This window comes from Sus scrofa, chromosome 4 (assembly GCF_054392235.1).
Source record: "Sus scrofa isolate SSC_HxYL_T2T_F1_AM1 chromosome 4, Sscrofa_HxYL_maternal_Yorkshire_Landrace_v2.0, whole genome shotgun sequence".
Lineage (NCBI taxonomy): Eukaryota > Metazoa > Chordata > Mammalia > Artiodactyla > Suidae > Sus > Sus scrofa.
In genome coordinates, this window is record NC_139386.1 from 116,515,573 (window position 1) to 116,658,882 (window position 143,310).

Consider the following 143,310-nt stretch of genomic DNA (forward strand, 5'->3'; position numbering starts at 1 on the left):
GGGCTGCACCCTTGGCATTTGGAAGCTACCAGGCTAGGAGTTGAACCAGAGCTATAGCTGCCGGCCTGCACCACAGCCACAGCAATGTGGGATCCGAGCCGCATCAATGACCTACACCACAGCTCATGGCAATGCCAGATCCTTAGCCCACTGATTGAGGCCAGGGATCAAACTTGTGTGCTTATGGATGCTAGTCAGATTCATTTCTGCTGAGCCACAATGGGAACTTCTCAAACTTATTTTAAATGGGTTTATCTGCTTAGAATTTTAAACAAAGACACACATTACATTCGTCTTCCTTTTCAATTTTAAATCAGGAGTTCCTGTCATGGCGCAGTGGAAATAAATCCGACTAGGAACCATGAAGTTGCGGGTTCAATCCCTGGCCTCACTCAATGGGTTAAGGATCTGGCGTTGCCGTGAGCTGTGGTGTAGGTTGCAGATGGGGCTTGGATCCCTCGGTGCTGTGGCTTTGGTGTAGGCTGGCAGCTGTAGCTCTGATTGGAGCCCTAGCCTGGGAACCTCCATATGCCACAAGCGTGGCCTTAAAAAGCAAAAAAAAAAAATAATTACATCAGCTTCTGCTTAGTATAGCAGAATGGAAACCCCAGCCATAAGAAAAAGTGGACTGACCTTCTGAAATGGAGCTCCTGGCTCTAGAGGCTCAAACCGAGATGGAGGAGTATGATGAGTCAAAGTGCCTCCATCCCTTACCCTTGAGGAGAATAACCAGGTGCCAGGGAGTGATACAGAAAGGCCCTGCTGGGTTGCAGGTTTGACTTGGGTCACAGGGGGTGTAGCTGTAACTCATGCCCCTGAAGGCCAGATTCCAAGGTAGCCCTGGGAGTAGTGGAGTTCGTGTTGGCTTTGGCAGCACATAGACATGGGTCTACATCTACCACACCTACAAACTCTGATTCTGCCTGGTTTTTTTGTTTGTTTGTTGGTTTTTTTTTTGTTTTGTTTTGTTTTTTTTTGCCACTGCTCCTCTGCCTCTCTTAGTAGTGGGACTTGAAACACTTCAGTTTTATTGCATTTGTGTGTTGAACATGAGTGTAACATCTCAAACCTCACAGCCAGCTAACCAGATGATAATGTTTATTGCCATTTTACAGATGTGAAAACTGAGATTCAGAGAAGTGAAATCACGGAAGACTTCAAGATGCCTCTAAGAACCTGCGTCCTCATGTGATACTGGTCAGATTGTTTCCGCTGAGTCACGCCCTTACCTTTGTACTGCACTGCCTGCCCTCCCTCCCCTAGTTTCACATAACTTCCCTGAGCTGTCTCTCTAGTCTCCTCTAGTTTGTTTGGCTAAACAAACTGAACAAGGAATCTGAATTCCCTGAAAACAGCAGAATGGAAGATAAAATCCACCAACACTGGTCAGAGATAAAAATTTAATTTGTAGAGCAGATAAACAGCCAAAATAACCAAGGGGTGAATGTAAAAGTTCTTGGATTAGGACAGATCACTCACTCACCACCCTATTCCTAAGTCTACTTCACTAATAATTTATCACTTGATCATGATAACCCATAGGAATATGGTCTATATATACCACGGATTGGAGTTCCCGTCATGGCGCAGTGGTTAATGAATCTGACTAGGAACCATGAGGTTGCAGGTTCGATCCCTGGCCTTGCTCAGTGGGTTAGGGATCCAGCATTGCCGTGAGCTGTGGTGTAGTTCGCAGACGTGACTCAGATCCCACATTGCTGTGGCTCTGGTGTAGGCCGGCAGCTACAGCTCCAATTGGACCCCTAGCTTGGGAACCTCCATATGCTGTGGGTTCGGCCCTAGAAAAGACAAAAAAAAAAAAAAAAAAAAAAAAAAATCACGGATTAGCAGGTGTAATGAATGCTGCATACTTACTTGGCTGCCTGGGAATTTGTGTTCCAACTGGTTAGCTGTGTGAACATGGATGAGTTCCTTGACCTTTCCAGGTCTCTTTTTCCTTATCTGTATAAAGGAATAATATTATTATCTAGTTCACAGGGTTATGATGAGAATGAAGTGAGTTTGTTGAAACATGTAGTATGTGCTGCATCCATGTTTTGGTTTCATGTCCACCCAACGTGGACCACATTACCTTCTGTGGAATTTTGACCAAAGCAACCCAGACATAGATGCCTAGATAAGTAGATGGCCACTTCATTTTATGTGTCCTCATATGTATTTATAAGGTGTGACATGTACCCGTTCCAGGCCTGCACTGTCCTAGGATCCTGGCCTTCCATCTGACCTTTGTCCTTGGCTCTTTGGCTAGTCCAGGCAGCCCTAGACACAACTCTATTCAGCAGGCATTACCCTGTCAGGAAGCGGGCTCAGCTGAACCAGAGCCTGGAATGCTGCTCCAGTCCTGAACCCTCCAGATCTTCTCTCCAAACTTCCCTCACTTGCCCTCTGTCTTCTGTTAAATTAATTAAATAAGGAGGCCATTAGCCTGGGGTGGTTCTAGTCCCTTAGCAGCCTTTGTAAGCAAGCCAAAACCTAAGCCTGTACGTGTCTCAAGTTTAAGAAACCAAAATCTAAGGACAACCAGTCATGACCAGCCAACTAGGGTTCCCCAAATAAGCCAACCCCTTAAACTATACCTCATCAAATAATATCTTTGCTTTGCTGCCACCTCATTTCTATAAACACCTCTCCCTACCCCCACCCCAACCCCCATCACCCCCAGCTGCTGTCAATGGAATGCACCTAACCATTTCTGTTTTGGTGCTGCTGAATTCAAATCAACTTCTGCTCAAATAAGCTCTTAAAATTTGTGATATGCTGTAGTTTATCTTTTAACACTTCTCAGCTTCCCATCACTGCAATTTTGCTTCAAGGAAGAATTCACCAAGCAAGTCTTTTAAGATTCCCAAACCTGACCACATGCCAGAATCACTTGGTGTGTTTGTTGCAAGTATAGATTCCCAGACTGGTCCCAACCCTGCTGAGTTAGAGTCTCCAGAGGTGGTACCAGGAAATCTATATTAGTGAGTTCCCCAGTGGATATGGATGCACCTAGCCTCACTCCTGTTCATTCACTTGTACTTAGGAATGAATGTGAACTAAACTCGGCCCTCCTCTGTGTGTGCTCTGTGATCCAACAAATTCCACTCTTCAAGATCTATGTCTTTGGCTTATTTCCTTTTCAAGTGTGGATGGTCTAAGGAGTATCTCTTATCAGGGACACCATCTTTCACAGAAGGAAAAGCAGCCACAGAAAAGGAAGTTCGCTGCTCCCTCCCAGGGTACCTCAAGCCGAATTCCATGCTCCAGTTCCCTCTGGGCAGAGTTTTATCCTTGTTCCCAGCTACAGACATTCTTGGCTCCACAGCTATGTTCTGGGGAGAAAACAGTTATGTGTGTGTTACACAAACCCCATTCGTACTATCTTTTAATAAAGTTACTGGCACTCAAAGGGCAAACTTTTTTGCATATCACAGATTTATATTATATATCATTGCCTTATCTGTCCAAGAAGCAGCAGCAGCAGAAGCTGTTAGTGTGAATAATTACAGTGTGAACAGGGGCTACAGCCAACAAGAGTTAGATCATCCTCCCCCTAAAAGATGCATGTGTGTCCATCTGCCATAATTTGAGGCTCTGGCCCTGGTTGTCCCTCCATCTGAAGCCTTTGCTCATTCAAAAGAATGACCGCCACCCTTCCAGCAAAAGGCCAGCAGCTCTGCTTTCCCAAACGCTCACACACAAGTCTCATGACTCGATGCTCTGGCTTGGTGGAGTCTGCAAGCGGCTCAGCTTCCTCTTAACTTGAGATGACGGTGTTTGTTACTGCAGGTGGCGCTGGCAGCTGCTGCTAACCAACCTGGGCAGAAGTCCTGGTGGAGGTTTGCCTTGGTTGAGCACTGTCTCTGTGCGGTGGCTTGATTTCAACTTGTCCGGGAGTGGACGTTTTCAGCTCTTGAATGTCTGGAGGGCTCCCTGGCAAGTACTGGGGTTGATAAAACACTTATGAAGTGGGTGTGCTGAAGTGTGTGTAAACGCCGAAAGAATTTCTGATAAGTAGAAACTTAACATTTCCAGAGTGCTGGCTCACTCTGACAGCCTTCCAGAGGACTTTCCTGGATTCATTTCTCTACCGAGTGCTCTCTGCAGCAGATCTTGAGTTCCTATACAGGTGAGGACACACTTGACCTTGCCCTCAAGACGTGGAGTCAGAGTGGTTCTTCTGAAGGCCAAAGCATGTCCCATCCTAGAGGCGTTTGGTATTCTAATAGCTTTTTCCCATCTCTAATCACACTAACAATTGAAAAACCTTTGCAAAAATGTGGGAAGAATTTTTTCAAAGCAAAGAAAAAAAATTGCCTTTGAACCATACAATTTCCATTGAAACTACTCACTAGTCAAGTCTTTGTTTTTATCCGTGGTTCACTATGTCATTCTGCATTTCTCTTCCCTCTGTAAATCACTGAAAAGGCAAGGATGGGAAGAAGACACAAAATCCATTAAATATGCAGACACTTTCTTAAATTAAAAAGCCCTCAAACGTCTCTGAGATGTAAATTAGCATTTTTGTTTGAAATGCCATTTACTAGCGCTTTGCAGCAAGTAACCAGAACGTTAAGACAATGTGAACTGTTAAAGGCCAAGAAGAAATTGACCAAGGTTCTAACTGATCAGGGTTGTCTCTCTCCTGCTTCATGAGATGAATCCTCCCAAGAATCTCTTTGAGCTCAGACTACTGACCCAGGACAGAGAATGGGCCTCTCCATCCCCAGGCCTTTTATTCATTGAGCTGACTGTGGGCCTGTCATTGTCAACAATTTTATCTCCCTTAATCTTCAAAACATCTTATGAGGGGTTGTTCCAATGTACAGATGAGGAAACCAATGCTTAGATCGAATTGCAGCAACTTGCCTAAGGGTAAGAAATGCAGCAGGATTTAAACCCAGACCTGTCCCTCAAAAAAATCCACTTGTGCTTCTGAAAAGCTTCAGGATAATCCAAGAGTCAAGCAAGACAAAAAGTCTTAGACCAACAAGATTCCCAAGGCTTCTCTTAACAGATCTGGAGGCTCCATGTCAGCCAGGGACCTACTCTGATGAGTCCTATGTACAGAGAGGAGAAATGCTGATGCTGGACAGCAATTTAGAATCTCTCCCTTAATATGGTGAATGCCATATGCCATAGGGGACCTCAAATACTCTTTTTGAGAGTTTTGCATGATTTCTACAAGGATCAATTTTTTTTTTTTTTCTTTTTAGAACCACACCTGTGGCATATGGAAGTTCTCCAGCTACCGGTCAAGTCAGAGCTGAGCTGCTGGCCTACACCACAGCCACAGCAACACCAGATAAGAGCCGCATCTGCAACCTACACCACAGCTCACGGCAATGCCGGATCCTTAACCCACTAAGCAAGGCCAGGGATTGAACCCACATCCTCATGGTCACTAGTCAGGTTTACTCCTGCTGAACCACAATGGGAACTCCAAGGATCTGCTTAAAGAGAGGGTCAGATCTCAGGTTGATGACTGAAGCTTGCTAATGAAGGGAGACGCAACCGAGACAACCCAGAGGGACAGAGGAAGTGGAGAACAGTGACCTCGAGCAGTGCTTCTCAGACTTGGAGAGTAAGAATCACCTGGAAACTGATAGAAATACGGAGGCCCAGGTCTTACCCATTTCCACAGGCCTCGACCTCGACATCCTTTATTAGCTTCCAAGGAATTCTGATACACACCAAAGTTTGAGAACTACCACCTAAGCAGATATCCCCAAAGTTGCATATGCATGGGAATTACCTGGGATTCAGTAAATCCCGGTGGGGCCCGAGATTGTGCATTTTGAACAAGCTTTCTGGTGATGGTGATGAGTAGCAGGCACCACCAGAAACATTTTTTAAAACACATTTTAAACATTTTTAAAATGTTTTCAGGAGTTCCCGTCGTGGCGCAGTGGTTAACGAATCCGACTAGGAACCATGAGGTTGCGGGTTCGGTCCCTGCCCTTGCTCAGTGGGTTAAGGATCCGGCGTTGTCATGAGCTGTGGTGTAGGTCGCAGACGCGGCTCGGATCCTGCATTGCTGTGGCTCTGGCGTAGGCTGGCAGCTATAGCTCCGATTCGACCCCTAGCCTGGGAACCTCCATATGCCGTGAGAGCGGCCCACGAAATAGCAAAAAGACCAAAAAAAAATAATAATAATAAAATAAAATAAAATGTTTTCAACAAATTTTTAAGAAGCACTGCAAGAGTTCCTGCTGTGGTGGAGTGGGTTAAATATCTGGCCTGCCACCGCCGCCGTGGCTGAGATTCAATCCCTGGCCCAGGAACTTCCATATGCCACAGATGAGGCCAATAAAAATAAAATTAAAATTAAAAAGCATTGCAACTTTTTTGTTGTTGTTGTTTTTTGTTTGTTTGTTTGTTTTTTTAGGGCTACACCCATGGCACATGGAAGTTCCCAGGCTAGGAGTCAAATCGGAGCTACAGCTGCTGGCCTACACCACAGCTCACAGCAATGCCAGATCCTTAACTCACGGAGCAAGGCCAGGGATTGAACCCACAACCTTATGGTAACTAGTCAGATTTGTTTCCGCTGTGCCATGACAGGAGCTCTGCAACTTTTTCTTTAACAAAATCTTAAGGAAGGCTGGTATATAACCCACCTCTCCTCATCTCCTAAGGCCCCTACTATCACTCCTCTGTGGCTCAGGGAAAACACTGATTAAAAAGGGCTGTCTTTTTATTTTTAATTAATTTTTATTTTATACTGGAGTATAACTGATTTACAGTGTTATAAGAAAACAATTAGTAATTTTAAAACTATCCACAGAGAAACCTCAGGCACAGATTGCTTTACTGGTGCATTCTACTGATATTTAAAGAAGAAATAATACCAATGATTCACAAACTCTTTCCAAAAAATAGAAAAAAGGAAAACTTCCCAACTGATTTTATGAAGCCAGTATGACCCTGAAACAAAACCCAGAAAACTCTGCAAAAGCTTTTGTTATACAGATGGATATTTTGACTTACTTAAAACATCTGCTAAATTCCAAATTTCTGTAAAATCTATTGTGCCTATGATAAACTTTCCTATATCACTCCTTGTCATTTTTAATTATTTTTTATTTTGTATTTATTGTCTTTTTAGGCCACACCTGAGGCATATGGAGGTTCCCAGGCTAGGAGATGAATCAGAGCTGTAGCCGCTGGCCTTCCCCACAGCCACAGCAATGTGGGACCAGAGCCACGTCTGCAACCCACACCACAGCTCACGGCAACGCCGGATCCCCAACCCAATGAGCAAGGCCAGGGATCGAATCCGCATCCTCATGGTTCTAGTCGGGTTCATTAACCACTGAACCACAATGGGAACTCCTCCCTCCTTGTCATTTTTATGGATTCTATTAATGAAAGGAAAAGGCATGTAGAATAAAGGCAGAAATGGTTGTGACAATGCCAAAAAAAAAAAAAAAAAAAAAAAAAAACCCAACCAAACAAACAAAAAAACAAACAGCCATAATACTGGAAATTCTTGACTTCACAAATGCACACTCAGGTACATTCATGTAAATGACCAGGACTTGTGGTCATTAGTACACTGAGGTTTTTTAAAAGTAATTTATTTGTAATTTATAAGTTTCCCCACAGTCTGTTTTTAATAAGCCAGGTCTGTTTCCCTGAAGTCACGGAAAATAAACTCTTTAAAATTTAATAGGGATGATTCTTATTTCAGACCTGCAGGTGGGGCAAGAATTAGAAAGCCTGTGTCCTGCTGTACTCCCAGAAGCAATGGACTGGGAGAGGACATAGAGACCAGGCAGTGAAGAGACCCCAGACCGAGCCCCTGCCAGTGAAAGGAGGTGCTGGAGGGGAGCTGGCCAGGCTGGGAGGCTGGAGGGGTTGACTGGTAGGAAGGCTTCATTTCCACTCACACCCTCTGTGGTCAGACACGTCTGACTGTGTGTGTGTGGGGCGGGGGGGGGGGGTGGGTGGGTGTGTGTGTGTCCTGCCTGTACTTTGAGGTTGATGATATACCCTGGGGGTTCTCCCAAGGCCGCAGATTAAGCAGGCCTCCTGGAAGAGTGTGACAAAGATTCCCCATGAAGCAGCATATGTTACTTACTGGGTCAGCAGCTCCGTGTGATCAACTCTGCAGCCTGTAACGCCACCGGGCGCCAAGAACAGTCTAGATGGGATCAGCCCTGAGCACCCCTGAGCGGCAGTGAGGGTTGTCTTTATTCCAGCTGCCCGTTCTGTACCCTTTTCCTCTGTGGGCCACATCCACCCATGCAGACTGGAAGCAGACATCCTAGCTCTCTGCAGATTCCAACACCCGACTCCTTCAAGTGTGGTCAGACCAGCAGCATCAGTGTCATCTGGACCTTGTTAGAAGTACAAAGTCTCAGACCTTTCCTACACCCACCAGCTTAGAATCTGGTTTTAACAAGGCCTCAGGTGATCTGTAGGCACAATAAGGTTCAGGAAGATCTGCTCTAAAGCAGCAGTGCTGGTGACACTTTAGAATAACCTAAAGAGCATCGAAGAAAAAAAAAAAATCTTCATCCCCAGACTTTCCAGCCCAACTAAATCAGACTATCTGGGGGTAGAGCCCAGCCATCAATTACTTCTAGGCTCTCAAAGTGACTCAATGTACAGAGGGCTGGGAACCACTCTCAAAGGAAGAATGAAGCAGCTGCCTCTCTGAAAAATATTTACATTTCCCTGTGGGACCCTGGAAGACCGAAAAGATTTCAGAATCCAAAGGAATTCATCTCCGCTGGTGGAGTCTGAGGGGAGACATTCTAACAGGGGAGAAAATGCTGTAGGAGAGGAGAGCATGCACCCCTCGCATCACAGACAGAAACCATTTGCCTTTCTAATTAACTGAAGAGTCAGCTTTGATCTCAACTTCATTAAGTCACCCTAGAGAACAACAACGAAAATTCCTTTCTATTGAATCCATGAGAAAAATGGCTTACCCATTCCAAGTGTACTTCCAGAGCAGGTTACTGTAATAAATAAAAACACAAGCATTAAAATATATTAAAATATATAGCTCCCGTCGTGGCTCAGTGGTAAGAAACCCGACTAGTGTCCAAGAGGACTTGGGATTGATCCCTGGCCCTGCTCAGTGGGTTAAGGATCTGGCATTGCTGTGAACTGCAGGGTAGTTTGCACACATAGCTCGGATCTGATGTTGCTGTGAACTGTAGTGTAGGTCACAGAAGTGGCTTGGATCTGGTGTGGCTGTGGCTGTGGTGTAGGCTGGCAGCTGCAGCTCTGCTTCGACCCCTAGCCTGGGAACTTCCATATGCCATGGATGCGGCCCTAAAAAGACAAAAAATATGTGTATATATTGATGTGTCTGATATGGTGAAGATACAATTTAAGAAAGAACAATAGGAAAGTAAGCCAAAGAATGATTAAGCTTGGGTGATAAGAGAAGGAAATACCTGCTAACAGTATGAACTTGGATAAGTCACTTTAGTTTTCTGACCTTCGGTTTAACTGTAAAGGAGTAAGAATGAGAATGGCAACCTCAGGGAGTTGTTATAAAGATCAACTGGATTAATGCATGTAAAGCCCTTAGCATAATGTCTGGGACAGAACACTCAACAAATGCTAGTAATTATTATCATCTATAGTATCGCCCTAATTATAAGATCAAGGCATTACTGATATGGGGGGGGACACCAAAGCACACACACACCAAAAAACCCCCTAAACTTCCCCCAAATGTATGGTTTTCACCAGGGAGACAAAGTAAATGTAAATTCCCTAACTTGAGTCTAGACACCCAACCTTTACTAAAGTGAGATGGCTACAGGCTTGAGAGGGCATTCCCCCCTGCCTCAAACGGTATTAAAGTTCCAACTAAGAAATCATCAGAGGAATGACTCTCTAAGGGTTGAATTGTGAATATGAAGGAGAAAGAACTTCCATCACTCACTTGCTGTATGATTATAGACAAACACATAAACTCTTTTATTTTAAAAAATATATAATTATATACTTATAGATTTTAATAAGTATATATTTATATCTTTAATATATAATTTTATGACATAATTTTTAAAAATATGAGACCACAGTTATACGCAAGGTACTGAGAGGCTAAGTGACTACCATTTAGCAGAAATAACACATTCAACTCACAGGAACATGATGTGGTAAAGGCAAGGGTGATGTAGAGTCACAACCGAGGGAGAGAGAAGATAAGCTCAGCCTAGGAGAACAGGAGAAGACTTCACAGAGGGGAACCTGGGGCTGGTGGAGTTCCCTCGGTTGCCGCAGGGTGGAATTCCAGGCAAAGAAAGGCATGCTGCCTTACTCAGAAGCATGTGGTCTGGCATGTGTGGCTAGGGCAGCTGTGTGTGAAGGATTCCATGTGACTAGACTGGAAAGGGGTCTTCTCAAGAGGGATATCGTGGAACGAGCCTAGACTCTCACTTTTTTTTTTTTTTGTCCTTTGTCTTTATAGGGCCATACCCTTGGGATATGAAGGGTCCCAGGCTAAGGGGTCTAATAGGAGCTGTTGCTGCTGGCCTGTGCCAGAGCCACAGCAACGCCAGATCTGAGTTGCGTCTGCAACCTATGCCACAGCTCATGGCAACGCTGGATTCTTAACCCACTGAGCGAAGCCAGGGATCGAACCTACAACCTCATGGTTCCTAGTCAGATTCGTTTCCGCCATGCCATGACAGGAACTCCGACTTGTACTTTCCAATACAGTAGCTACTCTCCACATGAAGCTATGAGCATTCCAAATGTGGCTAGTCCGAACTGAGATGCTCTGTGTTAAATAAATGCACACTAGGAGTTCCCGGTCATGGCACATTGGAAACAAATCTGACTAGGAACCATGAGGACGCAGGTTCAATCCCTGGACTCAGTGGGTTAAGGATCCAGTGTTGCTGTGAGCTGTGGTGTAGGTTGCAGATGTGGCTCAGATCTGGCATTGCTGTGGCTGTGGTGTAGGCCACAGCTATAGCTCCTATTCGACCCCTAGCCTGGGAACCTCCATATGCTGCAGGTGCGGCCCTAAAAAGACAAAAAATTTAAAAAAAATCTTTCTAGATTTTGAAGACGTAGTGTGGAAAAAAAATTTTTTTTATATTGATTACAAGTAGAATATTTTGGCTCTATTGAATTAACTAAAATATGCTACTCAATTAATTTTACCTATTTTTTTATCCTTTTTAACATGGCTACTAGAACATTTAAAATTTTCAGACTTGCATGAGATTTTCATCGGATAGTGCAGGTGTAGGAAGACAGACTGGGAACAGACTGTAAGGGACTTTAAATGTCACACTCAGAGGATTGAGGTTTATCCTATGGGATAGTAGAAAACTTTTGAGGATTTTGTCATTGACCCAAAGACAACCGGGTCAACGTCCTGGAATGACAACTCTGGCAATAGTATGAAGACTGGCAAGAGGGCAGGAAGCCAGGACGGGTGTAGTAGTAGAGGGGAGAAGTAGTGAGACCATGAACTACTCAAGAAGCTAAAGAAATAAAGAGAAGAAGTTGGATTTACACACCATGATGGAGTGAGTAGGACAGGGCTTGGAGTCTAAGGAGACTCCTTAGATATGGAGGGTGAGGGAGAGGGAAGTTGACTCCAGGGTTTTCAGCTTGCACACTTGGAAACAAGGATGATGGGAGGTCAGACATTGCAGAGGGTCAGAACTTCCTTTTGGTGCTGAGGAGTTGAAATGCCTGGGGCATATCTCCAAGTAGATAGAACAATGTTTGAATATGGATTTAGATGTTAGAAGAGAATGATTATGGGTAGAGATTTGGGGAACCTCTTTCTCCTTTACAAATCGGTGATAAGAAAATCTGTTGAACTTACTGCATAGAGTTATTTTGAGTATTCAGTGAAATAGTGAATGTGAAAACACTCGGTAAATTTCGAAACCTTATGCAAATATAATGATGCATTGTTATTGAGTGGCAGGCTCTTCTTCCAAGAGCTTGTTCTCACCCAACCACCCATTCCCATCCTTTCCTGTCCTGTTCCTATGCTTTGGGCCAGCTTGTCCTCTGGACGTGATAATGAAAAAGCAAGGAATCAGAGCATGACATCCAAGCACAGCGAGAACACCCCCGGAAGAGGAACTGGCCTGGTTCTCTCACCAGGAGCCATCTTGAACCTGCTTGTCACCTCCACATAACTGGAAATTTTAGATTCTGGGTATTAGGAAAGGTTTCTGAGCCAATATTGATTCCCCTTTCTGTGTTCACCTGCAGAGTCCTAGGGCTTCATCATCATCTCTCTCTCTTTTTTTTTTTTAGAAATATATGAAAAATACATGACTATGCCCTGGGCAAGGTAGCAGAAGGTGCTGGAATACAGAGCAGGAGAATTGCTGATGTTTCTCTGCCAGCTCTGGTGAGATGGCAGGTGCTGACAGTCGTGTTTTGTGATCAGAGACTGTCTGCCTACTCGTATTTCCAAACCAAGCTTATGATTTACAAATTTGTTTTTTTCTCATTTTCCCCTTCGCCCTCAGTCATAAATCCGAATCTGTGCAAATAAAGGTTTGTGTCTCTTAATTCAAACATCCCAGGCTGTCATTATTTCTCATACCATGTTAAAAACCTATCCTGAAATCTCAAAGCAGAAAATCATTTTAAATCCGCTTTACTGTTTAAACAGCAAGCACTGGGTCCTTTTTCTGAAGGAGAAGAGCAGGAGAGGGATGGCAGGAGTGTCTTTGAATCAAATAATAATAAAGTATTACAATTCCAAAGAAGCTTGGGGTCCCTGGCAGCCCATATTTCTCCATGCCGGCAGGATGTCATGCCATCTCTGACCTTCCTACATGGCAAATATGTGTCACTGCTCCGAGTCTCAATTCACAGATTGAGTTGAGGGCTAGCTTGAAATAAAGAGTTATAACTTGCTCTACCTGAATATATTTTTTTGGGACAGAAAGTAAGCTTCAGTCCTGTCTCAGCAACTGGTGAGACCATCACGGTATAGACATCCCCGCAGGGGATCTCGGCGACATCACAGAAACTGAGGCCAGCACTTGGGGCACACGTGAAAATGCCTTTGGAGCCATAGAGGTCAGTGCTGTAATTGGCAGAGCCCCTGGCAGCCTGCCAGTAGATCCGGATGCCATTAGGACCCAGCCTGTATAATTTCACCCCCAAAGGGCAGCAGGCACCTGAAGGATAAAACAAGCAAACACATCACTTTTCCACCGTCACACAAACCTGGCCTTTGTTACTATGAGGAAACAATATAAGTAGCCTACTCTAAATAATAAATGATGAGAGCTGGATGTGAGGAGGTATTTAAGATCTTTCTGTGGTTTCTGTGATTAGAAATCCATGTGCGAGGCTGACATGGGGCAGGAGTTTGTTGCTTTTTCTTTTTCTTTTTTTCTTTTTTACAGCCTCCCTTGGGGCATATAGAAGTTTCCAGGCTAGGGGTGGAATCGGAGTTACAGCGGCCGACCTACACCACAGCCACAGCAGATTGGACCTGCCACCTCATGGATACTAGTTGGGTTTGTAACCCACTGAGCCATGGTGGGACCTCCCAGAGCAGGCGTTTTTAGTTAAGAACCCTAGTGAGTCCAGAGGTCTGTCTTTAGCAGGTATATATGGTCTATGACTCAAATTTTATGAGACAAATGCACAGAATCTTTGTCAAGATCCGTCGTAATGCCCTATTTCATATGATTTTAGTAGGATTTAATTTCAATATAATTAACTGCATTCAGCTTGCATGAAGAGACCTATTTTGCTGAGCTGAGCAGCATGATGCCCGCTGCTGGTCCACACTTCATCCGTGCCAGCTGATTAGGTACTTTTCCTTTTGCCTTTTCTGAAAACCTTGAGCAGGCCACACCTTGGGTGTCCAATGGTGGATTCCTCAGTAACTAAAATAAAGATGCTATCATATAATAATTTAAAAAATTCAGTTATAGGCATTCTCTTGTAGCTCAGTGGGTTTAAGGATCTGGTGTTGCCACTGCTGTGGCTGGGGTTGCTGCTGTGGCGTGATTCCATCCCTGGACCGGGAACTTTCTGATACCACGAGTATGGCCACACACACACACACACACACACACACACACACACACACATTCAGTTATAGACAATCAGCCTCCTTTGATTTATTCCTTTAAAAAAAAGGAGTTCCCGGATGGCTCAACAGATTAAAGATCTGGCATCGTCCCTGCTGTGGCTCTGGTTACTGTTGTGGTACGTGTTCTAGGAAGTCCTGCATGCGGCAGGTACAGCACCCTCCCCCCAAAAAAAGGTTATTTTGGGTGTAAAGATAAGCAATGGGCCATATTTCCAGAACTGGACATCAAGGTGAGAACTCAGCAAGTTCTAGTGGAAGACAATGGGCCAAAAGAAAGTATAAACCAGCTTACGTATGGGTCGCACATTCTGAATGCTTTCCCATTGTGGCTATTCCTATTTCTCTGACCAACGAGGAAACAGAACCAGGGAAGATAAGGCAACACAGCTTAGGAAGCCATGTCTTTAGACTCCTAGTTGAAGGTTCACTCTACCATACCGGGGATACCAAAATTATGTTTCAACTCTTCCATCCCATGCCCCGGGGGCAGATACAACTAATTCTTTCCCATTAAGCCTGAGAGACATTCTCAGGAGTTTTGTTTTGTTTTGTTTTGTTTTGTGGGGGAACAGTGCTCCAAGCAGCCACTTTAATGGACTAGAATCACACCAGAGATGGGCCAATCCCGTCCCACTGCCTACCTACCCCCTGTATTCCCTAATGGTTTGGTCTTTGTGAAGAACAAGATGGAATACTTTCCATAGACAGTGCTCTTTTAGCCTGTTGAAATAAGAAACCATAGAAGGGGCTGGAGTGGTTTAGAAGAGAGAGCTGGTAGCATAATAATGAGAAAAAGAAAAAAAAAAAAAACCTCAGGCCAATTAGAATGTGTGATCTAAATGCTTTCTGAAAACTCTGCCGGCCTGAGTTACTCGGAGCTGCCAGTAGCTGCGTCATATAAACACCTATCCTTCTTTCAGAAAAAATATCCCTGAACCTTGTTACTAAGGGAGTTAATTCACCAACTACCAACACTGGCTTCGGGAACTAGGAGGTTCTCAGTTGAGGAAAACTATAAACATTTTAGAAAGGCAGCTGAAGTTACCATGCAATACTTGGTGAGAAGCAAAACATTTGTCAATGAGATATGGAAGCACTGGTGCCTGGATCTGTAATAGTCAACGTCCTTATCATGACTTTAGAGCTAGAGTTTAGAATTCACTCACCAGAGGAGTAACTTTGGTAGGTGCAGTCTGCAGTCAACCCAGTGGCACTAATTGCTTTTAATGCCACTGTGTAATTGATGCCACATGTGATGCATCCCAGGAGGCAGTGGTTTTGATGGGTGTGACACTTAGACTGCCCGGTGTGTGACTCCAAAACCGTCACATAGGTTTGGGCCCCAGTCCCAATGGTCCAGCTCACGTTGATTACTGATTGGGTGACCTGAGTGACAGTCAGACTGGCTGGACAGCATGGCACTTAAATGTGGAAAGAGAAAAAATGGGGGATTTATTTCCATTGAGGGTTATATGTGAGAAATAAACAAGTATGGTATTTTGCCTGTGTTTCATTCAATACCCTAAATTTCTCAAATTTTCAACTGTTCTTCATAACAATAAATGGAATAGAACCTTTAAAATTGTGAATCACTATATTGCAACTTATACAACATTGTACATTAACTAAGCTTCAATAAAAAAATAAATCCAGGGAGTTCCTGTTGTGGCTCAGTGGGTTAAGAACCCAACTAGTATCCATGAAGATGCAGGTTTGATCCCTGGTCTCACTCAGTGTGTTAAGGATCTGGCATAGGTCACAGACATGGCTCGTATCTGGTGTTGTTATGGCTGTGCTGCAGCTGCAGCTCTGATCAACCCCTAGCCTGGAACTTCTATATGCCATGGGTGCAGCCCTAAAAAGAAAAAAAGAAGAGAAAAAACAAAACAACCCCCCAAAGAAAACAATAAATAAATAAATACATTTTAAAAAATTTTTAATTTCTTTTTGAGGAGTCACCCTTGTGACTCCATAGATCTGGTGTTGCCATGACCTGTTGTGTAGGTTGCAGATGCAGCTCGGATCCTGCGTTGCTGTGGCTGTGGTATAGGTTGGCGGCTACAGCTCCAGTTGGACCCCTAGCCTTGGAGCCTCCATATGCCGTGGGTGCTGCCCTAAAAACCAAAAAGACAAAAAAATACATACATATTCCAGTTGCAAATTTCAAAGCAATAGTTGCCTTCACATCTTCTCCCAATACATTTTATCGCATTTGTAATGAGATGTATTTTGCCTTTCTCATGCATTTCATAGTACATAGTCAATATAAAAGCTCAGAATACTCCTAGCCACCTAAGAGTATCACAACCAATTATCCAGGGACCCATTAGACAGGATATAGACGATCTGGATTCTTCCTGCATATTTGGCATTGTCTCTGCCTGCCGCTTTAGATGTTCCCACTTATCTAGCCCAAAGGGCCATCTATCACTGTATAGAAAAGAAAATAATGTCCAAGGCTTTAAGTAATTTGCTAAATATCATTCATACACAATGCTCTGAAGCAATAACCGTTTTCTCTATCAAGCTCTTCTCTGCACCAGGCGCAAAGCTAAATGCTTTGCAGCATTAATAACTTACTATTCACAACCACCCAATGAAGCCATTATCCCCTTCTACCAATTGGAAGACTGAAACTTAGAAAGAACTTTTTTCAGGAGGGAAATATTTGAAAGGGCAGAACCAAAGAAATAAATATTGAACTAGCTCATTTGGTCACTGGTTATTCGTTTTGGTGGACTGTGTCATGGGGGATGACGAATTCAAATAAATGCTTTTGCAGAGCCAATGCATTCTTCCTTTGAGGCTGGTGTATGAATATATTAGAGCCTTCAGATGATATTTTTACAGAACCTGCATTGAAAAATTTCTTTTAAGGAGTTCCCGTTGTGGCTCAGCGGTAACAAACCCCACTAGTATCCATGAGGATGCGGGTTCGATCTCTGGCCTTGCTCAGTGGGTTAAGGATCCCACGTTGCTGTGAGCTGTGGTGTAGGTTGCAGACGCAGCTTGGATCCAGCATTGCTCTGGCTGTGCTGTGGGTGGCAGCTGCAGCTCTGATTTGACCCCTAGCCTGGGAACTTCCATATGATGCAGGCTGAGCCCTAAAAGAAAAAAAAAAAAACAAAATAAAAGTTTTTTCTTTCAAGACTGGGGCTCTCTGAAAGCCCTCTGAGTTTAAAGTATTTCTCTCACACTTGGGGTAAATCAAATAAGAAAGTTCATGTCCTACAGACCCCACTGAGGCTGAGGGTCAGGCTGTGGCTGCTACCTACCTGTTTCTAGCGGCACAGTGTAGCTGGGCAGGCTCCGTCCAGCCCGTGTTTCAGCCACAGCGGTGACGGAGAACACGGAGCCGCAGGGCAAGCCCCCGAGGGCACAGGACTCCCTGGAGCTGCTGCACTGGTACTGCCCTTTCTCTCCCTGGGCCGTTACCGTGTAGGTGGCGTCGTCATTAGTGGGTCGCCAGCGCACATGAATCATGGAGAAGGCATCCTTCGAAATGTTTGTGATTTCAGGACTGCAAGGAGCTAAGAGATTTTAGATTACGAACTGAAACAGAGAGAACAATAGCGCACACGCCACGTGGTCTAAAACTGATTTTTCCTCCCATTCTTTCCTGATTGATCGTCACCCCTCAGCATGCAGAAGTTCCTGAGCCAATGATCAAACCCAAGCCATGGCAATGACAACGCCATGTCCTTAACGGCTAGGCCACCAGGGAACTCCAAGGTAATTACTTTCTACCGAACCATGCATCTAGACTAAACTCATAGAGCCTCTGCGGGGAGACCGTGCCGGCCTTGACATACGGTTATCATGCTCCCATAGAGTCAGACGAGGTGGAAAATGTTAGGGAGCCTTTTGAACTTCAAAAGTAAAAGTAATTAAGTCAAATATTTGTGGTTTTAACTTTCATGGTATGCACACAGGCAGGCAAGGTAGGAGGATGAGAACAGCTGAAACAATCACTGGCAAAACCTTCCACCCTCCCCGTGGTCTCCCCTTCTGCTTCGTTTTTGCCCTCTTTCCCTCGCCCGCCTTCTCTTCTGCTTCCCCTCAGTAAGACTCAGGGTCCCCACCAACTCAGGTTGGTGGCGGTTAGCCTTTTCACCATTCTTGCAAATGTCCCTCCCGAAGGACAGAGGTGGGGTGAGCCTTCCGGTCATCAGTGAATGAAATCATCTCTGTGTGGTACCTGTGGTTATAAATCGGGAAGCACACGACGTATTGCTGCCCCGGACCTCGCTGAAGGAGTACACTGTGATGTTGTACTTGGTGTCACACTCCAGAGCAGAAAGCGTGCAAGCCGGAGCAGTGTCATTGCACTCAACCACGCTGAACCCATCGACAGCCTTGGTTTCGTAGAGTTCAGCCCCACGGACAGGAGACCAGACGATCTCTACTCTGTCGCTGGACACCAGCACCGGGTTAATGTCACTAGGACAACAGGGAGCTGACAGCAGGAGCAGAGAGAATGGAGGTCAGTACAGGAGCTGGGCGTTTGAGTCCTGATGTCCCGGTGCCCAGAGCCTCTGGGCAACCCTCCTGGTCCCTGCAAGGATCTCCTCTAGGTCCGTCCAACTCCAATCTTGGCCACATGGATAGAGGGTGACTTCTCTGTGCATGGCATTCAAGGTTATCACAAGCTGTTCAGTCGACACGTTCGGCTGCCTGTCCCCCCACCCCCTGCCACACCACATCCCTCAATTCCCCACACCCCATGCACCTTTATTTCCCTGTGCCTCAAAGACTCTGTCCCCTCTGCTGGAATGCCGCTCCCTTCTTCTGCCTGTCTAACTGCTACATCCCATCCATCTTCCCAGACGCTAAACTAGATAAAACTAGGGGGCTGCAGGACGGGAGGAAGCACTGTAGGAGATTTTAGATGGGGCCCTACATTGTCTCACGAACAAATTCTGACAAATGCCTAACTCACGAGGGGTATCTCTGGAAGGCTCTTGCCCCACCTGCATTCCATCCATCCTTAAAGGTCCTGTTCAAGGCCACTCCCTCTGGACGGCCCTCCTCTGCTCTTGAGACCTTATTGCTAGCCTCTTACTCCAAATTCCAAAGGCACCCGTGGTTTGATTCCCTCATCCTGGTAAAAAGGTATTGTAATCCAGCTAACATTGTTATTTATATAATTATAGTATTCTTGTTTGTAAATAGAGTTAATTTTAAGTCACTCACTCCTTTCCTTCTTAAAAAAAGGGAGGGTCTCCCATAAGCCAGTCATACTATGATGAGCTTCAGGATAAAGAGATAAATAAAACACAACCCCTGCCCTGTAGAAGACCCAAGCCCAGTGCAGGAGAATAATTGTGCCAGTAATAAGGATGCTAAAAATAAAACTATGGGCGTGGCGCTTTTCTCACACCCAAAGACCTTTTCATATTCATGTTCTTAATTATTCTTTGTCCCAGTTTGCAGTGGAGAATACGAAGGAACTTAGCCAGGGAGACATCAACATGCCCATTTTACAAATGAGTTGCGGTCAAGTTAGGACTTGAACCCAGGCATCTTACGCCAAAGCCCTCTATACCCTGTAGCACCTCTGCCGTGGTAGCTCGGTTTTCTGGGCTTGGGGAAAGCGGGAACTCTGAGACGTAAGGATTGCATCTCCTTCAGCATCCAGCACAGGGCCCGACACGGACTACGTCTTGGGGGAGGGTTTGATTTTTCAGAGCAGCGTTGATCAACATTATTTCTCCTCTTTTCACTCCTCAGCCTTGCATTCTTATTAAGCTCGAGTCCATGAAACCCAAATGCCCCAGTCTGGAAAGATGTGAAAGCAGAGATTCACGTTCCATCCCTGGCCTGTGGATGGCTCCCAGGTGGTCTGTGGAGGCATCAGGTGCAACTCACCTGTGGTATAGTTGAACACATCGCCCAAAGGACTCTGCCCTGCCTTGTTATAGGCAAACACACTAATAAAATAAGTGAAGCCACACTCAGATAAGAAATTGCACTGGGTGAGGGAGGTGTTGCAGTGTACTTCCAAGCCATCATCACTCTTCACAAAGGCCACATAGTAATCACCCAGAACCACGGTGGACCAAGCCACAGACAGGTGGCCAGGGGGATCTTCTTGGATAGTCACTCGTCCGGGTGCACAAGCAACTAGGAAATGATAAAGAAGACACAGCTGAGTTCCGCAAGAGATTTTTTTCTTCTCTGCATCTTTGCACAGTAGCTCTTCATTAAACATTAGTTCTCCTCCCCAGACACAGATATTTCTAAATTGAGGTCTAAAACTCCACATATGTGCATTTTATCTCTTTGATAAGAATGAAGGTTGGAAGCTATCTAAACACATAATTCTTTTTTTTTTTTTTTTTTTTTTTTGTCTTTTTGTCTTTTTGCCATTTCTTAGGTCGCTCCTGCGGCATATGGAGGTTCCCAGGCTAGGGGTCCAATCGGAGCTGTAGCTGCCGGCCTACACCAGAGCCACAGCAACGCGGGATCTGAGCTGTGTCTGCGACCTACACCACAGCTCACGGCAACGCTGGATCCTTAACCCACTGAGCAAGGCCAGGGATGGAACCCACAACCTCATGGTTCCTAGTCGGATTCGTTAACCACCGAGCCACAATGGGAACTCCTAAACACATATTCTAAGCTATAGACAGTTCATCTCTATCTTTTTAAAAAAGTAGCTCCCACCAAGCCTAGGTCTGTGAAACACGACATAAATAAGAGGCCACTATCTGTACTGCATGGCTAGAGCTATAACTCAAAGTAGATATTAGTATATTTACAACTTTACCAATGAAAAAGAAAATAAATTAGTGAAGTATCTGAAATAGGAACCAGGCCTCCTAATTTTCAAAGAAGTATTTTTTTTCAACGCATAAGATCTAATCTCACTATCAACATCATTCAAACTCGTCAGAATGTCCAGATCAATGCTTTTAGATGAGGTTTTCATTCTCACTTCTTCTAGAGTGTTCTGGAACACTGCATCTGCATTATTTGTTTCCCTAATGGCAGTCACTTTGGCTTACCAACCCCGCGATGATCTCACTCTTGTTTACTTACCAGTTTTCAGTGTCACTGCTGAAGTTGATTTGCTAGACCCAGCATCATTACTTGCTAGAACTGAAATCAGGTACTCAGTTCCACAGTGGAGGGAGGAGATGGTGCAGGAACTGAAAGTTGTACTACAGCTCAGCTTGGAAGAGTCACTTAAAGCCACCACAGTATAGTTGAAAGCTCCCTCTGTCGGTGCCCATGAAACAGATGCCTTCAGAGCCCCACTATCAAAAGAGACTTGAATGTTGGCAGGAGCACGAGGACCTACATTTTGGAGAAACAATTAAGATTTTACAGTAGCTTCTGGAGTTCCCATTGGGGCTCAGCAGAAATGAACCCGACTAGAAGCCACGAGAATGTGGGTTTGATCCCTGGCCTAGCTCAGTGGGTTAGGGATCCGGCATTGCCGTTAGCTGTGGTATAGTTTTCAGAAGCAGCTCAGATCCCGTGGTGCTGTGGCTGTGGTAGGCAGCTGCAACTCCAATTCGACCCCTAGCCTGGGAACTCCCATACGCTCCAAGTGCGGCCCTAAAAAAAAGAAAAGAAAATAAAAGAAAAAAATTGCAGTAACCTCGAGAACCCAAGAAAGATTTGGCCTAACAAGACTGCAGAACTTGGAGGATCAGGCACTCTGATAAATGGGATAATTACAAGTGTACCACACATAAAATTGGGTTTAAGGTATCTGAGAACTGGTAACACATCTGCCACTAACTATGCAAACTCATAACTAGTTATATGACGTTGGCCATGTTATTTAATCTTTTTGTTATTTATTTTTTTTCTCATCTATAAAATAGATCTAATAAGGTCAGTCCCTAGCCCATATAGGTGGCACACATATTTTATTTTTTTATTTTATTTTATTTTTTGGTCTTTTAAGGGCCATGGCATACGGAGGTTCCCAGGCCAGGGGTCGAATTGGAGCTACAGCTGCCAGCCAACACCACAGCCACAGCAATGCAGGATCCGAGCCACGTCTCTAACCTACACCACAGTTCACGGCAATGCCAGATCCTTAACCCACTGAGCGAGGCCAGGGATCGAACCTGCAACCTCATTGTTCCCAGATGGATTCCTTAACCATTGAGCCACCATGTGAACTCCATATTTTAAATGAATGAATGCGTGAATGCACAATTTGATAAGTGATTGAAATAATTAAATGAGATTATGAAAGTGAAGGGCTAAAAGGGCCATGTAGGTATGTTATTAAGTGGTAGGGCACATATTCTATAAAGTTAAACAGATGAGCTTCAACAGCATCCATTCTTTACTTTTGACACACGCTAAGACTTGTAAGAGCTTTTAGTCACAGTCGTTTCTAGAAAAGCAGACTTTCTTTCCATTCTAACTCAAAGGGAAGGAAGGAGAGTATCAAGTGTGATGCTCATACAGGAAGATAGTCTTTTCAGTGTCTCCAAAACAAGTTTCTCTACATTCTTAGGACTATGCCTTCCTTTCCTCAGGGTTATCCTCTTGAAGAAGCTTGAGGAGTGTTCTCGTGGGCCGAGAAGGAGAGAGGTTGGCCTCAGTTCTCTGGAAACTGTGCTGTAATAAGGACTACCTCACAGGCATTAGAGAACTTTAAGACAACCTGTGAGCAGAGACCAGCACCTTCTGGACAACAGGGGCTCAACTCATCTTCTGCAAGGCACACACCTGCCATGTTTCTCCTGCAGGCCATCTCGACAGGCCCCTTCCTATGCTGCACAGCCAACTTATCTGCAGAGGCAGGTATGCTCTGGGGTAAAGCTGGGCCCAAGGATGGTAGGGTGGTATGCAGTGTTTTAGAACAACCTCATTTTCCCACACGGGGCATGGAAGAATTAGGAAAAGTGAGTAGAGTAGTGTGAGGTTGTTATAGGTTGAACTGAGTCCCCTCACAAAATTCATATGCCAAAGTCCTAACCCTCAGTGGTCCAGAATATGTTCTCATTTGGAAATAGGATCATAGCAGATAGTTAGTTAAGATGAAATCATGAGGGTGGGTCCTAAGACAATATGACTGATATCCCTATAAGAAGAGAAAATGTAGACACAGACATACACATATAGGGAGAATGCCATGTGAATATGAAGACTGGTATCGACAAGCCAAGGAGAGAGGCCTGGAACAGATCCTGCCTTCACAGCCCTCAGAAGGAACCAAGCCTGCCAACATCTTGATCTCAGACTTCCAGCCTCCAGGACTGTGTGCCAATAGACTTCTGTTGTTTAAGGCAGCTAGTTTGTGGTACATTGTTGTGGTAGCCCTAGCAAGCTAATATAGAGGCTAAATCCAATATCTCTACAACTTTTTAAACAAAGAGAAACAAATGAAGACGAAGGCTTTAAAACAAAAAACAAAAAAAAATGACCCAGTCACCTCTAGGAGATGGCTCTCCCTGTTCCTCAGCTTGACAGAGATGCTCCTCTCAGTGCCACCCTGTGCCCGCACATCCTTCATTAATGCACTTGTGACATGGAACTATGACCATTGATTTATGCGTCAGCTTCTCCTGGGACCAGTCAATTCTTTGAGTGTAGGAATCCTTATTTGATTTTGTATCTCCATCAGCTAACTATGTCCAGCATATAGTAGGCCTTCAATAACTGTTTGTGGAATGAAAGAATGAGGCCCAGGGAGACTGGCTTGTCACAGACATCCTGACTCACAAGGCCCGTCACTGATCACTTTAGAGCCACTTTGCTATCATTTCTTCCTAGAGAAACATCAGGAAAGGCAAACCCTTCTCTCTCCCCTACATTTCTGCCTTGGTCTGTAGACAATGGGGCTTCCACCCCCCTTCAAACTGAGGGGCGGATGGAGAGAACATCTCTTGTTTCCTTCCACCCTTTCCTTGGTCCTTCCCTAGAGATGACACAGCTAATCTGGTTGATGAGCCCAACATCCATAGGCTTTACTGCCTCAAGAGAAGGAAAAAACAATCTCCTTCTCTTTCTCCCCCATCTCATTGTTTTGGCTCACTGCAGCAGCTGGGTTTGGGCTTCCAGCTATCTTGCAGCAGGATGCCCTGGTCAGGTACCCCTGTGATGGGAATGGTGGGAGCATGGAGCACACCATGCTCCAGCTTCTTAGCCTGCAGCTGGAGGAGAGGCAATGGGAAGGCCCATGCTGACCTCACGCCTAAGTTGAGGCCTTTGGGAAACATATCTGGAATACTGATTCCCACCACCGCATAAAAAGTCCCTAACAGGAACTTTGTTTTCTCTGCTGCTGCTGTGTCTCTAGAACAATACCAGCTCAAAGTTGGTAAATACTCATTAAACGGCTGCTGAATAAATTCTTGTTTTTGTCTATACTCTTGGTCTGACCCTAGGAAGGGATAAGAGGGGACTGATAACCCTAATAAGAATTATCTCCTGCTATGGGCTATTGAACATGTATGTTGAAAATAAGCTGGGTATCAGAGGAGAGGTGCCACGCTCTGTGTACTTTGAGCAGCATTTCTCCATACAAGCAGTAAGCATTTAAACTACTGAGGAAGAGAGTTCCCATCGTGATGCAGTGGTTAACAAATCTGACTAGGAACCATGAGGTTTCGGGTTCAGTCCTTGGCCTCGCTCAGTGGGTTAAGGATCTGGCGCTGCCGTGAGCTGTGGTGTAGGTCGCAGATGCGGCTTGGATCCTGTGTTGCTGTCCTGTGTAGGCCAGTGACTACGGCTCTGATTAGACCCCTAGCCTGGGAATCTCCATATGCCGCGGGAGCGGGCCTAGAAAAGGCAAAAAGACTAATAATAATAATAATAATAATAAACCACCAAGGAGGAATTGTCAAATCCCTATAAATAGGCTCATAATAAATTTATTTATTTATTTATTTATTTATTTTTTCATAATAAATTTAAATAGCTGCTGCCAGCCGCTCTGTACTTATCACTTAACACGGCTCTCGCTGGCGGCGATGCACAGCCCTCACTGATCAAAAAGGAGAATGGTCGGGGCTGGGCTGAGAAGTCCTTACTTGTTCTCTGATTGCAGGTGGAGTCATCCCCAGGGGTCCCGTTGGCGTTCCACGCATAGGCCTTTATGGTGTAGAGCGTCCCGGCGTCTAAGCTAGTGAACGTCAAGGAGGTGTTGGTAGTGTTCTCTTTCCAGACTCTTCCCAAACCATTAGCTCGCATGATGGACACAGAGAACCCCATCGCCATGTACACGGCCTCCCACTGCACAAGGATAGAGTCTGGACTTGGAGAGCTGACTTCTAGAATTGGTGCAGCCAGTACTACAAAGACAAAAGGATGTGCATTCACGTTAGGAAAGTGCCTTAGGGGATAATTCAAATTTAGGAACAGGTAATTGGAGGTTGATTATCCACAACCTATGGCGTTGCAATAGGATTCATGGCAGAGTTTCATTAAGTAATTGCTAATTAAATATGTATTGGGAATTCCCCTGTGGCAGCACGTTATGGATCCAATGTTGTCACTGCAGCGGCTCAGGTCACTGCTGCGATGTGGGTTGATTCCTGGCCCAGGAACTTCCACATGCTGTAGGCATAGCCCGCCCCCACCCCCAAAAAAAGAGTAGTCAGTACATCAGAAATTATCACAGCACTGTAAGTCAACTATACTTCAATAAAACTTAAAAAAGATGAATGAGAATGAAAAAATCTGTATTAGTTACAGATGATTCAGCAGAGGAATGGGAAACAGAGAAATTCTAATAGTAAGACATTCCTTCAGCTGGAGTTTGGTAAGAATGTCGATAAAACCTCCTTGTCATCATAATATAAGTCAATGGGGGAATGACAGTTTATACTATACTATTTTAATGTGCACACCATCTTTCAGAAACATGCCCAGGCACAATTTTATCAAATCAGTTTAAGCCGCACTGATGACAAACTTTAAATGGTTTTATTTCAAACAAGTCAAAGTGCAGCAAAATCACTTCTAAGTGTTCTTTATTCCGCATGGTCTTTAGAGGTAACTGAAGCTAAAAACAGAAATCCCTTTTTCAGAGATTTAAAAGCAGGGATGCTTTTAAAGATACCCAGAAATGAGTTTTATTTTCTAAGTCATCTTTTTTTTTTTTTTTTTTGTCTTTTTAGGGCCATGCCTGGGGCATATGGAAGTTCCCAAGCTAGGGGTAGAATCAGAGCTGCAGCCACCAGCCTACACCACAGCCACAGCAACGCAGGATCTGAGCCTATACCACAGCTCATGGCAAGGCCGGATCTTTAACTCACTGAATGAGGCCAGGGATCGAACCTGCGTCCTCATGGATACTAGTCAGATTCGTTTCCACTAAGCCATGACGGGAACTGCATATCTGAAATTTAAATACCACCTCCTCGACAGATATTTGAATTAAAAAAAAAAAATGTCACTTGGTGGCTTTCACTCCTGGGCCTTGAACCATAGGCACTCACGTGACACAAGTTTACATCATGCATTTGCTTCCTCAGTACAATTGATCCGGGTCACAAGCAATTGCTCAACAGAGGAGGAGCACAGAGCTACCTGTCTTTGCCTGTTTCGGAGGTGATGGCTGGCTTCTCCCAGCAGCACTGACGGATCTGACCGTGATTTGGTACAAGGTCGCAGCCTTCAGGCCTGTCACCGTGCCTGGGGAACCGGCCACCATGGTTTCAATGACAGTGTTCCCGTCTTCGGCCGTAAGGAGGTAACTGGTGGCACCTGGCACTGTAGCCCATTCCACGGTGATACTGTTGCTGATTTTTGAATAGGCCTGATCAATAGAGGGTATTTCAGGAGCTGCAAGAGATTTTGAAGGTGTACTTTAGCTAGAGTACCTGCAAGAATTACCTCTTGCATCATTTTACTTTTCCAACTCAATTCGCCTCATGCCATCCTTCAGACATAAACTTTGCCCTTCTTTTCCAGGTCCAGAAAAAAACAGAGAAAAGGAAAGACAAAAGCTGCTCTCCCAGAGAGAGCCAGAAAGCTCAAACCTCCCATTCACGAATGGGATTTCGAAGAGGTTTTCCCCAGCCGGCTCTGGGACAATGTGTGCTGTTCGTACTCTTAAAAGAATTAAACAAGAGTGGGGAGTGATTTGGGGACAGAACTCTCAGAGGAGGGCCAGAGTACATGAGGGGCTTCCTTGCAGAGGATTCGACTCCAGTTTGCGGATTCTGTGAATCCCCCAGCCACGTGGCCACCCATCTCCCGGCCCTGGCCCACCACCCTGTTCCACTGCCTGCAGCCTGCCCGTCCAGCCCCCACCTCTGCTGGGGCTGTGATTTCCATTCGTGCAATTCGCACACTTCCCAAGTTGGCATTTTTTTTTTTTTAATCTTTCTTTCTTTTTTTTTTAAGGGCCACATTTTTGGCATATGGAAGTCTCCCAAATGAGAAATGCAGCTGCTGGCCTACACCACAGCCACAGCAATGCCAGATCTGAGCAGCGTCTGCAAACTACACCAGAACTCAGAGCAACAGTGAATCCTTAACCCACTGAGCGAGACCAGGGATCCCGAACCTGCACCCTCATGGATACGAGGTGGGTTCTTAACCCGCTGAGCCACAGCGGGAACTCCCCAAGAGGCATTTGATCCAATGGAGGAAGAGGGAGAACAGAGTTCTTTGTTTTATAATTGTTCCAACCTACCGTTTTTAATATTATCAGAGTGCAACGATTTTAAGATTCTTCTCTATAAAGTAAAAAGAAATTTTATTCTTTCCTTCTCTATCAGAACATCTGCCCCAGCATAAGAACGAGATGCAGTGGTCCCTTCTCGCCTGGACCTGGCCATGGTTTTCCAGGAGGCGATGAATGCTTATGTCATGGGTTTACCTAAGGCATTCCTACACATTGGCCATGAGGTGAGAGAGAGCGTGGAAATCAGATTTACTGCTTTGCAAAACTCTGCAGCACAAAAATGCCCTGGGTATAAGAGGTCCCCATGGAAAAAAGGATCGAACAAAAATAGCTGAGGTTTAGGTGTGAAACCCACTCTTGGCCTTTTATGTTTAATGTACTGCATTTGCTGGGTAAAATCACTACACGCCAAGTTCAAAACTAAAAGGCAAAAACAAAAACAAAAACAAAAAACCCTCGAGAGTGAATGAAGAGAAGGAATAAATACAGTCCAAACGTGTGATTTGCCAGCATCAACTCCCTCCATCTGGCAGACCCTCACCTTCCAAATCCCTTGTGCAGGACACAGACAACCTTTTCTTTCTGTCCCCAGAGCCCAGTGAGTCCGCTTTGGCAGCACCTCAGAAATAACCACGCTGCAGGAATGAACAAAGCGTCCACTGTGCCCCGGCCGGACATTCCTTGAACATCAACCAGGACAGTCTCCGCTGCCATCGAAAGAAAACTAGGCTGGTAGGATACACTGGGGCAAAGCTGCCTGGGCTCATCTGAGCCATTTGCCAGCAGAAGGGGACTCGGCAGGGAGCACCCGTGTCCCCTCCCGGTTGCAGGATAGAAAGGCCCCCTTGGGGGCTCTTACACGCACCCGCCCACATGCTCCTCCCTTCTCTGCTCCCCCAGCTCGGTGGTGTCTCTCAACTCCTACTGCTTCCTTTGTCCCCATTGTTCGTCTTATCTCCTGTGATCCAGTCCTGCTGCTAGAACGGACTGACTTCCTGGACAGATGACAACCAACCCAGACAGTGGCATGACAGTGCCTTCCTGGGGTGTTTGAAAGGCATAGAAAAGGCTAGCGTGACACAGACTGTGTCTCCACAGGGCTGTCAAGGGGCCTGAGGACTCCACTGAACTGAGCTGGGGGGGTCACATTTGCCTAGAATAGTAACACACGAAGCCAGTATCAGCAGGAAGAAACAGGGCTGTGCGGTGGGAAAAAAGCAAAGGATGTGGATTTTGGAACACTGGGTTTGAGCCATTTATTTCTGTTTACAAGTGATTTCACCTCTTCCGGTCTCGGTTTTCTCCCTCGAGTATATAGAACATTAACAATTCCTATAGGGAGTTCCCGACTTGGTGTAGCGAAAACGAATCTGACTAGGAAGCATGAAGTTGCAGGTTCGATCCCTGGCCTCACTCAGTGGGTTAAGGATCCATGAGCTGTGGTGTATGTCACAGATGTGGCTCAGATCCCGTGTTGCTGTGGCTGTGGAGTAGGCCGGCAGCTGTAGCTCGATTGGACTCCTAGCCTGGGAACCTCCATATGACGAGAGTGTGCCCCAAAAAACCCAAATAATAATAATAATAATAATAATTCCTACGTCTTTAGGTTTACTTTGAAATGTAAAATATCTACATTTTAGGATTATTATTGTTACTATTATTTGCTTTTTAGGGCCGCACCCACGGCATATGTAAGTTCCCAGGCTAGGGGTCCAATTGGAGCTACAGTTGCTGGCCTACACCACAGCCATAGCAACTCGGGATCCGAGCCACGTCTGTGACCTACACCACAGCTCATGGCAACACTGGATCCTTAACCCACTGAGGATCCTTAACCCACTGATCGAGGCCAGGGATCGAACCCGCATCCTCATGGATCCTAATCAGGTTCATTAACAGCTGAGCCACGAAGGGAACTCCCTGGGATTATTGTAAAGAATAAGTGAAATAGTACATGTAAGAGCATGTCCAAAGGCAGAAAGGATGTGTGTGTGTGTGTGTGTGTGTGTTTACCAGGATGAGCAAATTTTGGGTGTGGAAAAGCCAGGACACATGCACTGCCATGGAAGGGATGCTGCTATGGAAGGTGGGATTCTGGAGAGTCTGAGGTGAGAACGGGCTGGAAAGATAGACTGCTTGTTTTTTGTTTTTTGTTTTGTCTTTTTGCCTTTTCCAGGGCCTCACCCATGGCATATGAAGGTTCCCAGGCTAGGGGTCTAATCAGAGCTGTAGCCACTGGCCTATGCCACAGCCACAGCAACACCAGATCCAAGCCACATTTGCAACCTACACCACAGCTCATGGCAACACTGGATCCTTAACCCACTGAGCGAGGCCAGGGATTGAACCTATAACCTCAACGTTCCTAGTCGGATTTGTTAACCGCTGAGCCACAACGGGAACTCCAGATGGCTTGTTTACACATCCTTCTGGAGCAGGATCTAACCAGCAACAGCCGTGAAAAAAGAGCAACACCTTTATGCTGTTTCCCTTCGAGAGATGAGAAGATTGAGTAGGATGTGTAAAGCCTCCACAGATTAGCAGCGGTTCTTCACTCTGACTTAGTTCTATATTTGGCCCACTTACTGCATTGATGAAAGAGAAAAATGCATTCCCTAGATTTGCAAGCAGGCACTCTGACTAGTCAAGAGTGAAACCCTTTGATTCTCAGCATCTGCGCTTTGTGCCAACTCAGAGATCTTAAGTAGCCTCTGTGGCCCCAGTGGCCAGACACAGATAAACAGCTGAGGCCAGGGACCAGAGGGCATCAAAATACACACACCCAAAATGCACAGCCCTCCCAGAAAGTGTCAATAAAACACACTGCATCTATTAAAAAGACAGGATGACTCCATGACTATCAGCATCAGCATCTCAGCCTGCCCCATTCTTGACCCCAAATAGTGTGGATCGTGTGGGACTCAAACGGGGTCAGTGTGTCCTGGCACTTTCTAAGGGACAGCAGAACTAGATTTTGCCCAATTCGAAGGCCACATATTTTTAAAAATCACTTTGCATGTGGGAAACAGTCCTTCTCATAGCTTCCTGGCCAAGTGAGGAAGAACGAAGCATGAAATGATAATTTTTAAAAACTTACTGTAATTGAGAACTTTGTCTAGATACTCATGTTGCAACAGAACAAAGGGTGGGGGAAAAATGTAATTGTAATATACACATGTAAGGATAACCTGACCCCCTTGCTGTACAGTGGGAAAATTAAAAAATTTAAAAAAAAAACTTACTGTATATGCACAGATTGTATGGCTCCGCCATAGATCTATAACAAACATTTTAAGTGCCTTATTTACATTCTCTTTGCTGTGGCATAAACAAAATAATACATACAAATTGCTAAGAGAGTTTATTGGTGATGTTATTGATATTATTTCCTTTCAATAATCTAAATCCCTTTGAACATAAACTTCCATTCGAGCACTTACATTTCTGGAATATATGAGCCAGGAGAGACCTCGAAAGAAATTATCCTTGCCTTCAGTTATTTATTCAAGAAAAAAATGGTGATAAAATCTTTTAAAAAGAAGCCCTTTTCCAGGTCTGGGTTATCCCAGTCTATATTTCAAAGATGTAATATGAGAAGGATAAAATCTTTTTTGCTAAAGTAGACAGTTTTCTCCCTTAATTCCTCAGAAGACAAATAAGAAAAGCTACATAATTTAGGTCTCCACTATTTTATAGCTAAACATTCGTGTCTTTGACTGCAATGATGATCACAGATATTCTACTATGGCTAACTGTATTTGAGAAAAACCTATGACTCCATGCCTCTATACATCTCAGTACTCGAGAAGAATATCTTATGAGGATCTATCTTCAAATTTGGATCCATGTATCTGTCTTACCAGTGACACTCACAGGTTTAGCGCTTTGAAAATGTCACATATTTTTCTTGGTGTAGTCTTTGTATGCCAAAGTAGCCCAAGAATTAACAATGGAAATCAACATCAAAGAAGGGGAGGGTAAACTTGCATTTCAAAGAATTTTACCTGTTTTTGCTGAAGCCACCTGAAAAGGAAAGTTTAGAAAATTAGAATCACAAAGAAAAGCGCCATTTGGGGAAAGGTACAGTCTAAAGTAGAGCAGTAGTATACTCAGCACAACATGCTTACGCATAATGGGAGCAATTTTCCAATCCACACACAATATTTATTTGCACAAATTATTTGCCAACACTCAAATCTACCACAAAGCCATCCCAAACAGAATTGAGAGGCTGGAGACAGATCGTATGACTATTTCATTTTTTCTCCCTGAATCTGCCTATTGAACTAAGTCAGTAGCTGCTGACAGATTTTTCAGAAATCTTTGTTCTTAAAACATAATGGTATTCTTGTTTTCCTTCTCTGGTAAATGGCATTAAATTTCAAACACACAAACATATACAATTTTGGTATGTTTCCAAAGTATTTTGATGTCTACCTCCCCAGCCTTGAGGCTTTCAAAAGAAAGAGAAAGATGTGGTATGTGGGTCCCCCCCCCAAATAGTTGCAGGTAGGTTGGAAGAGTGAACTCACCATTTTAAGATAGATAAGACTGAATCCAATCACAGACACACATTCCATCGATCCAGCAGCCATCCTGTTGGACTGAGCACTCACATGGCACACAAACAAGTGGGCAGGGTCCTCTTTGGTCTCCAGGTGGGCAGCACTGTTGGTCGATGGGACTTGGAGCTGTGATGCTGGGAACAGACCCTGGATGTAGCTCCTCCCCTTTCGTGAGGAGCTGACCTGTAACGAGGGGCACTTGGAGGCTGGCAGCTACAGGTATTGCAAAGACTGAAAAAAAGAAGAGTGGAAGAAAGGCATGAGTGGAAGAAAGCCATGTTGAGCAGGCCAAAAGGCGACTGTCACCTGGGCTTTCCAGGTAAGGTGTAGAAAGCTGTCCTTTTCTGCTGAAATCTTTTTCTAAACGTAATTTTACAAAGCTGTATAGAAATTATTAACACAGTGGAATGATCATTTTAAACTTGGGAATCCTGACCAGTTTCATTTATTCTTTTTCACTTTTATGTGTTGTTATTGTTGTTGTTGCAGCCCACAGTGATCAGTCCTGCTGTCGGCTGGGGGGAGGAGGGGATAGGGCAGATGGTGTTTAAAGGTAAAAACTTACAACTAGTAGATAAATAAGTTCTGGGGATCTAATGCACCACATAACGATGACAGTGAACAGTATCATGTTATAAACTTCAAAGTCGCTAAGAGACTAAATCGTAACTTCTCAACACAGAAAAGAAATAATTATGTGATGTAATAGAGGTGTGAGCCAATGCTACTCTAGTAATCATATTGCAAGAGATACTGTATCGCATTAACACTTAATGCAAATTAAAACCACAATGAGATACCACTGCACACTATTAGACGTATTTAGACGTCTAAATTAGAAAGACAGATGACACCAAATGTTGGCAAGGATAGAGAGCAAAAAGAAATCTCATTCCTGGTCGGAACATAAAATGGTGCAACCACAGAAAACTTTGGCTATTTCGTAAGAAGTTAAACATACCCCTATTATATGACCTGGTCCCTCTATTTCTAGGTGTTTACCCAAGAGAAATGAAAGCATATGTCCATATAAAAACATGTACACAAATATTCCTAGTGGCCTTTTTAAAACAGCCCCAAACTATAAGCACATTAAATGTCCAACAACCAAACTGAACAATAAAGAAATAGAAAACTGCTCAGTAATAAAAGAAATGAACTATTGATACACACAACATGGATGAACTTGAAAATAATAAAGCCAGACCAAGAAGAAGGAGGGGAGGAGGAGGAGAAAAGGGAGAATACAGGTTGTTTGATCCAATTATATAAAATTCTAGGAAATGCAAAATACTCTGAAAGCAGGAGTTCCTCTTGTGGCACGGTGGAAATGAATTTGGCTAGTATCCTTGAGGATGTGGGTTCAATCCCTCGCCTCGCTCAGTGGGTTAAGGATCCAGTGTTTCAGCAAGCTACAGCCTAGGTCGCAGACAGGGCTTGGTTCCCAGATTGCTGTGGCTGTGGATAGGCTGGCAGCTGTAGCCCTGATTTGACACTGAGCCTGGGAACTTCCACATCATATGCCAAAGTGTAGCCATAAAAAAAGCAAAAAAAAAAAAAAAAAAAAAAAAAAAAAAAAAAAAACCACACACAAAAAAACCAACTCTGAAAGCAGAAAGCAAGTCAATAAATCAATGGTTGCCTGGGAATGGGGAGAAGGGATTATAAAAATACAATATATAAATATATCAAGCTAACATTTGTACACCTCAAACTTGTCAATGTTCTATATCAATTACATTCAATGAAAGAAAAGAAAAAAAAAAAAGGCAGGAGCATTCCCTGTGCTGAGACAGTTGGAGGTCCTTAATGAGCACCTTAAAGTCATCCAGCCCCAGTACTACCCCACCATTTACCAAAGGGATTGCAAAAGTGAGGAGGAAGCGTATGTTTCGTATCTGAATTATGGGGATGGTTTCTTGTGTGTATACATATGTCAAAGCATTGAGTTTATATTATAAATGTGGGTAATTTGTGCTATGTCAGTTATATCCCACCAAAGTAGTTTTTTAAAAAAATCAGTCCACCTGCGCACTCTAAGATGCTTCCACTAAACCACTCTGTCTTCTATGAGTTGACCATTATGATTTCAAGGCATCTTCATTTGTGCATATAACAAGTATATACGGAGTAGCTACTGTATACCAAGGGCTGTCCTAGACATGGGGTATATAAACATAAGCCAATGAGGGCTCTGTGCTCAAGGAGCAAACAATTCAGTGGAGGAAGGCCAAAATCAGGAGCTCAGGTAAGAAATATCTAACGGGAGTTCCCGTCGTGGCGCAGTGGTTAACGAATCCGACTAGGAACCATGAGGTGGCGGGTTCGGTCCCTGCCCTTGCTCAGTGGGTTAACGATCCGGCGTTGCCGTGAGCTGTGGTGTAGGTTGCAGACGCGGCTCGGATCCCGCGTTGCTGTGGCTCTGGCGTAGGCCGGTGGCTACAGCTCCGATTCAACCCCTAGCCTGGGAACCTCCATATGCCGCGGGAGCGGCCCAAAGAAATAGCAAAAAGACAAATAAATAAATAAAAATAAAATGCTGCCCCCCGACCCCATGATCCTCATTTAAAAAGAAAAAGAAAAAAGAAAAAAGAAATATCTAACGCCAGGTGCCTCTAAAGGTTATGCAGAAAAATAAAGCAGAATAACAGGTAAAAATATTGAGGTACAGAGTTTAGTTTACATACCACGGTCAGGGAGGACTTCTCCAGTGATGATGTGCTTGAGCGAGGGCATGAGGGAAGCGCGGATGAGGCCTTCGGGACCCTAGGAAACGTCAGGCAGAGGGAAGAGGAAAGCCCAGGGCCCTGAGGAGCAAGAAGGTTGGCCAGAGCGCCGTGAGCACTTACGCCCCCTCGCGGTGGGAGTGTGGGTAGCTGACAGCTCTAGCTGAGTCTCAGACTCGCCCTTAGACAAGAGCTGCCTTGCTCAAAGTCACACCCTCTTCCCTGAGCAGCCAAATCCAAAGACTGGTAGGTAAATATAAGTTCCACTTGCCGATTTCAGGAGGGGGGCCTGCATGGTGAACCACGGCATCCTCTAGGGTCATTTGAGGGTGAGGCTAGAGAGGCACCTAGGGAGCAAAATTTAAGAGGGCACTCACTTTCAGGTTCTCACAAGCCCAGGGTTTCAGAGGTTTTACCGTCATGAATTTAAAGAGAGGCCAGTTGGCATGACTGTATATTTTTTTTCTGGTCGTGTGCAGACACAGAGTAGACTGAGAGTTGTATTTAACTAGAATGAGGGTATTACTAGACCAGTATAAAGGAGGGCAACTGCAGTAAGGGAATTGAGAAGTGATTTATAATATCGGACTGTGGAAACGAAGCTGGGTGGGCAAGGAAGTGAGTCTTGCAAAGCCTTCCTACCACTGAGGCTGAGAGGACTGCAGTGGAGACTGATAGGCTGGCAGGAACAATAGATGGGAGGCCCTGGTGGAGTTAATGAATGAAAGGATGTTAGAAGTAAGCTGAAGGGAGTTCCCGCCGTGGCGCAGTGGTTAATGAATCCGACTAGGAACCATGAGGTTGCGGGTTCGATCCCTGCCCTTGCTCAGTGGGTTGATGATCCGGCGTTGCCGGGAGCTGTGGTGCAGGTTGCAGACACGGCTCGGATCCAGCATTGCTGTGGCTCTGGTGTAGGCCAGTGGCTACAGCTCTGATTAGACCCCTAGCCTGGGAACCTCCATATGCCGCGGGAGCGGCCCAAGAAATAGCAAAAAGACAAAAAAAAAGAAGTAAGCTGAAGATAGAGGAGTTGGTGCGGAGAGAATGGGGTGTTTGAAGTGGAAACTGGAGAACTTTCAGTGATTGGTGATGGGCTGGTTCTAGGATATAACCATGGGAAATGGCAGCTGAGGTCATGTGGAAGGGAAAAAAAAGATCATTGGAAGTCAGGAGATCAAAAAATTGAGAGGCCTCGAGAACTGGAAAGACTGTTCAATGGGTATTGGAATCACTAAGAATTCTGGCCATAGTCAGGAAATAGGGGTTACGATATTTGTAAAACTCTAAGCATTAAACATTCTTAGTGACTAATAGGGTAATACTAGGAAAATTGAAGTTACCCGATAATCCGAAGACCAGGAGAGGGGCTGAAAATAAAAGATACAGACAAGGGGCTAGAAAGAAAGAGGGAGAAAATGTTAGGATGCTGCATAACAAAAGTCATCTTCTCTCTAGCCCGCAATGCCTGTGTCCGTGTTTCCTGACCTCCAACCTCCTTCACTAAGCTGATGCTAAATTAGGTTTGGTTGCTTGGTATACAAGTCCGGATTTCTGTAATGCTAGACTCTTTTTGCTGAGAGTGACAGAAAACCTTTAAAGAAAGTGGCCTACGTGGAGCCCCTTGGTGCTCATGGCCTGATGCTGGGTGATGGCCAACCCCCACCCCCCACCAGGGCAATGCAGCCTTTGTTCATGCAATCTCTCTCTCTGCACTGAGGCAAAGTCCAGATCCCTGGGGGACAAGCCTGACTGATGGCTGCAGGCCGATCGTGCACACGCGTGTCCTCCTGGGTGTCAGCCTTGCCCCTCCTGGGTCACTGGCCTCTTGGAGGTTTCCATCAGTTGTTTGGCCTGCAAACTCAGTTCTCTGAGGGGCTCATTCATTTGAAGCATTTCTAGCTTTTTATCTTTTGAAGGTGAGAGTAACACAATTCCCTCTCTGAATTGTTCCTGGGAAATATTTATTAATATTTCTTTTTTAAATATTATGTAAAAATACTATCCCAATCTATTTTTCATCTTTAGAAATTTTATCATGTTTTTGTCATAAAGAGATTTACCTCTTTTATTTAGTAAGATTTTTTCTTTATGAAGATATTGTGCTTCAGAAAAACTTACTATGTATTTCTGTATTTTCTGATTATAGCTCTAATTTTCTATTCAGTGAATTTGTCCACCTTGAAATTTACTCTTCATGTGGCACGACATAAACATAAAATTAATTTTTTTCTAAAGAAAAGAGAGATAGTGGCCTAAACAGAAGTTTCTTTCCAATATCAAATATCAGAGCAGAACATCCAGAAGTGGTACGACAGTTCTATTCCACGGGGTCCTCAGAGACCCAGGCTTCTTTCAATTTTTTTAGTCTGCATCGGGAGGATAAGACCCTCTTTTTATTGGTCCAAGATAAAGCACCAGCAAACATATCAAAGTTCTGGGCAGAATTCAGTAAGGGGGGAGGGGAAAAGAAAAGATTAACTACATGCTAGTAAGCTCTAAGGAAATGTTCCTGCTGCCACTCACATCCTGTTGGTTAGAAGTTGGTCTCATGGCTATGCCAATGGAGCTGAAAGGAGAAAAAAACGTTTACACAGTCCAAAAAAAGTCTATTGCTATGGAAGAAGAGAAGAATGGATAATGAACAGTGGGCAGTCTCTGCCACATAAATGAATGACTAAGGTATAAGCATAAGCATAAGATTAGGGCAGAATTTGCAACATCCAGCAGAAGGCTAAAGAGAGAGAGGTAAGGAGAGAAATGGGACAGATGTGACAGCAGTTAATCTTAAATGCAGTTAATCTCAAAGTTTAAGGAACAGAAAGCAGCAAGAACAGGGACTTTTTACTTGATAGTCTCTGTACATGAAGTGAGAATGTGTATGAAGGCGGGAGACCTAGATTAGTGAAGACTTAAAGGAACCATGAGGTTGCGGGTTCGATCCCTGGCCTCGCTCAGTGGGTTAAGGATCTGGCGTTGCCGTGAGCTGTGGTGTAGGTTGCTGACTCAGCTTGGATCCTGAGTTGCTGTGGCTGTGGTGTAGGCCAGCAGCTACAGCTCCAAATAGACTCCTAGCCTGGGAACCTCCACATGCCACGGAAGCGGCCCTAGAAAAGGCAAAAAGAACAACAACAACAACAAAAAAAATATATATATATATATATATATATATATATATATATGAAATAAAAAGAATTGTTTAGCCAAGTAGAAGGAATATGGAGGAGAACTGATTGTCCCGGACACTATGAGATGTATGGCTGTCCTCACTCCTACTGCCTTCTTCCACCATACCTGTACCTGCTCTCCCCTCCCCCCGCCAGATCATTTCTACTAGTCCCAGGAATTGTACCTGGAACTTCTTTGTCAGGTCCAATCAAGTAGATGACGTTTTCTTCCTGGTGCCAAGCACAGACAGATAAGAGTTATATGTCAAGGAAATGTCAGGAAGACTTCTTCACTGATCAGGGCTCCCTCGTGGTTACCATAAAATAAACCAGAGTGAGGCTTCCTTGGGTTCCAAGGAAGAGGCCCTCAGCCCTTCTAATGGAAAACAGAGAAACTGCAAGGATACCCACAGTCCCCATGAAGGAAAACAATCAAACAAACCACAAACCTAAAACAAAAACCCCAAACCATAAAGTGAGCAAAAAGTGAGGCAGATTTGTGATAGTTATTTATCATGGTATCTTTGACATGAGCAGCCTCATGCGACAACTACATATGCCTTGTCCATTCTTCTGAGGCCTGGATCATTCTTAGTTCTCAGTCAAATTTCTAGAAGGAGCCAGTCTGATTCACTTACATAATTCTCAACAAATATATTGGGTTGAGTCCTTTATACCAGCCTACATCAGGAGTTATCAACCAACCTAATCATCAGCACCCTTATGTTTGGTATCTTAATCCACTATAGCAGTCAGGGTCTAGTCAGAAGACTAGGGGAAGTTTACTATAAAGAATTACTATCCAGACTAGCCGGGAAACTGGCAGGGGCACCGTGGACTTAGGAAACACCCTCCTGTGAGGTGCTGCTGGGTGTCCTATATGCCACTAGCCCCTACACACTGCAGAGGCAAGAAAAACAAAAGCAACAAAAACCCCCACCAGAACCAGGGAGAGAAGCTCCTTTCTTCTGCAACATCCTTCCAGCTTCCTCCACTAACAAGTTTAATACCGTGCCAGCAGGCAAAAGAGAAATGTCTAAAGGGCTCAGCTCCTGTATCACAAAGCGGAGCAATGAAGGGCAGACTTAGGAGTTAAGAAATTGATAACTGGCGAGGGGTGGTCCCTAGACAAGGCTAAGGATAACTCAGTTCCCCAGGGCAGGGGTCAGAGATAGAGCACTTCCCTCAAGAAGAAGCGTTCATTGAACCAGTACCTGGATTGGCTGGAGGAGTCCAGCATCTAGGAAATTTCCTCTTTGGGTACTGTTGAGTATCTAGGACACTGGTGACTTCAGAATTTCTTTTTTTTTTTTTTTTTTTTTTTTGTCTTTTTGCTATTTCTTGGGCCGCTCCCGCAGCATATGGAGGTTCCCAGGCTAGGGGTCTAATCGGAGCTGTAGCTGCCAGCCTACGCCAGAGCCACAGCAACGCGGGATCCGAGCCGCGTCTGCAACCTACACCACAGCTCACGGCAACGCCGGATCGTTAACCCACTGAACAAGGGCAGGGACCGAACCCGCAACCTCATGGTTCCTAGTCGGATTCGTTAACCACTGCGCCACGACGGGAACTCCAGAATTTCTAAAAAGGAGTGAAAGAGAGAAGGCAAGAGGACTTCTCTTGCTTCAGCTCAGCAGGTACGATTTTTTGTTTTCAGTTTACTCAAGATGTTAGGAATTTGTGGGTGGCAGCTAAATCCACTGACTCATTAGAGAAAGAATTCATCATCGGAATGGCTAGAAAAAATACTGACCAAAGAGCACCAGCTTTATTGCTGGATTTACATGTCTGCAGATCTGGAAAGCTTAAGTGAGACCTTCTTTACAATAGTTTTTCTTTTCCTGATTCTCATGATAAAAGGTCCTGGCTTTTATGTTCTATGAATTGCAAAAACATTCAGCTGTTCAACTTAAACAAGTATAACTTGTTTTTCCAATAGCCTGAAAAGATTTGCCACCAACCCGAACATTTTGCTTATGCAAAACATTATGGATCATGATTATGTAAAAGAAATTCAACTATCAACACTCTGAGAAACAGAATGGATTGTTTTTACGGCCACAACTGCTGCATATGGAAGTTCCTAGGCTAGAGGGGTTGAATGAAAGCTGCAGCTGCCGGCCTATGCCACAGCCACGCCAGATCTGAGCTGCATCTGTATCCTACACCACAGCTCGTGGCAATGCTGGGTCCCCAACCCACTGAGCAAGGACAGCTATCAAACCTGCATCCTCAGGGACAGCTCTACTTGAGATGCCATAATTGGATTAGCCATTCAAGGCTGAATCCAACATTAATAAGAATCAGATCAGGATCAGAATCAACCAGTTGGCCAGTATAACCAGTGAGAACTAGTCAGCATTCACAACCGATGCTGCACATTGGAAATCAGATGAAAAACTTACACACTGTCAGTGTCTGGGCCTCATCACTAATTGTCCAAACCAAAAACTACTGGAGTTCCCGTCGTGGCGCAGTGGTTAACGAATCCGACTAGGAACCATGAGGTTTCGGGTTCGATCCCTGCCCTTGCTCAGTGGGTTAACGATCCGGCGTTGCCGTGAGCTGTGGTGTAGGTTGCAGACGCGGCTCGGATCCCGCATTGCTGTGGCTCTGGCATAGGCCGGTGGCTACAGCTCCGATTGGACCCCTAGCCTGGGAATCTCCATATGCCGCGGGAGCGGCCCAAGAAATAGCAAAAAGACCAAAAAAAAACCCAAAAACAAAACAAAAAAAAACAAACCAAAAACTACTTATAAAGAATAACTTCCAGGGGGTAAGAGAATTAAGTGAATGCCATTAACTTTTTTTACTCCCCTTCATATTTTTTTACTTGTATTTTTGTCTGTGCCTGTGGCATGCACAAGTTCCTGGGTGATTCCACCATTTCATCTTTTAAAGTAAAAAAGAGACACACACACACACACAAACCAACTAAGTTCCCATGGTAACGAACCTGACTGGGATCCATGAGGATGTGGGTTTGATCCCTGGCCTCACTCAGTGGGTTAAGGACCCAGCATTGCCCTGAGCTGTGGTGTAGCTGCAGATGCAGCTTGGCTAGTGTTCCTGTGGCTGTGGTGTAGGTCAGCAGCTGCAGCTCCAACTGGACCTCTAGCCCGGGAACTTTCACATGCCTCAGGCATGGCCATAGAAAACAAACAAAAAAACCCCAAATGAAAACCCAAAGGCTACTGCCTTTGTGACATTCAAGTTCCAAATTGGCTATTTGTTCCCAACTACTTAACACCTAATCACAGCTTTTTAAAAAAATCAGGGAGTGCCCTCATGGCCTAGTGTTAAGCATATGGCATTGTCACTGCTGTGGTACAGGTTTAATCCCTGGCCTAGGAACAGGGACAGGCCATGGACACAGTCCATTAGAGAAAAAATCAGTAAGGACACTGCACAGAAGCCCTGGGGCAGTTTAACTCTTTTGAAGTCACATTTTAGACATTTTTCTAGACATCATTTATAGCTTTCATTTAGATTTCTAAAGAGGGGGCTGCAACTCAAAGGTTTAAGAACCACTGCCTCAGAGGAACTAAACCCAACTAAACAGATTATAAATTGGGGAGTATTAAAATGGAAATTTTGTATTAAAATATCACAGTTGATAATATACCAGATCATGTACATTTAGGATTTAATTGCAAACTGAACATTAGAAAACAGAAGATACTAATACCTGGCAAGGTGAAATCACTAAGTTGAGACAAGTGGATGGAGGCTGCCTTGTTATATTAAGCTTTATTTTATCTAAAGCTTTTCAAATTTTCTCCCATTGCAAGAAACAAGTCTGAGATGCCTTTCAGAGCCATTTGTTTTCCCAGTCTTGTAGAAAGCTACTCTCCAAGTTAAGTCATGCATGTATCTGGCATTAACTAGTATTATCTACATGTTCTCCTATATCAAAATGCTCCTCAAAAGCAAACTTAAATCAAATGCAGTTTGTTATTTTCACTCCCATTTGAAATAATTCCACATTTTACCAAGAACATTACCACTGAATTAACTATCAGGGGGAACTATATTCAAAAGAGTAGCACCATCCATTTAGATATGTTAAAAGTATTTTCAATGTAAGATAAATCTATTGGCTTTCATTGCTTAGGAAGTTTTCTAACTTCTGCAAGTGGGTTAATTCACTTGACGCTCAATTGAAGTTAATTGATTTCTACTCTTAAAAGAAAAAGCATAGCATCTTCATAGAGGAATTCCTTCATTTAATGAGGTTTTTTTGGAGTTAGGTACAAATGTAAGCCCACATATGAAGTACTTTACCAAACGTACTCCTTTGTTTCCCTTAACCCTTCTTGCGAGGTGGTTTTGGGGTGCCCATCAGTTGGCCAATATGAACAAGTGAGATAAAACAAATGTCAATATGATATACACAGTCAGTAACACTCAATTTTTGTCCTGGCAATGACTTTATAAACCACGTGTGACCTGTTTCTCTGTTCTAGAAAGAACTGATTATCTTTTAAAAGTTCCTTGAAGTCCAAATTTTAAATGATTCTAATATATAACCCAAGGGCAAAGTCTCACAATAAGGACCTCTGATATGAAATGGAGTTATCACCCAATGTGAAGAAGCACCTGATGACACAAGCAACGCCCAACGACAAAGGGAACTGCCATTATAAAGAACTCTAGGGAGGATTACTGGCTATCACATACCTCCAATTCGGTCTGTAAGTCTGTAATTCACTTGTCATCTGAGCACTGAGATAATGCCTCCACACAAAGTGTAACTCTACTATGGACATTGTTATCTGTTTCCACAATTATAAATACTCTGTAAAAAAATGTTAACAAGTGGGGGGAAAAGGCAACACCCAGGATCAAGGATTTAATCCAGTATTTATTCCACACTCATGATCCTTCTCTGTAATCAGAATACAAGTCATAAGAACAATCTATCAAATAATTTGCTGATAATCTTAAATAATGCAGCATAGCATTACTTTTAATACTTCTCTGTTCTAGATTAAGTTTAAAAACTCAAACAGCAATCTTCATTATCAATAAAAAAAGTTTTGAATTTAAAAAAAGGACACTATATCAAGCTGTTTCATAATTTAAGTATTTTCCATTTATAAAAACGCTTTGGAAGCTTGAGGCTTGCAACTATTTCTCTACTCATCTGCCCCACCCTCTCCCAATTTCATGTTAGTACAGGGTTGCTGCAAGAATGCTAGGCTTAGACATGAATTTTTCCTTTAATATAGTACTTTAAAATCTGAAAAATTCAAGAAAAAGATTACATGTCATGTATTTTTTCAAATAAAAAAGGAAAACTAAGTGAATAAACTTTAGGCAGACTAACAGTGTCCCTTTGAGGTAGAATGCTAAAAGGACTTTTGATCAAATCACAGCCTAATTTAAACCTCTGCATCAGAAACTAACTTCTCATAAATTCTCTCTAAAGTTACCTGTGGAGAATATTAAGTTTAACATATTAACAAGAGCCGTCCAAGATAAATACAGTGGACAAGAATGTTAATCCTACAACTGTTGCCTTCATGTACATTGAAAGCATGTAATTCTCCTATAATAGACATCCAAGATCCATTTTCAAAGTCTTTAGCATTCTATTACGAAAAGCACAGCCATGCTAACTTCAGTACACAAACCATAATCCCACACCTACAAAACAAAAATAGAATTAGTGGCAGTTTATTGCCTTATACAAATTTAACCAACATGGCAACCATGCCAAAGGAATTAAAACATTTTCAGGACATATGTACAGACTGTACATCTCAAAAACAAACAATAAAATGCAAGAACAATCTGTGCATCATGTATCGAACTCAACAATTGGGTGAAAACATCAATGCAATAAATGGGATTACAAAGGCACTTCCCTACACAAAAGAGGAAATGAAAATGCAGCCTACAGGGAGCTTGAAGAGTGCGTTAACTACTGCACAATCTCAACTCGGGAGGAAAAAAAAGCAGATTTAATCCAACATTTATAGGATTCAATGTGATCCACTTTTACAAAAAAAATTTTCACACAGTCTCCTCTTTGTTTTTATGTTGTTTTTCTTGGCTCTCTGGTTCTATACTTTGGCTCCTTCGGCGGTCATGTTTGTCAGACTGGTCCTTACCATCGCTGTGATCTCGTTTGTGGGAACGTTCTTTGCTTCTGCTGCGCTTCCTAGATTTTTCTTTGCTGGGGCTATGTTCCCGTTTTCTTGATTTTTCAACACTGTCAGTTCTTCCTTGACTGCCACTTCTACTCCGTTTATTTGATTTTTCTTTACTTTCATTTTTATGTTTACTTGCTTTCTCTTTGCTCCTGCTCCTACTCCGTTTCCCAGCATTTCTACTTCTACTCCTACTCCTATGTTTTCTTTCTCTGCTTCTACTTCTACTGTGCTTCTTCTCTCTCTTGGGATCTTTTTTGTCATCTCTGTGCCGCCTCTCATCTTTGTCTTCTTTATGCTTCTTCTCTTCCACCTCCCCTCTACTTCGCCGTTCCTTGGACCGTTCTCTCGACCGCTCCTTTTCTCGGTCATTACCTCTTTCCTTGTCATAGTCTCGATCTCGTCTTCTACCCCTCTCATTTTCTTTCTCTCTTTCCCGATCCCTGTCCCTTCTGTCTCCTTTCCTATCACGACTTCGACTACGGCTTCTATGTCTTTCCCTACTCCTGCTATGCCTGCGTTCTAGCCCCCGATCAATACTTCGGGATCTTCGCCTTTCTTTCTCTCTTTCTTTGGCTTCACGCTCTAGTCGCTGGCGTTCTTTCTCTCTTTCTAGTTCTCGGTCAAAACTAGAGGACCCATGGCCCTCCCGATGATGGCTTCTACTTCTGGATCTTCTTGGGGACCTCCGTGGACTCAGTGATCTCCTTGGAGATCTAAAATTTAAGAAAGCGGGAGGGAAGAAAACATGTGAATGAATAAAATATTGTAAACAATACAACTTTCATCAGTGGTACAGGTCAAGAATAATTAAAAAGCAAAAAATTTGCCTGTTCTTATTTATAGATTCGTAATTTTGATGAAAGTACCCTAAAAGGCAGAGGATGGGGAAAGGTGACAAACTAATAAACGATATAAACAGAATTTCCCAAGAACTTGACACTGATTTCCAAAAACCTCTGTGTAAAGCATATTTTATTTAAATATAAGTGTAATTCTAAAGTCACATTACCTCGAACGTCTGCGTTCAACATGTCTGTCTATTTCCTCAGCACCTTCCTTCCCATCTTTCTTGATTTTTCTTGGCCGGGTTTTAATCTGTTGATCGATATTCTTCTGAACTGGAACTGGAATTCTTGGGAACAAAGTAGAAAACCACTCCAGTTTTGTGAGGAAAGACCGAAGCATTTCTCCAATGGTCATTACACAGCCTCCACCAGCCTTCACATCCAGGTCCTACAGAAACACAAAAGATACCCTGGCCGTCAAAAAAATTTATCTCAACAAACAAGAATACTATAAAAATATAACCATTTTTGGAATCTCAAATACAAAAAAATTCTAACAGAAAAATTTCAATTTGTGTACCTTTCTAATCTGATAATGAATGATAAAGAGAAATATCTGGGCTTAGTGTGTGCATGCAGGTGAGAACAAACCCTGCAGCCTCATGACAGAAAGAGACGTGACCTCACTTAGTTAACAAGAATACGAAACATCCACTTACATCACTAAGTGATTTGGAACAATCAATTTAAATTTACATTCCACATACCTACTAAGTATGTATTTTATTTCTGTGGGCAAGTCTGCACACATCATTCCTAGCAGTGTAACCTGGCTACATATGAACTACTTCAGACAGTTCCTAACTATTCTTTTAACAATTCTCTTAACAGCTCTAATATAAAATGAAGCCCTAATAAAACTGGAAGCAATAGCAAACCAACTGCCATGAAGCAGTGAGGTTTCTAATTTAGAGTTATGTAGAAAATAAATAAATGAACAAATAATTGGAAACGCATAATCCATGATGACCATTGTCTCTGAAAAGGGTCATTACCGCATGAAGGCCTTCTTGCTATGCCCTCTCACAGCTCAGGACATGTTAGTCAGCTATTGTCAGTCCCAAACCTATAGTGCAAGCACACAAGGAAAGTGAGATTTGTTATCTAAACAGGAAAACAAGAGCTAAAGGTAAAACTGCTTGCACTCACACACATTTAAGTGTTCAGATATACAGTATTTCCAAATATAATCGCTGCAGATATCTAAGGAAGAAAACAATAAGTTAGCTTAAATAGAGAGTTTTAGATTTGTAAACACAATAAACAGATTAAATAGAAGCATTCAGAAACAAACCTAATACCAATTATGAAGCAGGACATGCTTTTTAAATAGAGAAGAGAGAAGTGCCTCAGTCTGAAAAATCTCATCTAAAAAGAAAAACACCTTAAAGATTGTGATTTATTACCTAACATTCTTTTTGGCTTCTTCCAAGATACTAAGCAGCTCATAAATAGGCTAAAAAATGCAGAGAAAAATTCTCTATATCTACATGAGTGAGTTTTTTTTTTAGCTGTGCATATAATAAAAAAACACACTAAAAAGAGTTCCATTAGAACTATCTTTTAATTCAACAAATTCTTTGGATAAACGTTTTAAATAGGACTACTTTTTAAATAGGACTATACACTGCTCAGGTTCCTTTATATGAACTATAAAACATAAAGTAGTGATGGGGATAAATATATGAACAACACTGCTCATTATTAAGATCCTTTTGAGATTTTGGATTTCAATACTCATTTATGATTTAAATCTGACAAAGTAACGTTTCCCAAAATAACTTTTCTGAACATATGCAACAAGCTCAACCTTGCTAAAAGCTTGAATGGTAAGCTAGATTTTTAGTTTTTTTTAAAAAAAATCTAAACTAATTAGTTTAAAGAGGTTTCCTTCTAACTTTATAAATATGTGTAACAGGTGTCAGAAAATTAGAACTGAAATATTTTAATCACTGAGAAGAAGTCATCTAAACCCTTAGCTTATTAAAGTTCCACCTGGCTCTTTAATTCTGCACTTCTATGCAAGTGGGAATATTATTTCAAAGAAGTTAACAGGTAAAAAACTGAAATGTTCCAGGGGGAGAAAAGCTATAAATATTTCTATGCACATGTCTTACCACCTCAATCTTGAGCATGGCTCATTTTAAAAAGTCACCATCAACTATACAAGTCAAGATCAACACAATACACAGAACAGAATTAGGAAGAGAAAATTTTCAATGGTTATCAAAATACATCTAAATAATTTAAAAACGTGAAAATAAAACTTTAAAAAATTTAACATAGGATATATAAAGTCTACTCCATGGCTTAGTAATAGGATATTAATTCCAAAAGTACTTGAGTGAAATAAATTTAAGTACAGAAAATTCTGGAAGATGTTAAACCACTAATATATGAAAGATACTAAAAAATGAGAGTAATCAGAAGAAAACTAATTATTACCCTTTTTGACATACCTCTTCATCATCAAGGAAGGATTCAAACCAGTCCCATAGATCTGTGGGGGGCTGTGTGTACCTAGAATTATAAAATTCTGATTAGGATTATGTCAATTAAGATGAGATATTTACTGGTGATGTAGAGAAACATATGCTCACCTTATATACATAAATCCAAGAGCTCTAATATATGGAGAATCTGTGTGTGTTATGAGACCCATCACTTGCTTGCGAGTTAACTTCAGAGTAAATAATTTGTACAATAGGCAAAAAGCTGTAGAAACAATTCCTCCTGTTCCAACACCTCGAACCTTCAAAGGAAAGAATTATGAAAGAATGGTGAAATAATTAACAGAGATACTTAACCCAATTGAATACCTGTTAGGTATTATAACAGGTATAACAAAAAACTGAGAATGGAGCATAAACAAATGCTTTTCTAAACCCATTCACAGAACACTTGAATTTAGATTTTTAAAAAACACAACTAATTGTAAATTAGTGAGTAACTGACAGACTTTTAGTTTTCTAAACAGACTTTAATTATTAGACACAGAAAAACTGAAAAATGCACGTACTTCTACTTACCCCTCCGCACATCCCTGTTTGGCCAGCTGTTTTCCTGCTTCCTTTCTCCCATGGCTCAACATGCGTGACCTGAAAATAGAAAAGAGGAACACAACAAACATTCATGCTTCGAATTTTTTTTTAAAGTACTGATTCAAGTAAACTCCAATTCATAACAGAGCAGCTCTTCCAAAAGTTTGGAAGCTGGATATTTTGACATGATGTATATATTCTGTTTACACACATTAAGGTATGTAAACCATCTTTGAAAACTGCTTAGATATTTAAATCCCATTACAGTAACTTTGTAGAGAGCTGATACATGTGGAGATGGGGAAATTTCTAATCTCATACACTTGTCAATAAAAATTCTCACTTAAAAATGGATTTAAAGCTCCAATTTAAAGCAAAAAAAGTATTAACAAAGTTCTATTTCAAAAAAATCTTTAAAATACCCTTAATATCTCAGTTTTACGGTGTCTTAAAATTCCACACTATAAAACAAGGAAAAATGACTTTAAGAAAGTATGCTAAAACAGTAACAGAAGTTACTTCTGTTGTAAAATTATGCAACTATATTCATATATATTTTTTAACCATGATCAGGCATATGTTCATTCCTGACTGAAGACGAAATTACAAAGGCCACACCCACACAGATCATTCTTGTTAATGTATGATTTATCTTCAGCCTAACTGTGAACCAATTCAATTTTTCCCCCAGAATAGAAACTGTGTCAAAAACTAAGTGTGGTTTGTCATGTTAATATACTCAAAGATACAGATCTATGCTAAGATGGGGCACCCTATAAAAACCACATTACTTCCCCTAAAAATAGCAGAGAATGTTCGCTCTACAACAGATATAACTCAAAAGAAGGTCTTTTAGAAAGATCTTAAACTTGAAACAAAAAGTTAAATCCTGTTCATTCACTTCATATTTCTAAAACCTTACTTCCACCCACCCATGGTTACATGTCATAGTCTTTTTCAATGGCTTTAGACGGAAAAGCATGCATTTAAATGTAAGCACTACACTATTTTGCTCAGTAGACTGCTGCATTGCTTCACTGTTTCATTTCCTTCCCCCAGCTAGCTGTATAAATGATGTTTCAATTCCTTAAAGCCTAACCAAAGGGGCCATACAAAATCGACTTATAAAACTACAAGCCTATATATTTCAATGATTATTTTATTTGGATATCTAGATAACAAAACCTGATAACTAAGTTTAAGTAATTCGTAGTAGTTGTTTCAAAACACAGTACGTGAAATTTGAAAACAAGCTTTTCCCTATGGCATTAACATCTGCCTACAAAACAGAACCTGCCACAAAAAGAGAAGGAAACTAATTTTCAACTGATTGAAGTTTGCCACATAACTAAATCTAAGGGTTAGATATTCGCCACACTGTATCCCTGCTGAAAAGCATCTTACCTTAAAAACAAACAAAAACAAGTTCATAGTATTACAATTACTTACAATAATCTTTTAAGAGGATACCAAAATTTCAGTGTACTTTATATACCCAAAGTTGAACTGTATTCTCAAAACAATAATCAAAAGTAACAAATATTACAAAATCCTTCAAAAAAACCCCACTTAATTGGGGAAAAGGTGGACAAAACATAACTTAAAAGCAAATAAAGAAAATTTCCTTCTCTTAACACCTCTACAGAAGTGTTCAGGTCACAGAAAATACTTTGTGATCTGTCAAATGTTTTAAGAATCAATACAGACAAAACGGATTGTATCATATTAGATGTTCTAGCTAATAGCTAATGATCATTGATTAATATTCTTTAAAATATAAATTAACCTTAGGAGGCCTGGAAGGTATTTTTAAAACTACATAATTTGCAGGTAAGTGGAGAACGCCTATCAAATTGGTGAGGAAAAGACCAAAACTAATGGCCAAAAAAAAAAAAATCTAATTAGCCGTTCATTTAACCAGGGAAATGCATTTATGGCGATTGAGCATGATTAATAATGCATACCTCTACCTGCGACCCTGGGCTGCTCCGAGCCTCGCTGCAAGACTGAGTCAATCCTGCTAACGAAACAAGAACTGAGACAAGAGTGCAGTGAGGAGGCGCCAGGTGAGCTCCCCAGCACAGCCAAGCCAGCACCGACCCTGCCGCAGAAGCCCAGGGCCCAGATAATTCTAAATAAGCCCAATGCACAGGTGACTGAGACCACTTACTCCTGACTTCCTGCTGCGAAAATTTCCAGGCCTTCGGTACATCTCTTCCACTTGCACCTCTCCACCCTCAACCCTCCCACCCCACCCGACGCACACTGACCACTTCCCTGTCTTAATCGGACAGTGAACACCGACTACACGAGGCCAACATTGAAGTCAATACACGCCCTGGCCCGGGGTGAGCAGGAGAAGCGCCAACAAGTTGGCGCTGAGTAGATCCACGTGAAAAGAAAGAAATTTAAAGCTGTAAACTGGAGAGGCTTCAGTCTCGTTTCTCCTCTCCCCCACCTCTCCCGTCCAACTCCCCCCAGGGACCGGCAGGAGGTGGGGGGAGGCGAGCGAGATCAATGGCGGCGGGCTCTCCGGGCCCTAAAAATCTGAAAAGGAAATGAGAGGGCGGCCCCAGTTTGACCCCTCCCTGGCGGACTACTGACCACCACAACCCCTCCGCCCGCCGCCCCCCCACCCACCACCAAATCCTCAGTCCTCCGGGGCCGCCTCCGCCCGTTTCCTCTATACCCCCTCCTCCGAACTTAACCCCCACCCCCCCAGGTCTAGACGTTTCGTACCTTAAAGTAGATCTCGTCCACCACCTCGTGGTAGGTTTTGAGCTCGTAGAGCTGCACTTTGAAGTAAGGCGACGACAGGATATTGGTCAAGATCATGGGGTTGAGGTTCATAGTCTTTTCGTTGCCCCACAGCGGCAGCACATTGCCCTGCTTGCCCGAGACTGCCGGCTTGGTGGCGCCACCGCCGCCGCCGCCGCCGCACTGCTGCTGCTGCTGAGCCGCGGCCGCGGCTGCCTGGTGCTGCGGCTGCGAGTTGCCTGTCAGCGCGGGGCTGTTGTTAGCCATGTTGCGGCGGAAGGAAGGAGGGAGGGAGAAGGGAGGGGGAGGGGGCCAAGCTCGATCTCGCTCTTCGGGACAACGGTCCGGGACCCTACTCCATGGAACGCCGTCGGAAGAGGGGGCCGCGTAGCTGTGCCCCAGCCAGCTGAAGGAGGGCAACTAGGACGCCGACAAATGGACCCCGAGTGGAGAGCAGACGCCAAGACGCGGGCCGCGAGAACTCCAAGCAGAAAGCGAGCCGGCGGCCCGAGAGCGCGATCTCTTCCGCCAACTGCCCCTGGGAACAAGATGGCGGCCCCGGCGGATGTGACGCCACACGCCCCAGAGTTCCAAGCTTAGCCGGCGGCCAATCAGAGTTGCCCAGGTGGGCCGGAGAGTCTTCTTCCTTGTTCCGCGCGTTCGGAGCGCGCTGCGGTGGCGTTGGTGCCCTCTGCTCCCCGACTCTTAGGCGATTTACACTGGAAATTGGGGGTCAGGGGAGGAAGATTGTAGGTCTAATTGGTATGTTTTAATATTTGGACTGCGGGCCCCGGTTTCATCTTTCGAAAGCGGAGCGGGCAGGCGTTCTCAAGGCTGTATACTTGCAAATCCATGACTGACTACTGCGGAGTAACCGAACCTCCTGAATTCAGTTTTAAGATTCTTTGGAAGGGATGATAGTACCGCACTCCTTCGTGTGATTCCAGTGCAGTCTTTCTGCCCTCTGTCCGGCTAGAGATCTTATTATTTGAGCCTAAATTTATTCAACCGTAAGGTCAAGATAAACATCTTGCTGGGCTAAATTTTTTTTTTTTTTTTTTCGCATTTAAGAGCTACTGTATCTGTAGTGCCATTCGTTACCTGATTGCTTTCTTCCTACTGGAGTTCTTCCATTCTGCGGTGCATTCCGAGTGATAGCCTTGGGCGAGGCATTGAAGGGAGGTAGAGGGAAGAAGGTGGTGGGTGCGCGAATGAGTCAGAACCCGTGTCATCTTTCAAAAGCTACTGTTCACCTAGAGAAGAAGCATGGTGAATTTGGGAGTCAAGAGAAGACAACAAAAGCTACTGAAGTTTCTGCAGGTTCATGGACTTGGCAGTTTTACCGACAGAGAACAGCCTGAGTATATATAGAAGCAGGGAAGATCAAGTCTGTTAGAGGGTAAATCTAGTTGACAGGAGCCAGGAGATATGCTTATGGAGGAGTAATGACTAGATAGGAATTGGGCTATTTAAGTGCCTGGAATGCCAAGATGAAACATAAGGAATTTGATGACATTTAAGCCTAAGGGTTACATAATTTCGTCTATGACCCCAAAGTTACCTTAAGATGCTAATGTTTGGAATATTCTCTGGCTCCAATTCGTTCTTCACAGGGCGTTGCTAGAGTCATCCTTCCAAAAGTGCAGCACTCCCTGCTCAAAACCTGTGATGACTCATGTGGTGATACCCTAATTGCCAAAATCCAGTGACCTTTTTCATTCTCCATGCTATTTGATTTCTCATTGTGGCACTTTTTATCATTTACGCTTTCCTAGAAACTGTTGAAGTAGGAAGTTTGAAGGCAAGATTAATTTCAGTGGCTTAAACACAGAGGGGAAAGGGATGAGACAGAAATCTTGGGGAACATCTACAGCTGGATGAAGTTGAACCAGCAGGAGAGAGGACAAGCAGAGAAGTAGAAGGTAAATGGAGACATAGTGTAAGGAAAGATAAATGAGAAGTAAATGAATGATTGGAGTGATTAATATTTAGAATGGACAATATATAAGTGATCATTCTGTTTAGTTCCTTTATTTTATGTTGGAGGGCTAAAGCTTTTGGAAGTGGTTTAAACTTAGTAGATTTTTTTTTTTTTTTAGGGCCGGCTGCACCTGTGGCATACAGAAGTTCTCAGGCTAGGGGTGGAATCAGAGCTGCAGCTGCTGGCCTACCACACAGCAATGCCAGATCCCAGCCATCTGCATGCTATATGGCATCTCAAGGAAATGCCCAATCCTTAAACCATGGAGTAAGGCCCGGGGTCGAACCCATGTCCTTATGGATACTTGTCAGGTTCGTTAACTGAACCATAATGGGAACTCCAGATCTTGTTTTTCCGTACATTAGTTTATACAAACTTACTTCCCAAGGGAAATAGATGATCCCACTCTCTAAAGACTCACCAAGTTTAAAATAAAATGAAAAAAAACTTGAACTCATTTTTTCCTTTATGTGTTTTTTGCCTTGATGAAAAGTTTATTGAGTTTACCCAGTGACACTAATTGCCAAATCCTAATTGCCTAAATCTTTTAAAATTCATTTATCCCTAGACTCTGAGTAAAGAGCTTAGTAGAGAGGTTGAAGTTTGATAATAAAAGTTTCAGTGGCATCAAATGAAGTATCAAACCAGGTATTGGGATAAAGTGCTTGGCATATTCGGTGAATCCCTAAAGCAATCTGAATATATAAGTATTATCCCCATTTAAAAAGTTATATTTAGGAGTTCCCTGGTGGCTCGGCAGGTTGAGGATCTGGTGTTGTCACTGCCCTGGCGAGTTTAATACCTGGCCCAGGAACGTCCATATGCTGCAGGTGTAGCTTAAGTTATATTTAACCTGGGTATACTGCACTGTACATAGGATAAAACTGAGAAGTTTGGTTTGTTTTAGTACACATATCTCATTGTTTTAGTCTTTTGGGGCTGTAGCAAAATACCACAGACTGGGTAGCTGATTAACAAAATAAATTTATTTTTCACAGTTCTAGTGTTCTGTAGAGTCCAAGACCAAGGGACAGTCCTCCTCCTGCTTCATGGATGGCCCCACGTTGCTGAGTAATCACAACGTTAGAAGGATGAGGAAGCTCTGTGAGGTCTCTTTTGTGAAAGCACCAACCCCATTCATGAGAGCTCTACCCTCATGACTTAAGTACCTCCCAAAGGCCTCACCTCCTAATACCATCACCTTTGGGGATAGAATTTTGAGGGAGACTTCTAGACCTCAGTACTGATTAAACTGTCACCACAAGCAAGATAACAGTCATATGTCACCCCAGTTCTCCTGTCCCCTTTTGCAATCCAGTCTCTCTCCACCTCCATCCCCAGCAACCACTTTCTGTCAATATAGATTAGTTTGCATTTTCTCGAATTACAATAAATAAATGCGATCATATGCAGGTTCCCTTTTCACCTGGCTTCTTTGACTCAGAATAATACTGATATTCAGTCTTGTTGCTGGTACCAACAGGTTGTATGTGTTGTTTTCTTTTTCTTTTTTCTTTTTTTTTAATCATACTGCTGACTTTATATTTATTTATTTTTTTGTCTTTTCTAGGGCCGCTCCCATGGCATATGGAGGTTCCCAGTCTGGGGTCTAATCGGAGCTGTAGCCGCCAGCCTACACCAGAGCCACAGCAACGCAGGATCCGAGCTGTGTCTGCAACCTACACCACAGCTCAGATCCTTAACCCACTGAGCCAGGCTGGGATCGAACCCGCCACCTCTTGGTTCCTAGTCAGATTCCTTAACCACTGTGCCATGACGGGAACTCCTCTTTTTTTTTTTTTTTTTTTTCACAGCCACACCTATGGCATATGTAAGTTCCCAGGCTAGGGGTTAAATCCAAGCTGTACCTAAGGCTTAGGCCACAGCCATGGCAATACTGGGTATCTGAGTCGCATCTGTTATCTAAGCTGCAGCTTGCAGCAACACAGGATCCTTAACCCACCGATTGTATTTGTTTATCCAGTTGTCTGTCGTTAGGCATTTAGATTTCTAATTTTTGGGCTATTACAAATAAAGTAGCTATGATAATACATTTATTGAGTTTTTGTGCAGACATTTTTGTTTCGCTTGGCTAAATACCTAGACATCAAGTGACTAGGTCATATGATAGGTATATGTTTAACTTTTAAAGAAACAGACAAACTGTTTTCCAAGGTGACTTTACTATTTTACATTTCCATCATCAATGGGTGAGTGTTCCAGTTGTTCCTTGTCCTCGTCAACACTTGATATGATGGATTTAAAAAAAAATTTCAGGAGTTCCCGTCGTGGCGCAGTGGTTAACGAATCCGACTAGGAACCATGAGGTTTCGGGTTGGACCCCTGCCCTTGCTCAGTGGGTTAACGATCGATCTGGTGTTGCCATGAGCTGTGGTGTAGGTCACAGACGCGGCTTAGATCCTGCATTGCTGTGGCTCTGGCGTAGGCTGGCAGCTACAGCTCCAATTTGACCCCTAGCCTGGGAACCTCCATATGCCGTGGGAGCGGCTCAAGAAATGGCAAAATAAATAAATAAATAAATAAATTTCAGTCATTCTAAAGTGTGCATGGTGGTACCTCATTGTGGCTTTAATTTACATTTCCCTTATGACTAATGATGCTGAACATCATTTCAGGAGCTTATTGGCATTCATGTATCTTCTGTTGTAAAATAACTTCATCCCTTTTGCCCATTTCCTTATGTGGTTGTTTTATTATTTGTTGAGATGGAAAACTTTTTTACATGATCTGGGTAAAGTCCTTTGATACATGTGTTGCAAGGATTTATCACACAATATGTGCCTTGCCTTTTAATTTTATTAATGGTGTTTTTCAAATAGCAGTTTTTTTTAACTTTAATGAAGTCTCAATTATCACATTTTTGTTTTATGATTTGTGCTTTTTTGCCCTAAGCACTGCCAGTCTTAAGGTTGCAATGATATCCTCTTGCATTTTCTGAAAGTTTTATATCGTTCAGGGTTTATGGTGGCCCCTCAGTATTCATGGGAGATTTGCTCCAGGACCCCCTGCAGATACCAAAATCCATGGACGTTCAGGTCCCTTTTACAAAATGGCATAATATTTGCATATAGTCTCTGCACATATTCCTTTATTTTATTTTTTTTGTCTTTTTGCCATTTCTTGGGCCGCTCCCACGGCATGTGGAGGTTCCCAGGCTAGGGGTCGAATCAGAGCTATAGCTGCCGGCCTATGCCAGAACCACAGCAACTCGGGATCCAAGCCCTGTCAGCAAACTACACCACAGCTCACAGCAACGCAGGATCCTTAACCCATTGAACGAGGCCAGGGGGCGAACCCACAACCTCATGATTCCTAGTTGGATTCGTTAACCACTGAGCCACCACGGGAACTCCTTCCTTTATATTTTAAATCATCTCTAGACTACTTACAATACCTAATACTATGTAAATACTATGTAAAGAGTTATAAATACAATGCTATGTAAGTGTTATGTAAGTAGAGGCTGGTGTGGTGAATTGAAGTTTTGCTTTTTTGTTTTCTGGAAATTTTCTGGAATTCTTTAAATAATATTTTTGATCCATGGTTGGAAGGCCGACTATCCATTTCTCATCCATCCAAATCTTATAATAGTGCATTGCCCTGGGATATAAAAACCTTAGAGTGCCTAACAAAGTGCCTTTCTCAATAATGATGTTGGCATTAGGGTTCAGAAAATGAATGATTCTAAGACCAGATTAAAAATTCCTTTTGCAAGTTAAGTGGTTTCCAATATACTGCTTTCAACAAATAGGAGGAGGACTTAATCAAATTGTCTACTTAGAGATCATTACAAATAATTTTTGATGAAAAATCACCAAGTCTATTTGGCCTAACTTGGAAGAAGTTCAAGGAATCAAGTTACAAAGTTACAATGCTATAACAAAACTCCTATCAGACTGATCCATTCATTTATACAAATAAGGTTTGTCAGCACATATATATGTATAAAAATGAAAAAATAAGGGTAGTATTGATGTGATACTGTGTCTTAAAAATCAGTAATATTCTTAAACAGCTATATGTACTGATTGTTTAAAAAGGCTTATCTCATTAAAAGATATATTTCCAATAAAATGTTACTTTTGTATTTAATAATCACATTAATATTTATAATATATGCTATTTTGATCAGTTGTGCATTAATAGTAACTGTTAAAACAGTCATATAGGAGAAAAAAGTTGTGTTTTTTCCCCACTGCTCCACAGCATATGGAGTTCCCTGGCCAGGAATTAGATCTGAGCCGCAGTTGCAACCTACTCTGCGGCTGTGGCAACGTTGGATCCTTTCAACCTACTGTGCCAGTCTGGGGATCAAATCTGCATCCTGCTGCTGCAGAGATTTCACTGATTCTAACGTGCTACAGCAGGAACTGCAAATGTTTCAATTCTTAGAGCTTTATAATCCTAGGAAATGTTTTAAAAGCTTTTTTATTTCTTCTTCTTTTTTTTTTTTTTTTTTTCTTTTTTTCTGGGGGGGCTGCACATGTGGCACATGGAGGTTCCCAGCCTAGGGGTCTAACTGGGGCCGGGGCCACAGTTGCTGGCCTACACCACAGCCACAGCAACGTGGGATCCAAGCCTCTTCTGCAGCCTACACCACAGCTCAAGGCAACGCCGGATCTTTAACTCACTGAGCAAGGCCAGGGATCAAACCTCATGGTTCCTAGTCGGATTGTTTCTGCTGTGGCGGTGACGGGAACTCCAGCTTTTTTCTTTAACATGCATAGTTCTGTTTAGAGAGACGTGTGATGTTAAAACAGCACAACTCACACTGGGACTTGAACAAAATTGTCTTTTAATTAAAATCAAACACATCAGATATTAGCATTTAACTGAAATGCAGGTTTTTAATGTCTCAGCGTAGAAGGAATTCAGTGAGAGGCAAAGGGAGTAGGTAAGAAGTAGACTTACTGAAGAGAGACAGAGACTGTGGGCCATCTTAAACTAGAGAGGCCTGGAAGACACATTCCATAGACAGAGTGCAGTCTAGCTTAAAAGGCAAAAGGGTGGCTTGAAATCTGGGGTGGTTAGTTTTTATGGCCGGGTAATTTCATAGGCTAATGAGTGGGAAGATTATTCGGACTATTTTGAGGGGGAGGGGAGAAAGGGGCAGGGATTTCCAGGAATTGGGCCCCTGATCACTTTTTGGCCATTTACAGTCGCTTCAGAACCGTCCAGGCGCCTGTGGGTGTGTCATTTAGCTAATGTCTTACAATGAGCACATAATGAGCCTCAAGGTCCCCTGGGAGTTGAATCTTCTGCCATCCTGGACCCAACTTATGTTGCATCTTCAACGGCTCTGTCACTCTTTCAGAGTTGCCCCCTTCCCTCCTGTTTCAGTGTGATCACTAGAAAACGTGTGAGCATAAAAATATGACATTTGGAAAAAAATTTGTAAGTGGAATGGAAATGCTAGATAAAGGAAGAAAGGATGATATAACATTTCTCACTTCAAAAGGAGCTTTTTCATGTCTTTTTAAAAATGGTTAGTGGTATCAGCTGTAGTATTAAGTTTCATTGAACACCATTAAAAGAATGGTATAAGTATTATTTTCAAGTGTCAACAACACATAGAAAATTATATCCAAGGAGTTCCCTTGTGGTGCAGTGGGTTAAGGAGCCAGCATTCTCACTGCAGCAGCTTGGGTCGCTGCTGTGATGCAGGTTTGATCCCTGGCCTGGGAACTTCTGCATGCCCTGGGCATGGCCAAAATAATAAAATACATATTAAAAAAAAGAAAATTACTGCTGAGACCAGCTCAGCAGGATGGGGCTGAAGAATGGGTGCTGTGAAACTTAAGGAAAAAAGTTAACATAAAACAAGACACAGAGACATTTATCTTAAGTAAGGGTGGGAACTGGGGGACTCAAGGTCTCAGGGACCAAGAGCTCTGCCTCAAGAAACCACACTGCTTTTATTATGCTCTTTAGGATTATGTCAAGTGAGGAGGGGGCTATAGGCGGAGGACATAGGGTTTTTTTAATTATTATTTTATAAGTTCTTTTATTATTTTAAAAGTCACATAGCTGGTAGATGATTAAGCTTTTACTCTGACCTTTAGGCATTTAACAGTCATTAGCATTTGAGGAAGCTTGGCCTTAGCTATCTATGCATAGCATTTCTGAGAATCCTCACTGTGCTTTGCAAAGGGCACACCTATCTGCAACAACCCGAAGGCCTAGGTTTGGACCTTGACTCTCTTCTGCTCAAGACCGCTTATAAACCACTTAGGGCCATGAGGTTCCTCTTATTCTTTAGAGGACATATCATGCTGTGCAAACAGCTTGCCAGTCTTCACAGGTCCGGCATGCTTAGACCAATGCATTAGGTCCTCATTCAGCTGACCCTATGAATAACTTATGCCTTTAGGTCTTTGTGCTTAAGCTTAAGTCATTCACCAGCACTGCGACTGTTTTTCAAGCAGGAAGATGGGGGAAAGTAAAGCAGGACAAGATGGAGTTTTCAGCAGAGAGGCAAAGAAAATATTGTAGAAACATGTCTCGTGACAAATTACATCTATTACAACCGTTTAAGCATTTGATGAAAATTTTGATATCAATTAAAAATGCGTGGGGAGTTCCCCAGTGGTCTAATGTTTAGGAATTGGCACTTTCACCACTGTGGCCTGGTTTCAATCCCTGGTCTGGGAACTGAGATCCCACATTAAGCCGCTACACCCTACAGCCCCCCGCCCCCCCAAAAAAAGTCAGATCAAGCGAGTTGCTGTCATGGCTCAGCAGGTTAAGAACCTGACTAGAATCCATGAGGATGCAGGTTCAAGCCAGATGGCTCAGATCTGGCGCTGCTGTGGCTGTGGCACAGGCTGGCAGCTGTAGCTTAGATTTGACCCCTAGCCTGGGAATTTACATATGCCATGGGTGCAGCCCTTAAGAAAAAAAAAAAATCAGGAGAGCAAGAAGCCAAGCCACAAACTTGGAAGAAATATCAGACACAGCTGATAAAGGACTATTATCCAAACTATACGAAGAACCAACAACTCAGCAAGAAAATGAACAATCTAATTAAAAAAGGAGCAAAAGACTTGAACAGACGCCTCACCAAAGAAGATATACAGGTGGCAAGTAAGCATATGAACAGATGTTCAACATCATGTCTTTAGAGGACTACAAATTTAAAAAATGAAATACCACTATACATCTATTAGAACGGCCTATACCGAGAACACCGACACCACCAAATGTTGATGGGGATGAGAAGCAGCAAGAACTCGCATTCATTGCTGGTGGAAATGCAAAATGCTGTACTCACGGTGGAGGACAGCTTGACAATTTCTTACAAAGCTAAACATACTTAAGGATTCTGATCACAATTACAATGCGTCTCGGGGGAGGTATTTCTCCACACCATCAAGCAATGTTCCAGACACAAACTTGGGTGTCTTACAATTTAAGTCAATGTGACACTCTGTACCTGGAGATAATATAAGATCCCACAGGTTAAGAGATCTGTTCTATAAGACTGCCCACCCCCAGCCCTCAGTAAGACACTGGTCACCCGTCTAAGCTGTCACCTGTATTTGTGAGCAACTAGCTATACAGAGTATAGATTCCAATGACCCCCTCCTCACATGTATTAATTTGTCACAGTGGCTCACGACTCAGAGAAACATTTTACTTACTAGGTTACCAGTTCATTAGGAAAGACTAGAACTCAGGAACAGCCAGGTGGGACGGACACACAGAGCAAGGTCTGGCTAAGCAGTGCGGAGGTTCCATGCCTTCTCATAGCTCGTCAAACCCCCTCGTGTGCACCAACCCAGTAGCTCTCTGAAACTCGCCTTTTTTATTTTTTATGGAAGCTTCATTATGTAAGTATGTTGACTAAATCATCGGGCCATTGGAGATCCATGTACCTTTCACCCCTTTTCCCCTCTCTGAGCGATGGGGTAGAGGGGGGAGGACTGAAAGTTAAACCCTCTAATCCTGTCAACCAGCACCTACCCTTAGGTGCTTTACAAAAATCACCTCATTAACATAAACCCAGCTTCTGGGAAGAGGGCGTGTGATGAAGAACAAAACATACAATTCACACTTATGGCTCTAAAGGGTTTTCAGGAACAGAGGTCAAGAGACCAAATACTTTGTGAGATGCTCCCACTGCTCAGGAAATTCCAAGTGTTTTGGGAACTGTGAGCCAGGAACCTGGGACAAAAACCAAATATGTAAGCAGATAAAACCAGCCAGTTTTTTTGGCCTAAACCATTTTGGGATCTAAGTCTGGCCAATGCGTGCCCTTGAACAGGTCTCAGTAATTAATTAGTGATCTTAAGGGAAGTAAAGAATGTAGGAACAGAGGGAAAGCAATTGAGAAATGATAGTTCAGCATTAAAACAAAGTTCTAGTTCCTCCTCAATGTTATTCAGAACAGTCTGATACGGTCTTTGAGTTCTGCAGGAATCTAGGCCCACATCCAGGTAGGGAACGCAATGATGAGTTGACCCTTCCAACTTCAATCAACTAAATCCTGGAATCTGTCCAGCTTTGTTCCAATTCTATGCTGAATTCTCCTCTGCTCAAGTCCCTTCCTGAATATGCATACATTCTTAGCTTAAAAGTTTCCCAGCTTTGCTGTTTGAGGAGTCACTGCTTTCTGAAAGATCTTTGGTGTTCTCCTTACATGATGAAAGTAATAATAAATCTTTCCATCTTAAGCTCTTTGGCTTGGTTGTGTCTTTTGGCTCAACATCCAGCAAGAAACAAGCCCAGTTTTCAAGTAGCAAATATATAAGAAATATATTTTGGTTATCTGAAGTACTAAATATTTCTTTCTTTTTTTTGCCTTTTTTCTTTTTTAGGGCCACACCCAGGGCACATGGAGGTTCTCAGGCTAGGGGTCTAATTGGAGCCGTAGCTGCCAGCCTACACAGCAACATATGGATCAGAGCCACATCTGCAACCTACACCACAGCTCAAGGCAACACCTGATCCTTAACCCACTGAGTGAAGCCAGGGATCAAACATGCATCCTTGTGGATACTAGTCAGGTTCTTAACCTGCTAAGCCACAATGGGAACTCCACAACATCTTAATACTTTTTTAATTGAGATATAATTGAAAGAAATCATTGTTTTATTATTTACAGTATTTTTCTTTTTAAAGAAATACTGGCATTTATCTCATGTCCTGGAAACAGGACTCCAAGGGTAAGAGTGCATTCCAAAGAGACATGAAGGAAAGTAGTATGGTTGGGGTCCCCATGGCACCCCCGCCCCAGGATAACTCACTAGAAGCACTAGCTGGGCTCAGCCTGTGGTGGTGCTCATGTTAACCCACCTTTATTACAGGGAATCTCAGCCAAGAACTCAGAAAGGTGGAGGAAACATCATTTTTTCCTCCCCTTTAGTATGATTCTATTTATACAGGATACCTAGAATAGTTAAATTTATAGAGATGGAAAGTAGAAGGGTGGTTGCCAGGAGCTGGAGGAGGGAGCTGGAAGTTACTGTTGAGTGGATACAGATTTTCAATTGAGCGGATGGAAAAGTTCTATAGGTGAATGGTGGGGATGGCTGCACAACAATGTACTTAAGGCCATGCACTGTCCACTTAAAAATGGTATGTTTTGTGTGTATTTTACCACAATTTTAAAGATCTAAAGAGGGAGTTCCTGTCATGGTTCAGCAGAAACGAATCTGATTAGGAACCATGAGATTGTGGGTTCGATCCCTGGCCTCGCTCAGTAGGTTAAGGATCCAGTGTTGCCGTGAGCTGTGGTGTAGGTCGCAGACATGGCTTGGATCTGGCGTTGCTGTGGCTCTGGCATAGGCCTGCAGCTATAGCAATTTGACCCCTAGCCTGGGAACCTCCATATGCCATGGGTGCGGCCCTAAAATACAAAAGACAAAGAAAGAAAGAAAAAACTTTAGGAGTTAATAAATGATCTGTAAGATTCCTGGATTTAGAGGTTTTGCTTTGCCTGCTGGTTGACTCATTTATGAAATTGAAGTCTCATGTCCTGCTCCAACTCGCTCTCCAAATTTGCCCGTTTCATCTTTCTCCTGGTCTCCTGCTCTCTCCAAGCCTGAACATCATCCTTGGCTCTATCCATGTCCACCCTCCAGACATTTGGACAGTCACCAAACCTGGACCTCTGCAAGCTGTCTGTTGCACCTGTTCCTTCCCACGGCCAATATAGCAACTGACCCTTTGTCATCTCCTTTTCTCTTCATACCTAATTTTACCTTCCTCCACCAGATTCTAAGTGCCACAGAGATACAGGCACTTAGATAGACACATCTCTTAGATAAATATCTGTTTTCAAAATGAGTTTTAAGTCAAATAGACTTTAAATCCTGATCGACTATTACTCTCTAATCTTTGGAAATCTACTTACCTTCTCTGTCAACTTTTTCAGTTGAAAAATGAGAAATAAATAAGATTATCTATTCACTAAGTATGTATGGTGTACCTATTATGGACCAAGTGCTGGCTTGAGTGAGAAAGACAGAGAAAGGTTTTCTCTTACAGCTCTTCTGTTCCAGCAAGTATAAATGTCTGACATGAAATAAGTGACCAGAAGTTATCCCAGATGCCGCTTTGAGCCTGATGTTCAAAATAGTATGAAATATTTGAAGGGGGCCTAAAAGAGGGTGATTGTATTTTGAATGTAAAAGGAATGCCCACAGTTCATGGTTAAGAGGAAGGTTAAGGTGCACAAAATCTTTGACCCACCTATGGAGAAGGAAGTTCTATTCTCTTTTTGAATCTGGTTGGATTTGGTGTTTTCACCAATGACTGGAATACTAAAATGTTTCAGGCCTGGACGTTAAGTAACTGGCAGCTTCTGGTACAGAGAGGGAGACACTCTTCCAAATGGAGATTTCCTTTAAAAATGTAAACTTCCATTTTAAAAGGGTTGACTTCTATTGTGTTTTCTGAGATTCTCCTGTGTCTGCTGTTTCTTTAAACAATTAGCTCGAAACAGTATTTATCCCAAAGAAACATATTTTGGGGTGCCATATTCTGCTCCCCTTTGTTGACTGAAAAAAATATGCAAAATGTAAACACGGAGAGTAAGTTTTATTGGTGGCAAAATGAGACTATAGCCTGGGAGGCAGCATTTCAGAAAAGTCTGAGAAACCAAAGAGGTGGGGGGGGGGGGAATGTTAGCACAGATGTGATTTTGGTGAAGCTGGGGAGGTACCTGCAACCAAGCAAACATTTTTACAAAAAGGAGCAGACATCACCATGAAGGATTTTAGTGCTTTTCTGGATAGCAGGAGATGCAAGAATTGGGCTCATAAAATCTTCTGAAAATATCTAACTGAAGCCCTGTTCTGCCACTTTTCCCAGAGCAGAGTGCCTCACCCCTGATCCCACCCTGAGCTCCTTTCAGGGAGTGTGGAGGGTCGGGCAGCTGCGGCAGCTCAGGAGTCAATCTGTGCAGAGGCAGATGGAAGTGCCAGTCTCAGTTCAAACCTTCATTCCTGAAACTTCCCCAGAAGTTGAGTTGGTAGGTTGTTCTGATGCTGGGTAGCTGTAGGGTGGTCATGGCCTGCAGTGGCTTGCAGTAGGAACTCAGCTCCCCGACCAGGGACTGAACCCTGGCTGCAGCTGTAACAGCACTGACTCCTAACCTCTAGACCACTGGAGACTAGGTGCTGGGAGCAGGGCCTTGACTTTTGTTCTGCTTTGAAGAAAGAATTTGGTAAAGAGATAAAAAGTAGTAAGGCAAGTAAAGTGCTTCTTAGGAGGGAAGACACAGGCAGAGAAAGAAGAGGCAGGCAGAAAGAGAGCGAGCGAGCAATGGGCACTTTTGGAGCAGTTGAAATCAATTATACCTTTGAGGTTCCAGGTCTCTGTGAAGTTTGACAAAACATACACGATCCTTTTTGTGCATGCATAGTTTGTGGTGTGTGTGGGGGTGTCTTCTTGACCTCAAGAAATTGGGTCTATTTACAAAACGGAAATTATGGTCTGTTTGTTTTTTATCCATTCTTGCTTGCCATTATTATTTTTTTATTTTTTTGCTGGCTTACACCACAGCCAAGCCACATCTGTGACCTATGCTGCAGCTGTGGCAATGCTGGATCCTTAACTCACTGAGCAAGGTCATGGGTTGAACCTACATCCTCAAGGATACTAGTCAGGTTCTTAACTTGCTGAGCTACAATGGGACAAAAGGAACTCCCATTTTTTTTTTTTTTTTTTTTCCTTTTGTGGCTTGAGGTATGTGTAAATTCCTGGGCTAGGGATCAAACCGACACCACAGCAGCAACCCAGGCTGCTGCAGTGACAATGCCAGATCTTTAACCTGCTACACTACAAGAGAAATCCATCTTTATCTTAAAGTATCTGTCCATAGGGGACAGGTTCCAGCTGCTCAACCTGGGGTTCATTCATCTCTTGCCTCAGTTCCATATCTCATTGAACTAGTCTCTTCATTATGAGAATAGGTTAGTTAAATTTAACACTTTTATTTCATTTCCAGGGGCAGTGATTCAGGTGGGCTCCCAAAGTCAGGTGTATATAGTGCAAGTAATCGGGTCTCTGATAAGAGGCATCTCTATGGAAACAAAAGAAAAACAAAGTTAATGGTTAGAGCAGACATTAACTCAGGTTTTGAGTCTGGGGGTCAGTTAGTTGTGAAGATTTCTAGGTGTTGGGCTTGAAGCATCTTCAGTTAAGAGGAGGCAGTGGCAATCTGATAGACTTTCTGGTTTTGCAGTTGTTAATACCTTTGGTGACGTCATGAGGTGTTCCAGTGAACTTTCTGAGTGGCCCAAACAGCAAAACACAAAAGTTTTGCCTGTACGTGAGCTTTTGTGGGGATTTCTCTGAAGTTTATATCAAGCCAGCCAGCTTTAATTAGCTTTTAGGGCTTTGAGAAGAGGGCAGTTTTTATTCTCAGGGATTCCAAGTCAGAAAGACGGGAGAAATGTGGAAAATGTTAGCTTAGTAACTCAGATGTTGGTGAAAACTAGAAGAATTCAGGATCCAGTCCAGTTTGCAGGTAGGTATAACACACCCTCAAAGGCAATGAATAGGACTAGAACCCAGTATCCACAAAAATGCTCTACTGCTAATTACTTTTCCTTCACCAACCACCATACATTATTTGCCCTTTTGTGACTAGCTTATTGCACTTGGCATAATGCATTCAAGATTTATCTGTGTTGAGGCGTGTCAGAATGATTCCTTTTAAAAGCTGAATAATATTACATTGTATGTATATGCCTCTTTTGTTTATTTATTTGTTGATGGGTATTGAGGTTGTTTCTTTTACTATTGTGAATAAAGCTACTGTGAACATTGGTGTACAAATATTTGTTCCAGACTCTGCTTTCAATTCTTTTGGATATATGGACAAATTGAGGCATACTGGAATTTTTAAGAATTTAAGGAAACAAACAAATGAAGAATTTGAGGAGCTCCCGCTGTGGCGCAATGGGATCAGCAGCGTCTTGGGGCGCTGGGATGAGGATTCCACCCCCAGCTAAGCACAGTGTGTTAAGGATTTGCCATTGCCGAGGTTGCAGCTTAGTTTGAGGCTGTGGCTCGGATCTGAGCCCCAGGGTGCTCTGTGTGCCACGAGCAGCAAAAAAAAAAAAAAAAAAAAAAAAGATTATGAGCAAACATCAATTCAAATCCGGTAATCTGGTTAGCTCCTAATCACTGCCAGGAACTAGATGAAAGACTTGTAGGGAGGATGCCAAAGTGAAGCAAGGAAATTACTCGATTGGCTATAGCTTGCTGACGAAGAAATGCAGAAACCTGCAAATAAGTAGTGTATTTGGAGTCTCAGGAATTGCAACTCAGGAGACACAGCTTTGTGTAAAAAACCGTGTTTGGGGAAAGAGGTGGTCAGGGGCTTATGAAGGCAAAAGCACAAGGTTGTTAGAGCTGTTTGGCAAGAATTATGATTGGACACAAGAATGAAATATTTGTCCTTAAGGGCTACCCTGTCAGGAGTTACTTTAGGGTGGGAGTTCAGAAAGTGCCCATGTTTCTGGAACAATGAGCAGATGTTCTGGATGCCTGTGTTAAAAGACAATAAGTAGTCTAAGGTCAGATTGCACCCAAGCTGAGATGTGCATTTCACACTTTCTCCATGACCCCAGGCTGCATTTTAGAGAGCTCTTTAAGCAATGCCCACTCCATCTTGGTTTTTTTCCTTTCACAGCTTAAGCTGGTGCCTTACCTGGGAAATCTACTTGGTTATGATTGGTTGTAGTTGGGTTTCCATTTCTTAACATTGAGGCACTTGCAGGTTTTGGTTTTAGTTTGCTTATTTACGCTGTTCAGGGCCTTAGAGCCACCTCAGTCTAATGGCCCCCTTATTGAACTAATTTAAAAACAGAGGAGTTCCCGTTGTGGCTCAGTGGTTCACCAATCCAATTAGGAACCATGAGGTTGCGGGTTCGATGCCTGGCCTCGCTCAGTGGGTTAAGGATCTGGTGTTGCCCTGAGCTGTCGTGTAGGTGAGCTGTGGTGCAGGTCGTGGATGTGGTTCGGATCCCGCATTGCTGTGGCTGTGGTGTAGGCTGTCAGCTACAGCTCTGATTAGACCCTGTTGGGGACATAGCTCCGATCGTCAGTGTTGAAAAATGAGACACATGACCACAGGGAGATCTCAACAAGGCTCTTTACTTCTGCAGAAGGGCACAGATACTCCAAAAAGTGCGCAGGCCGAACAAAGGACCCTCCTCTCTTTATTCCTAACGCAGGTGATTTACCTCTCCCCTTCCCATTGGTCAGGTCAGGGCCCACATTCTTCCCGGTTGGCTAATTTAAAACAAACTGTTACTGGGGGAGAAGAGGGGAAGGGGAGGGGTGGGGGTCGCAGGAAGGTGAAACCAGAGCAAAATGGAGTAGCCAAGATTTTCTTTGATAGAAAAGACATTATGTTACTTTCCACAACCCCTAGCCTGGGAACCTCCATATGCTGTGGGTGCGGCCCTAGAAAAGACAAAAAGACAAAAAGAAATAAATAAAAATACAGAGAAGTGGAATTAATTTACTAACATTTAAAGGTTCTGTTTATTATATATTCTGTGATAAGAAAAATTTGCCTTCGAGGAAGTCTGTTGGTTAAAACTTTTGTGTTCCAAGGCCAACAGGAACCTCTCAAACATTGAAGTTTATCTTAAGTTACATACTTTTTTCTATGAGACTAGATTCCTCAAAATGTCAAAACCAAAACTCGTGCAGTACATCTTTATGATACCCCGAAGGCATCGCATACAGTTAAGTGTTTGAAAATATATTGTTTCCCCAATATATTGTCTATGGTATATTAAGCGTTATTAATTCATTAGTAAAACATGATTGTCTTTTAAAAGAGGACTAAGTCTCTTTCCACCCCCCCCCCACCCCCCGCCAAAAGGCAGCTTCACTTCTCTCTTCTTCCTTAAACTCTAGCCTCATACAAGAAAGAAGTAACTTACTTGTGAAGTGTTAGGTTGAATCTCTGCAGCGGAAGGGGTCTTGATACAGTAACTTTTCTCAGCGAGCAAATAGTTGCCTCATCAGTGGGCGGTAGTCACCAGCTGGAGGTTTGCCCGCTGAAAAGTTTGAAGGTTTTTCTGGGTTCAGATGTTACAGGACCAACTGTAGCCAGCCCAGGGTCCCCCTTAAGGCCCTGTGGATTGTGGGTGGGAGTGTTGGCTGGTTCGGACACGAGCCGCGGCCCAGCTCGCGCTCAGCCCGGTCGCTCCCCCTGCCACCTTCCATTGGTCGGGACCGTTTTCAGCTCTTTGCTGCGCACGGGGAGAGTCACGAAGCCAACAGCCACGGGAGCCCGACGCCCTGCGCTCGACCGTGGATATCGTGAGCGAGGCGCTGCCTCGGGCCAACAGTCGCGGCTCCTGGCCGATTGGACGGGGTCGGAACCGCTCGCGAGGGGGGATGCTGCAGGGACCGTGGTCCCCCGCCAAGGTGGGGAGGAAGACTTAGATATGGCTTGGGGCGTGCGCCACAGCGGCCGTTAAGAGACACAAAACCGACATCTGGGAACGGGGAGCCTAGAGGAATGGGGCTGGACTCCAGGCTGGGCTTGGGATGCCTGGGGTGGAGGAGGAGGTGCCCCCCGGGGCCAATCCCGCAGCGCAGGTGTGGGCGGCGCAGGCGTGGCAGCGGGTGGGGAGCATCACGTGATGAGGACCTGGGTGCGCCAGTGTCAAGGGCGGGGCCTGGAGTTAAAAGCGACTGCGGGCTTCGCGGAATCCACAGGTTCCAGCTTCGTGCGCAGATTGCTCCCGCGGCTTGCTTTTCCATTTGGAGGTGCTTCTTACTCAAAGGTAATAGTTGCGTCGATTTATGCTCTGTGACTGCCTCAATGTTGGCTCGCTTGAGGGTTTCGGAGTTTCAGTAGAGAGTAACTCAAAAAGTTAGGAGATTGACATTACTACCCTTTAGAATTGTAGTTGATAGAGACAGCTGTGCAATAGAGAGCTAAAATTTAAATTCAAGGCCAATAGTGAATTGGAGGTACGCTGGAGCAGCTTTAGTTTATCAGTTGTTTAGGATACTTTTAAAATTTCATTTCCGGAGTTTCTGTTGTGGCGCAGTGGTTAACGGATCTGACTGGGAACCGTGAGGTTGCAGGTTCGATCCCTGGCCTTGCTCAGTGGGTTAAGGATTCGGCGTTGCCATGCGCTGTGGTGTAGGTCACTGACGCGGCTCGGATCCCATGTTGCTGTGGCTCTGGTGTAGGCCGGCGGCTACAGCTGCGATTAGACCCCTAGCCTGGGAACCTAGGGCGGAGCGGCCCTAGAAAAGGAAAAAAAGGACAAAAATAAAATAAAATAAAATAAAATAAAATTTCCACCATGTGTGAAAGAGTAGTTGAAAGTGATTTGAGTTAGGTGGAGGGCTTTAATGAAATAGTCACAACTGAAATAATTGTTCAGTTTATATCAAACATGATAAAAGGAAAACATGGGTCTTACTGCCTGAAAGTTACTTATGCTTTCTGAGCCTCTTTGTTCTTGTCTGAAATAGTACTTGGATAATTCTGTGGATTAAATGTGAAGCTCACTCTTTTCTTTCCCAATGATCTAGGCAGCTGTTTAGTCCAGGCCCTGCCTCTACAAAAACTGACATGTTGTATTTACAGCCTAGTCATCGCTGATTTGGAAGAATTGAAGTAGACATCTGCATTTTTGTCCCAACGAAACTTGGAAACAAAATGGCAGAAGACAAAGAGGTAAGGCTTCCCTTCAAGATCTAAGGTATGACTCTGTGAGGTGGAGCCCTCCCTCGGTGTTCAGTGGTGTTAATTGGTTCTGGGACACCCTGGTGCTCTTAGTAATGCGGAAGTTCCCTGGCAAAGGACTGAACTTGCACCACAGCAGTGACAAGGCCAGATCCTTAACCACTGGGCAACCAGGAAACTATCTCAAGTCCTTTTTATGAAACAGTTACACTGCACGTGGTTATTGACTACTTGAGATGTGGCTTGAACAACTGAAGAATGGAACTTCATTTGAGGTGTTTTTTTTTTTTTGAACAGTGCTGCAGTGAACATCGGGGTGCATGTATCTTTCTCAATGAAAGTTTTGTCTTTCATTTGAGTTTAAAATTAGTTTAAAAAGTCTTTCATTATTGGAAAAAAACTTGAGTATGTTTTGGAATAACTTGAGTATGTATCTCTTTTTGCCAACTACAGTTTATTTTTTATTTTTTTATTTTTATTTTTTGTCTTTTTTTGTCTTTGTTGTTGTTATTGTTACTATTTCTTGGGCCGCTCCCGCGGCATATGGAGGTTCCCAGGTTAGGGGTTGAATCGGAGCTGTAGCCACAGGCCTACGCCAGAGCCACAGCAACGCGGGATCCGAGCCGCGTCTGCAACCTACACCACAGCTCACGGCAACGCCGGATCGTTAACCCAGTGAGCAAGGGCAGGGACCGAACCCGCAACCTCATGGTTCCTAGTCGGATTCGTTAACCACTGTGCCACGCCGGGAACTCCTGTTTTCTTGTTGTTGAGTTGTTTGTTTGTATACCTTGGAGATTAAGCCCTTGTCAGTTGCATCATTTGCAACTATTTTCTTCCATTCTGTAGGTTGTCTGTCTTTTTTTTTTTTTTTTTTTTTGGCTTTTTGGCTTTTTGGCTTTTGCTATTTCTTGGGCCGCTCCCGCGGCATATGGAGGTTCCCAGGCTAGGGGTCTAACTGGAGCTGTAGCCACCAGCCTACACCACAGCTCACAGCAACGCCGGATCGTTAACCCATTGAGCAAGGGCAGGGACCAAACTGGCAACCTCATGGTTCCTAGTTGGATTCGTTAATCACTGCACCACGACGAGAACTCCTTTTTTTTTTTTTTTTTTAATGGTTTTTTTTTTTTTTTTATGGTTTTCTTTGCTGTGCAAAAGCTTGCAAATTTGAGTAGCTCCCATTTGTTTATTTTTGGTTTTATTTCTATTGCTTTGGGAGACTGACCTAAGAAAACCGTTTGTACAGTTTATGTTAGCGTATGTGTTGCTTACGTTCTCTTCTAGGAGTTTGATGGTGTCTTATTTTTAAGTCTTTCAGCCATTTTGAGTTTAGTTTTGTGCTTGCCGTGAGGGTGTGTTTTAGTTTCATTGATTTACATGCGGCTGTTCAGTTTTGCCAGCACCACTTGGTGAAGGGACTGTCTTTTCCCATTTTATATTCTTGTCTCCTTTGTCAAGATTAGCTGACTCTAAGCTAAAGGAGTCATTAAGGCCAGATACTCACTTAAAAGACTTGAGAGGTTTAAATGAGGTTTAATCTTAGGACCTGAGGTGGTTTATGGGCTTACGTTCTAAGATGTGGTTGGGGGAAGTAAAGCTTTTTTTCTTAATTCCTGAAGGCATGCATGATTAGAACACCTCCCTTTTATTGTTTGTTTATAAACTTTCAGTGCCATAGCGTGGTTGAAGAGGTTCCCAGCAAAAGGATAATTAAGTTTAATCCTCCGTTATACAAACAACGTTACCAGTTTGTTAAAAATTTAGTGGAGCAACATCAGCCTCAAAAGGTAGGTATTTCTTTCCAAACCTTTAATTTTTAAGAATGCCTTATAATGCTTTATCAAATAAAATCTTAATAAGGAATTAGTAAGCAAGCAGAGACTATACAAAAAGACTTTGCAGGGAGGGAAAGGGCTTGCAATAGGGAGAGCCCCTGTCTTAATCCATTCATCTGTTGATAGAGGTTTAGGTCATTGTCATGTCTTTTTTTTTTTTTTTTTTGGTCTTTTTGCCATTTCTTGGGCTGCTTCCTTGTCATATGGAGGTTCCCAGGCTAGGGGTCGAATCAGAGCTGCAGCCACCAGCCTATGCCAGAGCCACAGCAATGTGGGATCCGAGCCGCGTCTGTGACCTACACCACAGCTCATGGCAATGCTGGATCCTTAACCCACTGAGCAAGGCCAGGGATGGAACCTGCAATCTCGTGGTTCCTAGTTGGATTCATTAACCACTGAGCCATGACGGGAACTCCTGATTCCTTGTCTTGGTTGTTGTAATAGTGCTGCAATGAACATATGGCTGCATGTATCTTTTTCAAGGAAACTTTTATCCAGATATATGCCCAAGAGTGGGATTGCTGGGTCATATGGTAGTTCTATATTTAGTTTTCTGAGGTCCCTCCATACTGTTTTCCATGGTGGTTGTACCAATTTACATTCCCACCAAGAATGTAGGAGGGTTCCCCTTTCTCCACAACCTCTCCAGCATTTGTTATTTGTGGACTTATTAATGGTGGCCGTTCTGACTGGTGTGAGGTGGTACCTCACAATAGTTTTGGTTTGAATTTCTCTAATAATCAGTGATCTTGAGCGTTTTTTCATGTGCCTATTTAGCCATCAGGATTTTTCTTTTATAGAGAGGAGACTGAGCAGAAGAAGGATATAAAAGGGTGATGTGCTTGGTTAGTGGCACGTGTGAACGCTGAAACCAGCCTGTTTTCTGGGAGGGACACTTAGCTAAATGCAGTCTGATGTTTAGGGGCCTTGAGGAAGGAGAGAATCTGGGGACAAGTAGTCGAGGTAATTAATCACTCAAGGCAAAGAATGGGAACATCAGGCTGCATCTTTGAATATGGGCTTTACCTTCTGGAAGCCCTTTCTGGAGCTACAAAGCCTAAGTGGCTACCATTAAACCTGTTTACTGGGAGCACAGAGCTGAGCTCACATTCAGCACTGCCAGTTTTAGATGTAAAGAAAATCTGGGCATTTTACCGTTGGGTGTGATCGTTGGGTATTTTATGTTTCTAGAGCATTTAGTCCCAACCTCAAGCAGACTAGTCTTAACGTAGATACTCTGGTTCTTTTTAACTAATAATGGTGGGGGAAAGGCAAGGAGCCCTTGGCATCTATCCACCTTCCTCTGTAGCAGAGGTTCATGATCAGGGCTGGCACTAGATTCTGTCTGGGTAACACCTCGCTTCTCTGTCAGTGTTTGGACTTCACAGGCCCTAGGGAGCTGGCTTCCCCAGTGAACATTGGGGGTCTGTAGGGTCAGTTATAGGCTAAGGAATGGAGGACCCCTTAAGAAAATAGTGGTTTCTAATGAGTTAAATGCTATAGACCTCTTTTTGCTAGGTGGTTTGCAGATATTGATGGGACTCATGTCCTTGGCATTGTTTCAGCTCAATTCCTGTTTGGAAGAAAATTGGGTATACTGTTTAAAAGTTAGTGCAGCACAGTGCTTCCTCTGATTAGCTCTCTGGAACTAGATTTTCATTTTTCAATTCTGTGTTCTCCTTCGCCCACCAGCCCATACATGTGCCTGCCTCAAAGGGGAAAATGACTGAATAACCATGAATGCAACTTAGATTGCATCCTTTTTGGGTGGGGGTACTTTCAAGTGTTTCTCATTTGCCCTTTTTTACCTAACATGGGGTTCAGAAATACAGGGAACTCATCTGTCGTTAGCAAAGACTATTGTGTGATTAAGAAAAATTAGATCTAATAAAAATCTTTAAGATTGTGTGTGAATATATATTAAGGGGATTTGATGAACAAGATCGGGCTATGCCTAGGTACATTTGCTCAGCACTCTTTAAATCTTGAAGCTTCTCAGAGGCACAGATTCTGCTTGGAGTACTTGTCTCTCATGTGTGCTGTTCCTATGCCAGGCCCCTAAGATATACTTGATACCTGAATTAGTTTATTGTTCACTCTAGAAGGTCATGGGAAGTTAACAGGACTTACTTACACCCCCCCCCCAGGTTTACAGTATATCAGGTTAATTTCCTTTTTGTGTCCAAAAAGATACTGTATACCTTTTCTGATACCCACTCCTAATGGGAAAAAAAAAAAAAAAACACCCCAATGACAAAACATGTTTGATCATATGAGACTTCTGGCTATGTTTTTTTGTTTGTTTGTTTTGGGCTACGTCCATAGCTTATGAAAGTTCCTGGGCCAGGGATCAAACCTGCACCACAGTAGTCCTTAACCCACTGTGCCACAAGGGAACTTGTTGACTATAATGTCTTGTTTTATTTATTTATTTATTTTATCATTTATTTGTACATATGTATTTTTCTTATAATGTCTTTGACATAACATTCTATCTCATCTACAGGTTGCAGACCTAGGGTGTGGTGATCTTTCGCTCCTATCGATATTAAAATACCTAAAGTGTGTCACAGAGCTTGTCGGAGTAGACATCAATGAAGGCAGACTTAAATGGAATGGGTAATACTGAGTTTCTAAAAGAATTACGCATTAATCTAAAACTAGTGGTACTATTAACTATACTTAGGGGAAGCGTTTTTTATATGAGTTTGTGTAGCTGGTTTAAAAGGAGGCACATGAGAGGTGCAGGCTCACCGAGTGAACCTTTACCATGACACTGACTGGCTGATTGTTGCAAATACCTAGACATTTTGCTTCTACTTATGTGGAAGGTATAGCCTCAAGCAGTTAGAGCAATCAAGGGACTGAAAACGCAATTTCAAATGGCCAAATCTGATGCTGAATAGCATGGTAACTTACAGCCGAGGGTTTAAGTTGACACAGCACTGGGGCTTGAACAAGTAGCTCTCTCCTATTTGACTTTCACAGATTGTCTTAAGAATGTTTCTTCTAAAGAACAAAACAAAGAGAAGGAAAATCACTGATCTGCAGTGAGGTGAGAGAACTAGAAGTGAGGGCAGAATATCCAATACTAAAGATCTTGTTCTCATTGGCCATTTAATGCCCTACGGCAGAGGAAGTTACCCTGTGACCTTGTGTTTAATACAGCAAGTCATGGAAAACAGGCCATGTCAGACTCAGCAATGTAGGCAGATCATTTACCAGTGGGTCAGAGTTTCTGTAGTTGGTAAGATCTTCTGATAATGCTTTTGCAGGTCTCGGCTGTCCCCATGTGTGGGGGACCATCTGGATCCCCGAGAGCTGGATTTAGTCATTACCTTGTATCATGGCTCTGTTTTGGAGAAAGACTGTCGTTTGTTCGGATTTGACTTGGTAACATGTATTGAACTGTGAGTATTAAACTGGTTCTTACTGTATACATTCACTTGAAAAATCTGAATGAATTAGTCTCCGTAAATGTAGTGTCCTAAATATTTGTCATAACCTGAGTTATTTGTAAAGGAAATTACTTATCTGTTGAGACTGGCTTTTTACTGGCCTTTTCCAACTTTTTTTTTTTTTTAATTTTTTTTCCCCCAATGTACAGCAAGGGGATCAGGTTATCCTTACATGTATACATTGCAGTTACAGTTTTTTCCCCCACCCTTTCTTCTGTTGCGACATGAGTATCTAGACAAAGTTCTCAATGCTATTCAGCAGGATCTCCTTGTAAATCTATTCTAAGTTGTGTCTGATAAGCCCAAGCTCCTGATCCCTCCCTCTCCCTCCCCCTCCCATCAGGCAGCCACAAGTCTCTTCTCCAAGTCCATGATTTTCTTTTCTGAGGAGATGTTCATTTGTGCTGGATATTAGATTCCAGTTATAAGTGATATCATATGGTATTTGTCTCTGTCTTTTGGCTCATTTCACTCAGTATGAGATTCTCTAGTTCCATCCATGTTGCTGCAAATGGCATTATGTCATCCTTTTTTATGGCTGAGTAGTATTCCATTGTGTATATATACCACATCTTCCGAATCCAGTCATCTGTCGATGGACATTTGGGTTGTTTCCATGTCCTGGCTATTGTGAATAGGGCTGCAATGAACATGCGGGTGCACGTGTCTCTTTTAAGTAGAGTTTTGTCCGGATAGATGCCCAAGAGTGGGATTGCGGGGTCATATGGAAGTTCTATGTATAGATTTCTAAGGTATCTCCAAACTGTTCTCCATAGTGGCTGTACAAGTTTACATTCCCACCAGCAGTGCAGGAGGGTTCCCTTTTCTCCACAGACCCTCCAGCACTTGTTATTTGTGGATTTATTAATGATGGCCATTCTGACTGGTATGAGGTGATATCTCATGGTAGTTTTGATTTGCATTTCTCTAATAATCAGTGATGTTGAGCATGTTTTTCATGTGTTTGCTGGCCATCTGTATATCTTCTTTGGAGAAATGTCTATTCAGGTCTTTTGCCCATTTTTCCATTGATTGATTGGCTTTTTTGCTGTTGGGTTGTATAAGTTGCTTATATATTCTAGAGATTAAGCCCTTGTCAGTTGCATCATTTGAAACTGTTTTCTCCCATTCTGAAAGTTGTCTTTTTGTTTTCTTTTTGGTTTCTTTTGCTGTGCAAAAGCTTTTCAGTTTGATGAGGTCCCATGGGTTTATTTTTGTTCTGATTTCTATTGCTTTGGGAGACTGACCTGAGAAAATATTCATGATGTTGATGTCAGAGTGTTCTGCCTATGTTTTCTTCTAGGAGTTTGATGGTGTCCTGTCGTATATTTAAGTCTTTCAGCCATTTTGAGTTTATTTTTGCGCATGGTGTGAGGGTGTGTTCTAGTTTCATTGCTTTGCATGCAGCTGTCCAGGTTTCCCAGCAATGCTTGCTGAATAGACTTTCTTTTTCCCATTTTATGTTCTTGCCTCCCTTGTCAAAGATTAATTGACCATAGGTGTCAGGGTTTATTCCCGGGTTCTCTGTACTGTTCCATTGGTCTGTCTGTCTGTTTTGGTACCAGTACCACACCGTTTTGATGACTGTGGCTTTGTAGTATTTCTTGAAGTCTGGGAGAGTTATGCCTCCTGCTTGGTTTTTGTTTCTCAGGATTGCTTTGGCGATTCTGGGTCTTTTGTGGTTCCATATAAATGTTTGGATTGTTCTAGTTCTGTGAAAAATGTCATGGGTAATTTGATAGGGATTGCATTGAATCTATAGATTGCTTTGGGTAGTATGGCCATTTTTACAATATTGATTTTCCCAATCCAGGAACATGGAATATCTTTCCATTTCTTTACATCTTCTTTGATTTCTTTGATTAAAGTTTTATAGTTCTCGGCATGTAGGTCCTTTACCTCCTTGGTCAGGTGTATTCCCAGGTATTTGATTTTGTGAGGTGCAATTTTAAAAGGTATTATATTTTTGTATTCCTTTTCTAATATTTCATTGCTGGTATACAGAAATGCAACTGACTTCTGAATGTTAATCTTATATCCTGCCACTTTGCTGAATTTATTAATCAGTTCAAGTAGTTTTGGGGTTGAGTCCTTAGGGTTTTCTATGTATAGTATCATGTCATCTGCATACAGTGACAGTTTGATCTCTTCTCTTCCTATATGGATGCCTTTGATTTCTTTTGTTTGTCAAATTGCTGTGGCTAGGACTTCCAAAACTATGTTGAAGAGCAGTGGTGAGAGTGGGCATCCCTGTCTTGTTCCAGATTTGAGTGAGAAGGCTTTCAGTTTTTCCCCATTGAGTATTATATTTGCTGTGGGTTTATCATAAATGGCTTTGATTATATTCAGGAATGTTCCCTCTATACCCACTTTGGCGAGGGTCTTGATCATGAATGGATGTTGGACTTTGTCAAATGCTTTTTTCTGCGTCTATTGAGATGATATTTTTGACTTTTTTTTTTGTTAATGTGGTGTATGATGCTGATTGATTTGTGTATGTTGAACCATCCTTGTGAACCTGGGATGAACCCAACCTGGTCATGGTGTATAATTTTTTTGATATGTTGTTGGATTCGGTTGGCTAAGATTTTGTTGAGAATTTTTGCATCTATATTCATCAATGATATTGGGCGATAGTTTTCTTTTTTGGTGGTATCTCTGCCTGGTTTTGGAATGAGGGTGATGGTGGCCTCATAGAATGTCTTTGGGTGTATTCCTTCTTCTTCTACCTTTTGAAAGAGTTTAAGGAGGATGGGCACCAATTCCTCTTTTGTTAGAATTCACCTGTGAAGCCATCTGGTCCTGGACTTTTATTTGTAGGGAGTGATTTTATGACCTCTTCAATTTCATTTCTAGTGATCGGTCTGTTCAGTTGGTCTGTTTCTTTTTGATTCAGTTTTGGCAGGCTGTAAGATTCTAGAAAATCTTCCAGATTGTCAAACTTGTTGCCGTATAGCTGTTCATAGTATTCTCTTATGGTTTTTTGTATTTCTGCTGTATCCGTTGTGATTTCTCCTTTTTCATTTATAATTTTGGTTATTTGGGTTCTTTCTCTCCTCTTTTTAGTGAGTCTGGCCAGGGGTTTGTCAACTTTGTTTACCTTTTCAAAGAACCAGTTCTTGGTTTTATTAATTTTCTCTATTGTTTTTTGAGTCTCTATTTTATTGATTTCTTCTTTGATCTTTATAATTTCCTTCCTTCTGCTGACTTTAGGCCTTTTTTGTTCTTTCTCTAATTCATTTAGGTGGAGGGTTAAGTTGTCAATTTGGGATCTTTCTTTTTTGAGAAAGGCCTGTATTGCTATAAATTTCCCTCTGAGCACCGCTTTCGCAGCATCCCATAGATTTTGAGAGGTTGTGTCTTCATTATCATTTGTTTCAAGGTAGTTTTTAATTTCCTTCTTGATTTCCTCATTGACCCATTGGTTTTTTTAGTAGCATGTTGTTTAGTCTCCATGTAGTAGGTTTTTTCTCTTTCCTTTTCCCATGGTTGATTTCTAATTTCATGGCATTGTGGTCAGAGAAGATACTTGAGATAATTTCTATGCTCCTAAATTTATTGAGGTTAGCTTTGTGTCCCAATATGTGGTCGATTCTTGAGAATGTTCCATGAGCATTTGAGAAGAATGTGTATTCTGATTTTTTTGGATGTAGTGTCCTGAAGATATCAATGAAGTCTAGCTTTTCTATTGTTTCCTTTAGGATCTCTGTTGCTTTATTGTTTTTTTGTCTAGAGGATCTGTCCATTGATGTGAGGGGGGTATTAAGGTCTCCTACTATGATTGTATTCTCATTAATATCTCCCTTTATGTCTGTTAATATTTGTTGTATGTATCTGGGTGCTCCTATATTTGGGGCATATATGTTGATGATAGTAACATCCTCTCCTTGGATGGATCCCTTAATCATTAAGTAGTGTCCTTCTTTTTCTTTATGTCTTTTGTTTTAAAGTCTATTTTGTCTGATGAGTGTTGCGACTCCTGCTTGACTCCTGCTTTTCTGTCATGTCTATTGGCGTGAAATATTTTTCCCCACCCTTTCACTTTCAATCTATATATATCCTTTGTCCTAAGGTGAGTTTCCTGTAGGCAGCATATTGAAGGTTTTTGCCTTTTTATCCACTCAGCCACTCTGTCTTTTGATTGGGGCATTCAGTCCATTGACATTTAAGGTGATAATTGATAGATGATTATTGCCATTTTGAACCTCGTGTTCCAGTTGATTCTATGGTTCTCCATTCTTTTTTTTTTGGTTGGATGATCTCCTGTTATTATCTGCTTGAGTGTTTTTTTTTTTTTTTCTTTTTTTCAAATTTTGCAAATGCAATATTTGGTTTTGGCTTGTGGTTGCCCTGTTTTTTAAGTATGCTAACCCCTTCCTATAATTGTGTGTTTTAGCCTGATGGTCCTGTAAGTTCAAACACTTCATTACTATATTAAAATTAAGAGGAGAAACATACAAACAATAAAAAGGGTTGTTTATTTCCTAACATCCGTTGCCCACATTTTATGGTTTTGATGACTCTTTCTTTTTTTCTTTTTAATTTTATTTTGTTTGAAGCATGTTCATGATTAAATCTGTATGCTGGCTTATTTGAGTGACTGCTCTCTGATTGCGGTTTCCTCAGTCCTAGTTCTTCCTCTTTTCCAACTTTTTATTTGGAAATGATTTCAAGTTTACAGATGCAAAATATACCTAGTGAAAGGGGCACCCATATCTTTTATCCTGAGTCACAGATGAACATTTTCCTTATTTTTTATTTATTTTTTAGTGCAAATGATTTTCTTTCTTTTTTTTTTAAATCTCTGGAAGATAATTTTCTAGCAATAGGTACATTTTTTTAAACATTTTCCTTATTTTCTTTATCTTTTGTATCTGTGCCCACCTGCCGATTCCCTCAGTCTCCCCCTCCCTCCGCACATTTTTTTTGAACCATTGAAATGTAGGATTTACCCTTTGCCCCTAATACATTCAGTATTAAATAACCATTCCCCTTTATTTTTAATAAGACTATCTTCCGTTTGGGCTCTCATAAGTGATTAGATTCAGGCTGTGCATTCCTGGAGTACAGTAGAGCACTGAAGATGTTATTTGAGCCCTTCTCAGGTTATCCTATCTGGAGGCACCAATGTCCATTTGTCCTTGGATGTTAATTTTGATCTCCCCAGTAAAGGTGTGGTTGCTCACCTGTATAATTACCACTTTCTTCTCCCCACCCTGCAACCGATAAGCAGTCTAGAGACTGGAAAAGATGCACATAGCTTGTTACTCATCCATATTCCCCCCTGCAATTTCCCTTTATTATATGGTGGCAAATGTTTATTGCAATTTCAGCTCTTCTCTATATTAGTCAAAAGCCCTCCCAACTCAGTTACTTATTATCAATATCAACTCATGAATTTATAATTTTTTAAAAGAGATTGTAACTTACTGTATTTTCTTGCTCAGATTGTCCCAAGGTTTGTCAGTGGGCGTCTGCTCAAACTAGGTCCTGTGTTCTGTGACATGTCTGTCCTATTGAGCACCTAATTTCTGGCATAACAAGAGGTACCAGGCTGGTTGTCTACTTTTCCTTCCAATCTGCCATTTCTGGTTCCTTTTTTTTTTTCAGTCACCCCCTTGACATGGGCACTTCTCTGGCCAGGGATTGAACCTATGCCAGAGCAGCCACCTGAGCCACTGCAGTGACAGTGCCAGATCCTTAACCTGCTGCGCCACAGGAGAACTCCCATTTCTGGTTCCTTTTAATGGGAAATGGTATTCAGAAACCAAGAGTGTCTCAATGAATTTTAATAGTAGTTAAAGGTCTTATTCTGGGGTCAATTTGCCCAGTATTGTGTTCAGATTTCCAGTTTTTAGTAATGTGTTCTCTAGAGCAGAGCGTTTTTATTTCTTTTGTATTTCCAATTGCCTGGCACATAGGTACCTAGTGTTTGAAATTACTCATGAGGAGTATTGGAATATTGATTGAAGAGCCAAGGAGCAATGATCAGTGTCAAACATGTGTAGCCTGGGTCTGAATTTCCTTTTTAAGGCTAAATATTCCATTGCCTGTATCATAGTTTGCTTATCCATTCATATGTTTATAGCCACCTTTTGGCTGCTATGAGTGATGTTGAATGATTTCTCCCATCTGGTCTGAGAGCTCCATGGCTAGAAGTTGTTTAAAAAATTAAACTACTTGCGAGTAAAGCTGTTTAATTGTATCTTTCTTACCACTTTAGAATAGAACATTTTGATTCAGAAGATCTGGCCAGGTTTCCCGAAGTTGTTTTTGGGTACATGTCTCCAGCCATGATTGTCATCAGCACACCGAACTCTGATTTCAATTCCCTGTTTCCGCTCTCAGTCTTCAGAGATTCAGATCACAAATTTGAGTGGAGTAGAGTGCAGTTTCAGACCTGGTGAGTTCCTAAGTGTTTTTGGTATTTGGCGGGACTGCACTGGAGTTTAAACCCATGAAGTAAATCTTAGTATCCACAATTACCACACACAAGTTATTTCTTACTTTATTCCAATACACTTGGTTCCCAAAGTGCGACTTAGCCTATCATTAAGGAACCACCACATTTGGGTGTTCGTTTTCTCTGTCAGGTCCCACTGGCAGGCAAGTGTGGAAAGGGTGTGTGGGCACCAGGTGCCTTTCATGCGCAGGTGTCAGGAGGGTGGGGTGATCCGGAAATAACAAGGGGAAGGTGTGGGCTGTGCAGGTGATCAGGGATATCTCCCAGGAGCATGACAGATGGTCATGTTCTGGCATAACTGCAAACCCAAACAGGCGGTGGGATTATAGCCCTGATTCTCTGGTCCATCCCTGCACATGGCTCCATATTCTTGTGGTTTGTAATTTTCATAGTCTTTTCTATTAAATAGAATAATATGATTCTATTATTAAAATTTTATTATTAGAATTCTTTTAATAGAATAATATTTATTAGGACTATTTTCTAATAATAGCTTAGAAAAATGATTTTTCTCTTTGTTTTGCCTTTAGGGCTTTAGATGTGGCAAATCGCTATAGCTACTCAGTGGAGTTCACCGGTGTAGGGGAACCGCCGGCAGAAGCTGAGGATGTTGGATATTGTACCCAGATAGGGGTCTTCCGGAAGAAAGAAAAGACAACTGAATCTGATGTTTTGGAGCACCCTGGCGAACGTGTTTATGAAGTTGTGAGTATTTGTAGCTCTCAGAGCAAGTTCATTTATTGGGATGGGGAAAGGAGTCCCCACTTTAAAGAGAAGTGTAAGTTTTGAGAGAATCTTGTGCCCCACAATGTCTCAAAGCAGGTTAGAGAGAATGATATGCTGGTGTCTCAAATACTACTAGGCTGTTTGCTGCTCACTCCAGCAACCCTACAGGAAATGTTTAACAAAGAGTGAGAATATTTAAAGAACAAGCAAACTAAGATGAATAACAGTATCAGAAATGAAGAATAAACTAGAAGGAATCAATTACAGGAAGAAGAACAAATAAGTGAGGTAGAAGACAGAGTGGTGGTTATCACTGCCACAGAATAAATAAAGAAAAAAGAATGAAGAATTGAGCATGTAAGAGACTTCTGGGACAACATTAAACATACCAACATTAGCATCATAGCAGTTCCAGAAAGAGAAGAGAGAGAAAGGGTCAGGGAAAATATTTGAAGAGATTATGGCCCAAATCTTCCTTAATATGGGAAAGGAACACTCACTCAAATGGAGGAAGCACAGAGAATCCCATACAGGATAAACCTCAAGAGAAACAGTGTGACACATACTAATCAAACTGACAAAAATTAAATAGAAAAATACTAAAAGCCCCAAGGAAAAAGCAGCAAGGGAATCCTCATAAGGATAAAAGCTGATTTTTTCTCCAGAAACTCTGCAAGCTAGAGGGAGTGGCAAGGTATTTTTAAGGTGATGAAGGGGAGGAACCTTGAACCCAGAATACTTTACCCAGCAATGCTCTCATTCAGATTTGATGGAGAGATCAAAAGCTTTTCGGACAAGCAAAAGCTTAAGAGAATAGAGCATCTCCAAACCAGCTTTACAACTACTACTAAAGGAACTTCTCTAAGCAGAGAAGGAAAGGTCACAATTACAGACAAAATTGCAAATGAGAGAGATCACTGGTAAAGGCAAAGATAATATAAAAGTGGGAAATAACCCATTGACAAATAGGATATCAAAACTAGGAAGCATGAGAAGAGGACAGGACAAATACAGGACATTGAAAATACACTGAAAATTAAGAGATCAACAACCAGAACCAATTCTGTAGATATATAGATGGTTATACCAAAGTGTAAGGGAAGTACAAACCAAATTCAATGGATACACATATAAAAAAGAAATAGCAAACCAAACACAACACTAAAGATAGCCAGCAAATCACAAGAGAACAAAAGAAGGGAAGAAAAAAGACCTAAAACAACAAATCCAAAACAGTAAAATTGCAATAAGTACATAATTATACATAATTACATTGACTATAAATGGATTAAATGCTCCAATCAAAAGACACAGACTGAATGAACACAGAAACAAGACCCATATATATGCTGTTTACAAGAGACCTGCTTCTGATCTAAGGACACATACAGACTGAAAGGGAGGGGATGGAAGAAAGTATTACATGTGAATGGAAATCAAAGGAAAGCAGGAGTAGCCATTCTTATATCAGACAAAATAGACTTTTTTTTTTTTTTTGTCTTTTTGCCTTTTCGAGGGCCACTTCCTGTGGCATATGGAGGTTCCCAGGCTAGGGGTCGAATCGGAGCTGTGGTCACCGGCCTACGCCAGAGCCACAGCAACTTGGGATCCAAGAGCCGTGTCTGCAACCTACACCACAGCTAATGGTAACATTGGATCCTTAACCCACTGAGCAAGGCCAGGGATTGAACCCGCAACCTCATGGTTCCACAAAATAGACTTTAAAGAGGTCTATTTAAAGGTCACAAGGAACAAAGTAGGACACTATGTAATGATCAAAGGATCAATCCAAGAAGAAGATACAGCAATTGTAAATATATTTATGCACCCAGCATTCTACATGTAAGTGATATCATATGGTATTTGTCTTTCTTTTTCTGACTTCACTACAGACCATACTACAAAGCTACAGTAATCAAAACAGTATGGTACTGGCACAAAAACAGAAATAAAGAGCAATGATATAGGATAGAAAGCCAAGGAATAAACCCAAGCACCTATGGTCAACTAATCTGACAGAGGAAGCAGGAACATACAGAAGCAGGAAAATACAGCCTCTTTAGTAAGTGGTGCTGTGGAAACTGGATGGCTACCTGTAACAGAATGAAATGAGAACGTTTTCTAACACCATACATACAAATAAACTCAGAATGGATTAAAAACCTAAATGTAAGGCCAGATAATATAAAACTCCTAGAGAAGAACATAGGAAGAATGCTCTTTGACATAAATCACAGCAATATCTTGTTTGATCCATCTCCTAATGACAATAAAAACAAAAATAAACTAATGGGACCTAATTTTAACTCAAAAACTTTTGTATTGCAAAGGAAACCATAAAACCCCAAACAGCCCAATTGAAAAATGGGTAGAAGACCTAAATTGACATTTCCCCAAAGAAGACGTATGGGTAGCCAATGGGGACATGAAAAAATACTCAACATCATTAATTATTAGAGAACTGCAAATCAAAACTGCAACGAGATACCACCCATACCTGTCAGAATGGCTGTTAAGTCTACAGAGTAAGTGCTAGAGAAAAGGGAAACCTCCTACACTGTTGGTGGAAAAGTAAATTGTACAAGCATTGTGGAAAACAGTAGGAGGTTCCTCAGAAAACTAAACAGAACTACCATATGACCCAGCAGTCCCACTCCCGGGCATCTATCCAGACAAAGCTTTCATTCAAAGAGATAACATGCACCGCTATGTTCATAGCAGCAGTACTCAACAGTAGCCAAGACATGAAAACAACATAAATGTCCATCGACAGATGAATGGATTAAGAAGATGTGGTGCATATACACAGAATAAGGCTCAGCCATAAAAAAAAGTAATGCCATTTGGAGCAACATGGATGGAACTAGAGACTCTCATACTGAGTGAAGTAAGTCAGAAAGACAAATATCGTATGATATCACCTAAGTGTGGAATCTAAAATATGGCACAAACGAATCTATCTACAACACAGAAACAGACTCACAGACAGAACAGACAGTTATGAAGGGGGAGGGGGAGATGCAGAGTGATGGACTGGGAGTTTGGGGTTAGTAGAGGCACACTATTGCATTTAGAATGGATAAGCAGTGAGGTCCTGCTGTATAGCACAGGGAACTATATTCAGTCTCTTGGGATAGATCATGATGGAAGATAATAGAAGCAAAAGAATGTGTATGTGTGTATACGGGTCACTGTGCTATGCAGCAGAGATTTGGCACAACTTCTAAATCAACTGTACTTCAAGAAGAAGAAATGTACAAAAAGGAAAAGAGGAAAACCAGCAGCAGTTTCTCTGTAGCTTGGTTCAGGAAATGATTTGAAATTGAGCCTCCGGACTTGGCAGACCCTTTTGGTTTAAGGAGGTACAGTGAAAAAGATACAGTTTGACTCCCATTATAACTGTGGCATTCACAAGAGGTAGGGTTTGCCGTGTACACATGCTTAGTCTGTACATACAGCTGTTTCTAATGTGGTGAAGTGAGTGGTGGTTTTGAAAATTTTCTTCTATTCCAAGTCTTTTTTTTTTTGTCCCCCCTTCAGGTTTATACGACCTCATACCCAAGTTTACAGCAAATAAATTACCGTAGACGTGTTGTGGTTTATCTGGTATACCGAGAAGTGAACAAAATGAGACTGAGATACCAAGTGAGTCTGAGGCGGCACGAACTGGAACCTGAGTCCACAGACCCTGACGACCCCAGAAGAAAATTCATCTCAGGCCTTCCAGTTCATACACCCACAGAAGCTGACAAAGCCATGGCGATGACTCCCCAACCTTTCTGTATTGGAGATAAGTTTTACGTACCCCTGAAAAGAATCATTGCTTATCCCAGGCTGGGGTACTTATGTGGTAATGTGCAGGAGCTGAGAGAGCTCCTCGCGGACTCAATAGAACTGAACTGTGACGCGTCTGCGGTGAAGGTTGACTTGTATCACTGTAGTGACTACTGCTGACCAGCCTTAGTTCCTGAAATTCAGGGTCTTAGCAATAGTTGGGCTCATTTAAAATGTAAACTTGGGCCCATGATAATTCAGGTAGCTTCATTTTAAAATCACCTAATGTTATTGTGTGTGTGTGTGTTGAATGTGACATTAAAGAGTTTTTAAAGAAAACGTAATTATCCAGTAATGTTTAAGAGTAGCTTTAAAATCTCTATCCCCTTTGGGCAGAATTCTAACCTGTAATAATAATTAGCCTAAACCACCCACAAAACAGGAATGCAGGTATTCGAAGGGAACAAACTGCTGGGAGTTTTGCTCTTTGGCTGGAATTGGGGTGGTAGCAGCAGTAGGAGAGAGGGACATACAGGTTCTTAGAGTGGGAAAAACCATGGTCCACCTGAAGCATTTCTTTGCAACGCACAGGAATGCAGAGGTTAGCGACCAGGTATGGTAGCTGTACCACCACAGCGCCCCCTATGGACCCACATGAACACCTTGCCCTTCCACTGTACTTGCTGTGCTGTCCGCCTGGAGTACAAAGATGGATGTTTGAGCTCTAGCTCCCACTTGTAGGTTCCAAACCAGTGGAAAAGAAGAGGGGAGGGACAGTCGGCATGCGCCAGCTGTCTGGTTTGTTGTGCTGTTCCTGCCTCTTGGCCCGATGGACGCCTCATGGCCACACTTCATAGCCAGGGATGCTGGGAAGTGCAGTCTTTTTTTCTGGGAGGCCAGGTGCCCACTCGGTGGGCTTCTGCCAAGCAACAAGGGGGGGGAAAGGACACTGACAATTCACCAGAACTGGAATGTCCTGAAACAGCCTGAAGCTGGGCAGAGTGGGCACCTGGGAGGGGCCTCCTTGGGGCTGTAATTCTCAAGCTGAGTGTTGAAGGGCTAATAATTAAGTAGATGGAAAGTGGGATTTGCCATGGGGTGGGGGGAGAAGAATAGAAAAAGGGATTCTGGAAGGAAGCAGTATTAATCACAGGCTTCTCCATCAGATCCCCTCTCCCCCTGCCATGTTCTTACACTGATCTTACTCCTGAATGCACACAATCTGGAGTTTGCTCCCCACCCCCACCTGCCCAAAGGGCCCTCTGTCCTCCTCACCTTTCTAGGCCTGTGCAACTTTCAAGGGTTTCCTTCTCATTACTTTTCTCTTAGAGCCAAGATTTTCTAGCCACAGCTCCAAAAATTATCCAACTTGGTTCATGCTTAAATCACCTCCCACATTTAAATATTCAGTAAGGAAGTTCCTGTTGTGGCTCAGTGTAAATTAAATCTGACTAGCGTCCATGAGGACACAGGTTGGATCCCTGGCCTTGCTCAGTGGGTTAAGGATCCAGTGTTGCTGTGAGCTGTGGTGCAGGTCACAGATGTGGCTTGGATCCTGAGTTGCTGTGGCTGTGGTGTAGGCCGGCAGCTACAGCTCCGATTCAACCCTGGCCTGGGAACTTATGCTGTGGATGTGGCCCTAAAAAGCAAAAAAAAAAAAAAAAAAAAAAAAAAAATTCAGTGTAAAGCATTTAAATATTCATGACTGCCATGAGAGATGGGGTGTTGCTTATGTGACTCCTGTACCCATATTCTTCTTAATCTTGCTTTACCTCCCTATCTTGATATAGGCCTTTAATTGCATGTCGCATGGTTCTAAGCTGGGGGTCAGCAAAGGCTCCTCTGGGGACAGAGCACCTTTGAAGTTTGCAACTCTTCAACTCCGTGTGAGTTGGATGGAAAAGTGGCTGTGGCTGTGTCTCACTACAGTTATTTACTAAAGAGCAGCTGCCAGATTTTTGCCCTTGGTTTGTAGATCCTTGTTCTAAACCCTTCAGCAGCACAGAAATCTTTCTAAAGGGAAAAAAGGTAAAGCAGACAATTTGTTAATGCAACAAATGTCAAAGTCAGGTTTGCTAAGGGAATTATGTATATGTTGGGGGCAATATTCTCACCATGGAATTCTTGGTGCTAGACTACAGGGCCTGGCCCATCTGAGATAGCTGATTTAAGAAAACAGGTGGGCAACCCTACCCACATCTGTATACGGAATGAGTTGTATAGGTCCTCTCCAGATTTCAGGTGTCTCACAGATACCCACAGAATGTGGGGACCTGTTGAAGTGCAGCAGAATCCGGCAGCCACTGGCTCTGTTAGTTACATTTGCCTCCTGCTCCCTTTACTGCCACTTTGAGAGCATCCCCAGCTCCCTGGAAACCAGCTCCCCAGGGTGCAGTGCTGCACGGCCTATGGCTTTTCATTACTACTGCGTTTGACAATAACTTGTCAGGAAGTTCCTGAGAAAAAGGACAATCTTAAATTTCACAATCACATGCCTTGCTCGGAGTTGCTCCCCCCTGCCCCCCAACCCGACCCCAGTTTGGTGGGCTGCATATTAGAAAGCCCTTTGTATCTGGGGAAATGTTTTATATAATAGTCTTTTCTTGTTGGACTCCTACTGGTTATATGTTGCACCTAACACATTGGGTAAAGTGTATTTGCTGCTGTCATAAGACCCCTATGAAGCACTGCTTTAAGTTCATTTAGTTTGAGGAGTTCCTGCTGTGGCACAGTGGGTTAAGGATCCAGCATAGCTGTAGCTCTGGAGTAGGTCGCAGCTGTGGCTTGAATTTCATCCTTGGCCCCGGGAACTTCTATATGCTGCGGGTGCGGCCAAAACAAAACAAAAAAAAATTATTTTGTTTGAGAAGTCTTTGGTTGCAGGGGGAGCAGAAGCCCATAGTATCTTCAACTTAGGCTCTGGCTGAAGCTTGACCTTAAGTTGTCTGAACCTTGATTTGAAAGGTGGCTGCTACTTTTTCCCCAGCCCCCCTCAAACAAAACAACCCCCACCAATTAAACTGCAAATTGTTTTCTATAATCTAAGAACTTTAACAAAAAGTAATGTAAAAATTAAGGCAATTCATTAATGGTATTTTATTGTTATTTTTTTTTTTTTTTGCTTTTTAGGGCCATACCCACAGCATATGGAGGCTCCCAGGCTAGGGGTCAAATCGGAGCTGCAGCTGCCGGCCTATACCACAGCCACAGCAACGCAGGATCTGAGCTACGTCTGCCGCCTACACCACAGCTCACAGCAGTGCTGGATCCTTAACCCACTGAGTGAGGCCAGGGATCAAACCTACAACCTTGTGGTTCCTAGTCGGATTCATTTCTGCTGTACCACAACGGGAGCTCCCATTAATGGTATTTTAAAGTAAGCTTTGTAGACTTGAAACTTTCCTTAATACCTTCCACTGGGAACTCCTTGACCTTCAAATTCACTGCTTTTCTTAGGGCTCACTATTTCTCATAGAATTCTACTGGATAAAATGTCTATTTTCTGATACTAATTATTTCACGTAAGTGGTATTATATACATTTTGATACAGCTTTGTTATTGATAATATATTTTATAAATTAACATATTTGTACTCTATTCCTTTTAACGATACGTACTTTTTAATGAAACATTAATAGTAATCCAAGTTCATGCTAAAAAACCCAGTTGCTCAATAGGATGTAAAGAATAACCCTCAACAGGTTGCCCACAACCCTTTCACTTAATTCCCTAGAAAACAATTAAAGTTTTGTTTCTTCCCAATTAGGTAAATTCCAGTTTTGCAAGAACTAGTGGCCTCTTTTGGGGGGTGGGGAGGGTGTAGATTGTTCCTTTGTATAGGAAAACCAATTGAATGGGCCACAGTTTTTTAACTATAGAAGGCTTAGGAATAGCAAACTTTGCTTCACTCCAAGGAATGAAGCTGCACTGCATGGTGATGAAAAATGGGCTTCTGTAAGAGGCAGAGTTTTATCAGCAGATTTTTCATGGAATGTTATCACCCCTGCCACCACCATGGCCACCCATCAGAGCAGGCTGTAATTGCTGTTACCGGGTATTAGTTGGAATTCCCTGGCCCTTGAGTAAAGTTTGCCTGTAATTCCTATTTTCATGGTCTGGGCAACTCCAAAACCCTTTGAAGGATTGCTGAGATTTCTGCAAGTGGCACATGGAAGTTCCCAGGCTAGGGACCAAGTCGGAGCTACAGCTGCCAGCCACAGCCACAGCAACTTGGGATCCGAGCTGTGTCTTCGACCTATGCTGTAGCTTGCCGAAACGCTGGATCCTTAACCCACTGAGTGAGGCCAGGGATCGAACCCACAACCTGATGGGTACTAGTTGGGTTTGTTACTGCTGAGCCACAACAGGAACTCCTCACAGAGCTCCTTTCCTGTGCAGTTGCCACACAATGGAGATGTGACACTCCGCCCCTCCCGTGTCCCCACAAGACTCACACAGTGCATCACCCAGCAGCCCATCTCAGCATCCTTCCCTTAGTTCTCCCCGCCCCTTTCCTTCCAACCTTCTGGTCAGCAGTTCAGCTCTCTTTCAAATATTGCTCTCAGCCCCTGGGGCTCTCATTTCTGTCAGGAAATTATTTCAAATGGAAGTAATTCCCTCAGAGTTTGGGTGCCAACAAAATCACCTCATGCCAGCTGGTCCCGTGGAGACTGAGCTGAGCAGCTGGAGAGGGGAGGTCAGGGCTGAGCAGCACCATCACCAGCAGCGCCACGGCGGCGTCTTGATCATACCTTTGTGGAGGATTTGGGGGTCAGCTGTGGCCCACATGGTTGATCAACGGATATGACTCACATCTTTGGGGATACCCCCAAAGTAGGGAACACTCAGGGGTATTAGTGAGATCTAGCAAACCAGCTGGTAGGAGCTGGAACGTCACATCTGTACAGTAGATGTTAATTTCACCTCTTTCACAACTAGTTTTTGAAGCCAGTGGCAGGCCAGTGATACACCTGTCTTTTGCTTTTTTTTTTTTTTTTTTTTTTTTTTAATTTCTTGGGCTGCTCCTGCGGCATATGGAGGTTCCCAGGCTAGGGGTCTAATTGGAGCTGTAGTCACTGGCCTATGCCAGAGCCGCAGCAACACAGGATCCAAGCTGCGTCTGCAAACTACACCATAACTCATGGCAACGCCGGATCCTTAACCCACTGAGTAGGCCAGGGATCAAACCCGCAACCTCATGGTTCCTAGTCGGATTCATTAACCACTGAGCCACGACGGGAACTCCATATACACCTGTCTTTTGAAAGTTAACTGTCAATGGCCTCTGCCAATTTATCTGCTGGTTATTGCTGCCTGTTCCATTTCATCCTGTATCCTGTGACCCTATCTGGGACTAGTCATATTAAACTCTCATCATCCCACTCTTTCCCAGAAATGCTACATTGCTGCCTATCCTCACACTTCATCCTTCATCCTTGACTCAAACACTGTGCTTTCATTTGATAGGCTTTGTTTTCCTACTGCTACGTCTTTGTCCAGCTTTGTCCCTCTGTCTGGAATCCCTCTATTATGCTGACCATCTGGTCTTTTCTAGGAGGAGTCGTCATGTCACTGAACTTACAGAATCTTTTGTTAGTCTCGTACTCAAGGAAAAATCGTGCCTTATTTAAGCACGGTATGTAATGCTTTAAAATCTTTTCAAGTATTTCAAATTTTTAAAATTCACTACTGAAAAAGTATGAAGTGTGTTTTTCTTTTGGTCTTAAGGCCATAGAATACGGGGGAAAGAAGAGCCAGTCTCAGGATCATGTGGGAGAGGCAGATTTGAACGGAATCATTCAAGTTCAATACCAGAAGGTGGCACACTTTTCTCACTGAAAGTAAATGTATTCTTGCTTTGAGGACCCTGTAATATGTGATATTAGATAGATGGAAAAAAATCTTAGTTATGCCCCATTTTCTTTTTGTCTTTTCTAGGGCTGTACCCTGCAGCATATGGAGGTTCCCAGGCTAGGGATCTAATTGGAGCTGTAGCCGCCGGCCTATGCTACAGGCACAGCAATGCTAGATCCGAAGCACATCTGCAACCAACACCACATCTCACAGCAACGCCGGATCCATAACCCACTGAGCAAGGCCAGGGATTGAACCTGCACCCTCATGGTTCCTAGTTGGATTCGTTAACCACTGATCCATGATGGGAACTCCTAGTTATGCCCTTTTTTTAGAGCATAACTGTTGAAACTTTTTGCAATACATACTCAGGAAACTCACTGCTGCAAAGGTTTAAAGATCTAGCGGTGGTGTCAATTTCTTAAGAGAAATGGTTGAAGAGACACCTTAACCTAGCGGAGCTCTAACTGCATAGGAGTGGGGTCTGGAGTTCCCGTCGTGGCTCAGTGGTTAACAAATCCGACTAGGAGCCATGAGGTTGTGGGTTCAATCCCTGGCCTTGCCCTCAGTGGCTTAAGGATCCAGTGTTGCCATGAGCTGTAGTGTAGGTCGCGGACATGGCTTGGATCCCATGTTGCTGTGGCTGTGGCATAGGCCAGCAGCTACAGCTCTGATTTGACCCCTAGCTTGGGAACCTCCATATGCCTTGGGTGTGGCCCTCAAAAGACTGAAGACAAAAACAAACAAACAAACCCAAAAATGGGAGTTCCCATCGTGGCACAGCAAAAACGAATCCAACTGGGAAGCATGAAATCGTGGGTTCTATCCCTGGCCTCGCTGCTCAGTGGGTTAAGGAGCTGGTATTGTTGTGAGCTGTGGTGTAGGTCACAGATGTGGCTCAGATCCTGCATTGTTGTGTCTGTGGTTTAGCCTGGCAGCTGTAGCTCCAATTCGACCCCCAATCTGGAAACCTTTATATGCTGCAGGTGTGGCCCTAAAAAGCAACAAAACAAAATAAAACAAAAAAACCCCCAAAGAACAAAAAAACCAAAAACCAACAAAACAAACAACCTGGTAGTTCCTGTTGTGGCTCAGTGGGTGAAGGACCCAACTAGTACCCATGAGGATACAGGTTCGATCCCTGGCCTTGCTTAGTGGGTTAAGGATCTGGCATTGCTGCAACCTGTGGCATGGGTTGCAGATGTGGCTCAGATCTGGCATTGCTGTGGCTGTGGTGCAGGCCAGTGGCTGCCACTCCATTGCTGTGGCTGTTATCCTGGGAACTTCCATATGCCTCAGGTGCGGTCCTAAAATGAAAAACAAAACAAAACAAAAAAACCCAAACAACCTGATTAAATAATGAGCAAAAGACCTGAAGAGATATTTTTCTGGAAGACATACAGGTAGCCAACAGCCACAGGAAAAGATGCTCAACATTGTTAATCCTCAGAGAAATGCGTATGAAACCACAATGAGATACCACCCCACTCCTGCCAGAATGGGTATCATAAAAAATAACAAAAATGTTGGCAAGGATGTAGAGAAAAGGGAACCCTCATACACTGGAGGGAATGTAAATTGGTGCAGCCATTGTGGGAAACAGTATGGCAGTTTCTCAAAAAACTGAAAATAGCTACCATATGACCCAGCAATTCCACTCTTTGGTATACATCTGAAAAAAATGAAAACACTAACTTGAAAGGATACATGTACCCCAGTGTTCATAGCGGTTTTACAGGTGCCAAGACACAGAAGTCATTTAACATCTGTCCATCAGCAGGTGAATGAATAAAGATGATGTGGTAAATATATAATGGAATATTACTCAGTCATCAAAAAGAATGAAATCTTGCCATTTGCAACAACATAGATGGACTTGGAGGGTATTATGCTAAGTGAAGTAAATTAGAGGAAGACAAATACTGTATCACTTCCACGTGGAATCTAAAAAATACATTAGTGAATGTAATGAAAAAGAAATACACTTACAGAGAACAAATCAGTGGTTATCTAGGGGAGGGGCAACACAGGGGTAGGAGATAAAAATGTATAGACTATTATGTATAAAATAAACAAGCTATAAGGATATATTGTACACCACAGGGAATACAGCTGATATTTTATTATAACTATACTATTGTGCATCAACTACTTGGAAAGAAAGTCTGAGGGGACAGATCAGAGGGTCCTGCCAAGTTCTGCTGTGATCTGGCACAGAGTTATCTGGCATGATCCTGTATGAGCCTGTGCATTGGGAGCAGGGGTTAAGGGTTTCCCCGAAAGTGCCCATACCCCACCCCCACTTCTGCCAGCAGGCAGGGTGCTTTTCCTTAACACACATAATCTTTCATCATCTGCACTGTCCAGGGAAGCCGTGACGATCTACATAGAAAGATCTGGGTTCAAACTCATAGGGAACCGCAGTTCTTTATTACCTTTAAACTGCTGTTACAATTTGAATATCAGCAGAGGGAATGTGTTGGCACTGTTTTGTGTCTGGGACGGCATTCTAGTCAAAAGGAAGAACAGTCCGTACAAGGGTGTGGTGACCCTGAGTGTCACTTCAGTCATGACCTTAACCTCTAACAAGGCCACATTTATTGACCATCTTCTGTGTCATACATACCATAGAATTAAGGTATGTATGCAGATGCTACTTAAAGACAAATTTTGGCTTGATCAAACTCTGAGTGCCTGCTAAGTGGCATATTCTTTTTTTTTCTTTTTTCTTTTTATGGCCTCACCTTTGGAGCTGCAGCTGCCAGCCTACACCACAGTCACATCAACATCGGCTCTGAGCCGCATCTGTGACCCACGCTGCAGCCTGTGGCAATGCTGGATCCTTAACCTCAGTGGCGGGGCCAGGGATCGAACCCTCATCCTCACAGACGCTATGTTAGGTTCTTAACCCACTGAGCCACAACGGGAACTCCTAAGTGGCATAATCTTAACATTAGCGCATGTGTTCTTCATCACTGCCCCAAAGAGGTGGTGGTCACATCTCCGTCCTAGACGAGAAAAACAGGTCCGGGGGGAGGTGGAATTCAGACTCAGGCCTGTCTCACTCCCAAGTCCGTGACCACAGGACTGCAGAGAACCGTCCTTTGCTGGAGGCGTTCAGGTCTGCACCCTTGCTTTAGTACCTGGTCATAAATAAAGGGAAGCCCTCAGGGAGAAGTCGTACACTGGTCCTTTCCCCTCGGTTTTCTTTCCTGGGAAGAAGCTGACAGATTTCTGCTGGGATCTTATCTGAAATTTTAAAGAATAGACAACATTCTAAATTTTAGGATAGGATTTTTATTGAACATGTCTTAAGATTCACCTTTACATTACTCAAATATTTTATAATAAAAAATTAATTTTGGTAAAAAAGAAAAGGAAAATGTTCTCCTGGACTCATAGTTGGACAGTTAAAACAAAGAAATATATAAACATGAAGGTCATTTTCCCAGTATTAGAGATGAGAATACTAATGGAATCACTTCAATAACAAATTTTCCATAAACATTTACATGATGACGCACAATTGTATCCACTGCCAGGGGACCCAATAGAGGTGTCAGAGGAAGGTGATCTGCCAAATAAGATGCACTTCCCAAAAAAACCCAAACCGAACATACCCTAAATGTCTTCCTATATATGAGATTTGGCCAATGAATATTAGCAAGAGAATTCTTTGTTATACACGTGAGCTGAGCCTAAACATGAGCACGTGTGGAGTATGTTGTCCAAGTAAACAGAAAATGTTACCAGTTCTGTCGCATGGAGAGTGGCTCGAGACCACCCACACAGCTACTTAAAATACACTGTGTATATATATTATCTTCTGACAAGTCACATATATATATAAGGGAATAAGGCCTTTATATCCAAAGCAGTCTTAATGCAGGTTAAGGTAGGCATAGTTCATCCTTTCTGTTTGCAGACTTCTTTTTTTTTTTTTTTTTTTTTTTTTTTTTTTTTGGCCGTGCCCCGCGGCATACAGTTTCTGGGCCAGGGATGGAGCCCACGCCACAGCAGTGACCTGAGCCACTGCAGCGACAATGTGGGCTCCTTAACCCACTGTGCCGCCAGAGAACTCCAAGACGTCACACACTTTAACATCTCAGCTCTTAAGACCATGTACAGTACCTAAGCCAATACATGGGTAACAGCATAACAGTTTCAGCTACAGTACTAGGTTATATGAACATGACGTACCATCTAGGAGAAGGGACGAGTAAAACTCCTGAACTGCCCCAGTGAAAGAGCTGTTAAAATAAAATGCAACCCCATCATACAAACCCAGTCTCTTTCCAAGCATTATCACACAGAATGGAAGCCTCATGCCTCTGAGAGCTTCAGTGACGTATTTAATAACTATCAGCTTGAACTTGCAAAGTGGTCTATAGCATGGAAATCTTAAATTCTAAATATACTTCTGGACGTTCTGGTTTATTAGAACTCACGATACCAGAATATGTTTTGACTGGAGGCTGGGAGGAGATTTCTTTTCTCTCTTCTAACAACAAATGGCCCAAGTGGTGGACCCCTGTAGTTCATGGTTTTCATTCACGAAACAGAAAAGCACATACAGAAGAACCTAGTTTGGACATCATTACCCTGGTAACATTTTGCTGGAATGGGATGGTGGACCTGAGGACTCTTGGTCAAGACTTTCTCATACTGTTAAGTACCAATCCGAATTCGCTCTCTGCATACGGAAGGCTTCACCACCACCATCGCACAGGGGAGTCGACCCTCAGAGCATAAAGTAATGGCCCCAGGCGTTCTCTGCCTTTGCCACCCCTCACGGCAAATTCCTTCAAACAAGGTATTTAAAACACTCATTACCGGATCACAGATACGTAACTTGAAAATACCACAAATCTTTTCTCTTGGATAAGATTAGAACATGTTACACACCTTGGATAAGATTAGAACATGTTACACACCTGCAAATTCTGTAAGACTGGGTGATTTAAAATTCAACTTGAGCATGCTGCGGGTGTGGCCCCCCAAATTCAACTTTAATATGAAAAATATTTAATATTTAAAAGTTGAACATTTATTAGGATTTAATTTTTCAAATTTGATTTTCTAAACTCAAAGTGAAATCAAAATCGGACTTTGAATTTCATATGCAGATTGTTTTCAATCGCTGCCTGGTTAAGATGTTAATAGCGCCTACTCCTTTCAACGACTACAGAGACCCTGTCATCTTTTTTCTTCCTACGGTTTCTACTTACTAAAATATCTGCTATATTTACTACTCCATTAATCAAGATGTATCTGGTGGCTGCTCGAATTATAGAGGCACGATTTTTATGCTTTTCAAACTCTCTCCACACTTTATTTTTTAAAAATAATTCTATGTCACCTGAAATACCAAGAGCCAGTCCTGAATAAAGGTATTGGGCCAAGGGCGGCCAAGAATGAGTAAGATGGGGGCAGTGCTAATCACAGCATCTTTTACATATCATTGAACCTAACTTACAATCTAGTTTTTATTACCACTTTCCAAACTGCAAAATCATTTGCAGAAGTGCCAATAAAACATATGGCCTAGAAACAATACTTTGAAAATAGAAAAATATGTTTTTAAGACATGTCATAATAAATATCTCTCTAAACAATATTTTCATATCTCCATTAAAAACTTTCTTTGATTTTTTTCTTCCCATAATATATAATGAATGGATCAATTCTCCTTGCAGACAGCAAGCTTTGACCACTTAAGCTAATACCTTCCTTGGTTAGACTAAAATGTTCAGGTCAATATTTTTCAAAACCGATCTTAAAAAGTAAGGAAGTAGAATTAACGACTCAGAAAATTAAATCTCTCAACACTCAAAATATTCTAAAATGGGGTGTTATCTATTTAAAAAACCTTAGAATCTATAAAAGTAGTATCGAACTATTTTGGAATACCCAATGCTTGAAATATTTAAAAAAAATCCTAACACGAACTATGAAAACATTTTTAAACCTCTAAATTTGGATATTAAAATAAATTTTCTTAAAAAAATAGTATTTCCCCCCTTATTTTGCCAACATGGAAATACTAGAGCAAAGTAATTCTATTCTAACATACTGCATTTCTTGGACCTGACTTTGAAAGTAATTTACAGAAGCAACGTTCTTCTTCCGTGACTAAGTGACTCCAGGAAAACTGAGATCTTTCCCCACAGAAACTGTCAGGTAAGACCAGAAAAATGCCTAAGGTTTCTCTGCTCTGCTGGATCCAGATCAGATATTCCTATTTCAAAAGCTCAGTCTGATGTGTGTTACATTCTTTTCTTGCAATAATTTCTGACGCAATGAAGAAGACAACATATATCTGATCTGGGGGGGGTGTGTGTGTGTGCAAAATAGAAAACCAGGATCCATGTCAGTGATATCAAGCAGCTGTCCCCTGTCTTTTATCCATTGCCTCCTTGGAATAATTTTCAGCTTCAGATAAGCCTGAACTTAAAGAAAAGGTGGCTCTGTTTCTGATCATATCACAGTTTTCCTCCTGCTGTTCTAAATTCTGACTCCTGAAACCGGAAGATATTATGCTGCTAGTTAACAGAGCTCTTATGTTAGGGCATCTTATGAAAGCCTAACATACTGAGTCTTAAACTTCTCTTCAATCTCTTACCTCGTGCTAGCGGGGGTTTTGCAGCTCATCGAACAGGAACAAGCAAAGACACATACTGCATATTAATGGCATTAGACCCATTCACGTATCTCAGACTTAAATAACTCACACTTGTTATTCAATTTATGACTGATACGTTTAGAATCAAGCATTTTACATGTTTAAATTGTAGCATAACACTTTCCCAAAGCACGAACACCCACATTTTATACCAATTATTGCATCAAAAAGAGTGAATGAGCTTAGCACAATGCTGTAGGTAGCATAACACGAAAGACTTCCTTCACAGAAATGATCACTATTCTTGGCAGAGTTTATAGGGCTTACGTTAGTTTCACTTACTGTCTCTCAAATACAAAATTAAATACTTAGAGCTTGAATCTGTCGAGTACATCTATCACAGGTTTTACATTTCAACACTAAAACGATACTCAGATGTGTAGCACTGTTTTTCCCACTGGCTGTTCTGAAGGAAAAAGCAGGCTTTTCCTGATTCTGTGCAGTGACCACAGACGCCGTGACCTACGAGCACACAGCACACCGCCCCGATGCTACCCTTCCCCGATGCTACCCTTCCCGACCGTCCCTGTCGGTGGGTGAGAAAGGAGAACGGCAGGCACCTTCAGATAAGAAAGCAGTGTTGGCTTTCCTCTTGATAGATGAACAGGCTTCATTTTTAAAATAGGTTCTTTTTCTCATAAGAGCTTGAATAAAGTGCCTTGACGGCTCAACGGCCCACCTCTTCCACCCTCAGGGAAGCGTCAGTTCAGCAGCGTGACTTCTAGCGTTTGATCACAACTTGTTCGTAAGCTCCAGATCCCACCCTAAAAGTAGGAGGGGGGAACAGAAAAAACAAACTTCAACCTTGTGAGCTGCAGTGTTTGAAACGGTTCTAGTTAACCTTGTCCCCAAAGAGACAGTGCATTCTTTTCTACCTGATTTAAAGATATCACAGAGGGCAAGTACTTGGATTATTAAATGTTTATAACTGATACACTGGGATTAGTCTAGGCCCAGATCACTTCATACTTACTCCACAATAACCTAGTCATGTTTCCAAATTCTTACCCTACCAGTGCACTGCGGCAAACCTGTTTGTATATAAACACATTGATGGTTCAGGTACCGCACTGAGTTAATGGATGATAATTTCACTTGCATCATCAGTAGGGCGGCATCTTGACACACTTTACCAGAAAGTGCAAACATTATTTTAGTCCATAGGCAAATGCCTTTGTGAGCGGTCAGTATGGCAGTTATATCCATGTTAACACAGATTAAAAGGGAAAAATGATCTAGAAGAGCAGTTTATTTCCTCACAAGCCTGGTTTGTTAGCCTGCTGGCTGTTCCCCCAAATCCAGTCTCCCCTTTTGCATGGTTTTAGCCAGGTACAGGCTGCTTGCTAGAGACCACATTTGCTGAACTCCTTTGTATCTACGGGTGTGGCCTTGTGACTAAGGTTCCCCCGGGGGAACCTGAACGGAGACAGGCCAACTTCTGCCTCACTTGCTTAAAGGAAAGTGCCTGCCTTGGACTGGCAGCAATTTGGACAACACAGGCCAGGAGGAGGGTAGCGGACAGAGTGGAGGTACCTGCACCCATGAATCATTTTTGCGGCAAAGCCATCTCTCCGTGTTATTTTTGGGCCTCTCGTTATTATATATTTGGGTCTCTCTACAGTACATATTAGCTTTTGCCAGGTACTAACTGACCTCTATTAATGAAATAGGAAGAATACTAAAAAACTTGAAATTTGCAACATTTGTGAATAAAGTACTTAGAAGTTTCTAAATTAAGTAATGGCCTCATCAATAGAAGGTTTTTTGGTTCTGGTTTTTGCTATTGTTGATGCACCTAGTACCTTGGTGTTGTGTTATCATGGAATGAACACCCATGTTCTCTCTATTGGTGTTTGGTCTGAGAGGATGAAGGTGAGTTGGTGTTTTGTTTGTGTGGGTGAAGGAAAGAAAGTGCGGTTTATTGCAGGGCTCAAGAAAGGAGTCCAGGGCAGCCAGGGCTCCAAACACCGAACTCCCTGATAAAGGTTTTCTCCACGCCTGTAAATACAGTGTCTCGCTGCTGGAGCTCGATTTATTTTTGGATGAGGCTCATTTTGTCCGTTCCTTGATCCTTCCCGAGTGACCAAGAGGGAAGCTAAAGCGGTGCTGCACGGAGGGAGGGTATTACTGCCCCAAGCTATCACCAGGTACCTATCGCCTCACCCATCAGATGTCAGGGGCTACCACCTGACGTTTCACTGAGTAGCCAGAAGCAACCATCATGACTGGTCTCTGCCCTTAATGGAAATTTTAAGAGGAAAGTCTGAAAAAATAGAAGTATAGTAGTGGTTACTAGTCCCCTGTGGATGGAACTGGAGTTTTCAGCTGACTCTCAGAGACTTCTGTTCTTACAGATTCATTCTAAAGAAGAAACAGGGGAGTTCCCGTCGTGGCGCAGTGGTTAACGAATCCGACCAGGAACCATGAGGTTGCGGGTTCGGTCCCTGCCCTTGCTCAGTGGGTTAATGATCCGGCGTTGCCGTGAGCTGTGGTGTAGGTTGCAGAAGCGGCTCGGATCCCGCGTTGCTGTGGCTCTGGTGTAGGCTGGTGGCTGCAGCTCCGATTTGACCCCTAGCCTGGGAACCTCCATATGCCGCGAGAGCGGCCCAAGAAATGGCAAAAAGACAAAAAAAAAAAAAGAAGAAACAGGAACATCCTCAACAGAAGGCCAATGAACACCCTTTGACAGCTGCAGGGAGTCAGAATTTGAAGCAATCTTGGGGAGCACCACTGCATGTTGGCCTTGAGACGCCCTAAAATGATTCTGGCTTGTGGCAGTTGATGGCATAAACCAGACTTTTGCTCCTGCTTTAAGTAACTAGAAAACTGGAGGGAATATATGAAACAACACTTTTTACAACAGGCAGCATGGGCTGGTCCTGAGCGAAGGGAAATACATGAAGAAAGCCAGACAAACTGCCCCAGCCTGCTGCCTGAAGCCATGTCCTTCCGTATCCTCGCAGCCTGTAGTGCAGAGATGGAACCCAAATGCAGCTCGGGGGTCCCTCTGAGTGGAGGAGTCAGGTCAGAGCTCAGGGATGCTGGGGGCGTGAATTTCTAAGTCCAGGATGTCAGAAGGATAATGGCTGGAGACCTTCCCCTTTTGATGAAAATCATAAACCTACAGATTCAAGGGGAAGTTCAATGAACCCCAAGCAGAATAAACACAAAGAAGAATACACCGTGGTACACCATAACCAAACTGCGAAAAACCAGGGATAAAGAGAAGAGCTTAAAAGCAGATGAAAGAGATGAAAAGACACACACAAATAAAAACAGCAACGAAAGCAGACGTCTTGTCAGAAATTAAATGTCCCACAGACAAGCTGGGAAGGGCACGCAGGGTTCTGCAAGCAGGGCTGAGCTGGCCAGGCTGTCTGTGCTGGACTCAGACGCATTCCTGCAGATATTCCTCCCCGTGTCGCTATCACTTGTCGCTCTGTTCTCTTCAATCACGTGGGTTCCCTTTCTGAACTGTGGGTCTTGTGCCTCTTCTGTGTCCTAAGTAAAATGATTCTGCTTTCATTCTGGGTTACTGGTTTATCCTACATGATGGATCTAACACTAACACGTTAGCTTCTTTGACGAATATCCACTATTTATGGAGAGCCTACACGTGTGTAGGTACTTGCTGGACCATTCAAACAGATGCCGTAATAGCTCTGAAAGACAGCCCTTTCATTGGTGCATATAAAATACTTGAGTGTTTACCGCACGCCAGATTTTGTCCGAAGCATTTACATGTCTTACCTCACTTAATTTAAACGGTGTAAGTCTTATGAGGTGGGACCTATTATCATCACTATTTTACAGGTGAGGAGGAAACGAAGGCAGAGAGAAGCCAAGGAATTTACATACAGCTACTAAGTGGTGGAGCTTGGGACTGAACTCAGGCAGCCCACTCCAGAGGCTATGTTGTTCTCCAAGAGATGCAGTTGTCTTTCTGTAGCAAGTGAGAGATGCAGTGTGTCAAAGATCATGGCTAAGCCAGGAACAGAACCCCTGTCTGCCTCCGTGGCTCATCCTCCTTCCATCATGACACATTGTCTCGGACGGTCTTCAGCACGTGATACTAATCATTTACTTCAACAACGAAGTGTCCCTCTAGGTTTTCACGTACTGGGTGATGATTCTAACATTCATTTGGAAGAAGGATGGGAGCCAGAGTTCTTAACTACATACATGCCTTTATATTCTAGGTTCTAGATTCTTTCCCAATTAGAAACCATCCTTCTCTGAGTAACAACACAAAGAGCTAGCTTAATATTGAGAGCTTTCTATGTGCCATACACAGTGGAAAATAACTTTATATAAACTAACTTAACCCTCACAAGAATCGTGAGTTAGGTAGCTTTTTGATCATTTCCATTTTACAAGCGAGAATAATGAGGCTTATAGAGGGTTCCTAATACTGGGAAGTCAACAGTAGAAGAGCTATGACTGGACCCTGAACAGTCTACGGAGACAGTCCATGCTTTTGAGCATTTATTATTTTGGTTCCTTTTGGCTGGAACTGTATCTTTTGCTGTTCTTCCACCTAAAATAATCATACCTAAGTCTTACTGAGTGTATCAGGTCATTTATCCTTTAAAACAACTCCATGAAGTAGGCATGCGAGCCACATTTTTCAGTCAAGTTCAACTAAAGTGGAATGATTTACTCCCAAAGCGGTCTGGTTAGAATGTGAACCCATCTCTTTAACTCAGAAACACATTCTCTCTATGATACATACATCACTGTCCTTATAAATGCTATTCTTCTATTTGTTCCCTGCTACTAGCCTCTCCCTGCTCCAATCTACTCTCAGAATTATGGCCAATTATTTTTCTTTCTTTCTTTTCTTTTTTTTTGGTCTTTTTGGGGCCACACCTGAGGTATATGGAAGTTCCCAGGCTGGGGGTCGAGTCGGAGCAGCAACGCCAGATCTGAGCCAAATCTGTGACCTACACCACAGCCCATGGCAACGCTGGATCCTTAAGCCTCTGAGTAAGGCCACGGTTCCGATCTGAGTCCTCATGGATACTAGTCGGGTTTCTTACCATTGAGCCACAATGGGAACTCTGCCAATTACTTTTCTAAAACGCCCATCGGATAGATCGATTCTCTGCCAAAGAATGACCAATGGCTCATGGTGTACACAAGAAGGGTACACATTCTGTTGGCGACAGAGGCGCTTTACAACCTGGCCTCAAGATACTGTCTAGCCTTGTGGAGATACTCTCCAGCCTTGTGTCCCAAGACCCCATTTCACATGTCCCACCTCCTTGGAAAAACCTGTTTATTGGCAATTCTCTACGGAGGTTACATTATTCGTAAGCCCGCAGGGTAAAATGGTTAAGTACAATGAATGGGCTTTATGGGTTTGAATCGTGGTTTTACCACTTATGAGCTTTAAGGCCTTCTTTGGGTAAATTACCTTAACCTCTTTTTCCCTTTGTTTCCTCTTAAAAAACTAAAAATAGTATTTTTTTGAGTACTGAAAGAAATAATATAAGAATTGAATGAAACATACATACGGTGCTTGGCATATAACTAATAGATGCTCAATGAGTGTTGTCTATAATTATGTATTCATTATTACATAATGTATTACACCTGTAAGTTCCTTCTATTTGTTCCTACTACGAAGAATATTTGTCCTCCGCCTGGTAATCTCTCACTTATCTTTTATTCTCCCAAAGACTCTCTTCAAGTGTCAACTCCTCTGAGAGGTCCTCCCTCTGTTCTCTCAGAGTTCCCTCTACTTCCATATTAAATTATAGAACTTATTATACTATTGTCAAATTTGTCTATTTCACCTGCTAGAAAGGGTCAGAGAATAAATGTCTTGGGCTTGGTGGGCTACACAGTCTGTTACACTGCTCAGTGCTCCTACTATAGCACAAAGTAGCTACAGACAATGCCTAAACAGGTGAGTTGCTTCCAATAAAACTTGATTCACAAAAACAGGCAGTAAGCCAACAGGGCCCACGGGCTGTAGTCTTCCAAATGCATGTCCTAGACTTTCTGCCCCTTTACTCATGAGTTGGCCCAATAAATTGCTACTGAATTAATAAGCGGATAAGTCAATGAAAGTTACAAAAGGAGTACACTGTATTAGTCCTCTAAACACCTCTTTTCACACGAACTACTCCCCCGCAGCATCTTTCAATTCCCTCTTGCCACCTATCATATCTGACTGTAGTTTGCTGTTGATGTAGGTGTTTAATCCTTTGCATCCTTTGGGCCCTGCCATGTGCTGGACACGCAGGAGGTACTCACTAACAATGAGTGTTGGCAGAAGAAATGAATTCAGCATTCTTTCAGGTTCTGAGCATTAGACAAGAGAATAACTGTCTTGAACCAAGAGGGCTCCCTCCCCCTGTAACTCTGATTCATTCTGCAGTTGTGCTGGAACGTGCCAGAAACATCACATGGAAGTACTGATACCGGGTGCACAGGGATCAGGCTGTGGGGAAGCAGTGGCATGATCAGAATTTCTACGGTGTCCTTGGTATCTTCAGCCACTATCATTTGCTGCAGTGCTGGGAACCGGAATAGTTGTTTGTCAGGTGCCTTTTCTTCATCTGAATAACTACCAGAATGAAGACTGGTTTTCTGAACTTATTTTCTTAATATATATGTTAGATTCTGGTGGGGTGGAGAAAAGGCAGCACAGAAAAGAATACCTTCAGGGTCTGCTGCTGAGTGGCTGTGTAACTGCTCATGACAGACAGACCACCGACTGAAAACAGAATTTTGCCTTTGGCTCCAAGATGGCAGACGGAGAGCTCATTTCTAAATGTCCTTTTTAGAGTGCATCTTGCCCAATGTTCTACACTTCTCTAGTAACACAGCCTAAAAATACATCTAAGGAATTCAACAAATAAACGTATAAAATACAATTTCAAACATACTCAGCATAACGACAACTAAGCTACACTAAGAGCTGTAACTCCTCTCATGGAACTACTAACATTGTGTGGGGTTTTTTGTTTGTTTTTTGCTTTTTAGGACCGCACCTGCAGCATATGGAAGTTCCCAGCAAGTTCCCACACCACTGCTACAGCAAATCCAGATCCGAGCCATGTCTGTGTCCTACACCAGAGCTCACGGCAACACTGGACCCTTGACTGACTGAGTGAGGCCAGGGATCGAACCTGCATCCTCATGGATACTGTCGGGTTCATAACCTGCTGAGCCACAACAGGAACTCCACTAATATTGTGTTGTCTAGCCTCAATATAAAACAAACTTTGTAACCTTTATATTCCACTCATGAACATTTAAAAGAAAAAGTCAGTCTGTTCTTTATTTTTGGAAAGATACTACTTGGACTACGTACCTGTTTGGAAGATGACGGCTGCCAAAAGTTGTACTTCCTCCAGGACCCACAAATAACCTCAGTCCTTCTTCTGCAATACATGTTTACGATACTTGTTATAGGTGCAATCATTAGATTATTGTCAAATAATATTCATAATAAATTCACATGTTGCATTTCAGGTTTATTACAGAAATAAAAAACTTAAAAAACAGCTACATCCATGTTTTAAAACAGGCAGTTTAAAAGATATCCTAACAGTTACTTCTCATTAACTCTCTTAAAGCTCTTTTTCTTAAAGCTGAGTAAAGAAGAGGACAGCTGTTCCTACAAATTTCCTCAAGTAGGGCTTAATTATTTCTCTTTACAACCAGTTACATAATGAAACGAAGTCCTTTGCTAACTGCTCTTTATTCACACCAGCATGAATAATTATACCTTTCAAATTGGCGGCATGTAAATTTTCAGTTTCAGTGAAAATGCTACGGAGGGAATGGGGGATTCTGTTACTCACTATCATTGTAAGATCACCACCCAACCTTCCAAACTACAACAGTGGCTTGAGGTACTCACGCCCAGTGACGACAAAGCGGATGCAGATATCTACCGTAAGGCAAAGAAACATGGCAGGCACTGGTGTTTGGTTAAAACATAAAATAAAAGCTTTCCTTAGAGTTCCCCTTGTGGCTCACTGGTTAACGAATTCGACTAGGAACCATGAGGTTGCGGGTTCGGTCCCTGCCCTTGCTCACTGGGTTAAGGATCCGGCGTTGCCGTGAGCTGTGGTGTAGGCTGCAGACACGGCTTGGATCCCGAGTTGCTGTGGCTCTGGCGTAGGCCAGCAGCTACAGCTCCAATAGACCCCTAGCCTGGGAACCTCCATATGCCGCAGGTGCGGCCCTAGAAGAGGCAAAAAGACAAACAAAAAAACCCCCAAAAGGCAAAATGTCTTAAAGATGCTTAAAAAAAAAAAAAAAAGCTTTCCTTAAAATTGGTATTTTTAAAGTTCTTTTCCATATTTAATATCCACTAACAAATGAGCTATAAAGTTATCCTCAGATTTTTATGGGCGAGAAATTTACAACTATGCAACAGTCGGTATCACGGGGTACTGCCTCTTTGCTGCAGACCGCGTGGATTATACACACCTAGGTCACATACATCTATGTACACTTAATGGTTGTCGACATACCTTCTGCACTGGAATCTAGGCTGAAGTCTTGACTTTGTAATATTTTCTCCACAATATCGTCTGCATCCACTCTGGTGTCATCCACTCGCTTCAGCTGAGATTCTACAGAATCTTGTTTCACTGGGCATCTTTGAAAAGAATTTTAAAAAGTGTCCTCCTCTTTAATTACGATATGAAAACAAAGTGTTTTTTTTTTTTTTTCTTCCCATGTATTTATTTATTTATTTAGTCTTTTTACCATTTCTTGGGCCGCTCCCGCGGCATATGGAGGTTCCCAGGCTAGGGGTCGAATTGGAGCTGTAGCCACTGGCCTACGCCAGAGCCACAGCAACGCGGGATCCGAGCCGCATCTGCGACCTGCACCACAGCTCACGGCAACGCCGGATCATTAACCCACTGAGAGAGGCCAGGGATCAAACCCGCAACCTCATGGTTCCTAGTCAGATTCGTTAACCACTGTGCCACGATGGGAACTCCTTTCCTTCCCATTTAAACTGAGACCAAAATGATACCTGTTGAGTGTTTCTGAGGCTGTATCTTCTTTATCAGCCGGATCAAGATTTGGCTCAGCTATCTTTTGCTCAAGTTCATCACAGGGCTCTAGAATACTTTCAATTCCTGTTGATGTACTTCCCACCGAGGTATTTCTTCTGTGGCAGAGCTCAGAGAAACTGGATGACCGGGAGTGGCAGGAGCTATACCCTGTAAGGGAAAATCACTCTGGATGTAAAATTAATATGGAACACACTGCAACCATCCTTCCCTGCGCCAGAGCAATTGCAAGCCCCTTTAGAGCGATTCCGCTTCACTTTGAGCCCCTACCTGATACTTTCGACTGCTGGCTTGCATAGCTTGATGTTCTAGAGTGTCCACAGGCACCAAGTTCATCAGGAACAGAGGCACTCTTTGCTGAGAGATCTGCAATGTGTCATAACATAATGTTACTACGACTGTCCACAAGTCGACGGTCAACTTGGATTCTAATCTATGGATTTCATAAATGGCTAAGTTCATTATCAAGTTTCAGAGTAAAAAAAAAAAAATCCCTTTAAATCCATACAGTGTGAGAACTGTTGTAAGAAATACAAAGAATTTAAGTATTTCAGTTTCCTGAAGAACTATAGTACTTTTCATGATACTTAATAGCACTCTACCTTCAAAACATTTTCGCCATCATGTTCAGCATTTCTCTAATAAAAATTAGTCAGATGTATTCTTATAAATTCTCACAAAATTGCCCAGTTTTGGAGGAAATCTTGCTCCCTCCAATCCATCCCAGCAGGAGGCTAAAGAGCACTTTGTTACTTTTTCGTGTTAGTGACGCCAGTGCTAGGCTGTAATTTGGGCAAATGTCTGTGGTTTAAATCAGCACAGCATGTGAGGTAGCACTGAGAATAAAGTTCTTGAGAAACTGATGATAGTATTCAGTTTCAGAGTAAATGTACACAAAAGCAGGGTCAAAGCCCTTTCTGCTATTTCCCTGATCACGTGCATATTCCAGACGCCAATGATGTACTTCCAGAGCCAGGTTTCCTCCACAGAACATAGACCCGTGACCATTTGCATTAGGGTGAAATATTTGGAAACTAAAAGTGTTTTCTACTTAAGAGGCAAAAGAGAACCAACTGAGTAATGGCAATTATAGCAGCAGTTCTATAAATGATACTGAGCACAGATCAGCCAAAAAATGCTGCCAAATAAGCAAGCTACTGGAGTGACCTGGCTCTTCTGCAAAGGGTTTCTCCTTTCTAGACACATTGCAAGATACAAGTCCAAACCATCATTGCTCGTCCTGCTTGACAGTGGTCCCAAACCCTAAGGTTGAGCTACAGCGAATTCCGAACTAAAAAAGTTGGTTCATATCAAGAATTATTTCCTTTACTCCTAGGATTGGGTCAGATTATTAAATAATTAATTAATCAATTAATATTTTAATTTTTTTGGCTGTACCTGCAGCATGCCTAAGTTCCCAGGCCAGGGACTGAACCCATGCCACAGTAGTGACAACACCAGATCTTTAATTTGCTGAGCCACCAGCGAACTTCAGCTCAGATCTTAATTCATCCATCTATTAACGGGTTTTCTAAATTTATTCATTCAATAAGTGTTTATTAAGCTCTTATCAGATCAGGTGCCCAATACTGTATAAGATATAGGGGTATGAAATCAGTAAAACAAAATACATACTTCACAATTTGGAGTAGAGGCAATTATAATACAATGTAGCAAGTACCAAAATAACACCTACCAAAAAAAAAAAAAAAAAAAAAAGCTATCAAGAGCTCCAAAGGACAAGTGCATCAAACACTACCAGGTAATGCAAAGACCTCACAGAGGAGGTTAACTCCAGCTAACAATGCGTAGGAATTCCTCAGCTAGATCAGGTGGGTCTAGCCTTGCCTTGTCTGTGGAAAAGCAAAGTTTGGTAAAGTTGGCACACAGGGCAGTGGTGTAGACGATTGAAGGAAAGAGAGATGAGCGGGTGCCTACTAATGAAGGACCTTCCATGAGTTTAAGGAGGGAAATAATCTGGTAGCTTTTTTTTTTTTTTTGCCTTTTTTCCAGGGCCGCTCCCGCGGCATATGGAGGTTCCCAGGCTAGGGGTCTAATTGGAGCTGTAGCTGCCAGCCTACGCCAGAGCCACAGCAACGCAGGATCCGAGCCGCGTCTGCAATCTACACCACAGCTCACAGCAACGCCGGATCCTTAACCCACTGAGCAAGGCCAGGGACTGAACCCACAACCTCATGGTTCCTAGTTGGATTCATTAACCACTGTGCCATGACGGGAACTCCAGGACTTCTATAATAATCCAGCTGGGAGATGGTTAGCAGACACAAATGACAGTACTTAATTACTAACTAGAAGTGTGTGTCAGGAATATTGAGCTAGAAAACACAGGAGGATGAGTTAGGAAGATGTGCTGGGTATGTGGAACTCGAAACACCTTAGGATGTCCAGTCCCTAGTCGCTGAATTTCTACTGTGTCCCTGGCCATTCTGCTATGGACACAAAGACATATTAAGACCTGAACATGAAGCACTTAGAGGCTAGCTGAGGCAAAAAGATAAACAGACGGATGCCAGTCTCATATGATATCAAGTGAACCTTTCCAAAGGCGTCTGGAAACATGTGCTGGAGTTCAAGACAGATCTGGAGGCAGCACACATTTGTAAATGGAACATATTAACTCATATTTACACGATAGCATTTACAGGTACATGAGAGTTACACCCCAGGACAGACGACACGGACCAGGGATAGTGAGCGGAGGGAGCCGAGCCCTGCAGAGCACCCACCTTTTAAGAGGAAGGTTGAAGAAAAGAAGCCTCCGAGAAGCTAAAAAAGGAACAGTCAGAGAGGTGGAAGCCAGGGGAGAGAAAGCTTCAAGAAAGAATAAAGAGCCAATTTATTCAGATGAGAGCAGAAAACTGCCCACAGGGGACAAGAGAGGGCAGAGCGGAGAAGCCAGGCTGCACGTGTGCTTAGAGGTAAATGGGCAGAATATTCTTCCTAGAAGTTTCACTATAAAACGTGTGAGAGAAAGCGGGTGGGGGAAGGAGAGTGTGAGCCCACGGAGGAGCAGCAGACAGAAGGATGCAGGGCTAATGAGGAAACATGTGGTTTCCAATAAGAGCATGAGTTCAGAATATTCAACTAGTGAACGGAAGGAGCTACTGGAAGAGTTAAAAGTACACAAAGTTCCCATGTCAGGAAATTCCATTATCTTCATTATGTATAAAACACCTCATCCTTCTAATGCGAAAAGTGGTGAACATGATAATTTCTTTTCATTCTTTTGAATAAAAACCTTGGTCCCATGGCCTGGGAGAAAAAAAGGGAGCTTGTGAGTGCTTTTCTCTCAGTCACTTTGACATTCCCCTGCCTGCTTTTAACTTGGGGAGCAGACTGTCTACGGCCAGGAGGGCACCTGGAGAAGGGGCTCTCAGGGTGTGGCCAGGGGGCGAGCAGCAGGAGCAGCAGCATCTGGGAGATGAGTCATTCAGTTCTTGGGCCCCAACCCAGAAGGACTTCATCAACCACTCTGGCTGCAGTGTCTGTTATGGTTTCACAAGCCCACCAGGGAATTCTGATGTGCACTGGTGTTCAGAAACCACTGACAAAGAGGGTGTGTGATTCCCCGAAGAGAAGCAGCGCCTGGGAGGTGGCCGGCAGGGCTGCCCGGCGTGGGGGATGGGCCAAGTCCCGTGGGGTCCCGTGTCCTGCGGGGAGCGGAAGCATACAGTGCTGGTCACCGCGACATTTAGCTCTTAGTCGGTCAGACCATAACACACCCATGAGACAACATGAAGTGCTGGCTTAAACAAAAACTGAATAATTAAAACTCTGCTGATACTTAACTGGCCCCTTTCTAGTTGTATATGCCCAGAGAATTTTAAATCTGGGAGCAACTTTGAATCTTTTAGGTTATCAAGTAGTAGTACCACTTCTTATAAACTGAAAAACCAGTAGGCGACACAGCCATACCTGCTATCCCAAGATGAATTTTGAGAGTCTCTCCACCTTTTCTATCTTCTTCCAGAGATTCAGATTCACCAGCAATCGGTATAGACATTGATGTAGAAGGAGGCCTGTAAACAAATATTTCCAAGGATCAGTACTGAATTTATGGTACATCTGAAGGTTTGAAAACATTGTTAGAGACTGTTGTATAGGCAGTACACAGCCTTAGCAAGGTGCCTGGTGATGCTGCTGCCTCTTTGAGGATGAAAATGACAAAAATCAACAAATAATGTATGAACAGCCTCAAGGTTTGAATAAAGTTCACGGAGGGAAAATAGGGATTTTTACACAACAAAAAAAGTGAGATCAGAAAGGCCTCCCATCTCCACGGAGTCGGGAAAAGAGACGTGTGTGTCTGGCAGTGTTGGTGGAGGGGCTCCAGCTGCCAGCTCGACTCCCAGGCCTCAGGCTGGGTGGGGGTGTACCTGTGAGGTGGAGGCGGAGGCACAGACCCCTCTGCAGCTGAGGCTGGAGGGGCTACCTCATGCCTCCTGCTCCAGCGCCCAAGACCGATTGTTGGCTCCATTTACCTAAATTATCCATGCTTTTATCTTCTACCTTCTCTGTAGACACTGCACCTGCCCCAGGGAGAGTCTACAAAGAGCCCCGGTACAGATTTGCTTTTGGGGGCTGGATTCTCTGGGAGTAGGTGGTGGATATACTTTCACTGGCTCATTCAAGACTCCTCTCTCCACGTAGAAGCTGTGCAACAGGGAGGGGCCAGACTGAGGTCTAACCTTTTTTTTTTTTTAAGAAAACATCCCTTATCTTTTGCGGTTGATATCTAGAGGAAAATCACATCTTCCTAGAAACTATTCCTTGGTCACTTGAAATAAAATAGGGGATCATGAAGCTGACCTTAAAATCTTACTGTATGAGTTCCAATGGGATCCTCAGGCTATTCAGGTCCTTGGGATAGAGACATTTAAGACTGCCATCAAATCTAGTTAATTGATAGATTACTCCTATCCCAGGGTCTCCTAAATTGCAAAACAGTATATCCTATTGGGATATTTAAGTATTTACCCTACAAGTTTTTGTCCAACTTAACTCATATTCTTCCCCCAAATCTTTCTTCTTATATTCCCTTCCTCTGTGAATCCCATCACAATCTAAAAGTCACCAACTAGAATCCTTGAATACTGACTCTGCAGCTACACAAAAACTATGAGAACGAATGAATGAATCCAACAAGGCAACAAGATACAAAATTACTGTACAGAAATCAACTGCCTTTCTTTACACTAACAATGGAATAGAAAAAAGTTAAAAAGTCCCAATTAAAATGAGTAAAAAAATAAAACCTAGGAATAAACTTAAAGAGGTGAAAAAACATATACACTGAAAAGTATAAAATACTGATAAAGGAAACTGAAGCTAATTCGAAGAAATGGAAAGATATCCCACGCTCTTGGATTGGAAGACTACTGTTGATGTGGCCATACCACCCAGAGCAATCCCTATCAAGACAGCCACGACATCTTCCACAAAACTAGAACAAATAATCCCCAAATCTGAAGTTCCCATATAGCTCAGTGGGTTAAGGATCTAGTATTGTCACTGCAGTGGCTTGGGTTGCTGCTGTGGCTTGGGTTTGATCCCTGGCCTGGGAACTTCTACAGGCCACAGGTGCGGCCAAAAGAAAAAAAAAATCCTAAAATTAAATGGAATCACAAACACTGAGCTGCTGCTGCTGCTTTTTTTTTTTTTTTTTTTTTTTTTTGGTTTAGGGGTGGGGTGGAGTTGGGGGTTATAGAAGATCTTAGGCCAGGGATTAATCCAAGCTGCAGCTACAAACTATGCTGCAGCTGTGGCAATGCTGGATCATTTAACCCAGTGTGCCAGGCCAGGGATTGAACCCATGCCTCCACAGTGACCCGAGCTGCTGCAGTTAGATTCTTAACCCATGGTGCCATAGCAGGAACTGCACAAAGACCCAGAACTGCCAAAGCAATCCTGAGGAAAAAGAACAAAAGTGGGGGCATAACCCTTTTAGACTTCAGACTACTCTACAAAGCTACAGTAATCAAAACAATGTTGTATTGGTACAAAAACCAAAATCCAGATTAATGGCGCAGAACAGAATGCCCAGAAATAAACCTACACACCTATGGTCAATTAACCCAGGATAAAGAAGGCAAAAATACATGATGGAGAAAAAACAGTCTCTTCAGCAAGTGGTGTTAGGAAAGCTGGACAGCTACATGTCAATCAATGAAATTAGAACACTCCCTCATACCATATATAAAAATAAACTCAAAATGGTTTAAAGACCTAAATATAATATAGGGCACCATAAAACTCCTAGAAGAGAGTACAGGTAAAAATGCTGACATAGTAAGCACCCCAATCTATGCTCACAGCAGCACTATTTACAATAGCCAAGACATGGAATCAACTCAAGAGCCCATCAACAGATGACTGACTTAAGAAAATGTGGCATATATATACACACTGGAATACTACTCAGCCATTAAAAAGAATGAAATAAATTGTCATTTGCAGCAACACGGATGGACTTGGAGAATATTACACTTAGTAATATTACACTTTAGTAGACAGAAAAAGACAAATATATCACTTATATGTGGCGTCTTTAACACAAATGAGTCTATATACAAAACAGAAACAGACTTACTGACAAATTTATGATTACGAAAGGGGAAAGGGAGGAATACATTAGGAGTATGGGATTAACAGATACAAACTATCATACATAAAATAGATAAGCAATAAGGATTTGTTGTATAACACAGCGAATAACCTTCAATATCTTATAATAACCTATAATGGAAAATAATATGAAAAATACACATAACTGAATCATTCTGCTGTACACCTGAAACTAACACAATATTGTAAATCAATTATATTCCGCTAAAAATAAGAGAAAAATGTTAATAAAACTAGAATTCTAGACACTGCCTTTGTCTCCTTCCTATTCATTTTTTTCCCCATATCCAATCAATTTCCAAACCCCACAGATGCTCTCTCACTAGTTTTCCTTCTTCTCCGCCTGCACTAATTACTTGACCTTGGCTTTCACACCTTTTCCTAGATGATTGCGTGAGTCTCCTCGCTAGTCTGCCTACTTCTACTTCGGGCTCCTTGCTCTCAGTGTGGTTCTTTAACAGCTATTACAGACAAATAGTCAAGTCACTCAACTGCTTTGTGCCTTAGGGTCCCCACCTGTAAGAAGAGACCCTGGATTATACCAACACAGGTAAAACTGGCTTCATGAGGTTCCCATAGGGACTTGAGGGGGTAGGAGGATACTACACTTTTTGTCCCCTCGATAGAAAAATGTTATATATGGGAGTCATAATTTGCGCAAAGGATTTGTGTGGCTAAATATTCTAGAAAAAAAAAAATCACTGGACCAGACAACTTTCCAACACTCTTTTTGGCTCTTAAGCATTGTGATTTTACATATTTGATATATACGGCAACACAACCTGGTAACAAGAATTTACTTTCCACATCAGCAGTTCAAACATTTTTCTATTCGAGTTACACCCAGTGTGCGGAAGTGCATGCATATGGTGGAGCTGCCCCTTTTCCACTAACACTTGCACAATTTCAGATGCTCAAAGAAAAGATTAAATCAAATATTGGGGGTTTGATTCTCCTGAGAAATACTTTTATGTTCCTTGGGATTAGGTAAAATTTGTTTATTTTAACCAGTTATAAAAAGTCTTTCTTGGAGTTCCCATTGTGGCTCAGTGGTTAACAAACCAGACTAGTACCCATGAGGACTCGGGTTTGACCCCTTGCCTTGCTCAGTGGGTTAAGGATCCAGCGTTGCCGTGACCTGTGGTGTAGGTCGCAGAAGTGGCTCTTCCCACGTGGCTGTGGTGTTAGGCCGGTGGCTATAGCTCCAATTAGACCCCTAGCCTGGGAACCTCCATATGCTGCAGGTGCGGCCCTAAAAAGCCAAAAAAAAAGGTCTTTCTCCATAAATATAAATTCTACGTTATCAGAATTATATTTGTGGAGCTAATATAGAACATAAGATGATCTATTTTTGAGCTTCTCAGTATGTGAGTTTCACAAATAGAGACACACAATGGCAGAGAAAGGGCCAGAAAGGGAACACTTATAAAGACCTCCTAAGAAGGGAGGATAAATACATTTTCTTCTTCTAAATTTTGCTGCTCGTTTTCTCATTTAACCTAAATGGATTCCACTAGGAAAACATATTGTTACCTAAGAAACCAAAAATTGTTTAGTCCCAAAATAGCAGGAAATGAAGAAAGAAGCTAGGAGATTATCATTTGAGAGAAAACATCACAGGATGCATAAATTACAGGAAAATACATAATTTTAATCAAGAATTGATTTGTGTTAAATATATATTTTTTCATCTTTATAAAACTGTATGTAAGTAAGAGGAGGCTGCTAGTTGAGAACATCCAGTTGATGCACAGGGAAGTAACTGTTTACTTTTCAAAATATATTTTTGCTCAGATATTGAAATGATATCTTATTAACTTTCGTTTTTAATGAGTAAGTGTCTCAAGATCCCTGACGGGCATTCTGCTGCCTATTTCCATGCAGCTCACTCTCTCATTCTCTGAAAACCACACAGTTTTCTCCTCTTTCGTCACATCCACCTCCACCTTCCCTGTCCCTGCTTGTCAATGACTAGCTTATTTCCTACGTCACTAAGGCATCAGGAGCAATTTGAAAATAATGCATATACTTTCCACGTCGCCTGTATCTGCATCTGTAGCCATAGTCCCTGCCCTCTTTCCTCTTGACAATCCAAGGACACTGTTCTGGCACTTGTCCCTTTTCTCCTCTGCACCACGTTTTTGTCTACCGGACCACTGACATCAGGAGACAAGTATGCTGTGCTGTCTCCCGTCTTAGAAAGAACAAAACAAAACACCAAAACAAAGAGCTGTCCTTAACCCCACATCCTCTTTTGACGTATGACCTCGTTTTTCTGTTTCTTTTTTGCAACAAAACTCCTCCTAAGAATTGTTTATACTCACTATCTCCGATTTTTCTCCACCAAGACTCCCCTTAACCCACTCCAGTACGGCTATGGTTTCAAAGCATCCCACCAGCGCTTGTCAGAGTTGCCAGTGGTTTCTACGTGGAAAAGCCCGAAAGTCAATTTTCAGCCCTCATCGTCCGTGTCCTTCTGCGGTAGAGTGACACAGTCTCGTGATCACGCCCTCCTTTTGGAATCACACTCTTCGCCCGGTTTCAGGACAGTCCTCTCCTTTGGTTCCTTCCTCCTGTCTCCCTGGTTGCTCCTTTGCGGGTCCTTCCTTACCTCCCTAACCCCTAACACGCCCGAGTGTCCCACGCCTCACTCCGTCGTGGTCCATTCCTTTATTTATACTCCTTCCCTCTAGATCATTTCATCAAAGCTCTTGGCTTTAACTAGTCTGTGTGCTGATGATGTCGTGATTTCTAGATTTATGCCTCCAGTCTGGGCTTCCCCCTGAACCCTGGAGTGAGGTACCCAACTACCTACCCAATACCTGGCTGGATGTTAAATAGGGACCTCAAACGTAACACGCCCAGCATCTAAGCTCCCGACCTGTTCCTCTTGCAGGCTCTGTCATTTCAATAAATTTACAGCATTTTTCTAGTCACCCAGGCCTCAACCGTGGATGACTGAAACAGCCTTCGTCTACCTATATCTGCCCTTGGCCCCTTAGTTGCTCCCACAGATTGTCTATTCTCTATCCAGTCGCCCTAAGTCTGCTGATTTTCCTCCTCTGTTTTTTTTTTTTTTTTTTTTTGGTCTTTTTGTTATTTCTTTGGGCCGCTCCCGCGGCATATGGAGGTTCCCAGGCTAGGGGTCGAATCGGAGCTGTAGCCACCGGCCTACGCCAGAGCCACAGCAACGCGGGATCCGAGCCACGTCTGCAACCTACACCACAGGTCACGGCAACGCCGGATCGTTAACCCACTGAGCAAGGGCAGGGACCGAACCCGCAACCTCATGGTTCCTAGTCGGATTTGTTAACCACTGCGCCACGACGGGAACTCCCCTCCTCTGTTTTTCAAACCCTCCAGGAGCTTTTTATCTCACCCAGCTTACAAGCGGCCCAGGAGACAATTACGGTGATGGTCTACAGGACTCCGTCTCACCTCCGCCCACCCTCCTCCTCCTCACTCTCTTCTAGACTTACTGGTCTCCTGGTAGATACCTGAACACACCACACACGCTCCTCTCGCAAGGCCTCTGTCCTCGTTACCTCTGCCTCAGACGCTCTTTCCCCAAATACCTGCAGGGCTTGCTTCCCACCTCCCTCAGGTCTCCGCCCAAATACCACCTTTTCCAGGAAGAACTTCCCTGACTACATAAAAGAGCAATACTTCTCTGCGCCATGGTCCTCCTACTCCACTTTATTTTTCCCCAAGGCATTCGTCACCACCTTTATACTATGTATTTACTCGTTAGTCTGCTGTTTGTTTGCCTCTGAGAAGATAAGCTCCAAGATGTCAGGGACTTGATCTGCTTTTTTTTCTCTGCTGTTCCTTGAGTGTCTAAATTCGGGCCTAGCACATGGCACTTTACAGGCATTTGGTGACGACATGAATAAGTCCACAGAGGTCAAATTAAAAATTTTAACTTGTATAATTTTACCCAAAGCCTGAAGATGACAAAAGACTCATAACTTAAATAATTTAGAGTGTGGAGAGTTTGTTTGGGAATAAGTAATGATAACTTCTGTGAAGGTCAGGTCAGTGTCTGAGGAGAGGAACTAGGCCTTGACTGGAATTAGCCTACGAGCATGACAAAATACGAATGTGAACACTGAAACAAACAAAGCACTATCACACCTTCAGATAACTGACTCATTTGCTGAGCATCGACTTACGTTTTAAAACATGGGTCACCAGACATCAGTTGCATGCTGATCAAAACCTAAACACAACAAGAAGAAAGACTGTAATTATAAAAGGTCTCAAGAGGAGAAGCCATGTTCTGATAATCTGTGCACCTCCACAGTCCGGTGTTACCTATTTAGAAAGTATTAAATAAAATGACTGCTGAGTTGGGTTACATCCCATGCTGAATTGCTGCTTTATAAAGAGAGAGGTTAAAAATAATTTTTAACACTCAAAACTTTTTTTTTTTGTCCTTTTTTTTTTTTTTTTTTTTTTGCTATTTCTTGGACCGCTTCTGCTGCATATGGAGGTTCCCAGGCTAGGGGTCCAATCGGAGCTGTAGCCACCGGCCTACGCCAGAGCCACAGCAACGTGGGATCCGAGGCACATCTGCAACCTACACCACAGCTCATGGCAACGCCGGATCGTTAACCCACTGAGCGAGGGCAGGGACCGAACCCGCAACCTCATGGTTCCTAGTTGGATTCGTTAACCACTGCGCCACAACGGGAACTCCAACACTCAAAACTTTTTATTTTTTTTTATTTTTTTATTTTTTATTTATTTTTTTTTTTTTGCTATTTCTTGGACCGCTTCTGCTGCATATGGAGGTTCCCAGGCTAGGGGTCCAATCGGAGCTGTAGCCACCGGCCTACACCAGAGCCACAGCAACGTGGGATCCGAGCCGCGTCTGCAACCTACACCACAGCTCACGGCATCGCCGGATCGTTAACCCACTGAGCAAGGGCAGGGACCGAACCCGCAACCTCATGGTTCCTAGTCGGATTCGTTAACCACTGCGCCACGACGGGAACTCCCCAAAACTTTTTAAACTGCACAAATAAGAGTGGAAAAGATGGAAACATAAAGCAAGGGCTTCACAAGGGACAATCCTGTGGGTGTTTGCTCTTCTGGTCCATTTTATCTGCCATCCCTCCCGGAGGCCTGTAGTGTTCAAGAGCCTGAAATGATCTCCTCCCGTGTGTTTGTCACGATGATGTTTGCGGGTGTGCCTGTTGCTGGCCTCCAAGAGCAGAATGTTTCTGGCCTTTGGTTTAACATTAGACCAGAAAGCATGAATAAATATATGTATCACTCATGATTTTATTCATTCAGGCAACAATTATTTTGTAAACCTTGTAATATGCCAGGCTTAGAAACATCTGATCTTCCTGACACCCCAAACTATTTAATAACCAGAAGGCCTTTCACCCACAGTAACAGGCATTTCCTCCAGAGGATCTCTATATGTGATTATCATAAAGACTTAAATGCTTAATGCAAGTCTCCACCTGCCTATTAGCAGCATCTGAAATACCTATTCTAAGAAGCTAAAGAATAAAAGTACTCAATATGTGGAGAAATCTGAACCCTCATAGACCCTGCTAATGGGAATGTGAAATGGTTCAGCCACTTTGAAAAACAGGTGGTTCTGCAAAAAAAGGTTAAATGCAGAGTTACCATGTGACCCAAGAATTCCGCTCCAAGAGTACATACTTTTGGATATATGCCCAAGAGAAATGAAAACATATGCCCATACTAAGACTCATATATGAATGGTCATCATAGTATTGTTCATAACAGCTAAAAAGTACAAACAACCCAAATGACCACTAACTGATGAATAAGTAAAATGTGATATAACCACGCAATGGAAAGCTATTTAGCCATGAAAAGGAATGAAGTACTGATACATGTTACAACATGGATGAACCTTGAAAACATTATGCTAAGTAAAAGAAGCCAGACATAAAACACTACATATTCTAGAATCCCATTTATATGAAAAGTTCAGAATAGGTAAATCCATAGACAGCAAGCAGATTAGTGGTTACCTAGGGCTGGGGGGCAGGAACAGAGTTGGGGGAAAGTGGGAAGTGATTGTGACTGGACACATATGAGGTTTCTTTTCTTTCTTTCTTCTTTTTTTTTTTTTTTTTTGCTCTTTTAGGGCCGCACTGGTGGCATATGGAGGTTCCCAGGCTAGGGGGTCCAAGTGGAGCTACAGCTGCCGGCTTATGCCACAGCCACAGCAACATGGGATCTGAGCCACATCTGCGACCTACACCACAGCTCATGGCAATGCCAGATCCTTAACCCACTGAGCGAGGGCAGCAATTGAATCTGCATCCTCATGGATACTAGCTGGATTCTTAACTCGCTGAGCCACCAGAGTACCTCCCACATGTGAGGTTTCTTTTGGGGGACATGAAGATGTCCTAAAACTGATTCTGGCAATAGTTGAACACACCTAGGGAAGATACTAAAAACCATTCAACTGTATACTTTAACTGGTGAATTGGATGGTCAGTAAATTGTGCATCATAGCTCAATAAAACTTAGAAGTGCTCTATGTCCCTCTTTATCTACCAGAGGATCAGCCTGTCTCTCAAGGTGCTATGTGACTTTAACGAATGTTCTCGCCACCTCTGGGAAGGAAGAGTTAGCATCTGAAGCACATCCACTCTGCCCTAGAGTAGACATATGTTTTTGTGTTCTGTGCGTATACTACTACAGACACATTTTGGGAAACCTACCAGGTCAAGACTTTTTGGAGAAAGTCTCTAAGAACAGCTTCCCTCTGCCTCCTAGATGCTGCTGGCATCACAGCAAGCCAACGCCACTTAGCAGCTGAAGTTCTAGGGAGGGCAGGGAAGCTGTGAGCAAGCATAGGACGCTGGTCCACAGACAAAATGATAATGCGGAGAGTCAAGAACAGTCCCCAAAAGACCTAGAAAGCTCCTTCAGTTCCTGAGAGTTCAGGTCTGGTTGCAGCTTCCCATCCTCGGGCTCTGGGAGATGTCCTTGTGTTTGAACTAAAGTTCTATTTCATATGAGCCAACCTGAGGGATTCCTATTCCGTACAACTAAAGCGTGCTGACAAAACTGCATGTGGTAGCTCCTTCGGCTCCAAGAACCGCCTGCTGGGGCAGGTACTGAGATCCCCCTTTTACAGAGGAGGAAATAGCGGGGCAGAGGTGAAGGTCTCACACAGGGCTCCAGAGAGCTAAGAACAAACACAGAGCCCCGATGCCACGCTCCATGGCCCTTAAGCTCGAGAAGCCTATGGCTACTCAAAAAACTCTGGTTGAATGTTGAATGAATGAATGAACAAACAGCTAGATTACTCTTATTTGGAAATGGTGTTCTTTGTTGGACCAGAATTTAAAGTTTTGCTAACGCTTTCTGAAATGCTGCTATTCTCCAACTGCTGACTGCCTTTTAAGAATCAGCCATAGGATCTTACTACGTTCTTCCGGGAATAATAATGATAATGGCAATAACAACAACGCTAACAGCAGTCATGATTGGAGACTCTATTAAGTGCCGGGCACAAGTCAAATGAGTTTGAAAACTGTTAGGTATAGGGTAATTGTTTGTTCACGAACTTCCGACCACTCAGTTTTCATTCAGAAGTATTTTCCTTTCTTATCATTAGATAACTCACCCTGACACGGTAACCTGACTGAAACACAGCAAAAGGTCTATCCAGTGAGTTTTGCTAGGTGCAAGCTACTTGACGTTTTCTCTACTGGTCTCCCTTAACACTCCCACCAGTTCTCTGAAGTGTGTTCCCTCTGGGTTCCCCAGAATATGTGATCTTGAAGGTGCCTGGAAATAGGAGGGCAAATGCCCAATGTGAGTTGCGCCTGCCGCTTCACTTGCTGCGAGAGAACCTGGTGACTTCTATGTATCCACCACAGCTGCGGGGGAAATCACTCCTGGGAGCTATAACCATTGTAAGGTATTCACTTATGATGCTCCTTCCGCTCCATGAGCCCTTAGGCTGCAGTGGTTGTGTGGATTCTTCCCTGAATGCTCACAGCACCACAGAGAAATACCTTAGGAACATCTGTTACTTCTCAGTGCTTCCGTGACTTGGGTAGTTTTTTCTCCCAGGTGGCGAGTGTTTCGGTGGCGTGGTCAGCTTATGCATCTCAGTATTGATTCCCGCCTTGCCCCTGACACTATACGCTTATGCTTATTTAAAGGCAGAGAATCTCATTTGTTGACATGTAAATCTGGAAACGTGCTTACTTTAAGAATGGAATTATCCTGTCTTGTATTTTTGGTATCGTAGCCTTCCAGTAAACAGCGACGAGTGGTATTTCCTGATCCAGCAAACTCTGCCAGGTTGAGATCTGCAAAGCCCAGCTATGAAAAGAAAGAGAATTATATTAATAGAATATCTGCTAGGCTTCTATCATATTCTCTTTAAAATAAACATTCAACCTATGCTCTAGCCAAGTTGTCTCAAATTTCAGTTGTTTGCAATTTTCGCCAACTGAAGAACACCTGTTCTATTCTTTGCTTAACAGGTCTTAAAAATTGGCTCACTTTTTGCAAAAATGTATTACCTGTTCTACGCCTGTCTTAAGTAATGTGGTCTTTGAAACTATAGCTTTGATTGCTAAATACATTGTTCTGTACCCATTAAAATATATAACTGTTAATGTAAAATAATGCATATTACATAACTGAAATCAGTGCAAGTAGCAGTGACGCCCACACTGCACTGCGGGAAATACTAGTAGGTCGATCACGGCCACGTGCACACGCAGGAAACGGATTCGACGCCCCTTTCCCTGCTCTGGTCTGTTCCCAGTTAACCACTGGTGACTGCAGACAGTCATAGGTTGTCAAGTTCTCAGTCTCCACCCCACAACGAAATGATGTAAGTATTTCACACACTTTGTTTGGCACAGGTTCCTCCACCTTAAGCTGAGTTGCTCTTTAGGAAGTCGTCTTCCCCCCCTTCCCCACACCAACCTTCTCTGCTGTTACCCAGAAGCTCAGCTCAAACCCACTCCTTCCTCTCACTACTACACAGGTTTGGTCCCCATTTTCTTTTTTTTTCTTTTTTTTTTGTCTTTTTGCCTTTTCTAGGGCCGCTTCCGCGGCATATGGAGATTCCCAGGCTTGGGGTTTTAATCGGAGCCGTAGCCACCGGCCTATACCAGAGCCACAGCAACGCAGGATCCGAGCCGCGTCTGCGACCTACACCACAGCTCACGGCAACGCCGGATGGTCAACCCACTGAGCGAGGCCAGGGATCGAACCTGCAACCTCATGGTTCCTAGTCGGATTCGTTAACCACTGCGCCACGACGGGAACTCCATGGTCCCCATTTTCTGATGCTACCAAAGATTCCTTCCTTTGATGTTGCTCAACCCTATTTCTCATTTCCAAGTGGTACAAAAACCCATCCTCCTGCTTACTATTATTTTTTGCTTTTTAGGGCCACACCCACAGTATGTGGAAGCTTCCAGGCTAGGGGTCAAACTGGAGCTAGAGCTGCCGGCCTACACCACAGCCACAGCAATGCAGGAACCCAACCCACTGAGCAAGGCCAGGAATGGAACCCGCATCCGCATGGATACTAGTTGGATTTGTTTCCACTGTACCACAATAGGAACTCCCATTATTTTTGGAACAATGGAGTCTATTTTTCATGACTAATTAAAAGTCATGTAAAAGTTTTTTGGTTTTACCCATGGCATGTGGAAGTTCCTGGACCAGGGATGGAACCTGCACCACAGCAGCAACCTCAGCGACAGTAGTGACAACGCCAGATTCTTAACTCACTGAGGCACCAGGGAACTCTGTATACAGTCTTTTAATTACAAAAAATGTTTTGAGCTTGCAATTAATTAAGCACTTCTCCCTGAATATATAATAAAAAGTATCATACACTTCAAACCCTGCTGTGATTTTAAGTTGCCTGCTTTAATGCTTTAAAACCTGCAGTGGGCATATACGAATGGCATTCAAGAGGAGGATTTTAATCGTAGGCTGGAGCATTATTTTAGCGGTTTTTAATTGGTACACAGAGAATGAAGAAGAAGAACTGAGGAGACCAGTTGAAGGGCCATGAGCGCCAAAGGCAGGAGGTCAGGAACACAGCAAACTACAGGTAACAGCTACCTCTTCTCTGCATGGCTGCTCCAGTCTTACTGCCTCTTAGGGGCCCAAGAAATCAGCAGAAAAGCCTGGACACGCCCCGGGCAAAGCCATGTTCAAATGAACCTGTGAAGACTCCTGTGGCTCTGTGATCAGGCATCATCCACACGCCCTATTTCATACCTTATCCTTTCTCTCGGAACCTCCAACATCTTTTCCATCCGCACTCTTTGCTGAAGCTCTGCTTCCTATGACACTTGGAAATAAAAGCAATCCAAAGAGCACTCAACTTCCACAAGCCCTCACAGCCAGCCACGTGCACTCACCTGCCTGCATCTGTGGTCCCGCATTCACCTTCCCACTTACTGTCAGTGAGCTGGCTGTGCCCGCGTCTGGGGCCAAGTGCTCTCCTCTCACCTATTCAAGTTCACTGCTTCAGGAATTCGCCCCTCTCTACTGCACCACTCCCATCAGCGCGCACACGTACTGGACTTTCTCCCATCTTAATGGACAAAAGAAAACAAACCTCACCCTGCATCCCTCTCCAGCTTACTGTACCATTTCTTCTGCTCCTCTTTGGAGCAAAACTCCTTGAGCGACTTGTCTCTGTTTGACAGTCTCTGGCGCCTCTGCCCATGGCTACCTCGGCAGCTTCATGTCCCCCTTTTCTCCTTATTTACTCTTCCAGCCACAAAGTTGCTTTCCTTGCTGATGCCAAGACCAGCTTGAGGCCTTCAGCACTTCCTGTTCTTCTGCCGGAGACATTCTCTCTCAGATCTTCTTCGGCTTCTTCCTCACTCCACTCAGATCTATGTGCACATGTCATCTCCCTGACCATTCTAAAACATGCCTGCCTCCTCCCTCCCCTTCCCTCTGGCTGTCACCCTCTACCCCTTATCTGCTTTCTTTTTCTTTTTTTGATTTTTAGAGCTGCACCCATGGCATATGGAGGTTCCCAGGCTAGAGGTCGAATTGGAGCTACGGCTGTCAGCCTACACCACAGCCACAGCAACGCGGGATCCTTAACCCACTGGGTGAGGCCAGAGATCGAACCCACCACCTCATGGTTCCTAGTTGGAGTTGTTTCCATTGTGCCACGAAGGGAACTCCCGCTTTATTTTTCTTTGTAGTTTCCACCACATCATGTACATCCCCTTTCATATTTATTTGTTTATGGTCTGTCTCCCTCCTTCAACCCGCCATTAGAATGTGTGCCCCGGAAAGGTACAGATTTTTGAAGATTTTGTTCACTGCCGTATCACTAGTACTTAGAATAGTGTCAGGAACAATGTTTGGCACACGGCAGGCAATTAATGCACATGTTTTTGAATAAGAAATAGCCCTTTGGCTTATCATCCACTGTTGGAATGTTACTGTTACAGTGTTAACTAAACAAAACACAAGTTTAAAGAAAAAGAATCTGGTCATTAAGAAAGCATTAAGGTCATTTACTGGGTAACTTTTATGTGCCAGACCCTATTCTAGATACTGGAAACCAGTGATGAACAGGACAGAGGAGAACTGTCTTGAAAGAGTTTACATTCCACCGTGGTATGAGAGAGTCCATATTTCTTTATGATTTTCTCTTTGGCGTCACTGAGATAACTGTCTCATTAAAATGGCACATATACATACACATTCTAGGTATCTCTGTGGTGGGTCTTCCTTCAGCTGGCAATTCATTTTGAGCATCTTCATTCCAGATAATGTTAGGCACTAGGAATATAACTCATTCCTATTCTCGGGGAGCTCATAGTTCCTCTTTTTTTTTTTTTTTTTTCTCTGCACCTGTGGCATGAGGAAGTTCCTGGGCCAGGGATCAAAGCCATGCTGCAGCAGCGACCCAAGCCACTGCCGTGACAATGCTGGACCCTTAACCTGCTGCACCACAAGGGAACTCTGGGGAACTCAAGGGAAGACAGAAAAGGAAACATATTCCTATGAAAAAGAATAAGGGCTGTAATGGAGGAAGGCACAATTACAAGAAAGAGAGGAAAAGAAAATTTCTCAGTGAGGAGGGATGACTAAGCTGAGGTTTTCATGATTCATAAGAAGCACACACATGGCAGAAAATATCAAGTCACAAGGCAACGAGACTAAACAGCACGACACACTCGAGGAAGTTTCTGAGACAGTATGTCCGAAGCACAAGGCTGAGTGTGTGCATGTGTGTGCAGGTGCAGATATGATTTACCCACCAAGATGGTCTAATATGCTAGGTCAAGGACTTCTCATTTCATTTTCCTTTACAGGCAATAGAGAGCAGCTGAAGGGCTAAAAGTAGGGAAAGCATAGGATTATTTCTGAATTTTAGAACGATCACCCTGGCAATAACACAGGGAATGAACTGGAAGGAGACAATAGAGGCAGAGAACAAGATAGGAGGCCAATGCAGATTTTATGGTTTCAAAGCTTTTTAGAAAGGAGAAATCAAGATGTGTCAATCACAGCAGACCCTGTTTTTTTGCCTACCCACCATTCAAAGCCCCGATATTCCTTGCTAGCAAGTCCTGATTTTATTCAAGTGTCCAGTCTTAGCTCATCCAGGTGCACAAGGAAAGTAAGCCAAGCTTTTGCTGACTGTTAAACTGTAATTAGTCTAAGTTAACTGTGGCAATCCATTCCTACCGCCCACGACTAGTTTAGGAGTAGGTGTATGACCCAGTTGTGGCCAGTCAAAGGTACTGGGAAATCCTCTAGGGGGCATCTAGGAAAAGTTTTCTCACTCAAAAAAAAGTCACACATGGAGAATCAGCTGGGTTTTGTCATATGTTAACACTTGAGCAGCCAGTCACCCAGAGACTAAAGACCAAACCATCACAGAAAGAATGTAAGAAGACAAAGAGAAAAGTGACATGGGTTCTTGATGATGTTTTTAGTCAGTGGATTAACCAGTCCTGGAGTAGCTCTATCTCATATTTTTAGCTCTATCTCATATCTACTTGCTTTACGAGATGGAAAAAAAATCTCTTAGGTGAGGAGAGTTTCCTGTGACTTGTAGCAAAGAGCATCCTAACTGACATTGCGAGCAACTAGTTTATGGAGTTAGGTAGATTTGATGGTTGAAACCAGGGCCCTGGTTCTCGGCTTAGATGACTGGATTGATGGAAAGACCATCACAGAGACTGGAAATAAAACAGGGTATGTGGGTATCAGGTGGTATTAACTACTGGTTCCTTCTATACAGCAAAAAAGTGAGCACACTTACTGGTAATTCCACATAGCTAGTAAAAGTATAAAGGACAGTGTTGATCATGTCTATACAGAGTGCTAAGGGAGCCCAGAGGGGGGTCCCGCTCCACTGGGGGTTGGGGGGACTGAAATACGTCCCAAGGGAGACTGAATCTACAGCCACTATTGTTTAATGCAAACCAGAGATCATCTCCCAGTAAGGAAGCTGAAACTTGGGAATAACATCCCATAATCAGCATTTAGAAAGAATGGGCCTATAATTAATTGTATTCAACAATTCACTCTCCAAGTTGTTATATTTAAAAACAGCCAAACTTGAACAGCAACTAGAAAAGCAAACCATTTCATTTTTAAGCTTATAAATAGCAATGAGTGATATTACAAAGTCCAAAAGAGTTAAAGAAAACAGACTTACCTTTGCATAAGCTTTTCCACCTTTTAATTCCTGCCAAAGATAGAAAACACTATAAGGCTATCACACAGTTAAAGATTTAAAATTATATATATGCCAAATAATTCTGAAGTAGACATTTACATGCTGGCAAATATAGACTAATATTCTGATGATCTCACATCCAACTATTTGGATGCCCCCTCTCCAGCAAATGACCAGAATTTTTAAAATTATTATTAGCATCTCAAAAATGGTGAGAAGATAAGCTAATATTTAATCCATTTGCTGAGGAATAAATTGCCAAAAAGTATCCTGGACAAATTGCAAGAACCTGAATCACCAAAGAAAGGTTAAATTACTTAGTTAAGCACATTAATAATCCATTGTACAAAGATTTCAACAAGAGTGGAAACCCTCATCCTATAGAGAATCACTGCTATCAATTTTTAGGAATTGTCCAAAAGATGTGTATATATGTACATGTATGTACATACACATATATAACATGCATGCATGTGTACACACACACACACACACACACACACACACACACTCTCCCCCTTTACTCGAATGATAGCACACTATACATACTATTCTCTATCTTACTTTTTTCCACTTAACATACATAGCCTTGTTCCGTGGTAGTGGAGTAGAAACTCTCGCATTGCTTACCTAATATGAGTAAGACTGGCAAAAGTGAAAAAATAAGAAAAAATACTATTTCTTAACATTTTACTTTAAAATATATAACTACATTAATGTGCTAAATCTCTGGATTTAGGACATCACAAAGATGCGAGAATTAAGTGTAAAACACTTAGAATATGGACTAGCACACTGTATATGTACTTTGTATTGTGTGCCATGAAAATAAGGGCCAAATTTTCCTCTCCTCACTCACTTTTAAAACTGTGTTTGCTGAAGGGAGTTGTCTCATCTTTCATAAACCAGATATGTAATGCATTACCTACCATTTTCATCTTTAAAGAGGTGAATTTAAATAAGTTGAGACATAATCCATTGTTCATGAGTATTTGCTGTCCCTGCCCCATTGGTCAGGCTGTGGCCATGCTGCCAGATCTACCCTGTTACGAATGACCAAATTTTCCCTCTTTATTAGGTCATTGTTACATCCTTTTTTTTTTTTTTTTTTTCTTTTTTTGGTCGCACCCATGGCACATGGAAGTTCCTGGGTCAGGGATTGAATCTGAGCTGCAGCTGAGGCCAATGCCAGACCCTAACCCAAGACGCCGATCCTTAACCCACTGCACCACAGCGGGGACTCCCACTGTTATATCCTTAATAGCATCTTTCATTAAACAAAGCAGAACAAACCTTTCTCCAGATGACCCCTGTCTCTACTAACTCTTTTCTTTGCTCCCCTCTACAGCCAAACACTTCAGAAGACTTATCAAAATTTGCTGTAACCCACTCTCTAGTCAATCTACTCTAATTGGGCTTTTGCCCTCATTTTCCCTCTGCAGTGGCTCCTAGGATTACCCACCATCTCCACTGTCATCAAAGCCAAGGGCTTTGTATTCATCTTACTTAATTTCACAGCAGGATTTGACAGGCCTAGCCGCTCTGCTTCCTTTCTCATACCATTTTTTTTTTGTCTCTAAACTTCCATCGTGTCATAGTTGCCTAGTTTTAGTTCTAGTTCACTGGCTGCTCCTCTGTCTTGCAGGGCCCACTCCTTTACTCAACCTCTGTGGGAAGAATGGGCGGTGTACCCCAACCATCCACACTGCCCCCCTCCATAAGAGAATCCTCTATTTTTAGTCAGGTGTTGGCTACCCCAAATAAAGTAACTGACTACATTTTCCACTTTCTTTTTGTACTATGATAGTGTGACTAAGAGCTGGCCAAAAGTCATTGTCACTGCTGTGGGTTTGGTCACGGCTGTGGTGTGGGTTTGATCCCTGGCCGTGGAAGCTCTGCATGCTTCGGGTATGCACACACACAAAAAAGTCTGGCCAAAAGTATATATAAGAAGTGATATATATGAATTCTTGCTCCTTTCCTGTACCTGCTAGGTAATTCTATACCATCTCCAAGGGTTTGGTCTAGAGCCTCTTTGTCGTTTCTGGCTATATTTTCTCCCTGGCTTATCCCGTTTGAGTCTACGGTTTTAAATAAATATTGTATACTGATGACTCTCAAATCTTTATCTCTAGTCTGAACTTCTTCCCTAAGTTCCAGATTAGTATTTTAAATGCCTAAATAACATGTCCACCTGAGGTTTCATAGACACCTCAAATTTAATATGGCCAAAACAGGCCTACTGATCTCTAATTATCTACCTCTGAAACTATTCTACTTTGAGTCTTAAAGAGCACAACCACCTTCCTATATGTGCAGGCAAAAGGTCTAAGAGTTATTCTCAATTCCTTTTTCTTCATTCGCCATATGAAATCCATTAGTTGGGGGGGGGGGGTCTGCCTTCAAAACACACCCTGAATCATACTGCCTCTACTGTTAGAACTCCATGCCAAAATATAACGATTCCTCACCTGAAGTATCCCAACCCAAGTGGTCTCTGCAATTCATCCTCCACATAGGAGCAAAAGTGATCTTATAAGATCATTAAAATCTTCAAACTGATTCCAAATAATATTGCAATAAAATCTAAACTCCTATAAGGACCTACCTGCTCCAATGTTTCTAAGAACTTCCCTATGTTTTCCATGTTCCACCCAGGAGGGTCTTCTATCTTAAAACATGCCAGATTTGGAGTTACCCTGCAGTGCAGTGGGTTAAGAATCAGATTGCAGCAGCTCAGGAAGTGCAAGTTCAATCCCCGGGCCCAGTGCAGTGGGTTAAGGCATCTGGCATTGCCACAGCTGCAGCTTGGATTCAACCCCTGCCCTGGGAACTTTCGTATACTGCTTGTGCAGCCGTAAACAACAACGATAGCAACGACAACAAAAACATTCCAGATTTGCTGTTTATCCTGCATAAGATTCATAGCACTTTTGAATCTGTGGCTCAGTATCTTTCATCAGTTTTAGAAGATTCTCAGCTACAATCTCTCATCTCTCCTTCTAGGGCCCAATTACATATACGTCGGCCTTTTACACTGCTTCCCACGCCTACACTCTGTTTTGTGTATTCCACCCTTTTCCTCTCTGTGATTTTAGTCTGGATATTTTCTTCTGTCTTATTTCTCAAAGCTTTCTTCAGTTGTGACAAACTGCTATTAAATACATCTGCTGAGATTCAGTTTCATCTACTCAGCTTTTAGTTATATTGTATTTATCAGTTCTAAAATTCTAGCTGATCTTTTAAATAGTTTCTAGTTCTCTAATTTCCCATATTGTTCACTAATTACAATTATTGTAAAAAGTTTGTCTTAGACCTTCTCCAAACCTGAGTGTTCCATGAGTCTGTTTTGTTTTTGGCTGTACCTGCTGCACGTGAAAGTTCCTGGGCCAGCGATCAAACCCACACCACAGCAGTGACCCAAGCTACTGCAGTGACAATACCTTAACCCACTGTGCCACAAGAGAATGCCCACGAGTCTGTTTTTAGTACATATTTTTCCTTTTGATTATGTAGACATGTCTTTCAGTATGCTTTGTAAATTTTGTGCATGATCAATTGAAGAAATAATTTTAGGCTCAGAATAATGTTCTCCTCCTCCAGAAAAGATATACATTTGCCTCTGGTAAGTAGTAAGGTCAGGTGATTGAGCTGATTGGAGGCTGAGTTTCAGTCCTTGTAAGGGTCAATCTATAGCCACTATACTTCTCCTTCTATGCTGAAACTCTTAGGGAATTCCAACAAAAAGCCTGAGGTATTTACCAAGGCTCCTTCTTCAGGTGGGCCCTAGACTCCATTTTTGTCCCTTTAGTCCTGCAAAACTGCCAGAATCTCAGCTCAGCTTCTATCTCTTCATCCCTGCTTCGGGCTCAGCTCCTTAGCAACTGCTTACAATTTAGCCAATGCTTTGAGGGTAAAAGCAATGCCAAATGTCAGGCTCATCTCTTTACGCTTCCCTTGTCTATGATTCTAAGCCTCTTCCTATTGCCTTGGCAGCTTCTGATGCCTTGAAGCAGCTATTTTTAATATTTTCCCTAGCTTTTCCGGTTGTTGTCAGAGGGAAGTATCGTCTGTAACAAGCTGGTCCATTAGTTTCAGAAGCATAAAATCCTAGGTTTATTATAATCTCAGGGCCTGTTATGAATTGTGCTGCTTCAAAAGATATGTTGAAATCTTAACCTGTAGTACTTCAGAATATGACCCTATTTGTAAAGAGAGTCTTTACATAGACAATCAAGTTAAAATGAAGTCTTACTCCAATATGATTAGCGTCTTTAAAAAAAGGGAAATTTGAATACAGACAGACATGCACAAAGAGAAGATGATACAAAGACACAAAGGGAGAAGACAGTATGTAACTGGAATGATATGTATCTACAAGTCAAGGAAGGCTTTAGGCTGGTAGGAAACTAGGAGAAAGGCATGGAACAGTTTCTCCCCTAGCTCCTGCAGAGGGAGCATGGCCCTGCTGTCATCTTGATTTTGGACTTCTGGCCTCCAGTGTAAGACAATACATTTCTGTTGTCTTAAGCCAGTCAGCTTGTGGTGCTTTGTTACAGCAGCCCTAGCAAACTAACAAAGGGCCTTTTTACTTTCAGGTTTGTGATGGTTAATTTTATGAGTCAACTTGACTGGGCCATGGGGTATCCAGATAATTTGGTTAAACATTATTTCTCAGTGTGTCTGTGAGGGTGTTTCTTGATGAGATGGACACTTGAATTGGTTGACCGAGTAAAGCAGACTGCCCTCCCCATGTGGGTGGGCATCACCTCATCTGCTGAGGACATGAATATCAGAAACAGACAGAGAAAGGCTGAATTCTCCGTTTGAGCCAAGACATGGTCTTCTTCTGCCCTCACACTAGGCCTTGGGCCTTTGAACTTGGACTGGGACTTATACCATTGGTTCTTCTAGTTCTTAAGGCTTTGGACTCCAGACTACACCACCAGTTTTCCAGGGTCCCCAACTTGCAGATGACAAATTGTGGCAATTCCCAGCCTCCATAATTGTGTAATCAATTTCTTATAGTAAATTTTATATATAATTCTATTGAATATACTATATTGAATATACTATAAAGCAGAGATTATATATTTGATATTCATATATATGAATATATATATATATATTCCATTTCTCTGCATTGCTGACTAATGCAATGACCCGCTCCTTTAGAATAGCCTTTCCCTAGATCTTTAACATGGGTGCCTCCCCTTCATTTATTTATTTTTTGTCTTTTGTCTAGTTAGGATTGTACCGGTGGCACATGGAGGTTCCCAGGCTAGGGGTCCAATCGGAGCTGTAGCCACCGGCCTACACCTTAATGCACTAAGCAAGGTCAGGGATCGAACCTACGTCCTCATGGATACTAGCTGAGTTCATTAACCACTGAGCCATGATGGGAACTCCTGGGTGCCTCCCCTTTAAATGTTACCTTTCACAAAAGTCATCACTGATGCTTCCTCCAATTTTCTAGAACAATCTCTCTTCCTAAGTTATTTTCTATCTCTTCAGTGTATTTTATAACGTAACACTTATCACTATCTAAATAATCTTATTTGTTTACATGCTAACTCTCTGCATTCCTACCACTCTCTGCTCATTTGCAACCAGTTCCTGTCCTTGGCAGCAGGAACTCCCTCCAGGTCACCACTGTCTTTTCAGGGCCTTAGATAGTACCTGGCACATTATAGGCATTCACATACTTATATACTTATTCACTGGTAACAGATGGCTTCCCTATGTCCTAAGCAACAGAGTACATTATCAAACTTTTTTTTTTTTTTTTTTTTTTTTGTCTTTTTAGGGCTGCACCAGTGGCATACGGAGGTTCCCAGGTTAGGGTCAAATCGGAGCTGTAGCCGCTGGCCTACACCACAGCCACAGCAACTCCAGATCTGAGCCGTGTCTGTGACCTACGCCACAGCTCATGGCAATGCCAGACCCTTAACCCACTGATCGAGGCCAGGGATTGAACCTGCATTCTCATGGATACTACTCAGATTTGTTTCTGCCAAGCCACAGTGGGAACTCCCACATTATCAAACTTTTTAATCTTTGTCAAACTTATAGGTAAAAAAGGGAATCTTATTTGTAATTTTAACATATATGAGACTAACTTATATGTTTAAAAGCTATGTACATTTTCCTTTTTGTGAAATGTATATTCTGTCCCTTGCCTATTTTTTTTAAAAGAGATCTTCATCTTTTTCTTATTTATTTATTTGAAGATATTCTTTCTATACTAAGGAAATTAGTCCTCTGACACGATTTGCAGATATTTCCCAATTAATAACTTTGCTTAAGGTATTTTTTTGCAATGCAGAAACTGTTTACACAGCTGAGTTTTTTAATGGCTGGGGGTCCATATATAGTTGAGTTTTATGATTTTTCTTTATGGGTTCTTTCTTTTATGTAATAGTTAGACAGGATAAGGTAGAGTAAGCTCAGTAAATACTTCCATTTACCAAGCATGGCAAGAGAATGCTACGTTCATATACATCTACTCTTTCCTTCTTTAATGTTGGAATCTGATAGCCACTCTTCCAGTTTGGTGTGGCCAGGTAACTAAGTTATAACCAGTGCGACATGAGCAAAAGCTATGGCCATCACTTTTGAGTCACGCCCTAAAAAGGAATGCATTTGTTTTCTGTGGCTTTTTCTATTTTCTCGTGGGTAGAGAGACAACGGTACTATAGCAACTTACTTGGATCTAAAAATGGGCACCATATGGGGAAGATGGCAGAGCTGCTCTACCAGCCAGGGACCCCTGGGCAATTACTCAAGAGAGACATACATTTCTGTTTTGTTTAAGTCACTGCATATTTGAGTCTCTGTTTCAGCAGCTTATCATATATGCCTTAACAAATATACCAAACCACTATTGTCTGAGGAACTGGTTTAACTCAGATGGACAGGCCTACCTTAAACAGCAGGAAAAAAAAGATTGTGAGTTGTGTTTTACTATAACTTGGTTTCATATTTTCTTTTTCTTAAAATCCAAAGACTGATAGATCATGTTTCAAAAAATCATGATTTAAAATCCACTTAGAAAAAGTTTCAATGTAAAAGCCACAGCAGGAATTGAGGTAGGAAGGGAAGAAAGTAGGCTAATTTACTTTTATCTTAGTGAATCCTAATAACTCCATGTGGAAGTTATTATATCCTTATTTGGAAAAGGAAACTGATTTTTTTAAAAGTTAGGGGAATTGCCTAGGGCTTCGCAGTTAAGAAACAGCAAATTCGGGATTCAAACCCGGTCAACATGATGCCATAAACACGATCACTGCACCATACTTCCCTCAAGGAAGGCTCCTTTCCATTATTGCTGCTCCAAATGACTGTTTTAGACATCTATTTTTATTAAAGCCTATAAAATGTACACATGTACTTGAGTAATATTTTAACTGAGCAGATTAAGCAATATAAGAGAAGTTAAAATATAGCTACAGATATCAGAGCGCTATCAGTTCACTCAAAAAGCAGAAGAAAAAAGCTAAAAATACAACTTTTTACCGGATACAGAAGGATGCCAAAGAAAAAGCATGAGGCAAGGGATTCTTGCTTTTCATTCTAAATACTTCTCTACTTAATTTTACAACATGTATGGGTATTACTTTGGTAATTTAAAAAATGTTTATAAAATAAAACATAAAGTTTACATTTTAAGGCCAGGAGTTTAATTCACCAGCAGTAGTTTCCTAATGATTTTCTCTTTCTCACCCAAAAAAGGCAGGATCATAGACTCATTAAGCTGAACCAATCTGAGACGGCTATTTTTGTAGATAATTGGTATTATGCCTCAACCTGATATATGAAAAGGAAATCTATAAAAACAAAAAAAAGAAAACAAGTCCTTAGAAAAATGTGAGCCTGAATTCTTACTTTGCTGTTTATTAGCTCTGTGACTTTGCACAAGTAACAACCTCTCTGAGCCTGTTTTCCTGAAAATGGAAAAAACAACACCATTTTCAGGGTTGTTTTTAGACACAAAATAGGTAAAAGTCCCTAAAAACAATGCATAACAAATACAAATTGAATGGCAGGATACAGACATATATAGCCCCCAAACTAATACAATCAGATTAATACTTATATGTATAGCGAGGATGAGATGAAGGTTCTTGTTATGTTTTAATTTGTAACTTCATATTCTTCACATTTGTCACCGTAATTTAAATTACTGCGACAAGTATGAAGTGAAATCGTGTATAAGCTCTAACAATAAAGTAGAGCTAAATAAAGTGAGTCAGTGATTATGGAACTAATTATGGTTTCTGAAAGGGGAGAAGTAATGGGCTATTTTTATACCTTCCTCACAGATACTCTGTAGATACAAGGATCCAGGATGCCTGTGGCGGCACTTGCACTCATTTTGCACATAAATGAGAACTTCTTTTTCCAGTGAACACAGTTTGCTTGCACCACCTCCCTGAAGGGGAAACAAAAACAAAACAAAACAAAAACAACGGTTAATATCTATTATTGACAACATGTTAAAAAGCACATTCTTTCACTCAGGTCTGTAATGCAAACATGATATATTAAAAGCCAGGGTCTGGAAACAGTGAGACATGGAGAAAACAAAGTCCTAACAATGTGATATGAAAATCTTTAGAAGGTTTTAATTAGCCATGGGAAACTGAAAAAAAGTGAGTTTACTTACCTACCAATTTAGTCAATACAAATGACACTTCATTCACTCAACACACGTTTGTTTACATACACTAGGAGTGATAAGTATGTGCTGGGTGATTAAAATGTGAAGATGAGAATGATAGTATTTCTAACCTTGTGGGGCTTATAGTTTATAGTTAGTGTAAGAGACAAAACATAAAAAATACTCATTCTAAAATGAACTACGGTCACGATTTCACTCCTATTCCAGTCATAAGAGCAATGGCAGCTACCACTTATGGAGTGTTTATCACACGCTACTTTTTAAAAAATTTTACTGGAGTACAGTTGACTTACAATGTTGTGTTAGCTTAAGGTATACATCAAAGTGAATCAGTTACACACACACATATATCCATTACTTTTCAGATTCTTTTCCTATATAAGTTATTACAGAATATTGACTAGATTTCCCTGTGCTATACAGTTGGTCCTTGTTAGTTACATATTTTATATACAGTAGTGTGTATATGTTAATCCCAAACTCCTGATTAATCCTTCCTCCCAATGTTTCCCCTTTGGTAACCATAAATTTGATTTTGAAATCTGTGAGTCTATTTGTAAATCAGTTCTTCTGTGTCATTTTTAAATTAGATTCCACATATAAGTGATACCGTATGATATCTTTCTCTGACTTACTTCACTTAGTATGATAATCTCTAGATCCATCCATGTTGCTGCAAATGGCATTTCGTTCTACCACATGCTACTTAATCTCACAACTACCCTAGGAAGTAGCTGGCATTATTCTCACTTTATAGGTAAAGACAATGAAGCACAAGAAGAGATGCTAACTCAAGGTCATTTAGGTAGGAAGTAGCACAACTAGCATTCAAGCCAGGCTTGTTTAACACAAAGGCCCATTTGCCTATTTCTTCCAACAATGCTGTTCTTTCAAGTTTTCAGGCCTTTGCACATGCTATTCCCTTTACTATTCTCTTAGAAAAGAAAGGTAATTATTTCTCTAACAGGGGAAGAAGAGAAAGCCAGGGGGCAAAAATAAAGATAAAGCTGCAGAAAGCAAAAGGGAAAGGCAAGAGAGCTCGGGTTAAAGAGTTTTCATTTTCTTAGGAAAGGAACAGGTGAGGTTACTACTGTAGGATGACAGCAAATGCTGGACGGGCTCTAAGTTCAGATGAAGGTTGAAGAGAGTGGATGTGACAGGGAGCCAACTTGTAGCTGCCTCAGTGAATAAAATGAATTTGTATCGGGACCAATCAGGTTTTTTTTTTACAGATTTCTCCATCAACGCACAGAAATCCTAGAACAAGAAGTACAAAGACAAATATAATGTAAAAAACCAAGTATGTGTTTGCATGTGCATGTTTGTTTACGTATAAACAGACACACAGAATGGAGGGCGTGTATTTATTATAGGTTTAACTGTGATAACTAGTTCTTTTTTTTTCTCATTGGGAATCTTTAGGTGACTTAAGGAATTAGGATATGAAGAGAATGTATATGTGTTCCTGGAGCAGTTTCTAGAAATCCAGGAGGGGTGCTATTTATTTATTTATTTATTATTATTTTTTTTTGTCTTTTTGTCTTTTGTCGCTGTTGTTCTGTTGTTGTTGTTGTTGCTATCTCTTGGGCCGCTCCTGCGGCATATGGAGGTTCCCAGGCTAGGGGTCTTATCGGAGCTGTAGCCACCGGCCTACGCCAGAGCCACAGCAACGCGGGATCCGAGCCGCGTCTGCAACCTACACCACAGCTCACGGCAACGCCGGATCGTTAACCCACTGAGCAAGGGCAGGGACCGAACCCGCAACCTCATGGTTCCTAGTCGGATTCGTTAACCACTGCGCCACGACGGGAACTCCGGTGCAATTTCTATATATGGTCACAACATAGGCAGAAGGAGAGCTGTTTGGCAAAGGATGGGTCTGAAGGTGTTTGTCAGGTAACCTCAGACATCCCCAGTAAGATAAGCAGTAGTTTACCTGTACACTCAAAAATAAGTGAATTTTAAAAAATCAGTAAATAATGAGAATAACAAGCAAGAAAAAATAAAACAATAAAATTTTTTAAATTGTTGCTTCCTTCTCAACAATTCTTGGCCTCACAAGGTGTCAGCTGTGGCCTCTGCAGCTTTCCAAAAAAAAAAAAGGATGCAGATATACTAATGTGCCAGTATGTCTGGACCCTTCAGGTATATGCTGAGCTTCAGGGCACCTGAATGTTCCTGTCCCTGAGACCACTGATATATGATCAAGAATCAGAAACAACATTTTAAAAAAAACCTGTTATTTTACTTTTCTGATAAAATTACATAAAAACTTCTGATTAAGGATGGCAGGTACGTACCTATATTAGCCTCTGCTCCCCCCGAAACCTTCTAAGTTAAAAAAAATTTCTTTTTTTTCTTTTTCAGCTGTACCTGCAGCATATGGAAGTTCCTGGGCCAGGGATCTGACCCACAGCTGTGACCTATGCCACAAGTGCAGCAATGCTGGATCCTCAACCCATTGCATCAGACCAGGAATTGAACTGGCACCGCCACAGAGACAACGCTGGATCATTAACCTGCTGTACCGCAGCGGGAACTCCAAAAAAAATTTTTAAGTCACCATTTCACAAGGACAAAGAGAACCAGACAGTAGACAAAAACAAAGAACACCCCTCGCCCCCCCAAAAAGAACCCCAATAGTGTCCAGGGACAGACAAGTGATAAGGATTAAGCAAACTGAAGAAAGCTAAACCTTAAGTTGGTAACAGTGAAAGCCAAGAGCTGGAATCTAAAACTGATGTTGAAGTAGGTTGGAGGAAGGACAAAAGGCAGAAGGCTTGATTGAAAACTGTTTTAGAAACAGAACCTCAGATCCCCTCTCTTGACACTTGCAGAAGGCTGAGATCACTGCCCTCTCACGGTAAAACAAAGGGACCTCAGAAATACCTGAGTTGAGGGCAGGTATTAAAAATGGCATGATGCCATCACCATATTGGGGGAGGAGGGTGAAAGAAAGGTGCTTTCCTGAGTGCCAAGACCTCCAACCTTCTTCTCTTAACCTGGCTACTCAGAAGGCTGGAGCCAGAGGTATATTCCTCAAAATGTGGAAAGAATATTCCCTGGGGAATCCAACCAGCCCCAAAGAAAATGAGATGGAAGTTGAGGTTCTCAACAAAACAATGTGTAAAATGTGTAAAAACCGGAGTCAGTGAGCACCCTCCATGTGCACAAAGCTTCTAATCAAACTTTAGTGCTTAACAGCACTAATACGGCACCAATACAAGCAGACACTTAAGGAACGTCTCTTAATATGAAAGAATAGCAAAAAAAGCAACTCGAACTAAACAATGACTGTGCTGGAAGAAAAACAGATTCTCAGAGAAAGTACACTGAATTTATAGGAATAGGCTGCTGTTAAAAGAAAAAAAAAAGGAACCTACAGGAAACTAAAAAGTATTCATGGAAATCAAAACTATGGGCTTGACTCTCTCTTTGTCATTCTAGATACCCTCTACCCTTCTCTGAGGCCCAGGAGGCTGGTTGCTATGGGCTGGATCAACCAGGCCCTCCTGCCCTCGGCCTCTGAACGTGCTAAGGGGACAAACAATGGAAAGGTAGCGGGCAGGATCGAGGAGCTGGTGTATTTATTCTCTCGGCTCCTTCCCTATCAGGTCATGTGACAAATAGGCGGCTGGGGACTGCAGTTCTCCGTAATATGCCTTGTAGAACTTGGACTCTAAACTATAAGGACTTGTAACTTTGTTAAAATTAAAATGTAATTAACAAATGAACACTGTTAAGAACTGAATAATCTGAAAACCGGAACAAAATTACATAAACATCGCAGGCCATTTTTTTCTAGTTGTGTTTTAAAAAACAAAAACAAAAACCCTTAGAACTTTCTTTTTTTTGTTTTGCTTTGTTTTGTCTTGTCTTTTTGTCCTTTTTAGGGCTGCACCTGCAGCACATGGAAGTTCCCAGGCTAGGGGTCAAATCAGAACTATAGCTGCCGGCCCACACCACAGCCACAGCCATGCCAGATCCAAGCCGCATCTGCAACCCACACCACAGCTCATAGCAATGCTGGATTTTTAACCCACTGAGCGAGGCCAGGGATCGAACCCGTAACCTCATGGTTCCTAGTTGGATTCATTTCCACTGAGCCATGACAGGAACTGCCTAAGAACCTTCTTTATTGACTAATACATGAAAATTAAATGGTATCTTAAAGTGCTATTCAGCCAAATTACTCTAGGAATTATGTCATAAGTACAAAAACCCTAATACTACTCAGTATTAATAAACTGTAATACTCAGTGCAAAACCCTAAAACTTTGCTTTATATTCTGTTACACTTCACTCATTTGTGACACAATACCCCAGCAATACTAATTACAGAAATACATCTTTCGATTTTTATCTAGTTTAAAACACCCTTGTAACACAGCAGCCTTTACATACCAAATGGTATATGCTACCACAAATGGAGGGCAGCTTTGGTCTGAATACTAAAGATAAAAGAAATCAAGCAAACTTCATATGTGGGTGTTCCTATTAAAAACACCCAAGTAGGAGAGGCGTATTTACAGAAACATTGGTCTAGTTTGGCTCGAGAGCGGAGGAAGACAACATTAAGTCTGCTGGACTTGGGAAGAAAAAAAGACTTAAAAACCTTAGCATTATAAATACAGGTAGATAATTGATTTTACAGTGTAGAAGAGCAGTGAAGAGTATTTCCATAAAGGATCTGACATTACATCTTAAGGGAAAAGAATACCCTTCTATAACCCTATGTTCCCATCTACTTAGCACCATTATCTTCCTCTTCAGATCCAATCTCTGTGAGGATGACAAAATGACAGCATTTACTGAGTGCTTATCATACACAAGACACTGTTGTAAATACTTTACATGTAGCATCTCATTTACTCCTCAAAGAAACTTTATGAGGAAGGTACTGTTAGCTCCATTTTACAGATAAAAGGGGAAAGTATGTCACTTGTTTGGAACCAGGATCTGAAGAACCGTCTACAGTGTAGACATTTTCCTTCCATTTCCTTATCTCTCGGTGACTTTTCCATCCCCTGATCAGGCTGCTCACCTGTGATCTACTAACTGCCAAATCCAATGAGTTCTTCTTCTTCTTCTTTTTTTTAAAATCATAGTTGACTCCTCTTACATCTTCTTGAAATACTCTAGTCCCTTTCTTCTTCTGTGACTAGTTCTTCGCAGCTTCTGTCCCCTTAAAATATTGGTGTCCACCGTGTAAAGTGTTGATGTCTCTAACTTTTTCTGTTTACCTGTACGATCTCAACTACCACATGTGTGCTGAGAACATACAAATCTAAAGTCTTCTACTTTAGTCACTGGATTAAGCTATCCACCAATTGACTAGCCATCTCCATCTAGGACTCCTAGTCTCTAGGAAAGGCTTCAGGCCTCTGACCTCTGTCCATCATGACACTCACTAGCAGGTTAACCAGTTTAGGTAAGCTAAACTAGTCCAATGGTTTTCCCAGGTGCATATGTGACAGAGATTGCCAATTGCTTATCCAATATCCAGTCTTGTCTCTTCTTTGAAAACAGAACTCTGATTTTATTCAGAATGGCAATGCATCCAGTTAAAAAAACTGCATTTTCTCACTCTTCCTTGCAGCTTGGGGTCACCAAGGGACTGAGTACAAGCCAGTGATCTAAATGGAAGTTATTTGGTGTGGCTGCTGGAGAGGCACAAGAAAAAAAAATAGTTGAGATACATGCTTTTACCTTTCCTCTTTATTCATTCCTCTGCCTAGAAAATTGTAATGACAACAGTTAGAGTGTCATTAGCCATCTTCCACCTTAACGCGAGGAAAAGCTCTGGGGTGATGGTTCACAGAGACAGAAGATGGGTTCCAGTCATCATGTAGCCCTGGCTCCCTCGAAACTTAAACTGCATGATTTAAAATGCTTATTGGGGGTCTTGTTATATGCAGCTGAACCAAATCCTAAGTGATATAGCCTAGGACTGATCATTCCCAAAGAAAGGAATCTACAGAGTTCAAATGTTATTTGCATTACGGTAGGTGCTCCAGAAGCTCCAGAGTCCTGTTCCCCTAATTATTGTACGGCACCAGATAGAGCAAGAAGTCCTGAGCCCTCGCCCCCTTGCAAAAACAGCTATTTGACAGATAGCCACAAACAAAACTGGCTTTTCGGGGGCCTTAAGTTCCAGGTAGGAGGCTGCAACACCATGGTGGAGCCCAAAAACTAAGGAGGGCCTCTTGAGAAGGCAGGCCTGAGCCTCAGTTGGTAGCAGAGTTTTATTAATTTCCTTTGGTGATATCATGTTTACCTGATTCTTCATGATCTGTGTATCCTTGTATGGTTTGTGCGTTT

General features: G+C 42.5%; 4 protein-coding genes and 2 long non-coding RNA genes across 16 annotated transcripts in view; 2 read left to right on the forward strand and 4 right to left on the reverse strand.

Moving 5' to 3' along the window:
- Window positions 1–3,371: 3,371 nt before the first annotated feature.
- On the reverse strand, window positions 3,372–35,080 carry FNDC7 (fibronectin type III domain containing 7). Of its 4 annotated transcripts, none has more exons than XM_085023791.1 (12): window positions 34,930–35,080; window positions 32,206–32,473; window positions 26,576–26,859; window positions 25,075–25,335; window positions 21,113–21,370; window positions 19,940–20,194; window positions 18,270–18,527; window positions 17,347–17,601; window positions 15,238–15,492; window positions 12,882–13,142; window positions 8,943–8,972; window positions 3,372–4,423 (listed from the first exon to the last, which is right to left on the reverse strand). In XM_085023791.1, exons 3-12 carry the CDS (start codon window positions 26,697–26,699, stop codon window positions 4,392–4,394), a joined length of 1,989 nt encoding a protein of 662 aa, XP_084879917.1. In that variant the 5' UTR covers window positions 26,700–26,859; window positions 32,206–32,473; window positions 34,930–35,080; the 3' UTR covers window positions 3,372–4,391. The 4 variants fall into 4 exon arrangements, with proteins under 4 accessions (XP_084879917.1, XP_020945766.2, XP_084879918.1 ...); XM_021090107.2 differs by lacking the exon at window positions 34,930–35,080 and adding an exon at window positions 31,682–31,700 and having other exon boundaries at window positions 26,576–26,830; window positions 32,210–32,364; XM_085023792.1 differs by lacking the exons at window positions 32,206–32,473; window positions 34,930–35,080 and adding an exon at window positions 28,219–28,522 and having other exon boundaries at window positions 3,372–4,270; window positions 4,356–4,423; window positions 26,576–26,830.
- A 7,257-nt stretch (window positions 35,081–42,337) lies between these two features.
- PRPF38B (pre-mRNA processing factor 38B) lies at window positions 42,338–51,484 on the reverse strand. 6 transcript variants are annotated; one of them, XM_085023816.1, is made up of 7 exons: window positions 50,916–51,484; window positions 50,141–50,193; window positions 48,165–48,233; window positions 47,736–47,887; window positions 47,595–47,655; window positions 45,300–45,523; window positions 42,338–45,003 (listed from the first exon to the last, which is right to left on the reverse strand). In XM_085023816.1, exons 3-7 carry the CDS (start codon window positions 48,174–48,176, stop codon window positions 44,151–44,153), a joined length of 1,302 nt encoding a protein of 433 aa, XP_084879942.1. In that variant the 5' UTR covers window positions 48,177–48,233; window positions 50,141–50,193; window positions 50,916–51,484; the 3' UTR covers window positions 42,338–44,150. The 6 variants fall into 6 exon arrangements, with proteins under 6 accessions (XP_084879942.1, XP_084879944.1, XP_001927841.1 ...); XM_085023818.1 differs by having other exon boundaries at window positions 48,155–48,233; XM_001927806.5 differs by lacking the exon at window positions 50,141–50,193.
- Window positions 51,485–51,582: 98 nt separating this feature from the next.
- On the forward strand, window positions 51,583–54,337 carry LOC102160506 (uncharacterized). 2 transcript variants are annotated; one of them, XR_014844621.1, is made up of 3 exons: window positions 51,583–51,695; window positions 52,709–52,855; window positions 53,913–54,337. It is a non-coding gene; the product is annotated as an uncharacterized LOC102160506 (long non-coding RNA). The 2 variants fall into 2 exon arrangements; XR_002343537.2 differs by lacking the exon at window positions 51,583–51,695 and having other exon boundaries at window positions 52,032–52,855.
- Window positions 54,338–63,956: 9,619 nt separating this feature from the next.
- On the reverse strand, window positions 63,957–68,587 carry LOC102160402 (uncharacterized). Its single transcript, XR_303203.4, has 2 exons — window positions 68,343–68,587; window positions 63,957–65,461 (listed from the first exon to the last, which is right to left on the reverse strand). It is a non-coding gene; the product is annotated as an uncharacterized LOC102160402 (long non-coding RNA).
- Window positions 68,490–86,709, forward strand: HENMT1 (HEN methyltransferase 1). Of its 2 annotated transcripts, XM_001927894.6 has the most exons (9): window positions 68,551–68,832; window positions 69,127–69,194; window positions 70,013–70,102; window positions 71,785–71,901; window positions 74,456–74,568; window positions 75,225–75,359; window positions 81,631–81,810; window positions 82,401–82,575; window positions 86,137–86,709. In XM_001927894.6, exons 3-9 carry the CDS (start codon window positions 70,085–70,087, stop codon window positions 86,548–86,550), a joined length of 1,152 nt encoding a protein of 383 aa, XP_001927929.2. In that variant the 5' UTR covers window positions 68,551–68,832; window positions 69,127–69,194; window positions 70,013–70,084; the 3' UTR covers window positions 86,551–86,709. The 2 variants fall into 2 exon arrangements, with proteins under 2 accessions (XP_084879947.1, XP_001927929.2); XM_085023821.1 differs by having other exon boundaries at window positions 68,490–69,194.
- An 8,796-nt stretch (window positions 86,710–95,505) lies between these two features.
- The window catches only part of EEIG2 (EEIG family member 2), a 75,014-nt gene continuing 27,209 nt past the window's right edge, over window positions 95,506–143,310 (reverse strand). The window contains exons 2-11 of the mRNA XM_021090109.2: window positions 136,620–136,740; window positions 128,289–128,318; window positions 122,819–122,935; window positions 118,771–118,817; window positions 111,890–111,993; window positions 108,224–108,319; window positions 107,914–108,103; window positions 107,402–107,529; window positions 106,231–106,300; window positions 95,506–99,670 (exon numbers count right to left, since the gene is read on the reverse strand). Of these exons, the coding sequence (XP_020945768.1) occupies window positions 99,628–99,670; window positions 106,231–106,300; window positions 107,402–107,529; window positions 107,914–108,103; window positions 108,224–108,319; window positions 111,890–111,993; window positions 118,771–118,817; window positions 122,819–122,935; window positions 128,289–128,318; window positions 136,620–136,740 (946 nt within the window). The 3' untranslated portion in view covers window positions 95,506–99,627. The remainder of the gene's footprint in view (window positions 99,671–106,230; window positions 106,301–107,401; window positions 107,530–107,913; window positions 108,104–108,223; window positions 108,320–111,889; window positions 111,994–118,770; window positions 118,818–122,818; window positions 122,936–128,288; window positions 128,319–136,619; window positions 136,741–143,310) is intronic.

Excerpts from the sequence above, each read along its gene's own strand:
- FNDC7 (XM_021090107.2), bottom strand. The coding sequence starts at position 32,272 with ATGGCTGCTGGATCGATGGAATGTGTGTCTGTGATTGGATTCAGTCTT. Across the intron at positions 8,973-12,881 it reads TCCCAAAAAAATATATTCAG|TAACCTGCTCTGGAAGTACA; the intron begins GTAGAGCAAGTT and ends TATTTATTACAG. Across the intron at positions 4,424-8,942 it reads TGGAAGTACACTTGGAATGG|TGATTTACAGAGGGAAGAGA; the intron begins GTAAGCCATTTT and ends TTGCCTTTTCAG.
- PRPF38B (XM_001927806.5), bottom strand. The coding sequence starts at position 51,200 with ATGGCTAACAACAGCCCCGCGCTGACAGGCAACTCGCAGCCGCAGCAC. Across the intron at positions 47,888-48,164 it reads AAACAGGGATGTGCGGAGGG|GTTCGAGGTGTTGGAACAGG; the intron begins GTAAGTAGAAGT and ends TTTCCTTTGAAG. Across the intron at positions 45,004-45,299 it reads GTTGAACGCAGACGTTCGAG|ATCTCCAAGGAGATCACTGA; the intron begins GTAATGTGACTT and ends CTTAAATTTTAG.
- HENMT1 (XM_085023821.1), top strand. Across the intron at positions 71,902-74,455 it reads AGCAACATCAGCCTCAAAAG|GTTGCAGACCTAGGGTGTGG; the intron begins GTAGGTATTTCT and ends TCTCATCTACAG. Across the intron at positions 81,811-82,400 it reads AGAGTGCAGTTTCAGACCTG|GGCTTTAGATGTGGCAAATC; the intron begins GTGAGTTCCTAA and ends TTTTGCCTTTAG.